Source organism: Hyaloscypha bicolor (assembly GCF_002865645.1).
Source record: "Hyaloscypha bicolor E unplaced genomic scaffold K444scaffold_189, whole genome shotgun sequence".
Taxonomy (NCBI): domain Eukaryota; kingdom Fungi; phylum Ascomycota; class Leotiomycetes; order Helotiales; family Hyaloscyphaceae; genus Hyaloscypha; species Hyaloscypha bicolor.
Window position 1 is genome coordinate 561 of NW_020194691.1, and position 118,710 is coordinate 119,270.

General features: G+C 30.1%; 18 protein-coding genes across 18 annotated transcripts; 9 read left to right on the forward strand and 9 right to left on the reverse strand.

Annotated features, from left to right (window-relative positions):
- Window positions 1-1,202: 1,202 nt before the first annotated feature.
- On the forward strand, window positions 1,203-1,733 carry K444DRAFT_487037 (uncharacterized protein; the record flags this gene model as incomplete). Its single annotated transcript, XM_024873135.1, has 1 exon — window positions 1,203-1,733. A coding segment is annotated over one exon (531 nt), but the record flags the coding sequence as incomplete, so codon positions are not given.
- Window positions 1,734-2,087: 354 nt separating this feature from the next.
- Window positions 2,088-6,585, forward strand: K444DRAFT_548593 (YVTN repeat-like/Quino protein amine dehydrogenase; the record flags this gene model as incomplete). The annotated part of the gene is made up of 2 exons (XM_024876384.1): window positions 2,088-2,389; window positions 6,264-6,585. 2 exons carry the CDS (start codon window positions 2,088-2,090, stop codon window positions 6,583-6,585), a joined length of 624 nt encoding a protein of 207 aa, XP_024726558.1.
- A 1,839-nt stretch (window positions 6,586-8,424) lies between these two features.
- On the reverse strand, window positions 8,425-8,688 carry K444DRAFT_711475 (uncharacterized protein; the record flags this gene model as incomplete). Its single annotated transcript, XM_024888247.1, has 1 exon — window positions 8,425-8,688. The coding sequence occupies one exon, from the start codon at window positions 8,686-8,688 to the stop codon at window positions 8,428-8,430; it is 261 nt and encodes an 86-aa protein (XP_024726559.1).
- Window positions 8,689-9,025: 337 nt separating this feature from the next.
- Window positions 9,026-10,616, reverse strand: K444DRAFT_638292 (uncharacterized protein; the record flags this gene model as incomplete). The annotated part of the gene is made up of 3 exons (XM_024884233.1): window positions 9,026-9,379; window positions 10,062-10,222; window positions 10,556-10,616. The coding sequence occupies 3 exons, from the start codon at window positions 10,614-10,616 to the stop codon at window positions 9,026-9,028; spliced, it is 576 nt and encodes a 191-aa protein (XP_024726560.1).
- Window positions 10,617-10,800: 184 nt separating this feature from the next.
- On the reverse strand, window positions 10,801-11,238 carry K444DRAFT_638293 (uncharacterized protein; the record flags this gene model as incomplete). Its single annotated transcript, XM_024884234.1, has 1 exon — window positions 10,801-11,238. One exon carries the CDS (start codon window positions 11,236-11,238, stop codon window positions 10,801-10,803), a length of 438 nt encoding a protein of 145 aa, XP_024726561.1.
- Window positions 11,239-11,824: 586 nt separating this feature from the next.
- On the reverse strand, window positions 11,825-12,912 carry K444DRAFT_548341 (uncharacterized protein; the record flags this gene model as incomplete). Its single annotated transcript, XM_024876368.1, has 2 exons — window positions 11,825-11,961; window positions 12,015-12,912. 2 exons carry the CDS (start codon window positions 12,910-12,912, stop codon window positions 11,825-11,827), a joined length of 1,035 nt encoding a protein of 344 aa, XP_024726562.1.
- Window positions 12,913-18,630: 5,718 nt separating this feature from the next.
- Window positions 18,631-19,805, reverse strand: K444DRAFT_506489 (HET-domain-containing protein; the record flags this gene model as incomplete). Its single annotated transcript, XM_024873395.1, has 2 exons — window positions 18,631-18,970; window positions 19,018-19,805. Coding segments are annotated over 2 exons (1,128 nt in total), but the record flags the coding sequence as incomplete, so codon positions are not given.
- Window positions 19,806-23,060: 3,255 nt separating this feature from the next.
- K444DRAFT_657691 (kinase-like protein) lies at window positions 23,061-24,623 on the forward strand (the record flags this gene model as incomplete). The annotated part of the gene is made up of 3 exons (XM_024886181.1): window positions 23,061-23,096; window positions 23,268-23,597; window positions 23,664-24,623. The coding sequence occupies 3 exons, from the start codon at window positions 23,061-23,063 to the stop codon at window positions 24,621-24,623; spliced, it is 1,326 nt and encodes a 441-aa protein (XP_024726564.1).
- A 6,086-nt stretch (window positions 24,624-30,709) lies between these two features.
- On the forward strand, window positions 30,710-30,982 carry K444DRAFT_548545 (uncharacterized protein; the record flags this gene model as incomplete). The annotated part of the gene is made up of 1 exon (XM_024876382.1): window positions 30,710-30,982. A coding segment is annotated over one exon (273 nt), but the record flags the coding sequence as incomplete, so codon positions are not given.
- An 18,037-nt stretch (window positions 30,983-49,019) lies between these two features.
- On the forward strand, window positions 49,020-51,262 carry K444DRAFT_604560 (HET-domain-containing protein; the record flags this gene model as incomplete). Its single annotated transcript, XM_024878818.1, has 2 exons — window positions 49,020-49,437; window positions 49,494-51,262. The coding sequence occupies 2 exons, from the start codon at window positions 49,020-49,022 to the stop codon at window positions 51,260-51,262; spliced, it is 2,187 nt and encodes a 728-aa protein (XP_024726566.1).
- Window positions 51,263-52,532: 1,270 nt separating this feature from the next.
- On the reverse strand, window positions 52,533-53,192 carry K444DRAFT_622313 (uncharacterized protein). The gene has a single exon (XM_024882075.1). It carries the CDS (start codon window positions 52,866-52,868, stop codon window positions 52,659-52,661), a length of 210 nt encoding a protein of 69 aa, XP_024726567.1. The 5' UTR covers window positions 52,869-53,192; the 3' UTR covers window positions 52,533-52,658.
- A 452-nt stretch (window positions 53,193-53,644) lies between these two features.
- On the reverse strand, window positions 53,645-54,845 carry K444DRAFT_711506 (uncharacterized protein; the record flags this gene model as incomplete). Its single annotated transcript, XM_024888248.1, has 5 exons — window positions 53,645-53,934; window positions 53,993-54,231; window positions 54,292-54,489; window positions 54,553-54,682; window positions 54,719-54,845. The coding sequence occupies 5 exons, from the start codon at window positions 54,843-54,845 to the stop codon at window positions 53,645-53,647; spliced, it is 984 nt and encodes a 327-aa protein (XP_024726568.1).
- Window positions 54,846-55,387: 542 nt separating this feature from the next.
- On the forward strand, window positions 55,388-56,481 carry K444DRAFT_711507 (protein serine/threonine phosphatase 2C; the record flags this gene model as incomplete). The annotated part of the gene is made up of 2 exons (XM_024888249.1): window positions 55,388-56,349; window positions 56,412-56,481. Coding segments are annotated over 2 exons (1,032 nt in total), but the record flags the coding sequence as incomplete, so codon positions are not given.
- Window positions 56,482-85,787: 29,306 nt separating this feature from the next.
- K444DRAFT_711509 (uncharacterized protein) lies at window positions 85,788-86,198 on the forward strand. The gene is made up of 2 exons (XM_024888250.1): window positions 85,788-85,874; window positions 85,941-86,198. Exon 2 carries the CDS (start codon window positions 85,954-85,956, stop codon window positions 86,155-86,157), a length of 204 nt encoding a protein of 67 aa, XP_024726570.1. The 5' UTR covers window positions 85,788-85,874; window positions 85,941-85,953; the 3' UTR covers window positions 86,158-86,198.
- Window positions 86,199-90,303: 4,105 nt separating this feature from the next.
- Window positions 90,304-94,107, reverse strand: K444DRAFT_670555 (uncharacterized protein; the record flags this gene model as incomplete). Its single annotated transcript, XM_024887642.1, has 2 exons — window positions 90,304-90,784; window positions 90,829-94,107. The coding sequence occupies 2 exons, from the start codon at window positions 94,105-94,107 to the stop codon at window positions 90,362-90,364; spliced, it is 3,702 nt and encodes a 1,233-aa protein (XP_024726571.1). The 3' UTR covers window positions 90,304-90,361.
- A 1,471-nt stretch (window positions 94,108-95,578) lies between these two features.
- On the forward strand, window positions 95,579-96,874 carry K444DRAFT_604565 (uncharacterized protein; the record flags this gene model as incomplete). The annotated part of the gene is made up of 1 exon (XM_024878819.1): window positions 95,579-96,874. The coding sequence occupies one exon, from the start codon at window positions 95,579-95,581 to the stop codon at window positions 96,458-96,460; it is 882 nt and encodes a 293-aa protein (XP_024726572.1). The 3' UTR covers window positions 96,461-96,874.
- Window positions 96,531-97,471, reverse strand: K444DRAFT_548807 (subtilisin-like protein; the record flags this gene model as incomplete). Its single annotated transcript, XM_024876400.1, has 2 exons — window positions 96,531-97,154; window positions 97,205-97,471. Coding segments are annotated over 2 exons (891 nt in total), but the record flags the coding sequence as incomplete, so codon positions are not given.
- Window positions 97,472-100,009: 2,538 nt separating this feature from the next.
- Window positions 100,010-103,220, forward strand: K444DRAFT_576831 (uncharacterized protein). Its single transcript, XM_024877551.1, has 7 exons — window positions 100,010-100,307; window positions 100,360-101,098; window positions 101,157-101,992; window positions 102,037-102,077; window positions 102,125-102,285; window positions 102,335-102,563; window positions 102,704-103,220. Exons 1-7 carry the CDS (start codon window positions 100,055-100,057, stop codon window positions 103,118-103,120), a joined length of 2,676 nt encoding a protein of 891 aa, XP_024726574.1. The 5' UTR covers window positions 100,010-100,054; the 3' UTR covers window positions 103,121-103,220.
- Window positions 103,221-118,710: the final 15,490 nt, after the last annotated feature.

Here is a 118,710-nt window from a genome sequence, read left to right on the forward strand (position 1 = left end):
AGAAATATTTCCTCTTTAACAAACACACTATGTCTGATTTTTAAGGGGCTCCAAATTTCCCTTCTTAAATGTTTGCTAAATATTTTCTAACTGGTTCTTAAGCGGCTACAGACCATTCCTCCAACTATTAAGTGACTTCCCACTCTCTGCCACTTCTCAACTCAAAAATCCACATTAATAAACGTCTCATACTTTATTCCTCCTAAGTACTAATTCAATAGTCTCAATTAGCCTCAAAGACTTCTCAATCACAGATTCCTGCCTCAAAAACAGGAGCACCCCCTCCACTATTATGCCTCTGCCTATGCTCTCGCTGAACCCCGACCACTTCCATCATTTAAAAATCATACCAAATCACTCAATCAAGTATAATTACCATCGATAACAGGTTCCTCATCTATTGTCCTTATGCTAGTTGAACCCCTCGCTGCTACTACTTACCTTTCCCAAATAAACTAATCGATAACTTGTGGAATAAATGGCACTTTTATTTTGCGACGGAAGCATATATCACAAGATATTCAAAGAAAGATTAGGAATATAACCACGCCTCTCTCCCCTCTTCTTCTCGTCTTCAGGCCGTATTGCCTCGTTCTTGTCCCTCAACTCTCTTTTACAAGGCGACGGATACAATTTAGATAGAGCCCCTTAAACGAGAGCGCCTAGCTAATAACAGCTGTCCAGTTGTCACCGCGCTACGCACGCTAACAATTAAAGCTTCTGCCCCAAACTCCTGACTCTATCCATCTCCCTGGCCATCTGGGAGAAGCAGGGAAGTAAGCCCTTAATTAGAATGTTCGATACTCAGCAATAAGTCTAGTCATTATCAAGGCAACTCTCCTGTTCGCACTTAAAGTGTATCTTTAATCTTTATATAATTTGAGCAATCTCCTAATGTAATTCACTCTGACTTAGGGAGAATTAGTGACTTTCAGGCTATGGCTCAGGTTTTAAGGCAGTGGAAACTCGTAGCGGTTAGCGGTTACAGTCAGCACGTGTTGTGTAACCACACTTCCTGCAACCGCAAGCGCTAATTGGCAACCTGAAAGAAAATTGGATGAGCTGGCTCTGCTAGACTGTTATTGTCTATTAAATCCTGCATACTTTAGTATCCCACTCGGTTATAGCAAAGGCTTGCGCGCGAGAGCTGAGCAGCTGCACCCACATCTTCTAGCTTTGCGATAGAACACCCAGGCGACTGGCAAGCCGCTCGTGATGGCCTCCAATACTTCTGGGTAGACACTTGTTATATCAACAAATCGAGGGACAGTGAGCTCACGGAAGCAATCAACTCCATGTTTCGCTGGTATCGCGAGGCGGCAATATGTTATGTGTATCTGGCAGATGTGTGGACAAAAGAACAACCAGATCCATCTTCAAAGCCATGGGAGGCAGCTTTTAGGAACAGTCGATGGTTTACCCGTGGTTGGACGCTCCAAGAGCTTCTCGCACCACCAGTAGTAGAGTTCTTCTCCTCGAATGGCAATCGACTCGGTGACAAGCAATTATTAGAGGAACAGCTTTTCCAGATAACAGGGATTCCTGTTCTCGCTCTTCGAGGAAGAAGACCTCTTTCAGATTTCAGCTTCGACGAGCGGGTGCTGTGGGCACGAAATCGGAATACCAAGCGCGAAGAAGACCTTGCTTATTCCATGCTGGGCATCTTCGACATCTCAATACCAGTTATCTATGGCGAGGAAAAGGAGAAGGCATTCCGAAGACTGACCCGCGAATGGAAATTCCGACTCGATGAAATCTCGGAGGCTGTCTCGATTTATGCTAAGCCATCCAGCGCGCGGCAGCAGACGTTCGAGGAGCATGGCAATAGTATCTGTTCAAACCGTTTCTCGCCCAACTTCAGGTGGTGGAAGGAAAATATGTTTGGCCCCCGCCCCCTCCCCCGCATCAAGTCAATGGCATTCTCGAATCTCGTCTGACTCGAGGCTGCTTGCGACAGGAACGGGGAAAGGGACGATGTAGCTTTGGGACGTCACGGCTACTATATTACAGCAGACGCTTGATTATCATTATAAAAGAATTAACTCAGTGGCCTTCGGCTTTGACTCGAGCTTGCTAGCATCAGCATCATGTTACGGGGGCACGGTGAGGAGGGGTCCGCGATACAACTTTGGGACGTGGCCACGGGTGTGCTGCAACAGACGCTCGAGGAGCACGACGTCGGTAATAATATGTTCCTAGTAGCTTTCTCGTCCGACTCGAGGCGGATAGCGTCATCTTCACCCGACGTTGTACGGCTCTGCGACGTTGTACGGCTCTGGGACACTGCCACTGGTGCACTGAAGCCGAAGCTTAGGAATAATAGCTATTACGACTTGATAGCCTTCTTGCCTAACTTAAATATACTAGCATCAGATTCGCACAACCAAATGTTACTCTGGGACACGACTACAAGCAAGGTACAGCAGAAGTTCGAGCTCAGTAATACGCCCAGGTCGATAGCCTGCTCGCCTGACTCGAGGCTACTAGCGACAACATTAAGTGGCGGGATAGCACAGCCCAACGCTCTCGGGGCAGACAGATCCGAAAGACTGTCTTCCCCGTATAATCATCGAATAGTTCGATTCTGCCGCTCTGCACTGCTCGCTATCTTAATTAGTATAGTAAGCCTCGTAATCTCAAGATAAGCCTATATATATTAACTTTCCTATAAGTTACTTTACAAATACTATACTACTATAAAAACATATACTATACTACTATAAAAACATATACTATACTAATATAAAAACATATACTATACTAATATAAAAACATATATTATAATTAATATAAAACTAGATTATATACTAAGAAACAGGAAATATATAATTTACTATTCTTTTTATTTAGCCTTTATCCTATTTTATATATAGTTTATTTATAGGATATTAATATAAATAGAAAGATAAAAAATAATCGAGCGCCTATAATTAGTATATAATTAATACTTGAATCAAAATAAAATTATATTTATTTACTTTTACGGACTCCTAATTAGAAGATTTATTAATTAAATAGTCTTTAATATCTTTGGTTTCCTTTTTTGCTTTTATTTCTTTACTTTTTTTATTTTTATCTTATAATACTCCTATAATTTAGCCTTTAATATAAGCTTTTTTAAATAAACTGGTTAATTTAGTAAAAGTATTTTTAATTAAAGGAATTCGAAAGATATTTTAAATTCTAGAGCTTATATAGCTATAGTTTAAAAGATAAATTCATTATAAAATAATAAGAAAAAAGAAAATAACCGAACTAATTAGTTAGTATTAATATTATTCTTATAAATAAAGTAAAAATTATTATTGGAAATAAATAAGCTAATATCCGGATATTATATTTCTGGAATATAATTAGAATTATAATTCGAAATAAAAGAGGTACCTATATCTAAAATAAATAAACTTAATATACTTTTTTAATTTCTAAATAATTTCTAAGCTAGTATTACCTTTACTAGTAATAGTATTTATTATAAGAGTATTAAAGTTAAGCTTTTAATAATAGTAGAATTAATTATTATATTATTAAAGTTATTTTTATTTTTATTATTTTTTATTTTTCTTATTTTATAAGTATTCTAAATATTCTAATATTAATTTCTATTATATATTTAACTGCTTTATAATATCTTTATTTATTAGTAATTTAGTTATCTTTTATAGCTTTTTCTTCTTTTCTTTTTCTAGTATTATTAAGCTTTATTAGCCTTTTTTATAAGAGCAAGCTTTATACTAGGAAGTATTTTTTTTATGGCCTAGTATAAATATTAGTTTCGAGGAAATTAAAATATCTGAAAAACGAGCTAGTATAGCTTCTTTTAATTTAAATAAAGTATCTTATTATATAATAAGCCTTTATTTAATTTCTTAAATATAAGAGTAAAATATTTAGTATTTTTAAATAAAAGAGATTCATATTTCTTAGTTATAGAGATTATTACTAAATTAATTATTAGTATATCTATTTTCTAAAGCTTTAATTATATTTCCTATAATTTATAAAGAATTTCGGGGCTATTATAAAGCTAGTAGAAATTAAAGAAAATTAAAAGTAAGAATTATTTAAAAGATATAAAATATTGAATTATAAAAGTAATTAATAGTTTTTTTAGTACTTATATTTTATATTAAAGAAATAATTATACTACTTTTTTTCTAATAAATCGAGAAATAATTTAGTTTATATGAATTTTACTATAGCCTTTTTTAGGGCAAAATATATAATTTTAAAGAAATATAGCTTAAAAAACTTATAATTAACTAGTTATAATATAAAGAAATATTTCTTATTAATTTTATTATTATAGTTTTATAAAAGTACCTTAGCTTACTTATAAATAATTTCAATTATATAACTAATAAGCTAGTTCTTATTTAATTTAATAGAAATAATATTATAAGCCTTTTTTATTTATATTAATTTATAATAGCTAAAAATTAAATATTAAAAAATATAAATATAATAAAAAAAGGGCTTTTTAAATTAATAATAATTGAATAAATATAACTATTTAGAAGATTTAAAAACTACTAAAATTATAATATATAACGAATTTAGCTTATTAATAGAATTATTTTTTATTTATTTTTAGATTAAATTTATAATTTTATTATAAACTATATTCTTATATCTTTTTTAAATTAGCTTCTTTTTAATAGTAATAATAGTATACTATTTATAATACTATAGAATTATTTTTATATTATAAATAGTTATAGAAGGCTCGAATTAGCCGAGATAATTAATATTACTAATTCTAGAATCTTTAATAAAAACAAGAAATAAAGGATTTAAAAATAGCTTTATAAATAAATTATCTAATTTATTATTAAAAACGTTTTTCTTTTTCTCTTTTTATAGAGCTTTATAAGTTATAATAGCTTGTAATATAGCTAATTTAATTATTATAATAGTAAAGCCTATAGTAAAATTACTATATTAAATAATAGATTTAAAATAATTATAAAAGAAATAGATTATTTATACTTATTTATAAAAATAGAAAAATCGAGCTAACTTATTAATATAACAGAAATATATATTAATAAATATTAAACTAGTATTATTAATTCTAATTATATTATTAAAAGTATTCTTTTATTATTTATACTAAAAATTATATCTAATTAATTAATATATTAAAAAATAAAATAATAGCCTTAATAAATTTATTTTATATTTATTTAAATAATAGCCTAAATAATTTAATTCTGCTTTAAGCTATTAGGGCTATAGATATATAAATTATTAATAATAATATAAAAACCTTTATTTTAGAAAATAGTAAAAATTAAACGAGTTTATTTCTAATTAGTAATATTAATAGTTTGCTTTTTATAATAAAAATTATAAAACGTTTTTATATTAAGCTCTAAGTCTTATTTTTATAAAATCTTTATTAATATTATATATCTAATTATATCTTTATAAACTATTATAATTCGAATAGCCTTAAAATAACTAGAATAATAAAATATATATAAAGCTAGCTAAAATAAATCTAAAATAAGTAAATAGATATAAATTATATATTATAAAATTCTAAATATTTAATTTTTTCTTTTTCTTTTCTATTTACTTATATAATAGCTTATTTTATAACCCTATTAATATATTTTTATTTAGACCTATTAGTATTTATTTTTCCTAAGCTTTCTAAAATTATAAATTCTTTTAAAATAGTAAATATAAAGAAATCGAGCCCGAATATTAGTTAATAATAAAATAATAAATATATATTCTTAAATAAAGGCCTAGTTCTAAAAATATATAAATACGGAATTTGAATTAAAAATAATAAAACTAGCTTTAGGGACAATTTAATAGGCTTCGGGAATAGCCTTAATTATAGTTTTAATCTTATAACAAAGTCCGGTATTAATTATATTAGTATTATTAGTAGTAAAGCATTACTATAAAGCGGAAAATATAGAGAATTAGTATATAATAATACTAGTAATAGTCTAATTCAATTAATAATAATAAGTGGGAGCAAATAGCTTATAATTATAATAATTCTCCCGATATTACTAGCTTATTATTACTACCAGATATAGATATACTCCTGAAATAGGAGCCTATAAAGTCAGATTATATATGGGGCTAATATACTTTAATAATACCATGGATTCTATACTTGATTAAGCGATAGCTAGGTAGAAAAGGTTACAGTATACAGGGTAAGCTTATACCTCCCTATACCGCCTTATATTACGTTAATATTACGGGGCAGACAGTCTTTGAAATCTGTCTGCCCCGAGAGCGTTGGTAGCACAGCTCTGGGATATGGCTACTGGCACCTTACGACAAACGCTCACGTCACCTAATAGCGTTTCCAATCCAAGGCGCGCCCTAGAAGGCAGATTAGTAGCTTTCTCACCTAACTCGAGGCTGCTAGTTTTCGCACCAACCGACGGCACAATAGAGCTCTGGGACACAGCTACTGGCATGCTACAGCAGCAGCTAAACCACTCTTATAGAGATCTCCGGTTTGTAACCTTCTCCCCCGACTCAAGGCTACTAGCATCAGCAGATTGGGGTGGATTGATACTGCTCTGGTATGTAGTCACCGGCAAACCATAGGGAGCAAATTTTCTTGATGTAGCCTCCGTTGCATAGACCCAGGAGTTAAGACCGTTTAGAGTTGGCCTGGAGTGCTGCCATTTTCTCTTTCATTATTGCTCTTTCTTCTTCGAAGTGTCGGGCTCTATAACGGACGCTCTCACTCTGCAGACTTGTTTCTTGCTTATAGGCGAGGTTCAGGTCAACAGTTTGTGCGAGTTGTTAATAGTTGCTAAATAGAGAGACGCCAGACAAGGGTTGCTGCCTAGAGCATAAATATAGCAGTAATTAAGCAGATGATCTGCGTCTATAAAGACTTGCTCCTTACCTTACAATCTAACTAACCTTCTGGCACTATAATGACTATACTCCCCCATTCCCCAATGTATAAACCTACGTGAGTTTCAAGAGACTCGAAAAGTAAGTCGTGCTAGCCATGAACTATAGGCTACAAAATACATTCCCGGCAGAGTGCAATACCAATTGAGAACCTGCCCCAGAAGACGACTGCCGTTCTCGATGGCTAACGCTAATAGGGTGTGAAGATAGGAAGCGGAACATTACTTGGATAACGCTGCACTCCACACTATGTTTGCTCAAGAGAACTACTCATTCAATTACCGCGGGTAGTTTAAGCTGCACCACATTCACAATCACAATCACAAAAATCTGACACATGCAAAGAAGGGCACAAAATTATTGGGTTGCCATGATCATTACGTGCTCGGAGTCGTTCCGGAGGTCTTTAAAGGCGGGCGCGGCAGAGTGCACTTTGACTAAATGCACTCTGACTTGAAAGCGCTGAGTCAGCCGCGCCTGGGCCAACCGCGCGGCCTATAGTGGCACGTAGTGAGGAGTCGTCTCCAAACGAAAACGTATTTTAGTATAGCTACTATATAAATCGATTAAAATTCTAATATTAATATTTATAAAAAAGACTAAAGATATATATTAATAATATTAGGATTTTTTAAGTATTTATAGACCCTTAGATTTATTATTATACCTTATTTTATAATATTATAATTATTGATTTTAAGGTTTAAATAATAATGAAAAATTATATTTATTATTATTATTTCTTTTATTCTTTTTTTTTACTTTTTATATTCGATTCGATTTATTTTAATAAATTAATTAATATAAATAGTAAAAGAGTAGACGGCAAGCCCGCATTGGGCAAGGCGCGCGCACGGGCCCAAGCGCCGCTCCCTCTCGGGTACAAAGGCCCCTCTTACGCCACGTCAAGTCTCCAGCTGACCAGCCGCCTTATTTGGCAATGTGATGGCTGATTGTAACTGCCCGTGCCGCCATATCCTTTCTCATCTGCGCCTCAGGGAGGGCAGTGAGCCGGCCCGCAGGCGCCTTATCTGAGTATTGGTTGCGACCTTTCCCCTTTAGTGGCGGCTTACATGAGGGGATTCTTTTACTGGCTTACTTGAATAATCAGTCTTCGAATAGTTGGGCAGCGCCTTTCAAGTAATACACGTGCGTGGTTTTGGTTGGCCGGGAGAAGTGAATGAGGCTTAGACAGGGCATTAACGGGAACTGCCACTCTCCCTCTCTAGTCGGGCGGGGAAAAAAGTCCATCGACAGCTTTGATCACCCTCGCTGAATATTCTGTACATAGCCAATAAAAAAGGATTCCTCACCTCCCTGTTTATGGATTAATTCTTTCGCCATTCATGTTACTGTATCTTTTAGATAATTATTACTGTGACAGCACGAGAACAGAGGCTTCAGGAGAGAAGCGTAATGTCGATTTGTAACTTAGAATACAAAGCTAAGGAGAGAAGGCTCAGGTTAAGGCAAGAAGAGGGGTTTTATGCTGTTGAAATTAGGGGCCTGAGGCCCCTAATAGGCTTAGTAAGCCCTGGAACCGAACGCCATGGGGCTGTGCACTAGCTTAATACCCTGTCCAGCTGGAATACCCTGTCCAGCTGGAATACCCTGTATAGCTGGAATACCCTGTATAGCTAGAATACCCTGTATAGCTGGAATACCCTGTACGGCTGGAATACCCTGTACGGCTGGAATACCCTGTACGGCTGGAATACCCTGTACGGCTGGAATACCATGTACGGCTGGAATACCCTGTATAGCTGTAATCGGTTCAGCTGGCATAGGGATTTAGTACATGTGACTTAGGGGGTTCAGGGCTATATATACGGGCTACTTACCACTGTAGAACAGCAGTCAATTCAGTATCGTTTACTTGGTTTACATTGCAAGCACGTGACCCTAGCTTTATTACTTAGCTAGTTCAACATATGCTAACCTCGCTTGTAGTCACGTGAGACATGGTTCCAGTCTCTAGAGCTGTAACACTTTTAATCTTATAGCGTAAAAGAGGTACACGCGTAGTTAGTGCCAAATTGAACTTCTAAACTTGCCTTTGTTTATAGCCTTATATACACTCAAACTAATTTTATTCTTTTCTGTCTGTACTCGTACATAACAATCAGCCTAATTTGGCTTTTCTACTCCTACACATCCTGCTCTCTTGGTCCTCTAGTTTCAAGAACCCTCTAATAACGCCGTCCGCTTTATCAGCTCTGTCTTCTACTCTAAACTTGGCCTTTTTCCCTGGCTGGTTTCCGGAAATATCGGATACCGCCTTTCGCTTAGAAGACAACCCGGAGCTACCAATACGAGCATAGATCCGTTCAGCCGTATCAGTTGTGTGGCCAGCCGGGGTGTCCATCCACGTCGTAGCCGGTTTCGCTCTAACCACATTGAACCCCCTCCCAAACTCGGGAAGGGGGTTGTCCGGGAACAGCGCAAGACCAAGCCACGCATGCCACTCGCGGCTAATCTGCCGGTACTCAGCCCGCGCTTGCTCGGTATGCCCAGGTGCCTCCTCAATCCCGCGAGCATAGACCGAGGCCGCCAGATCGGCTGCGTGGCAGGCCCGGCCCCAACATCAAAGTTCTTCCGGAACTTGGCCTGCCTCAGGTGCTGCCGCGAGATGGCAATGGCGGCATGACGCCACATCTGGATGTTGGCTTGAGTGTGCAGGTGCGTCTGGGAGTCCTGCTTGAGCATGTAGCTCAGCCGGCTGCTAGGCCACAGGCTATGCTGGCACTGGCCCGCGTCCCCGCACGGCTGCGCCCAGAGGAACGGCGAGGACACAGCTACCGCCGGTTGGTCGAGGGCTAACAGCCGCAGCTGGTTTGTCACGTGCTGCGTACAGGCGTATATATAGCTTCTTTACCGCCCTTAGGGCACCATCATTCATACATATATTTACACCAAACACACCACATTCCACTTCCACAGCTTGTCCAGGCCGTGACATGGTTAGTGAACGGGAGGACAAGCTATAGGTAGTAGACGACGAGCCTGCTTATATCCTCTGGGAGATAACGGTGGATAATCTTCGTACAGCCCTCGACGCTATAGCCTTTGTGGTAGAAGGTCATAAAGCTAACCAGGCCATTTTCAAGAAAGATATTCCGTCGTAAGCTGTTTATAGTATTATAGTACTACAGGCTTACAAGCTCGCTGCCATATACTGGCTGGCCGGATACGATATATGCAATTAGAAGTAGGGGCTCTAGGAAAGCATTGACCTGCTTAAGGTACTGCTTTGCAGCCAGCCGCCTCCACCTCGCCGACTCGACCTCTACAAAGAAGTTCTTCCGCAGCCGGTTAGTGCCTGTTATGCGATTTAGTAACCAGCGCTTATAGCCTTGTAGGGCGGTATTCCGCGGATCTCTAAGAAAGCTCTAGCCCGGCGTACTAACGGCTGGGTTATCCTTGAGGCTGCGTAGATCGAATGCAGGAATAACGATGCGTGATTCCTCCTCCGGGCAAATATAGAGCAAGCTGTGCAGCTAAGCCTCCGCTATCCTAACCTGTTGGACGACGAATGCTTTCAAGCCCATTATACTTAGCTCAAGTCCCTTATATCTAAGCTCCTCTGCATCCTCGGACCAGACGATATGCCCGAGCCCGGTCGTGGTATCCGTGATCCTCTTCCCATACGTACGTAGCTTTTGAATCCAGTTTATAGGCGAGCGTGTCCCGTAGACCATAAAGCGTTCCTGCATCTCCTCAAGCGCTTATGCCGGATGGTTGCACTCCCCGGCCTCCCTTGCAGCGACTGCTTGCCGCAGCACGAGCAGCTGTGCCATTTTGACAAGAGCAGATAGATGTGTTATATAGCAAGAAGCATTATAGAAGCAGTTATTCTGCACGTCGATTCCCTCGACAGCTAGAAAGCCGACGACGACACTAACGTAGATCGGGCCAAGAAGGCGATGGTCGAGCAGCGTAATGCAGAAGCATAGACAAGCCTGGTCGAGCTCTGCCTGTAGCTGCTGCTCTGAAGCGCCGCGTCTGTAATCTGGGCCGGCCGCTGGGTTGACGCTCAGCGCCTGCGCCGCTGCTACCAGCTTCTCGAGCGCTGTTGACTGTGGATAAGTCAATGTGTAGTGTAGCGCTTGCTGCTGCCTCTGGTATGCAAGGCGGTATATATAGCTGCTGTACCCGGCCTGGTTCTTGCAGAGCTATGGACTTCCAGGCATTGACGCAGTCTTTGACAGCCGCGCGCGTCACTACGTCCTCGTGTCGATCTTTCAGATGGGCTGCAATTGCATCTGGGACCAGGGCATACTGACAGCGGGTGCAGATCAGGACAGACCAGTCCCGGTCTAGATGGAGGAAGTCCATAGCAACGCCGTGATAAGGTGAGTTCTAAAGGGGCTGCGTAAACTGTTAGAAGTTAGACTTGCGTATTCCCTACAACGCCATGTCTGGGCGTGGCACATGCCCAGGTCGGGTCGCGCGGCGCAAACCTTGCGATTAAAGGCAGGGGTCCAGGGGTCATTCAGACGGGGAACCAATCAGAGGCGGGTTTCGGGAACCTGGGGAGAGGTGCCGTTGGGATTACTGTTTAGGTTAGATTGAGGTTAGGTTAGGTTAGGTTAGGAACGAGCTAGGTAATAATTAAGACTTATACTCGTTAATCTATATAGTGGGGATTACGGAGACGGCTATTACGTGAGACCCTAAGCAAAGCGAGATAAAAGCGCAGCTCGGATAGCTTAGCTATCCTTCCCTCCTTAGCAAATTGCATTAGCTTTTACTCCCTTCATTTGTTTAGTTATATCCCCTCTATATTAATTTCTCTAATCTATGTCTTTAGTCCATATGTTATAAAAAATTTACGAATAAAATAGTGAGAAAGACGTTAACAGAAAAGAATATTTTCATCCTGTGTATTTCACTTCTGGAAAGAAATCAATACATATAAATCTTATTCGGAAGGGCTTTCAGTTTCTTCAACAACACGTATTGTAGCCCTCAATCCTGAAAGCTCATACGCTACCACTATCCTACACACAGCTACCGAGGTAGCATATCTGGCAAAGACAGCGACCGCATCATTCTGCCCTGTTAGAGTCAGCTTACCTGTTTTCAAGGAAAGATCAGTTTGAGTGACATACCTATGAAAGTCGCTGAGGAGAACGTTGATGTGCCATAGACAATATGGGCAATAGTTGCCATTGACGCCCACCAGGAGAGACCCAAGAACCACACGTTCTCCGACTGCCATATCAAGGTATGCTTCGTTTGAGTCCTACAAGAGACAAATTCACTCTTTGCCCATCTTTTCAGCCTCTCTATCAATCTCTGAACAAGAGTGCCGCTGGTGGTACTACCAGAATGCTCAACTTTAGTCCTGAAAGAAAAGGCAAGAGTGCCAAATAAATGGATAACGACTGCCGAGCCTACCCATATCATCTCCTTCCAGATAAAGCCACAGCCAGTACTAATTACTGTCCACTGCCCCAGTTGCAGAGTGACTGTCCAAATATTGGCAAATGCTGCACCAGTAGCGATTAACTCAAGAAGCACAATAAGTCTGCTGTACTTCGACTGGAATTTCCCCCCTAGCAGACTTTTACCGTGCTTGAGTGCTTCAATCGGTTGATGATAATCAAAGGCACGGATAGGATTAACAGGTGGCGATCCAATTGGGAGAAAAAATGCAAGGAGTGGCCGCCTTGATGACAATAAAGCTAACTCGGGCGTTGTAGTTCCAAGAAGGCTTAGAATAGTCGGCATGAGACCAAGGACAACGCTAGAACTTGCCATATCAGACTTGATGAGTTCTTGGGTATTAGCCACAAGGCAATTGAACACCAGGGTATACGAAGGATTGAAAAGGAGCCCAGGAGGAGAGCTCAAATATTGTTGAAAGACGGTAGAACAATTGTTGGTAATTGTTTTAGTGAAGGTTTGGCGATATTCTGGGTAGAATTGTGTGAATTGAAACTTTTGTAGAGCTGAGGCCGTAGAACAAAGAGCAAGAGCTGCCAAAGCTAAGAGAGAGAATGGCATTTTAAATACTTTTTATTAAAGCAATACGATGATAACCTGGCCCGTGCGAGAATTGGTATGCGGGTCGCATACCAGCAAAAAAATGTTCGGAATATTTATTAGATATTAAATAAGAGTAATAGGATTATTACTAACTTCCTATATAGCTTATATTATTAAATTTTATATTATTCTTTTAAATAATATTATAATATCTTCTTACTAAATACTTATTAGGGCCTAAGTATCTGGCTTATTACTTTTATTATTATCTAAATACCTAAAAATACTTATATTATTACTATATTTTAGATTCTTAATTCTGGCTATAACTTAATTAAAAATATTGTTATATAACTAGTACTTTTCTCGGGCTTAGCTTAAATCTTTATTAGCTAATTAATAGCCTTATTTACCCTAGTATATCTATAAATTACTAAGGTTATAGTTCCTTATATTATAGTAATAAGCGCTTTATTAGTACTTATAATAGCTTAAATACAAGTAGTTTTATATATAAGAATATTAATATTTATATTTTTAAATATAGGAATTATTATAATAGCTTATTTACTTTTATATCTTAAATAAAACTATAAAAAGAAAGCGCCTTAATAAAAGAATATATTATCTAAAATAATAATAAGTATTATAAAAATAATATTATAATAGCTAGCTAAATAAACTTATAAAAAGTAAAAAAATTAAATAGCTATAGGGTTTTATTTATATAATCTAGTATTTTAAAATATAATATAATTTCTAAAGAAAAATATTCTTAATACTATTATTTAATATTTCGGATAATAATTAATAACTAAAATTAAGCTAGTATAAGTAAAGAAAAATATAGCAGGTATTAATTTCTTAGTTTTATTTATTATTTTATTAGTAATATAGCTATATATATATAAGATATCTAAAAATATCTTTAAAGTTCTTTATAGAAAACTAGATTTAAAAGCCTTTAAACTAACTTAAATTATAAAAATTAATATTAAAGTAATACTTCTTAATAAATTTATAAAATTCATATAGCTATAAATAATAATATAGTATTTATAGCCTCGAGCCTAAAGCCTTACTTTATTAGCTTCTTTTATATAAGAATATCTTAGTCTCATTTATTATAATTTCAAATATTCTAAAAATAATAGTAATATTACTACTAGAAAATATAAATAGAATTATAGAATAAATAATAAAATTATAAAGCTTCTTATATTACTTATTTAAGAAATACATTATTTGTTTTCTAAAACTATAATATCTAAGTTATATTATAGGAAAAATTATATAAATATTAAAAACTATTTAGTTTAATAATATTATAAAAAAATACTAGAGATATTCTCTAATAAAACTATTTAATAGCTTTTTAAAGCCTTATTATTATATATTTTTCTAGATATTAGAAAGTTAATATATAAATAAAATAATATATTATTTTTAAAACTATTAAAACTTATAATTTTATTATATATACTATTAATATCTAGTATATTAAATAAGATATAATTATTTATCTAATATTTATTATTAAATATATAAAGCTTCTAGTATTATTTATTATTCTAGAAATAGCCCTTATATATTAGCTATTTATTAAATATAAGAAGAAATAGACCTTAATAATAAGATTAGAAATTACTTTTATTATATATTTCTTAGTTATTAAAGCTTTCTTTTTATAATAAATATATTTCTTATTAATAAAATTAGAAATATAATAGTTTTATATTATTCTCGAATTAATATAAAAAGCTATTTTATAATATTTAGTAAACTATATATTACAATTATTATTAGAATAAAAAAAACTACTTTTAAAATATTTAATAAAATATTCTATATTGAATTTAGAAATAGAACTATTACTAGTAAGCTAAGTATTATCTAATTTATAAGAAATACTATTTTATATAAAAGAATCTAGTTTATTAAATTAAAAGTCTTTAAATAGTTTATTATTATAATATAAAAAATTATTCTAACCTATAAGAACTTTATTCTAGAAATCTAAATTAATTATTATCTAAGAACTAGTAAATTTATTTTATATAGCCTATAATTATATTAGTTTCTAAACTAAGAAAATAAATATTAGAGCCTTATTAATAGCTATTAATAAGGTCTTATATTATAAGATATTTAAAAAATAAATAAATAAAAATATAATATAGCTTATTATAATATATATTACTATTAGATTTAACCTAGTATAAGTTAAGCTATATAATCTAACTAGATTCTAATTATTATTACTATTACTAGTAATATTATATAATTATTTATAAGTTATATTTTAATATAAAGTATATTTTTTCTAATAATATAATATAATCTAAATATAAATTATAAATAAACTTGCTTTAGCTAAATTATATTTATAAATAAGTTAACTAGTTATATAATCTTAAGAAATAATTAATTAATTTCTATTTAAGTTATTTTCTTTAATATAAAAATTAATAATATATATATTACTTATATATAATAAACTCTAGATATATAGTTATAAGACTATAGCCCTAGAATAATAGTTTATTTTTTAGATAAAAGATTAGGTATTTCTATTTTTTATAAAATTTAATAAAAATAAAAAATAAAGGTTTTCTTTAATTAAATATAATAATATATTTCTATTAGTATTCTCAATCTCGGGAAGTCTTTTAAAAACATATATATATATAGTATTAGGTAAAATATAAGCTATAAGAATAATTATTTATACTAGAATTTATATATTATTATTTTTTCTTAATTTCTTTAATTAAAAGTAATACTATATTTCTAGTTATATTATTTATTTTATAATAGCTTCTAAAAGCAAATATATAAGTAATATAAGTTATTTATTAATATAAGTTCAAATACTTTTAGTTATTTATATCTAAAATAACTAATAACTTAAATTAGTTTATAATTCTAGTATTTATAATTATGAGGCCTTAATAAGCTATTATATTTTTATTTTTTATTAAGGCTAGTACTTTTTTAATTAATAAAATAGTAGAATTAATATATTATTCTAAAATATAATTAAGCTTTAGACTAGAAAAGTAATCTGGCCTTAAGTTTATATATATTTATATATAAATATTTTATTATTTTATTAAATATAGGAAAGTTTGAATTAGTTATTATATTTAAGAATAAGTAATTATTTATAGTTTAATTTATTTTTAGAAAAAGAAATCTTATATTTATTATAATAAAAGATTTATATATAATGAGTCTTAATATTAGTTTAGCTAGTATTTTCTTTAGTAAATAAGATTTATAATTATATATAAATTTATTATAGCTAGAAGACTTAGGTTTCTGGCTTATAATACCTAAATAAAAATTAGTTATAATCTAATAATAATATTCTAAGAAATAGATTTATTTTTATTTACCTTACTAGAATACTTTAAAATAATATATATTAGCTATATATTATTTTTATTTATTAAGCTTATTTTATTTATTTAGGAATATAATTTTTTTAAGTAATATATTAGATAATTATAAATAATACTTTATTTTAGAGAATTAATAATATATTTAAATAAATAGAAAACTATTATTTAGAAATTACTATTATTATATCTATTTCTAGTTTAGTAATATATATATAAATAATTTAAAGTATTTTGGCCTAATTTATTACTAATTATTTCTCTAAAAAAGTCTTATAATATAAATAAAGCTAGGTTCTTACTAATAAATATTAATAAGAGTTTTTATCTAAAGTATTTTATATAATAGGATTATAGGCTTATAATTATTTACTTTTCTAGATAATAATTATAAATAAAATAAAACTAAATACTTATTTATAAATATTAATAAAGATCTATTTTATAAGTATTCTAGATATTATTATTTATAATACTTAAATATAATTCTAGTATTACTAATTCTATAATATAATATTTATAGCTTTAGGTACTCTAATAATAAATCTCATATATTAGTTACTAGATAAAAATTCATTTTAATAAGAACTAATAAAATTAATAATTAGCCAGAATTATTAATAAGAACTTTAATAATATACTAATAATAATTTTATTAATTAGGATTATTAATAAGAACTCTAATAAGAATACTAATAATCTTTTTATTAATTAAGTTTATTAATAAGCTATTAATAAAACATTTAATAATATAGCTAAGATTTATTAGTTAGTTTTATATCTATAATTCTAATTAGCTATAAAATTAGAAGTCTAAATAAATGCCTTTTTATAATATTTACTTGCCCTAAATAACTTATAAAGCTATAAGTTATTTAGAGTAAATATTATAAGAAAGTATTTATTTAGGCTTAAGAAAAAGACTTTCTTAGACTTCTTTTTATAAGAATATATTTTGAGGGCAGAATAAACTATAATAAGAAAGAATATAGCCTATATCTTATTTATATTCTTATAAGAGCAAGATATTAATTTATAGAATAAGTAAAGCTCTAAAAGTTTATAACTAGCAGATTATTATATAATATTTAAAAATTAAAATAAGTAAATAATAACTTAAACTTAGGCCAGGCTTATTACTAAAAATGAATATTTAATATATATTTAAATTCTATTTTATTTAATTAGAATCTTAATTATAATTAATTAAAGAAATAATAAAATTAATTAAAGAAATAATAAAAAGAAATAATAAATTAATTAAAGAAATAATAAAATTAATTAAAGAAATAATAAAGGTAGGGGAAAGGTAAATACAAGGGGCAAGGAATTTTAATAGAATAAACTCGCTTAAATTATAATAACTATCTCTAAACTTATTAGCTAAAATTCTCTGTATGGGCCTTTCTTATCAAAAACTTGTCAAAAATCCTAACTCTAACACGATATTTGCCCTTCTATTAAAGAACACGGGTTCACGCCTCTCGGGCCCCAGTCCGCTTCAGTATACGACTAAAAGGGGGCGCAATAACAAACTTCCCTATTCTTATAAATATATATTTTATTAATAGTAGCAGTTTACTCAGGATTATAATAACTGCAATTCCTATTATGTATATAGACAAACCTCTATCCGCTTTTCAGTATTAATCTGGATCTCATATTCTTTCAAAAGATCACCGGCACTGGATCTTGGTTAACGGAGCAATGTAGGTCATCTGATAGCGGAGATGATGCTTGCATAGTAAATTACTAGGAGAGACATGTCCTCATTACCAGTTCTCTTGGCAGTACTCCTGCTCCATTAAAAGATAGAATTTAAACGAAACTCACGACAGCGTTAAGGGACACTTCGCCACGCTACCCCAAATTTGCTTGCAAATTGAGTAAGAAATTTTCCACATCGAGGATTTTCACTCTTCAAAACATCTCCGAGCTAGACAATGGTCACCAGATGTCCTTCTCCTTTCGGTGACATGTCGCTTCCTGAGAGCATCGCCACTCCGACCCGTTCATACTCGGTGCATTTAGAATCGTCTGGGCTCTTGGGTGCAACTAGGAGAACATAGGAAGTCTTTGAGACTAGGGAGCTCGGAGAGCTGGACGATGTCTGTGAAGCGATGAAGACGTATTTGAGCCCTGGAATATCCCCGAGGGGTGGTTCTGGACGATCCAAGTAGAAGTGATTCTTCGCCGAGTCGAGCTCCTTACTGCTTATGTCTCTCACTTTGGCGTTTACATGCCAGTCTGTGTTGCGCATAATACCCTGATCATTTTTATCCCATGGTGATTCAATCTCTGCAGGCACGTCATCTCTTTCGGCGTCAATAGGCAGAAGATATTTGATAGCTCCCTTGACTTTCATCCACGACAGGGACGGAATCTTCTCCATATTGGAATGTTCAATTAGCTTCATAGGGTCCTTCCCAGGCCTCTGCCACATGATGCTCCGCTCAAAGTGGTTGTGCAAAAGTCCAAATTGGCCGCCCGATTGGTAAGCTTCCAAAATTTTGCTTTCTAGTCCCTCCATTGCGACGGCTCGATCTTCAGGGTTTGAAAAGTTCAGCTTCGAGTACTTCTGGCAAATGGTCTCGTAGTATTTGATCTTCATGCCTTTATGGAACTCTAAGGCTTGCTCGGGGAAGTTCGCGTCTGAGAAGAAGAAAGACTCTCGCCTAACAAGGGATCAGTTCTAATGCCTCGCTACGGAAAGTAGACCTACTTGAACAGCTTGGTCATTGTTTCACTGCAGATGCCATCGCCACATTCAAGATACGCCTGGTTCTTGGCAAAGTGCAGAGTCCTCCGCGACAACGCTCTTTCCTGGAAGATCCAGCCCCTTTTGTGTAACTTGGCTTTCTCTACTTCCTCCTCGAAGTTGTCGATAGCCTCGCAGATATAGATTCGAGCTTCCTTGCCATTTGGTGTGATAGTATCAACTCCTATAAACCGCCTCTCTGGCCGCTTTTGGAGAAATCCTCCATGAGTACTTTGAGCACACGTGGCCGAGATTGTACAATATGCACCATTGTACACATCTTTCATGCGTTGAGATTCCTTATTCCAGTCATCTTTGTTGCCCTGGATGATGCATAAAGAATCGATCCAGAGATACTGGACGCCAAGTCCTCTTGTAACCTTCACAGCATCTTGAAATGTCTGGGGCATCTTATTGAGCTCAATTGCCCTTTCGAATTCTTCCTTGTTCTTGTCAGTAAGAAGAAGGGGTTTCTCGTCGCCCAAGTATTTCCACCGGTACGAAAGTGCAACGTAGTCTAGATCGCAATCTTGAGCCTTCGAGACCAACTTCACGGACAGATTACTATCGTCGCCAATAAAGAGTAGTCTCGTCGGAAGTAGAATTCTCTGAGCTAATTTCTTCGCTGAACATTTATGGTTCTGGTCGCAGTCTGCGAGCCACATCTTCATGAGAGCAAACTCTGCCTCGCTTCCGGGATCTGGCACCCTCGGGAAACTTCTCTGGAGGTCGTTGGGCGCTGCAGAAATGCCTGGACCAACAATCAAGGAGAATGCTGGAGGGCTGCTGCCATCTTTCGCCAGATACGAACCTCTTCTAACATATCTGACTTCAAGATCACTATCGAAGCCAGCCTTAGCCGCTCGTGGGTCATCCAGCAACATCTTGCAAATTCCGCAGTTGCTGCTCCTTACACATGAGGGCGAATTCAATTTCTTCATGAAAATGAACTGATATGTAAAGATGCCCGAGTCTGTACTGGAGCATTCCTTACACAGTGGGAGACCGACGTCATGAGGCACAACATCAGTTTTTTGAATCTCAGGAAAGACATTGAATGCCAGTTCATTGTTTGGATAAAAAGCCCAAAAGTCAGGCATTGGCTCGAGAGCATACTGTTTTGCGTGACCAGAACGCGTTTATCAGCTTAGAATCGTTGGGTGATGGAGGGTTCTTTTTGCAGGGGCGACTCACGGTGTTTTTCCGGTCTTTACCCCGAACTTGACCTCTCACACGGTTTGCTTCCGGTGAGGGGATTTGTAGGGAATTATTGCTCAATGAAGGAGCCTTCAAACACCGCTTGACGTCCTCGTTGGAAAGATTTGCTGCGAAGAAATATGTGGAATCTTTGTGATTCAATATTGACTGCATCTCGTCCAGAAGTTCGGTCGAGCTAGCTCGATTGACTGTTACTTTTTTGTTTTCGAGCCACGCTTTATCATCAGTCGCAACTCGTTGAAGGTTGACAGATGGAAAGTCTAGGTTTTCGGTTGGCGGAGGTGTATTGGCAACCAGTAACCGCGCTGTCACAAATCTTAAGATATCTCTCAGTGCTGGGCTTATGCACATCGGATCTTTCTCAGGCTTCGCGGCTTCGTCTGAGCTCGGAGGCTCACCAAAAGCATTGTTTCCCATATCCTTCACCCAGTCCTGAAGAATAGGCTCCAACTGGATGACCTTGCGGTCGTTTGCAAAGAATCTTTCCTTACTATCCTCCTCGAAGTTGTGAAGCTCTTCATTTCCGTAAAGTAACCAGACAACAAACTCCAATATGATACAACCCATTGACCATACATCGAAGCTTCTTGATGTTGGTGTTTGCACTATTTGGGAGGATTCACGAAAGTTGAACTCTGGGGGCTGATATCTTATCGTGGACGCCACGGTCCCCGACGTTTGTCGAAGCATGGTTTTCTGATCGTTGACCTTGGCGAGTCCCATGTCAGTAATTTGAAGGATGCTAAACTCCTTCGGATCGTTGGTTTTCGTCGAGTGCACTATGTTCTCTGGCTTCAAGTCTCCATGGCGACAATTGAGATCTTTCACGCCCTTGGGGTTGTGCAACGTGCAGAGTGCCTCGGCGAGGCCAGCTATTTGCTCGACTGCCCACCTGATCACATATGTATGGTTTGGGATAGAGGGCTTCTTCTTGCGCCAAAGTTCTCTTAAGTTTCCGCCATTTGCCCACTCGAAGATAAGGTGATGGTACCCCAGTTGACTGTAAGTGGCGATGAATTTGATCAAATGCTCGTGTTGAAATCTCCTGACTAGACCCAGTGCTGCCACCTCCGCCTGCACGATTTTGTCCGTCAATTTATCATTTGTCACAATACTCTTGACGGCGACCGTCTGACCGTGGATCTGTACTTTGCAATGCCCGCTGTGAATGTCGGCTTCAGCTAGGTTACATGTGGCTCCAGATGAGTCAATCGGTCTGCGCGCAGTGAAGGGCAGAGGACAAGACTTATGCAAAGGGTAGACGATCTCGCAGCTGCGAAAAACGGGCGCGAGGAACATCCATTGATTATCCCGAAACGTATACTTCCATGTGTCGTACTCGTCGTCATCAAGGCCTTGTACTTCAGCGGTGAACCATTCCAAAGCTCCGTCATCCCTGGGGGCACCGCGGAGGGACCGAACTCGGTGTTGCCCTTTTTCAAATTGGACGGGAAGATAGTCATCCGTCAGATCGTAGTCTATCAGTTTGGCAGCCGTGGCGATATCTCCGTATCGAACTATCATGCAGAACAATACCTTCGCGTTGTTCAACACGTACTTTACCATAACATCGTTGCATGGATCAAGCCCCTCTCGGTGTCGTTCTTCGTCCAGTACCGAGCGCACAACAGACCCGCCGTCGTTCTCGAGCAGGAGATCAAGCTCGTCTCGAGGTACAAACCCTCCAACAGACCCCTCAGGCTCTACTCTCAAAGCCGAAATTCTGTTCATAAGGCCTCTCTGCTTGCGGCCAATCACCGGTGACATTTTGATTGACAAGCGGAGGTTTAAGTGAAGAGATCGAACGTTGCAGGTAGCTGAAGCTAGATTGTAACAGCAGAAGTAGTCGTTGCTTGAAGGCAGTCAGCGAAGCAGGTTGCCTAACCTCTGTACCAAAGGAGCGAGTGTGCAAAAGACTTCAGATGCTATGAGTCCTAGGTGTACGGAGTGCAGATAAGCAAATTTGAGGCCTTTATGAGCACAATCCGAGTTCAACTACGTCCTGCTTGGTCTCGCAACTGCACATCACAACTACACATCCACTAGCACATACACACATTGTGCGCACGCAATTGCTAGGGTGAATAGATGCAAGCCATACTCCACTGTCACTATTGTTGATTGGTAGGTTGAGCTTGAGTACTCTGCAAGAACAACCCCACTATGCATTGTCAGCCACTACAACCATTAAGAATGGAAACAGATGAAAGGGGGCGGCTCCAGCACGGAGCATGGCTTGAGCGCCATGGTCTCTTCAGACCATGGCCGCATTTTCACAGACCTTGCTTGCATCTTGCATCTGCAACACAGTACGTTGCCCGGCGTTGGGGACCAATGGTCAAGTTTGCGCGGTCTCATGCGCTCTGTCGTTGGAGGCCTCGCGGGGAACTCGGCCCAGGAGTCACCCACTGAGATGAATCCACGGAATTCTCCATTCCAATCTCTGACTATTTCGAGCGTGATGCATGAAATATCGACTTGAGCTGACCATATGACCATGCAGTGGAGGCAATCGTTCCTGTTGACGCTGGTAGCTCAGGTCATACAAGGCTGGCCTATGGTCAGGCTCTCCACCGCTAATAATTCGAACCTTCCTATTGGCACTTGACACCCTTCGACCTACGTCGGATGGTGTCCTCGAGCCGCATCGGACAGCATTGGCCCCACTAAGCCAGAACAAAGTCGCGCGAGGTGGAAATCCATACTTGATCTTGCGAATACTATTCATACCATACTTCTCGTGCCAACAATTCCCGAGAGCCGCATCAACATACCGGTACCGAGTCGCAATGACGTCCCTGTTTGCCCAAATTCGCGAGAGCATGGTAAACTGCCCTATTGGCAACCAAGAGTTTCTCCCGCTGAGCGCATTGGACGAGAAAATCATTGCAGATAGCATTCGACCAATTGTCACATGTTCAGATGTATTTCCCTTACTCGATGAAGTAACGAGGCACGCAAAGAAGATTTTTGCGATCCTTGTGCTCATAGGTGAGCCGGGTCGCATTAACGATCTGCTTTCGGAAGGACTCAGAGACAAACATCTTCCTCTTTCTCACCAGCAGGGCAAAGAATACAACGTCTTGGTATCTACTGATGGTCAACAATTTAAGTCATTTGCTACTTGGAATAATGAAGTAAGAGTCCAAGACTTCATCGACAGGCAATGGCTAGTTCAAGCACCAGTGTTGGACACAAGTGGCAAGCACATTGTTCTTCATATAAAATGTGCCTTGCCGTTTCTACATTGCAGTTCAATAGCTGGAAACGAAAACAGCGTTGTCTACAAAGCCACACTTGCAATGGGTCATCAACAAGGCCTCACGGTTAGTACTGCTTGTTGCTCCAACTTTGCCCTCATATATATTGGTCCACCGCTCATTATTGAACAGGGAGACGTTGCCGAGGTTCACGTCGCTGTCAAGGACTTCAGAAACGAAAAAAGCTTTTTTCAAGAGAAGGAGAATCTACAAAAGATCCAGCAGCTTCATAACCAGCATATTATCGAACTGATCGCAACGTGCCAGCGCGGACAACAATATTATGTCATTTTTCCATGGGCTCAAGGCGGCAATCTTATACAGTTCTGGGAGAGTGAGGACAAACGGCGAAATGAAGAGCTGATGTTATGGTCTTTGTGTGAAATGCACAACCTTGTCGGTGCACTCAAAGCTCTGCACAGAGAGAATTGTCGTCATGGCGACCTCAAACCCGAGAACATTCTTCACTATAAGAACAAAAAAAGCCGTTTGGTGATTGCAGACGTCGGCGTGTCCAAGTTCCACAGAGTAGCGACGAGCTTGAGATACGAGGGTACGGAGACAAGGGCGACTACACCCCCTTATGAAGCACCCGAAGCCCAGCCCCACATTACGGACGCAAGGTCACGAGTCTACGACATGTGGTCGATTGGATGCATATTCTTGGAGTTTGCTGTCTGGCTCCTGTACGGCGTTGAAGCTGTGGAGAAGTTCCAGGAGTCTAGGGCATCAACGGACTCAAAGGTTGCGAATGGCAGTTTCTATCAGCACAACTCCGAGGGCTCTGCCGAAATACACCCTAAGGTCTCTGAGGCAATGAGCATACTGAAGCTTGATCCACTTTGCAAAAGTGGCACAGCGATAGGAGATCTTATCAAGGTTATTGATAAAGATCTCCTTCAGGTCGAAGTGTCACTACGAGCAAAAGCTGAAACACTACACAACACACTAGGGCAAATTGTTCAAGAGGCAAAACAGAACCATGGGTACTTTCTCAATAGTTTTGATTCCTCTCCAGTTATTCCTCCCTTCTTTAGACGTGCAGGATCGCGCCAGAATTCTTGGTCCGCCCAGAAACCGGAAGCGAACTAGAGCTAATCAATGATTGCTTTTGCACGTAAGAGGAAGGAATCGTTTCTATCTTGTTTAAATAGTCTTGAAATGTAGAGAAAGAACATTACAAAATGCTCGATAATATCAATTTGGGCACCGCGGCTTGCGATTAGCTCCAAAGGTTCTATATCATATCCATACATCGTGCGGAGAAAGTAGTACGGCCTCTACCCAGTCCTACTATCAGCCTGACCACCTACGTCTCAGCGCATGCCAATTCAAGCTTCTTCCCGCCCTCAACCCGGATGACCTCAAGTCCGTAAAGAAACTGTGTCCCTTGTTCAGAAGGGAAAGCTTCTGCGTTGGAGCGCCGAAAGAGAGAGTCTGCAGACCGAGTTTATTAAGAAAGCCACAAAGGACGCCGATGGCATGTGAGTACCGTTGGTAATGCGGGCCATGATTGTAACTTACTAATAGGACGACTAGGTTCCGGTGGGCCAGCTTGCAATTGCAGAGCTTATGCAGTCTTCAGACCGATGAAGCAATTCGGGAACGCCTCGGACGACTGCCGCCTAAATTGGAGGAGCTATATCTTGAGCTGTATGAACGACTGACTGCAACGGCGGCAAAAGCTGATCGCAAAATCGCTACCGGTGCTTTCAATTGGCTCCTTTGTGCCCAGCGGACCCTGACATCTAACGAGTTCCTCGCTGCATTATCAAATACCCCACGAGGAAAGGTCAGCAAGCTGACTATAGAACAAGTTTTACACTTGTGCTCAAACCTCGTTATCTATGACCGCACGCTCGACGTCTTTCGATTTGCCCATTTATCAGTCAGGGAATTCCTGGAGAAGCGACCAGAGTATACCACGGCAGCTACAAACAGCCTAGCTGCTGATAGTTGCCTGTTGCATGTTCTGGGTGCTGCGGATAGCGTCGCGACAAGAAGATTCCTTGCTAATCTATTAAGCGATTTACTAGAGTCCTTTGGCTCAAGTGAATTCAGCCCATACTCGACTGTCTATTGGGCCTCGCACTGTCAATTAGCTGCTGCTGAAAGGACTAATGGTGTACTTAAGGAACTGCTCTATTATTTTCTCTCCAACGAGTCAGTTACGCAGTCAGCGGTTGTGGAGTGGGCTGCGCAGGTTGAAAAGTATTTTTATGATTACTCTATTGGAAATGAACCACGAGAGAACTTACAGGACACAAAGGCTGATCAGGATATGGGTCTTTTCGTTGCGTCTTGCTTCGGTTTTCAGGAAATCGCAAGTATTCGAGCGGATTTTCGAGGGGATGTAAGAAATAAAAGAGGTAGGAAAGCTTTGGAGGTTGCTGCGACTTATAGCAGTTGCAAAGTCATGTCGGAGTTTATTTAAAACAACGTGGTGATTATAGAAGCGGTGGTAATAGTAGCGGCGGGGAATATTCGGAGTAGGAAGAAGGTTATATAGCTGCTGCTCGAGTAGCGAGGGGCCGACGTAGTAAGTACGGAAGCGGTAGTAAAGGTAGCGGCGGGGAATTAGAAGAGTAAGAAGGCGGTTATATAGCTTTTATTTAAATAGTAAGGGGCTAATGTGGTAATTATAAAAGCGGTAATAATAGTAGCGGCGGGAAATAAAGGAAGTGGGAAGGAGGTTATGTAATTACTACTCGAGTAGTAAGGGGCTAATATAATAATTATAAAAGCAGTAATAAAGATAATAGCGAGTTTATTTAATTAAGAGATAATATAGCTATTACTCGAATAATAATAAGGAACTAATATAGTAATTATAAAAGCAATAGTAATAGTAATAGCTAGGAATATTTAGAGTAGAAAGAAAGTTATATAGCTGCTATTTGAATAATAAAGAGCTAATATAATAATTATAAAAGCAATAATAAAGGCAATAGTAAGTTTATTTAATTAAAAGATTATATAGCTATTATTCGAGTAATAAGAGGCTAATATAATAATTATAAAAGTAGTAATAATAGTAATAATAAGAAATATTTAAAGTAAAAAGAAAATTATATAACTTTTATTTAAGTAATAAAAAACTAATATAATAATTATAAAAAGATCTTATATTATAAAATATTTAAAAAAAAATAATATAACTTATAATTTATAGAATTAAATAAAAAAATAAATAAAAGAAAATATAATATAACTTATTATAATATATATTATTATTAGATTTAATCTAATATAAATTAAATTATATAGCCTATATAATAGCTAGTATAAGGGCATAATCTACTAAGGACAGGATATCGGAAATAGGTACAAAATGAAGCTAAGCCGGAATTACTTGAACGGAATAATACTAAAGGTTAAGGTATTTTCTTTACTTTATTCTATAGCTTAGTATTTTCTAATATATGAGATTCTTTAAACTTTAAGCCTTTAACTATTATATTAATCCCGCCGTTATATAATACTAAGCTCACTCGACTTAGCCTATAGAAGTAATATAATACTACTAGTAAAGAACCCGTATTTATTCTTAGAAAGCAAAAACAGAATACCGCTTTTAATATTTAATAATCTCCTCGAACTATAAAGAACTAGAGAGCTTAACTAGAAATATAATATCCTCTATAACCTAGTTAATCTCGGAGCCTGACTCTTAACTAGAACAGACGATATTCCCCTTCTAGTAATTAGTTTTCTACTAATATAAAAGAAGAAAGATATTATTCTCTATAACCCGGTTAATCTCAGAGCCTGATCCTTAACTAGAGCAGACAATATTCCCTTAATACTAATAAGAGTAAAAGAACCGGTTCCCTTTCCTAATATAGGAAGAATTAGTAGTAGTTTACTAATTTAAAACAAGAAAAGATAATAGTTAGTTTTAGTTTATTAACTTAAAACTAGATAAGATAATAATTAGTTATAGTTTACTAATATTAAATAAGAAGAACTTATTTAATACTTACTTTTATAGCTAATATCTCTTCTAAAGCTACTATAGACGGCCCGGGACCAAGTACTATTATTATAAGTATATTAGATAAGAGGCCCTAGTATAATAAAATAAAAAAGCTAGACTTTAATATTACAAACCTATATTACCGGAAAAGCTATTATAATACTATTCTAAAAAAAGATATTAAGGAATAGCTAGCTAATTTGGAACTCAAAATTAATATAAATACTCTAAAAACAGTATATCAAATAAATAGAGTAAAATAGAATAATGGCTGTTATTCTATTTTATTCAAGTAAAAAGCTCGTTATTTATATTTTATTCATATATTATTCAAGTTATTTATGAATATTCATGAATAACTTGAATAACGCACGTGATCTGTGCACGTAATAGGCTAGCTTAATTAGGTAAAGCTTCGGGTGGTCCCGCACCTAGCGCCACCTCGCTAGCCAATCAGGTAGTAATAGCGCTTGGTAAGCGAATCGAACCTCAATAATACTTCCAGAACCTCCGTGAATTATAATTATATTAAATTACTAATATAAGAGCTAAAAATTAGGAATCAAAAGACTAGAATCTTCGAACTAAAGCAAATCTTTGTAATTAGAAGAATCATAAAGCAGACTTTAGAATATTAGAACTTTCTATAAGAATACGTCGTTTTCCTCGATTTCACTTCTTTCTTATACTTTAATCAATTACAAAAAACCAACCATTACTCTTATTATATTACTTTATACTACACATATCCTTACATATACTCAATATACTCGAAAATGTCTCAAGACTCCTCAATCAAGCTTAATATAAGTCAAAATCACCCCGATTTCGAAGTAAGACCACTTAATAAGCAAGCTTCTCTTTTTAAGAAAGGCTACTTAAAGAAGACTCTTAATCCTATACAAGAGAATATCGAGGACCTCCGTACGTATACTATTAAGTATATGGTTAGAGGGTATTCATAAGTTAATATATTAATTTTTAGTAGATTTTTTACTAATTAATTTAATAGTAAAACGTGGCTTAATTAACGAATATACGCTCCTACGAGTAATTATTACTCTCATTTTCGGTACGCCCATAGATTTATAGACCTTAAGAGTCTTAAAGATAGTAATAATAATAGTAAGTTATTTTATTATTAATTAAAAGAAACATTTACTAATATATTTAATAGGTGAAAGTGAAGCTTCTAGTCAAGTCTTATAAACAACTATAACTAGCCTTTTTAATAAGCAATCTGGACAACGAGAAGAAAGCTTTACTATTAATTACTTTAAGAGATTATTATTAAATTTTATTATTAATAATAATATCTCTTTTCGGGCTATTATTACTCCAAGCTTTAAAAAGCTAATATCTTATTTGAATTAGTAAGCGTTTATTACCTTATCCTTTATTTATATATATACTAATATTTAATAGTCAAGTACCTGCTATATACTCGAAGGCTCTTACAGATAAGCTCAAGTTATACTATATTAAAAAGAGTTTAAATATTAAAGAAAAGTTAAAAGAGAATATTAATTCTCAAGGAACCTTCTCTATTACTTTAGACGCTTGGACAGGTATAAATCAAAAGGCCTTCCTTGGAATTACTATATAAGTTCATATATTCTAATAATTATTAAGTAAAATATATACTAATATACTATAGATACTTTATAAATAAGGATTTTAAATTAAAATCTTATTTATTAGCTATAAAAGACTTAAATAATATATATTCCGGTGTTTATATGCTTTCTGTCTTATTAGAAGCTTTAAAACAATATAATATCAAATATAATATTACTAGGTAAGTTATTTAATTTAAATTTAATTATATAATTACTAATATTTTTTTTTTAGTATTACTCGAGATAATACTAGCTCAAATAATACCTTATTAAAGGCTTTTATAAAGCATTATAATAAGGAAGGCATTAAATTTCAAGGAGATATCCCTTATATAGCTTACGTATTAAATCTAGTAGTTTAAGATATTTTAAAAGCTCTTATTAAGAACGATTATAATACTTCTTATTCTACAGATTTATATGAGCAAGAAATAAAAGAACTTGAAGATAGAGAAGAAGAAGAAAGAGAATAAGTAATAAGTAAGTTTCTAATATAATTTATAAGAACTTTATTAATATATTCTAGATTTATCGATTTGGAGAAAGGTTAGAAAGACTATTATAGGCCTTAAATATAACCAAGAAAACCGACGGTTATTAGAAGCTCAGATTAAAGCTTTTAATATAGAAAATATTTGATTCCCTTAATTCGGTAAGTAATTAATTCTTTAATTATTAAATTATTAATTAATACTAATTATATATAGATCAAAAAACACGGTGGTCTTCGACTTATTATATATTAAAGAACTTTTTACATATATATAAAGCTATTAAAGTAGTTATTAATAGCTCGAATTCAAAGGCTTTTAAAGATAAGAGTCTAGTTTTAACTAATATTGAAATTACTTATTTAAATAATATTTTAAATATAATTTCAATATTTATTAAGGCTATAACTAAGCTACAAGCCGAAAACTACCCTACTATATATTATATTATACCTGAGATATATAAAATATATAATAAATTAGAAAATTTCGAAAAAGAATTCAAAGTAAGTCTTTTCTTAAACTCTTCTTATATTATTAATAATATTATACTAATATTTAATAGGATAAAGCATTTACAGATGCTATTAATAAGGATATAGCTAAGCTTCGAAAATATTATCCTAAAACAGGCGTTTTAGATAATAAAAGTAAAGCTTTATACTTAGCTCTTATTCTTGATCCTCGAATTAAACAAGAAGGATTAACTAGTATTGGCTTATCTAGCGGTATATCCTCGGATATATATAATAGATTAAAGACTAATTATAACGTATAAGTAATTCCTTTTATTAGTTTTTAATAAATTAATAACTAATTTTTAAATTTAGATATAAATACGATTATAATATATCTCAAGCTAGATCTAGTACCTCGGATATTAGTATGGCCGATTCCGATTCCGATTCCGATGACTCGGATATATATATTACTAATTCGACCTCTAAAATAGAGGACGAATTAGTAATTTATTTAGAGGAGAAGAGAGAAGATAGAAAAGTAAATAGAATTCACTTAAATTCTATTAAATAATCCCCCGATATTTCCTTAATATTTTTTAATATATTAGTACTAATATATATATAGACTAAGCCCTTAGACTATTGGAAGTCTAATGCCGCTAGATTCCCTGTTTTAGCTTTAATAGCTAGGAAATATTTAGGAATTCCAGCTTCCTCGGCAGCTAGTGAGAGGTTTTTCTCTCAAGGTGCCCTTATTATGTCTAAACTACGTAATAGACTTAATAAGAGTACTTTTGAGTTAATATCTTGTTTAAAAAGCTGGGGGTTATTTAAAGATAAATTAGAAGAGGTTAAAGAAGAAGAGGAAAAGGGGAAAAAGCGAGATTCTAAAGAGGATAATTAGTTTATTATTATAGAAAATTAGTATTTAAGTAGCCTTATATCAGTTCTAGCTTAGTTTATATAAGGCTACTTAATAGGTACCTTAGTTGTTTTTTATTTATTTAAATATATAATGATTTACTATAGTCATGTGACTTTCACGTGATTTATTTATGGTTATTCAAGTTATTCATGAATAATTATTCTATTTTACTCAAGTTATTTAAGATATACGTTACTCATATTTTATTCAAGTTATTCATGAATATTCATGAATAACTTGAATAACTTGAATAATCCTTTAATATACTGTCTAAAAACAAATAAGGCCTAGTAGAAATTACTTATACGGGATAATATTATTAATAAATACCGTCTTATTACTAATAAATAAGTGGAATATTACTAGAAATTTCACTTGTATATTAACTAACTTACTAAGAAAGTTAATAAGCTAGAGGTAATTACCGGTCGACTTTATATAAGGAAAAGACTAGTATAAGAAGAAGTAATAAAGTAGAGATCCAAATAGACAGATATTTAGGAATACTACAGATCCCTATTAGGAGAACCGTTTAGGGGCTAATACTAAGGCTCCCTTCTATTTTTAGTTTATAGTAATTAATTATAGCTTATTAGAATTAAGGATTCTGCCCTATTTATAAATAAGGACAATTACTAGATTAATAATTAGATATTTAATATAAGGAATAAACTAATATAGAACTCCTCTGAATTTAATAGCAAACTACTAAAAATTACTTATATAGTATAACTAGTTACTAGAGACGCCCGTAACTTTATTTGTAATTAACTAGAACCTGAATTAGTTAGATAGATCTTAACTATTAAATAGATCTTTAAGATCCTCTAGTAAGCTTATAGTAAAAGTAAAGAGATAGAATACTAGAAAGTAAAAGAGGTATACCGGTACCTGAGATAAAAAGACAAGCTATTTCCGGTATTCTGGGTAAAGTTTACTTACTTAATAATAAAGCTAGGAAAGTCGCCAGATAATTAATATAATAATTTAATAGATAAAATAAATCTCGAGCTACTTAAGAGCTTGAGTAATAAGAAGTTTAATACTTTCAGGGATCTTACTAAGTAATATATAGAATAAGAGAATAGGCTTCTCTTAATTAAAAATCGGTAATTCTAGAAGAAATAACTAGTAGAAACTACTCGCTATTAAATACTACTTTGGGCTAGAAAGCCTACCGGGATTCAAGGAACTATAGTAACTCTATATCTAATAAATTAACCTTAATAGCTAGTATTTTTATAGCTAAAGGAGATAGTCTACCGAGAATTTAAGAAGAGACTAGACTAGCCGGAGGGTCTTTATTATTATAGTTATAGAAAGCCTAGATATATAAAAAGTACCTGTTCTAACTTTAATAAGGTTATACCTATTAAAGAGAATTATTTAGAGAGAGCTAATAATTTAGGGATAAATAATAAGGATACTAGCTCTTACCTATTATCTAATAAAAAGTATAATATTAATAAGTCGGGAAAAGTCTAGCTCTAGATATAGAGGTAGATTTCCTAGAGTAAGAATTTTACTAAGAGCTTATAGATCTCACTTAGCTAATTAGCAGGAACTAGTTCCTTATTAATTATTAAGTATACTAAAAAGGCAAAACTATAACTTTCTAGTATTTAGTAAATACTAGAGTAAATATATATATTCTAATTAACTAAAAGTATATTTGCCCCTTAATAAAAGTATTATAAATGCCCTTATATAAACTCAAAACCCCTGTTCCCTTATAAGGTTTTAATAAATAATCTAGTAAAGCTATTTAATATCTAGCTACTATAGATCTAGCTATTAATTAGTATTCCCAAACTCGATAATACCTGCTTACTACTAATCTCGGCTCTTATAATATAATTCTGGGAAGGAAATAGCTAGTAAAGTATAATATTCTGCCAGACTATTAACGGAATTAACTTTATTAGCTAGAGAACCGCAAGATAAATTAGCCGGACCTTATTTAGAAAATCCGATATTTTAATAAGAAATATTAAAAAGGTAATTACTCTAAAGATATTCTAACTAGGATCCTAAAAGGAACTAGTAAAATTAGACCCGAGAAGTAAAAGGATATATTTCTTATCTCTTTATAAGACCTTCTTATAAGGAAAGCCAAATACTAGGTAAGAAAGAAAGAGCTAGACTTTAATACTCTCGAAATAATCGAGCTACTAGACTATTCCTACTATTTTATTAGAGTAGCTGCCTTCTAATTAAATACTAAAGATCTCGGTAATTTAATTGGATTAGTTACTATTAATGAGATTAATTATATACTTGAGAAATAGGGTTATAAATTAAAGAGATATCTACTATTACCTATAGTAATTAGATAACTAATATTATAGTTTGCCGGATACTATATTTAAACTAGTAACCTAATATATTTCCTGGATATAGACAAATCTAATACTCTTAGTAATATACTATCTTTTAATCCCAAAGAACTTTAAAAGCTCCGGGTATTTCTCTCTATATAGCTATATAATATAACTAGGATATTCTCTAAGAAAGTAGTAAATAAGCTTCCCTAGTCTTAATCCTTTAACTATAAGCTCTATTTTAATGAACTAGATCCTTTAATAAAGATAGCCTATTTCTATAAGATAAGCTCTAGTAAATTCGAAAAAATAAGAAAGTATCTTATTAAGAACCTAAAAAAGGGTTTTATTAAGCCGTCCGAATTCCCTTTCTTATTACTAGTCTTATTTATTAAAAAGAAAGACAATAGCCTATAATTTTATATTAATTATTAATAACTAAATACTATAATAAAAAAGAACTACTACTTCCTGCCACTTATTACCGAGACTTTTAACTAATTAGCCAAATTATTAGTATTTACTAAATTAGATATTTAATATATTTTTAATCAAATTCGTATAGAACTAGTTTCTATAATATAGGCAGCTTTTAAGACAAAATATAAATCCTTTAAACTAGTAATTCTGCTATTTGGATTCTATAATAGTCTAGTAATCTTCTAGTAATATATTAATACTATCCTAATAAACTATTTAGACGACTTTTATTTGATTTATATTAATAATATACTAATCTTCTCTAATAATAAGAAGAAGTATTAATAGTATATTAGAATAGTTCTATAGAAGCTCCAGGATACCGGATTATAAGTTAATATTCATAAATGCAAATTTGAAGTCTCTAAGATAATATTCTTAGAATTTATTATTTCGGATTAGGGTATATAGGTAAACCTTACTAAAATCTCTATTATCCAAAACTAGTATTAACCTATAATAAAAAGAGAGATATAGTTATTTTTGGGCTTCTATAACTTCTATTATAAGTTTATCTAAGCCTATAAATATATCTCCCGTTCCCTAAATTATCTAACTAAAAGAAATACTCTACTAAAGTTTATACTTAATAAAACCTAGCTAGATATCTTTAATTAGCTTAAGAATCTGCTTCTCTCTATCCCTATACTTCTCTATTTCAAATATAATAGGGAAACCCGCCTGGAAACTGACTATTCGGACCTAGCTACTATAGGTATACTCTCTTAAAAAAGCCTAGAGAACGGATAATAGCACCTAGTCTCGTTTTACTTTAAAGCTTTTTAAGAAGCCAAAAGCTACTATAAAATTCATAATAAGGAACTCCTTACTATTATCTAAGGATTCCGGGAATAGTAGATAGAACTAACTAGCTTATTTAATTTTCTAATTATTACTAACTATAAAGCTCTCGAGTATTTTGGTACTAAAAGGCTTTTAAATAAGTAATAAATCTAATAGATAGGTTTTCTATTATAATTCTATTACTAGATTACTTATTAGCTAGATAAAGATAATACTATTACTAATATCTTATTCCGAAAGGACGAGCTTATACTAACCCAGAAGCAGGCTAAGGAGGCTAAGAGAACTAGATAAGTTATCTTATTAGACCTAATTCTCGCTTTTACTAAAATAAAAGATATAGCTTAGGCTCCTGCCAAGGTAGAAGAAATAGACGAACTATTAGTTATAGTCGAAGTCCTATAAGCTAATCGGATAGATCTAGCCCTAGAGAATAAATATAAGAAAGCCCGGGAAAATACAAATCTATAAGAATATTAAATAATTAGGTATTTTGTAATAAAAGACTTATTATACCAGACGGATATAATAATCTATAAACTAGGCTCCTATAACAAATTCACGATATAATAACTATTATATATTCCGGTTAAAATAAAACAAAAATCCTAGTTTAAAGACTTTACTAATAGTCTACTTTTTCTATAAATATTAACTATTTTATAATAAACTACTATAAATATTAAAGGTTATATAAGCCAAGAAATAAAACGCCAGGTCTATTATACCTATTACCGGTTTCCCTAAGAATATGGGACGATTTGTCTATAAACTTCTATATTCCTGGTTCTATAAATAAGGGATATAATAATATATTTGTTATAGTTAATAGGTTATCCAAATAATATATAAGCCTACTAATAACCAAGAATACTATAGCCAGGACTATTACCGGCCTATTCTATTACTATATCTGGTAATTCCGAGGTTCTCTTTTTACTATTATAAGTAATCGAGAACCCTAGTTTATTTCAGACTTTATAAATAAACTATTAAGATTAACTAGAACTAAGCTAAAGCTTTTGACTATAGAATATACTCAAACTAATAAATAAATAGAAATTATTAACTAGATTATTAATACCCGACTTTGCTCCTTTATTAATTATTTCTAGAATAATTAGGCAGATTTATTTCCAGTATTTAATACTATAGGTACCGCCTGCCTATATGAATTAACCGGCTAATCTCCCTTAATAGTCGATTATAAATACGAACCTAGGCTAAGCTTTAACTAGATATTACTAATAATAGAGTTTAAAATATTAAGAGAGAAACTTAATTAGGAAGAAGTATAATAATAGGCTAAGAGAATTAATACTACTATTAATTATATCCGAGAATATATAATAGTAGCTTAGGAGTATTAAGTCAAGTAAGCTAATAAGAAATAATAAAAACTAGACTTTAGTCTAGGAAATATAGTCTATATAATTAAAAAGATATAGAAAACAGACTATCTATCTAATAAATTAGACTATTTCCTTACTAGACTATTTAAGATTAATAAAATAGTTAGCTATTTATATTAATTAGATCTTTTTTTATTATATAAGATTTGGCTAATTTTCTATATAAATAGATTTTATAAGAATCCTACTAACCTACTATCCGGCTAAACTAATAAAGAGCCTGGTTCTACTAAAGTTAATAGCAAACTCAAATAGGAAATTAAAAAGATTCTCTTTTCTAAAATACTTTATAGTAAGCTTTATTATAAAGTTAAATAAAAGAAGTAGAATATAGATAATAAATAATACCTTATATTAAACTTTAAGAACTTAGTACTTGAACTATATAAATTCCATAAGTAGAACCCTAGTAAAGCGGGACCTTTTATCTAACTAAATAAATGGATTTAGTATACTAAAGAAAACGAGTTTAATAAAAACTACCCAGATAATAATAAACCTTAATAATAAGGCCTTTATAACTAGAGGAAAAAAAGAAAAACCTAGATATTTCCCGGGTTTTATCTAAATCCCAGTATATTTTCTTTATTTTACTATATTAGTACTTATTCTCTTTTCTAGAAATCTGGGTAAAATATCTTTCTTTACTATACTAGATTATACTTTACTATCTAGGCAAATTGCAAAAAAAAGTAAATTCTTAAAGCTAAATTAAAGGTAAATACTTACTTATATTAGTTTGAAATATTATTAAAAATTAAGAGAAATCTTCCTAATTACTTTAATTTTTATAACCTTAACTATTTATACTACTACTACCGCCTTAATAGAACTATTAATAAAGACAAAATAGATAAGAAATCCCGGTAATATATTATTTGCGGCCGGACTAAATAAGGCTACTTGCCAGATCCTAAATAACTTGAGTAGTAGTAGTAATATCTCAAGTTTAATAGCTATTACTATTATTAATATAACTACTAGCTAAATTACCTTTATAGACGAAAATGGCAATTCCCTTACCTAAGAACAGGTTAATATATAGAATATGGCCCGTACTACTCTTGAGAATATACCTGAAATTATTATAGAGGATATCTTAGTAAAATATTCTGAGAATAATGAAATAGAGGTTTTAATTACTAGTAATAATAAGTCTAATAGTTAAATAGGCAGAATAGATAATACTAATAAAGGCTACCTAATTAATCTTATAAAGCCAAATACTAAAAAGGCAAAAAAGAGTAAGGCTAGCTTATCTAAGAAATATAAGGTATTAAATAATAGTAAGAATTCCGATAATAAAAAGACTAAGGACGGAAAGACTTCTAGTAATAAAGAAAACTCTAACTATAATAAAGGTAGCTAAACTAGTATTAAGACGCCTATTATAACCAGAAGATGTATAGTACCAAGTAGTAGTTATTATATAAAGTACTAATCTAAAACCAAGAGCTAGTAAATAATCCTAAAGGCCGAATTAAAGAAGTAATACCTTATAGATATTAATAAATTAGTAGATAATACTATTTAGGAAGTCGGAAAACCCCTTAGAAGCTCCTATAAAACCAAAATCATATAGCTTAAGGCCCGGGGATTTAATAATAAAGTAGCTCAAATAGCTACCCTTAATAAATAAATCTCTATTATAGAAGGATAACTTAAGAACATATATATTAAGCTCGAGAAGGCCCAGAAGTTAATTAAGTAGCTTAGAGACAGTATAATTAAGCTAAATATTGCTATTCTAGCTAAGAAGAAAGGCAAGCAAGCTACTATATTAAAGCCTGTATTAATAAATAGACTTGATTTACTACCCCTATTTGAAGACCGCCCGATAATAACGGTCCCAATATTAGCTATAGCCTATATAGCACTCCCAGACCATATTATTAATATAGGCAAAGGTATAATATAAGTAATAGATACTAAGGACTAGCCGGAACATACTAGGAACTAGGTTATTCTGGCGGAATTAAGACCATACTTCGATTATAAGTAAGCTATAGGAATTAGACGGAATAGGGTTAATAGCTATTATTTTCTCTTTTTTTTTTTCTATATTATGGCTGAATAATTCCCTAAATAAGGGTATTTAGACTTCTCTTTAGAAAAAAAAAATAATATAATAGCTAGTATAAGGGTATAATCTGCTAAGGACAGGATATCGGAAATAGATACCAAACGAAGCTAAGCCGGAATTACTTGGACGGAATAATACTAAAGGTCGAGGCATCCTCTTTACTTTGTTTCATAGCTTAGTATTTTCTAATATATGAGATTCTTTAAACTTTGAGCCTTTGACTATTATATTAATCCCGCCGTTATAGCCTAACTAGATTCTTATTATTATTATTATTACTAGTAATATTATATAGCTATTTATAATGGCAGGAATAAAGTAATAGAACGAGGCTTAAAGATTAATGATTTCCTATATCTTGAGAATTTAAAGCTAAGGAGGAAGAAGTGAGGTATGGCAGTAAATAAGTAGGTATGGCCAAGACTACTAAAACGCCGAGCTTTGGAAGCGAGCTTGGTTTGAACTATAGCTTGGAACCTTAGCTAAAACTAACCCCTTTGGCTGAAACTATATCCGTATTAATTATATAATACTAGCCGTTATACTATTTATAAATTATATCTTAATATAAAATATATTCTTCCTAAAAGAATACGGTCCCAAAACACGCTAAAATCGCGGCTCGCTTAGTCCAGCCAATGAGAGAAATCACGTGCACCCGCTCAATTCAAGGCATAACTTGAAGTCTTAATATAGTATTATAAGTTTATAAACTTTAAAGTAATTAAGAATTATATATAAAGAGTAGATAAATAAAAACAAAAGAAGTTTGAGGTGCCCTTAATACAGGCACATGATCGGGGATAAGGCCAGAACGCGCTCCAGGGCTCGCTTAGCACCTGAAGCCCCCGCCCTCGGGCTGCTGTCCGCCAGCGCAATGCGCGCGCGAAAGAACAGCACTTTTTGGCCGCCCCCACAGGCCGTTTTGACTGATTTTTGGTTCTAGGATCGTGAAACCCCATACGCGCTTTCAGAATCTCAAATTTTTAGGCCCGTACGATAATTTTTGGGGTGGGTGCGGGGCGCGGGGCGGGAGGGGTGATTGCGCCGGCGGCCGGTTTGGTGAGGGCGCAGGGGGTGGGGGGCTAGGGCGGGAAGGGGCTTAGCGCGTGTAGGGATGGGACCGTATTTTTTGAGGGGTTCAGGCTTAATTCTTTCTAATAATATAATATAATCTAAATATAAATTATAAATAAGCTAACTTTAATTAAATTATATTTATAAATAAATTAACTAGTTATATAGCCTTAAGAAATAAGTAATTAATTTTTATTTAAATTACTTTTTCTAATATAAAAACTAATAATATATAAGGCTCCCAATATAGCAGGGTGCTACGCAAGTAGTTAAGGTAAAGGGGTGGAATATAGGGTAAAGTATAGAGTGAAGCGTGGAAATATAATTAATTCCAAGAACTAGTTCTTAGTAATAAACTAATTAATGCCCATTTCTAAAGCTCGCATGCCTTCATATATAGAATCTAGTATTCCGCTAGATATACGGAAGTACTAGTCCCAATTTGGGAGTGCGATCCCATATAAGTACTAGCCTAATTAGGCTACCAAATCCAGCTAAACGCTCGCTATTAATATACGCATTACATAATATATATATTATTTATATATAATAGATTCTAGATATATAATTATAGGACTATAGCTCTAAAATAATAATTTATTTCTTAAATAAAAAATTAGGTATTTCTATTTTTTATAGGATTTAATAGAAATAAAAAATAAAAAATCTTTTTAATTAAATATAATAATATATTTCTATTAGTATTCTTAATTTCGGAAAGTTTTCTAAAAGTAAATATATATATAATACTAGATAAAATATAAGCTATAAGAATAGTTATTTATATTAGAATTTATATATTACTATTTCTTATAAATTTTAATAAGAATAAAAAATAAAAGTTTTTTTTAATTCTTTTAATTAAAAATAATATTATATTTCTAGTTATATTATTTATTTTATAATAATTTTTAAAAGCAAATATATAAATAATATAAATTATTTACTAATATAAATTCGAATATTTTTAATTATTTATATTTAAAATAACTAGTTATTTAAATTAGTTTATAATTCTAATATTTATAGTTACTAGGCCTTAATAAGCTATTATATTATTATTTTTTACTAAGGCTAATACTCTTTTAATTAATAAGATAATAGAATTAATATATTATTCTAGAATATTAGTAATATATATATAAATAGCTTAAAATATTTTAGTCTAATTTATTACTAGTTATTTTTTTAAAAAAGTTTTATAATATAAATAAAACTAGATTCTTATTAATAAATATTAATAAAGTCTTTATCTAAAATATTTCATATAATAAAGCTATAGGCCTATAACTATTTGTTTTTTTAAATAATAATTACAAATAAAATAGAACTAGATATTTATTTATAAATATTAATAAAAATCTATTTTATAAGTATTTTAGATACTATTATTTATAATATTTAAATATAATTCTAATATTACTAATTATTATATTATTTAATATAATAAGCTAATATAACTATTTTTATAATTAGTTCCTATTTATAAGGCTATAAATTAATTAACTTCTATATATATTAATGTTTTATTATAATAAATAATAGTAATTATCTTATTATTTATTTAATAATTTAACTAGAAATCCTTAATAAACCCGAGCCCGTTTTCTGCTATCTAAACTTATCTAAAATTATTTAATTAAGTTATTATTAATTTCTATCTAACTAGTCTATTTATAACTAGAAGTATTTAATAATAATATAGTTATTACTAGACGACTTTATTAAGCTTATATATTAGTTATATAGCTTCCGAATAATAAAATATAAATATATTAAAAAAATAAAGATTATTAATAATATTATTAATAAACTTATTATTATATATCTTTATTTCTTATTTATATAATATACTTTAAAGAGCTATTATAATTATTTCTTATTTATAGACCTAATTATATATATTTCTTTATTAATTAATTTATATCTATCTAATTAGGTAATTAATAAATTAAAATTAAGAGAAATAATATAAAGATTTAGTATATTCTATAATAAATATTTACTAAATATTTTATAAATATTATTTAAAAGCAAAAGTAGTATTTAGGGTATTTATTCTAGTAATTAATAAGTTAAGTCTATATTACTAAGTAATATTATAAAAAAGATACTATAAAGAACTAATATATTAGATAAGATATAAATAGAAAAGAATATTAATATTTAATAAGATAAGTAATTCTTATTATTACTTGAAATAATATTTGAGATTATAAGTTTAATTAATATTATTTTAGATATTTGAGATAAATAATAATAATAAGAATAAGTAAATATAGAAGTCGGCTTAAAAGAAGCTAATAGCCTTAGATTAAATAAATAAAGCTCTTTTAGTTAAAATAATATTAGTTAAAATAACTTTATTTTTGGATTTAGTAATAACTTTAATTAAGTAAATATTAGTAATACTTCTATATATTAGTTACTAGAAAATATTAGTTACTAGAAAATATTAGATTTTTTAATCTTATATTATTAAATAAGATTAATTACAAATATTAGAATAAGGCTATAATATAAAAAAATATTTATTTTTTTATTAACTTATTTAAGTTTAATATATAAGAAAGAAATATAATTATTTAAAGAAACTTATATTTCTATTTCTAAAATATTATATAATAGTAATATATAAAAGAAATTAAAAAGATTACTTGATTTGTATTTTGCTTTATATTAGAAAATATTAAAGTTTAAGCTAAGACTCTTATTAACTAGTTTAGTAATAAAAAAACTTTTTATAAAGATTTATATATAGAATAATACTATAAAAAGCCGAGATATATATATTTATATAGCTATAATAATAAGATATATTAAGGTAATAGAAATAGAAAAGCTATACTAGTAATTATCTTATATTTATAATAACCTAAATCTCGAATTCTAATTATAAGTTATAGCTTTAAATAAGAAAACTATAGTATTAGAATAGCTAAAGAATCTAGTAATAAAACAGGAAGTATAATATAATATATTAGTAATAAGAATATATATTTATTATATATAAAGGCTATTATATTTTAATTATAAAGGTATTAATTCTTAAAAAGGCCAGAAATATAATAATTAATATTAAAACTTCGGCTTCTAATTTTTTATTTTCTAACTATAATAATAGACTCGGTTATAATAAATATAAAAGTTATAAGAACTAGTATATAATAATACTAATAATAAATAGAATAAATTACTATTACTAGTTCGGTTTTATAACTTATTTATAATATCTTATAGAAATAATTAAGAGAATTCTCGGGCTTATTCTAAAAAGCTATATTTTAAATAAGAATATATAGAGTAATATTATAAATATTACTAGTATAGAAAAAAAGCTAATTATAAATTAGATTATATTAATATTCTAGAGAATTATAATATAAAATATAATAAAGAAATTCATATATTTATATTTCTTTAATAATAATAGAAATAAATTATAAAATACTAGTTATTTAGCTATAACTAATATAATTAATTTATATATTTATAAAAAGTATAAAGAAATCTTCTTATCTTAAATAAAAATATTTAAATATATTTTTACTAATACTTATAATAAATAAATAATAAAGATTTTACTAATTCTAAAAAGCTTTAATATTATTAAAATAAAGTTATATAAATATAATAATAAAAATAATTATATTATATATATTTATATAAAACTATTAATCTAATTCTTATTAAATTAAATAGAAAAGTTATACTATATTAATACTAGCTATATTCGACTAGTTATTAGAGAGAACTAGTTAAAAGGCCATATAGAAATAATATATAATAACTTATAAAAAATGTTTTTTAAGAATATTATAAATAAGTTTATATTAATAAAATATATAATTTTTCCTATATATATTATAAGTAAGCTAGATAAAAATAAATAACTTAATAAGATCTTTATTATAGTCTAGATAATAACTTAGCTGGAATCCGGTATATTATTTAGTATAAAGTTTTTTTAATAAATATTATTTATTATTAATTACTAAAACTTACTACTTATTATTAAAATATATAAAAATCTTATTATAAATATTATAATAATTAATTATTTTTCCAGAATTAATTATAATATATTAGTAATATAAAAAGTTATTATATTATTATATTTTATAATATTTATTTCTACTAATTATAAACTAGTTCTAGTAAATAAAATATACTTTTTTAAAAATTATTATATAGAAATATAAAATACTATTCTTAATTATATAAACTTTATAAATATAGCTAATAACTTTAATATAATAAAAATAATATTCCCGGATATAAAACTCGAGAAATTAAAAAATATAGAAAAATAAATATTTTATATAATAGATATATAAAATATTAAATAAAGAAGTTTTTTAATAATTCTAGTAATAATAAGAAGCTATTCTAGAAATAATAATAATATAACTTTAATATTAATAAGCTAAAAAATATTCCTAAAATTATATATAAAAATAATATTTATATTTATAATATTAACTCTAATATAATAATAGTATTATATAATCTTATTAGTTATTACTAAAAGTATTAGTTAAATTATAGCTCTATTAATATATTATAAGAAGATTATATAAAAATATTATTTATAAAAAGCTAATAAAATAAATAAATTATATAAAAGAAATTTCTTATTAATATTAAATATAAAGCTATTATTAATTATATTTTTAATAATTTATAAGAAATAAATAAAATAAAATATATTATAGAACTAATTTCTTTTATAATACTAGTATTTATTATTATTAAGAAATATCTAGTTATTAATTTATAAGTTATAAATAAGCTTATAATCCCAAATACTTATCTTATATTTCTATAATCCGATTTTATTAATATATTTCGAGGAAAAAAGACTATATTTATTATAAATAGCTTATAATTCTTTTATTAATTCTTTATTACTAAAAAGTATTATAATTACTTTATAATAATTAGCTATAAAGAACTAGAATAATTAAATATTATTTTAATAAGTTTCTATAACTTAATCTAATATATATAATACTTTATAAATAAATAGCTATAAATATATATTTATTTTATATAAAACTTTATTAATAATAATATTATTTTCTTAAATATAATAAAATAATATATTTATTATTTAGAAATTATTCTTTAATTATTTTTTAAACTTTAATTTTTTCTTTTTATAAAAAAGTTATTTATTAAATATATCTTAATAAAATTACTTAGTTATTTTATTAATATTCTAAATATATTAATAACCGAGAATAAAATTATAGTATTTAAGAATATTAAGTTCCTAATAATCTTAAAAATATTAGAGATATATATTAATATAACTAAATAGCTATAATTATATTTACTAAGCTATATTTAGGTTATTAAACTAATATAATAATAAAAAATAATATTATTTAAAATAGAAAAAAAAGTATTATAGCTATATTATTAAAATTATTTATATATTTATATTTATAAAAGAAAAAGCCTTTAAAGCTTTTTAAGAAATATTAATAAAGCCAAGATTCCTAATATACTTTTTTCTAGAAAAGATCTTATTTCTTAATCTAGATATTTTAATAAAATAAGGCTTTATAATTATAGTTTTCTATTTTATATTAGGTATTTAATTAATAGAAATAATTACTATGCTATTAGCTAAATATATATAACTAGTAATATTTATAAATAAGTTACTAAATATTATAAAAAAATATTATTATATTACTAAACTAGAAGTTATAGGACTAGTATAGGCCTATTAGAAGCTCTATTTAATAATCTAATTTAATAATTATTTCGTTATTATTTTTACTAATTATATATTAATAAAAGATATATATAAATAAATAAATTTAAATACTTCTAATATTTCTAAAGCAAATATAAGACTAGTATATATCTTTATTTACTTATCTTAATTTAATTTAGATATTAGATATTACTTAAATAGGCTAAATATTATTCTGGATATATTCTTATAATTAAAAACTATAGAATAATAAAATATCTTAGTAAATAATAAACTAGAATATATTTTATTTATAATAGAAACTATTATATATTCTAATTTTAAAATAAAATTAATTAAAGAATTATGAATTAACCTAAAGTTTATATATATATTTTAATTCCTAAATATTCTAGAAAAATATTCTTTCCCGAAATAAGTAAAGAAAAATAATATAATATTTTATATTAAAAATAAATTTTTATATTATATTATTAGTACTTGCCTTTATTTATATATTTCTAATATAATTACTAATAAAGTAATTAGTATAGCCTATAATTATTTCTATTTTAATATAGAAAGAATATTTTATAAACTAAATAAATTCTATATTTCTTAGCTTAAAAAATAATTTAAAGAATATATTTTTTATTATCTTATATATTTACTTAATTAAATATTTAGGAAATATTTATATAATAAATTATAACTAATTAAAATAATCTTAGTTTTATATTATATTATTATTATAGATTTTATAATAGTATTACTAATAATTCTAGTAATTAGCTTATAGAAAATTAATAAATATAACTTTTTTAATTATATAATAATATAATCTTATAAAATAAATAAGAAAATATTATTTATTCTAGAATATAATATATATTTAGCTAAAAACTAGGCTATAATTTATATAATTCTTTAGCTATTATTTAATTAGGGTATTTTATAAGAAATAATTTCTAATAGAAATTATAAATTTATTTCTAATTTCTAAAAAGATATATTTTATTACTTAAAAATAAAACTTCTTATATTAATAATATAATATTTATAAATAAATAATACTTCTAAAAAAAACTAGATTATAGAAATTAGTTTATAATATATATATATTTTTTTATTTAGACTAATTTTAGTTTATAGAAATTATTTCCTTTTAATTAGCCCTAAATAATACCTAAATAGCTATAATTCAAATATTATTAAACGAGTTTATTAGAAGCTTTTATTTAATTATAAACTTATTTCTTCTAATAAGTAATATTAAGAATAAATTACTTAATATAATTCGGAAATTATAATAATATAATATATAAATTATTATAAACTTTATTAATAATATTATTAAATAATACTATAATATAAAATATAAGCTAATTATAATAGATATTAGAGATTTTATTTACCTGAAATTATATAAAAAATATTATTTTCCGGGTTACTTAAATAGAAAACTAATAAAATAATAAATAGAATCTTTTAAAATATTTTATTAGATTAAAAAATTAGTATATAAATTAGAATTCTCTTAATAATAAAAGATATATCTTATAATTTCTATTATTTATTTCGAACTTATACTAAGAAATAAAAACTTATATAAACGAGAATTAATCTAAGAAAAAGAACTAGTAAAAAATATTTAGAATAATAATAAGAACTAGTAAAATTAGGAGCTTGAATATATTATAAATAAAAGAATAATAAAATATAATAGACAAAATTATATTAAGTATTTAGTAAAATATATAAGATAAAGAAATAAATATAATAACTAATAGCTAATAAAGATTCTTAATAATATATTAGAACTAGTAATAGATTATAAAAAGTAATTAGAAATAATTCTTATAAAGAAATATAATTAGCTAATAATAAATACTAAATAATAATTATTATTATTAAATATATATATAAGAAGTATTATTATATTTCTATAATTATATATTAGTATAAACTAGAATATTTATTTTTCTTATAACTAAAAAAGTATTTCCTTAATATTAAATAATATAAAATATATATAACTATAGTAGTTATTATAATTATTATATTATTATATAGAAAAATATTATATAACTTACTATTATTATTACTATAGTATTTCCTATACTAACTAAAGGTATTCTATTATTATAACTAGTATATTACTAAGTATATAAGAAGCTAGAGAAAAATAATACTTCTATTAATAAGAACTTTAAGAATTTCTTTAATATTATTAGTAATTCCGAAAACTATTTAAGAATTTAGATATTACTAAATAAATACCTAAAAAAATAAAATACTTTTATAATATATATTAAGAAAATATATAAATTTATTCTTAAGGTAATTAAGCTAATATATAATAAAATAATAATAATAATAATAATATTCTTATTCTAATTAAATATTATTCTAGTAAATTACCTAAAAAAATTTATAAATAAAAGCTATATTCTATTTCTTTTAAAAATCCCGAGAAAAACAAATATAATAATATAGATAAGAATATTAATAATAAAAACTCTAGAAAAAAGCATAAAATTAATATCTTTATTAATAATAACTAAGATATTCTTATAATTATATTACTAAAAACTCTAAAAACTATTTCTAAAATAAAGAAGCTAAGTCTAATAAAGATAGTTATATATTACGAAAAAATAATCCGAACTAATATAAATATAATTCTGCTTATAATTATATTATTTAATAATATAAAGCTATTAGTTAAGATTATTTAAGAAAAATATAATCTAAAAGAAAATAATATTAAAGTTCCTCTAATTTATAATTACTTATTATTTACTTTTAATAATATTAAAATAGAAGAAATTCAAAAATAGTTTTTAATATAAATAGGCAAGAAATATTCCCAAATCTAGTCTAATTTAACTAGCTTTAAAAATCGTATTAGCCTTTAATATATAATATTAAAGGCTAGTAATAATATATTTATATTACTACTAAAACTAAAAAAAAGTAAAAAGAAAATATTTATAAAAAAAACTATAAAAAATAAAATTACTAAACTTATTCAAAAATAATAATTTAAAGTCTTACTAGAATAGCCCTGCCTTAATAATAAGAGATTTAAAAATAAGAGCAAAGAGAAAAAGAACTAGCCTATAGGCTATACTCTTAATAATAATAGTTTATTTAAGAAGAAATTAATAAATAAAAAGTAAAATAGTAAAAAATAGAAAAAAATAAACTTTATAATATAATATTTACTATAATACTAATTCTATAATATAATATTTATTACTTTAGGTATTTAATAATATATTAATAATAATTTTATTAGCTAAAATTATTAATAAAAACTTTAATAAGAATACTAATAACTTTCTTATTAATTAAGTTTATTAATAAGCTATTAATAAAATATTTAATAATATAGCTAAGATTTATTAGTTAGTCTTATATTTATAATTTTAACTAGCTATAAAATTAGAAGTCTAAATAAATGTCTTTTTATAATATTTATTTAGATCTAAAAAAAAACTTTCTTAAATTTCTTTTTATAAAAGTATAATTTAAAAGTAAAACAAACTATAATAGAAAAAAATATAGCTTATATCTTATTTATATTCTTATAGAAGCAAAGTATTAATTTATAAAATAAATAAAGCCCTAAAAATTTATAACTAATAAATTATTATATAATATTTAAAAATTAAAATAAGTAAATAATAATTTAAACTTAGGCTAGGCTTATTACTAAGAAAAGAATATTTAATATATATTTAAATTCTGTTTTATTTAATTAGAACTTTAATTATAATTAATTAAAATAATAATAAAATTAATTAAAGAAATAATAAAAGTAAGAGAAAGGTAAATATAAGAGATAAGGAATTTTAATAAGATAAATTCACTTAAATTATAATAACTATCTCTAAGCTTATTAGCCGAAATTCTCTATATAGGCCTTTCTTATTAAAAACTTGTCAAAAATCCTAACTCTAATATGATATTTGCCCTTCTAGTCTGTGGCGTTTGATTTCTGATCCTTGCTTTGCCAGAAGCACCGACGTTTCGTCTTCGTGCGACTCCTTTCCCACTTCCTCTATTTACAAGTGGCCGTATCAACTGGAGCTCTACAGCACCACATCTCGAGTTCATCAATAGCACAATGGATCTCTGCAATCTATGTCAAGAATTCGACATTCGGCAGCTCCTCTGCCAATCCGCAGCGCAAAAGCCCGATGCCACAGGCAACACAGATCGGAACTTGGTTGATTCGAACGATTATCGTGCGCCGATGCCAGATTTCTACAAGCATCGCGAGGGGATTGTCGCACTCAAAAGATTTGGAGACCAAGGCTGTCAATTGTGCAGTCTGTTTTGGAGTACCTGGGTGAAGACTTTGAACAAGGACAATATCACCGAAGAATTTCTTGAGAAATACTTCCCAGGGCAACTGTATATCGGATGCAGTAGCTGGACAATATCTAGACAGGGCTTCCCGTATGTTACGCTCACACAACAATCCCCAACAGGCAGCAGTCGAACACTATGCTCTTTCGAAGCATTCGCAGGTCGAGGCAGGTGTTACATCAATTCTGTCCTGAGCTCACAGACTAATTTCTCACAGATGATGTCCCAGCCGAGGGACGATCTCTCTTAGGCAGAGCCGTGTATTCAGATTCAGCATCCAAGGCATGTATATCGGTAGCTGAAGAATGGCTTCAAACATGCTTCCATGAGCACAAAGAGTGCAGCCCGCTATCTGAGCATGCAAGTCCGTTGCCTACTCGAGTCATCGATGTCGGTGGTGAGAACTCCAATCCGAGGCTTGTGACAAGCAACGGCAAGATTGAACCTTGGATTGCGCTCAGCTACTGTTGGGGAGGAGATTCGGAGTTTGTGTTCAATGACGGAACAATGCATGACCTGCAGAGCGGCATCCCACTGGATGACTTTCCTGCTACTCTTCGAGATGCTGTGATCATCACTCGGTCTCTTGGAATCAAATATGTTTGGATCGATGCGTTGTGCATCAAGCAAGACTCTGCAGAAGACTGGGCAAGAGAAGCTGCCAAGATGCGAGATGTCTACAGCGGTGCCATCCTCACTGTTGTAGCTGCAAATTCGCCTTCAACGCGCAGTGGTTTTTTCTCGCAGCGAATATCCGGTGAGCGCGCTACGTTGGAATGGAGGGACTCGACCCATTCGCGAACACACAAGGTGCATTTGCGTCCTGGTTCCGAATTATGGGATCATGCACTGTCGTCAAGTCCTCTCATGACCCGCGGATGGGCGTTGCAGGAAGGTTTGTTGTCACCACGGACTGTCTCATATGGTGCGCAGCAGATGATCTGGGAATGTCCATGCTTCCAAGATGATGAGGGCGGGAGAATCACTCAAGCAACTGAGGACTATCGTTCGAAGGGATTCATTCAAAATCTCATTCGAATCCAGAACACAGAGGATATCAAACCCCACTCGCTTCTTGAGAAGCTCACGCTGCGATCCAGCAAGCCAGAGAAATGGTGGAAGTCGTATGCCGTTGCAGATCCGTACGACAAATGGAATGATATCGCCGAGCAGTTCATGTGCCGTTCTCTCACGAAAGATTTCGATGCTTTGCCGGCTTTGCCAGGTCTCGCCAGGGTGTTCCAGCACCTTCTGAAAGATGAATACTGTGCTGGACTTTGGAAAAAAGATATCTTGAGCACTTTGACGTGGAACAGGTCACCAAGATATCCAGCTGATTCGTCAACTCGCTTCGACCTCGCTCGGCCTTCGGAATATCTCGCACCTTCGTGGAGTTGGACAAGCATTCTGGGAAAGCAGTCAAGTATGAGCAATAGCTGGCAGACACGGGAGGCTCTTCAAGTATCTGCTCACAGTGTAACCAAGATTGTCAGCTTGCCGACGTTTCCTAAAGGTGCTGACCCGTTTGGACAAGTCAGTGGAGGAGAACTAGTGCTGCAAACTCGATTTGGGAAGATCGAACATCTACCTCCCGTGTATTCGACAGAGCATGAGTTCCACAATGAGACGCCGAAATCAGTCACTGGCTCTGCTTTCCAAGAGCTGGTGTACACGAACATGCGCGTGGTTGACAGCATGGTTTATGAGCATTTTCAGAAACATTCACCTTGTCCAAAACAGGAATTTGGGGCAGTGGAACTTGTACGTTGGGAAAAGGCGCCAGGGAGCCTTGTTCCGGGTATCGATCTCTTGTTGGTAGAGTCGACAGGTCAGGGTGGCGCTTATCGTCGCATTGCGCAATTGGGTTTGAGAAAGTCTCCAGTGCCGGATGAAGATGCTGTTGGCGCTGATATGTATCGTGGAACCCTGCTGGAGAATAACGCATACGATGAGGTTATCAAGGCTAAGTGGAAGAAGAGGGCTATCACGCTCGTCTAGGGCATTGGATCGGCGTGTTCTGCGCTGAGTTTTGGCTTCTGAGCTTCCCTTTTCAACATCTTGGTGGAAGCATTCGCTTTCGCCAGCAATCACTGCCGCGGAAGGAACTGAGGCAGGGGAAACTTACTTTTTATAATATTTAATAAGAATACTTATTATTTTATAATATAATAAGCTTTCAATAATTCTTTTAAAATTTTATATTATATAATATTATAAAATATAAAAATTATAAAAGTATTCTAATATTATTATAGTCTAAAAAGATACATTAATATTTTATATAATTTTAACTTTTAAAAGATAACTATAATTTAGAGATTTAAGAATTGAAAATTAAAAAATACTTAATTTAGGAGTTTTAAATTAATAAATATATAAATATATATATAAAGTTATTAGTTTTTCTTAACTTAGTTATATAATATAGTCTTATATATATTAAAATATTAATATTAATCTTATAAATCCTTTTAATAATTAATAATAATTAAAAGAATTTATATATTAAAAAATATAATTATTAAATAAAGCTATAATGTAAATATTATTTAAAAAATAGTTAATAATAAGATTTTATATATAATATAAACTTAAAATAATAAAGATATTATATATATTTATAAATAACTTAAAATCTTATTAAATTTTATATTATAGTAAATAATAGAAATTTTAAAAGATTAAAGAATTATATATAAAGGCTTTTTTAATAAAAAGTATAGTTATAAATTACTTTTCAATATATAATATTTATAAAATAGTTAATAAGTTTATTTATAAATAATAAAAATTTAATTTTTTTTAATTTAAACTTAAATTTTAATAATAAATAATGCTTTTTATTAAAAACTCTTTATATATTATAACTAATATTATTAAATAAAGCACAGTTTAAATAATTATATAATATTTTATCTATTTATTATAAAACTATATTAAAAACTTATAATTTTATAAAAAATTAATATAATAATAATAACTTTTTAGTTATAAGAAGATTATTCTTATTATTTTAATTTACTCGATTATATCTATAGTCTCTATATTTTAAAAATGAAGTTAAAAGAATTTGTAGTTATTTAATTATTGAGATTTTGAAATATTGCTAGAGCGACGTGTTTTGTTGCGGGGCTTCGGTTACCTCAGGCACTCAGGCGATAATCTAAGAGAAGTCTAGCGCTTTAGGATAAATGTACTTCCGCTCCGAGATCATGTTTAATCGTGTATCCGGTGAGCCGCAGGCAGATGGATAGAGAATCCCCAACCGAGGGATCGTATCGGGAGAATGTTGGGATGGCGACGAAGCGCATTGGGGGGGACATTCGCGGGAAGGGAGCTCACCTAGGAGAGGGGTGGAGAGAAGCTGGAACACTGACCCCGCCGAGGGTAGATTTCAGGGGATGGTCACCTCGCTCAACCTCATGGAGGACGTGCCGCCGTAGAAAAGACGGATCTCCTGTCTCGTGGAACTCCTGGAGGCAATCCCTATGGTCCAGCCGTAACTGGAGGATGCTGCCTTGGGGAGACCCCGCGGGATGAGAAGGCGGGTTAGGATGGTGGATTCTAGGGCCGGGGTATCGGTGGACGCTGGTATCCGGATCATTCGAAAAGCCAACTTCTCTGTCAGATGATCGAGGACGGAGCTTTCTTCGACTGACTCTCGGGCGGGTAGTAGACGGATTTGCAGGTGGTGCTGGATAGTACCCCCACGGATGGGATGTGGGCTGTATATGGAGCGGTGACTATTCTGTCCGCGGGCGCTACCGGAGCCTTCAGACGGGCGTTGACGGTTCAATTCTTAGTCATGGCTAGTAGTAGTGAAAGCCTGGAAGTATCGATAGAATTGCGGGAGGATATCACCCTGTCTGTCTGCAAGAGACCTTCAATATATAGCTAGTTATCGGCGATATAGATAGAAAAATTTGAACTCCTACCCCATGAGAACCCTAAGCATTAACTTAGCAGGGCCAAGATACATTCGGATATACTTACAATATCAGAGTAATATTTAGCGTAAGAGCGTGTGTGGCAAATCCCATTCTGCGTCAAGAATTGTTGATTGTGTTGTCGAGATGTTTGTTGGTTGATTTTTGGTTACCCACCACAACTGTTGGAACTAGGTGTACGCTGGTACACGGTAGTTTATATACTGGATGTAGAGTGCTTACCCCGCGTGAGCTGAGAAATCAAGTCGTCAACCTCCAAAACATTGCAACAAGCTGCATTGCGCTGCGATCTCGCGATGACCCCTGACCACTGAAACCAATCAGGGGAGAAGAGCAAGAAATCCAAGCAAGTCAACTACATTTTGCCACGAATTCTTGCAAAAGGCATGGTACTTCTATTTCAATATGAAACTAAAGAATAAGCACTAACAAATTACATATAAGTCATGTTCCATGCACCTTTCAACTGTGCACTCGGTATAACATCAACAGGCAATGTGTTGGCTCCACACACCGTCATTGCAAGTGGCGCTTTTCTCAGAAAACTTTCCAGAATGTTCCTATCCACTAGATCGATGAACTCTGGTTTGAAGTGTACGAAGAAGTCTTTGTGTTGCCTCAGGAATTCTATAAGCAAATCTTGTAGGCGCTCTTCCTGGAGCATATAGAAGAACCATTCGTATATCACATCCGCCTTGGCAGGAAGTCGGTTATATGCTGCTTCTATTATAGGGTTTGTTATCAATAATCCACTGGCCATCTAGGGAGAGGTGAGCAATACCCAGGCCAAAATCAAGTAGTGCATCTTTCATGTTCTGCACTTTATACTTGGTATAGAGTGCAGAAGTGCTTGATGACTGCTCCTGCTTCCTGCCGGCAATGTGGATTTTGAAAAGACAGCTTTCGAATATATCGCTAGGCGCGTTCAGGAGTCGTATCCAGAACTCGACGCCCGGTTCTAGCCTAGATGGGCTATTGACCATATCCATGACGATCTCCTTCTCAAGAATCCAGGTATAGCTACAGATGACATTGTCAGATCGCTTTCATCTTTCTGCTAGCATAACTGAATCTGCTCACCCTTCCCAAAAGGTCATGCTCACGCCAAAGTTCTCCATTGTGCGGCCAAGCGTATGTGCACAAGCCTCATTGATAGCCACTATCCAATCACTTCGAAGTGGGGAATCCACCGGCCACGTTTCGTACCAGATCACAGGCCCTGAAGCCCACTGCTGTACCATCTCTTTAAATGCTACCGGCCTCAATACAAAGCCTTCGCTATCAAGCAATATAGCATAATTGTAGTTGAAGTATGCAGCAGCGGCAAGTTTCTTCACAGACTAATATTTGTATTTCTTAAATCTAAGCAGATCTGTCGTGTCTTCCGGGTTTGTGATATTCTGTATGCTTGGCGGAGCGATATCGTAGAGGTTGTGCAAAGTGATTCTTGGTGGGTTCCTAAGATGTGTCGCTAGGGACGTATTATAATTGAGGTAGTCGGACGCACAGTTCTTCGTGACTGAAGAGTCATCGAGTAGTTTCCTGAGTTCATTGACTTCGTTTGTGGAGCTCAGAATTATCGCAACGTCGATTGTCTCGATATCGGAAACCAAACATGCCATAGAGTGAAGCATGTCGAGTAGCAGAGGGAAGTGAGGACTCTCACTCTTGTCAGCGGATGCCGGAATGAATAAGGAAAATGAAAAGAACCCACGAAAGATGGAATAATTATCTGAAGCTTCATATCATCGCTTGCGGTGACCTTTGGTAGAGAGGGAACTGTATCATTTGCCCATGAGGAAATGAAGAGCAACAAGCTGAAAAAAATCGTGATAGCCAGAGCTCCAATAACTGTCTCAAACCCCCCGCAGTGTCGTTTTCCTTTGAGTCGAGGTGTACCTTCCCGGTATCCGTTATCTCCAAGAAGCAATATATTGGACTGAGCCATTTCGAAAATGATAGAATCTCCAAGAAATGTAAGCTTTGAGGAAATGTATTCAAGTACGAAGATACGAGTAGAAGTGTTGACCCATCAACGCCAAAAATGGTGTCTCGGCTGCCGTCTTCAGCATTCCACTTCCAAGACACCCCGATTACGGCCCCAACATGGCATAATAAGAACTTGCGGCAGCTGGTCAACACGCCACGATGAAAGCTCGCCTCTTGAGCCCTTGCCCTGAAGCCACAGCTAGGTAACTATGTATACTCCCACCTACTGTCCGTCTACCAAGCGTCGCACCCAGAAGACATCGACTCCGCCATTAAAATTGCTTTTACCAAACTCGACTATGACATCACCTTTGGAGCCAAGGACCGCATCTTGAAAGCCCGCTCAAAGTCTCTCGCGGCTCAACTTCTGGCACCAGCCATAGCCGGTTCATGCGCATTGCTCGCCTTCTACGACAACAGCACCAGCATTCTTCGCGTCGCATGCACGGGAGATTCTCGAGCCGTCCTGGGCAGACGAGACGAAAAGACTGGACTCTGGACTTTAGTACCATTGTCGGTCGACCAAGCCGGTGATAATCCTGACGAAGTTACCCGTATCAATGCTACCCACCCCAACGAGGAGTCCGTCATTTCCGATGGACGGGTTCTGGGAAATCTGCAGCCCACCCGTGTCTTTGGCGACGCGGAATACAAGTATCCGCGTGAGGTATCTTTGGGACTGCGAGAAAAGTACAACGCCCGTAATCCCTCCAACCGCCTCCTAACACCACCATACGTTACCGCTGAGCCCGAGATCACCTCGACCCAGATCGAGCCAACTAAAGGCGACTTTGTGGTTATGGCCTCTGACTCACTGTGGGAATGTTTGAGTAACGAGGAGGTGGTCGGACCCGTGGGACTCTGGTTGCAGAAGAACAGAGCCAATGGAAGACCGAAGCAAATTGAATCGACGGGAGGTTCTTCCTGGTCGGCGCAGAAACTGTCCGTAACCCCAACAGCACTTGAAACCTCACGGAAAGCTAACCTTTTACGGGTTCGGCAATGGCAAATCGATCGTAAGGATGACCGATTCGTCGTGGAAGACGACAATATTGCAACACATCTTGTTCGTAATGCATTGGGCGGGCGCAACGAAGACTTGATGAGCAGTCTAATCGCAATGCCACCGCCTAATAACCGTCGATTCAGGTACATAATGACCCAGTCCACCCCGGTCTCTAATATCGACTAACTACCTGTTCCTGCTTTAGGGATGACTTTATAGTTATAGTAATCTTCTTTGGGGATAATAAGATTAGTCCTTTTATAGCAAAGTTATAATATTATTATTATATGAAGTTTGGGAAGAGGTTTGTTTAAACTAGTTTATAATAATAATAATAATAATAATAATAACTTATTATTAAGAAATAAAGAATAAGCCGCTTGTATTTCTAAATTAACTTGAATTTATAAAAAATTAATTCTTTAAAATATAAAAAAGTTATTATATAATTTTTTTTTAATTTTAATAAATAATATAAATAATAAAAGATATAATTATATTATAATATATATATTAATAATATAAGGTATTTATTAGTAGGTAATAAGATAATAGAATAAATTAGTATATTATAAAACTATAGTATTAAATTCAGTATAGAACTAATCTCTGTTCTTCCTATAAGATTCAGGAAAGCCCTCTCTAAATAGAAGGCCCTAATAATATATATATAATTAATAATTTATAAGCCTAATACTTATAATATAAATAGTAGTTAGTTATAAAGTTAAAGAATTACTAATTTCCCTAACTAATACCTGTAATATCCGAGGTTTATTATATGCCCTTAAGTTATATATAATCCTATATATATTATAACTATACCTCTTTTCTAGGATCTTATTCCCAAAATTTATTAATCTATTCTAGTAAATATTTAATTAATTATTTATTTAATTGAGGTAAACTTCTAATATCTTAGAAGGTAGGTTTACTAATATAATCTAGATAATAAATATAAAAATCATTTAATTAGATTAGGGCTAAATAAGTAAGAAGGAAGAGTAATTATACTCCAGATATAGGGGCTAGCTAGTAATCGCGATTTCGTTTGAAATCTGAGTATTCTAATTAGCTTAATCTAAAATACTAAGGCACTATCCTATAAAATTAATATTATATATTAGATCTCGTATTAGAATAATCTAAATAGCTATAGAAAGAATTTAATAAATATTTATATAAGAAACCCATATAAATATTTCTAAGGTCCTAGAGATTATTTATAGGTTCCTGGAAATATATATTAATTAGTTATATTAATTTCCGATTAGAACTAGTATAAAAACTAGTAGTTAATTCAGGTAGTTCTTTATCTCTATAAAAGAACCTTTTTATATTACTATATATTCTCTTTTTTTCTAATAATTATATATATAACTTTTTCTATTATTATTTTCTAATTTCTTCTTTTACCTTTTTCTAAGTTTTCTTTAATTATTTTTAATTAATTTTATAATATCTTTTTCTGGCTTTATTATTTATTTATATAATAATAAGTATAAAGGTAATCTTATAGCCTTTTTTCCTATTACTAGTAAATACTTGAAATATTTCAAGTATTTATTTATTAATTTCTTTGTTTTATATATTATAGTATCTAGTAAGAAGAATTATAATTATTATAATAAGAGTTCTGAGTTTTATATATTAGTAAGTTCTTTAGCTTTAATATTTATTAAAGCTAATATAATTTCAGATTTCTTATTACTTATTAAAGGCTTACTAGTTCTAAAAAGATACTATTATAACTTTTAAGAAATTTCTTAAAATATATTCTAAATAATATTATATTAATAAGAATAATATTATTAATTAGGTTTTTAAAGACTAAAAGAATACTAATAAGCTTCGGAATTCTTTTTCTTATCTTAATAAGGCAAATAATAATATTATTTGAATTAGTATCCTAAAAATAAGTTTTTTCTAATATACTTAGGTATTTACTAATTTCTTAAAAAAATATTATAATATTTATTTTTAAGATATTAACTTTATTACTAAGCTTATTACCGAAATTACTAAGTAATCTATTACTAGTATTTCAAGTACTAATAATATAATATTTATAGCTATTTAGGACCTGATTTTAGAAGTTTGGGCCTTTTATATAATATATATAATTATTATAAATTCCTTATTTACTTCTTTTAATATTCTTAATACTAATATTATTATAATATAATTATATCTTATTAAGAAATAAGCAGATTTTAAAAAATATTAGCCAATTTTTTACTAAGTCTTAAATAGGGCTAGTATTTAGTATTTTTATTTTAGGAATTAGGAATTTATAGAAATTAGAGTTTATTTATTTAAAATACTTATAGCTAATCTATTTATAATAAATCTTTTTCTAATAATTTAAATATAATTCTTATAAGTTTTAATAAAACCCTAGAAAACTTTTATAAGTAAAAAAACTCTAAAAAAAAAGTATTTCTATTATTATTCCGGATCTTTTCTTAGCTATTTAGGTTCTCTTTTTCTTTTAAATAGCCTTTTTCTTAATAGTTTAGAATTCTTTTTAATCTTAAGAGATTATTAAAAAATAATTTCGGATTTTAAATTATAGTTTTAGTTATATAATTTCAGAAATTCCTTGAAATTTTTAAGATTAGAGAAAATAAGTAACTAGGTATTATAGTTTTTAGGCTAAGCTTTTTATTTAATTAAATATTATTATTTCTTGCTTTTATTATCTTATTAGTAATTAATAATAGCTTCTATTTCTTATTCTTATTCTTTATTATTATTTACTAATTCCGGAAGTTCTCTAAAAAAATATAAATATAGCTTCTAATTCTTTTTTAAGAAAAGAAATATAAAAAGTTAGATATAAATAAGTATATATATTTAGTAGTTCTAACTTATATACTAAATTACTAATATATTTAAGGATTCTAAATAGATCTATAAATTTTAGCTTAAGCTTCTTTACCTTAAGTTTAATATTCTTTATTAATAATATTATTTAGGCTTTTTTAAAGTAATATTTAGCTAATTACTATTTATTATAATAGGTTTTCTAGTTATTTTATATATAATATTATAAATTCTTAAGCTTTCTCTATCTTGCTTTAAGGGTTTCTAGCCTTATATATATAACTAGTATTTTTTCTATAATTCTATTCTCAGGATTCTATAGAAATTAAAAATAATATTTTATAAAACCTAATATTTTAAGTTATTATATATAAATTCCATAAAAAATAACTTCTTAAACTAGTTATTTTTTTTAGGTATTATAATAATATCTCAGGTAATATTCTAGGGCCTGGTTTTATCTTTTTATTTAATTATTTATTTAAGAATAATAAGTTATATTCAAATACTATTTATATATTAAATAGAAACAGAAAATAGACTAGAACTAGCTAGTAAATACTATTTTTTAATTATAAATAATTCTATTAGAAAAGCTAAAAATCAAGAAAATATATTTCTATATAATTTTAGTAAGCTTTAGAGAATTAATAGTCTTATAATATATAATTTATTTTATTATTTTAGAGTACTAGTTAATAACTATAAGAATTATATTAAAATCGGGATCTTTTACCGGGTTCTTATATAATAGTAAACCTATAATAAAATCTATAAAAATCTTACTCTAGGATTTCTTAAGCTATAATAAACTACTAAATAAACTATATAATAAATGCCTTTTTATTTTAACTTTCTAGTAAATATTATATTCTTAATAATAATTATAAATATCTCTTTTTATATTTTCCTAATACTAAGACTTTTTAAGAAGCTCAAAAGTCTTCTTTATTCTATAGTATCCTATTATTAAGTTATTATAATAAAGCTTTATAATTTTTAATATAAAATAGAATTATTAAATATAATAATTCTAGAATAGTATTTAAATAAGCCTAAATTATTTTTTTAGATTTCTTTTCTTTTAATATCTTTCTTACTAAGCCTCTATTTTATAATATTCTAATATTAAGAATTATTTCTCTAAGTTACCTAAATAATATCTAGAAAGAATTTAGATAAAAAGGCTAGTACTATAGCTCTTTTAGTAGCTATATATATTTATATATAAGGAATTAGGTATTTATAATTATTTAATTTAAAAACTTAAGAAACTAAGAAATCTTTAGTTCTATTAAGTAATATAGTTATAAATACTCCTATTATCTTAATTATAATAGCAGAGTTTTTAAGGTATTTCTTTATATCTTATTTCTTAACTAATTTTATAATTAAGGAATTTATAAAATAATTTATTTATTTGTCTTATAGTAAATATTTTTTCTTAGCTATTATAGATATAATAAGTATTAAATAATACTTATTCTAAAGAGAAAACCCTTTAAATATCTATAAAAATCTTTCTTTAGCTTATTCTAAAAGATTAGAAGCTAAGTTATATTAATAGAACCTTTTTTATAATTAGGTCTTTTACTAGATCTATTTACTAGGTTTGAGGTACCTCTATAATAAATAATATTAAAATTATATATTATAAGATATATTACCTAATATATTTAATAGCTTTCTAGATATTTTATTTCTATAAAGTATTAGAGATTATTATAATCTATAATAACCTTAATTATAAACCTGGACTTTTTAAGATAATAATACTAATACTTAAAGGCTTTAATAATTATAAGTAGCTTCCTATTATAGGTATTATAATTATATTTGGCTTTAGAAAGTTTCCGGAACTAGAATATTACTAGATACTAGTATTTTTTCGGGCTATTACTAGAATTAACTTATTATAAAATAGTACTAGTAATTATAAATTTTAATATATTAGTTTTAATATAAATCTTTTTAGAAAGATTAAAATAGACTAGAATAGGTATAATAATAAAAGCTTTTTTTAAAGTCTTAAAGCTTTTAGCTACTTTATTTATTTATATAAAGAAACTAGATTTCTGGCTCTTTTCTATTTCTTTTAAGAAATCTATTAAGCCTATAGTTACCGGAAAGTAATAGTAAATAAACCTATAATAGAAATTAGTAAATCTAAGAAATACTTAAATATTATAGAATAATTCTAGTTCTGGTTATTTAATAATATTATAGACCTATTTAAGATCCGTATAAATATTTTCTATTCTAATAAAAAAGCCTAAAAATTCGATTTCCTTAATATTAAACTCGTATTTATTAAGTTTATAAAATAAGTTATTTTTATATAGCCTAGTAAATATCTAGTAAATATAATTATAATATTTATTTTTATTTCGGAAATAAATAAGAATATTATTTAAATAAATAATTATAAAATAATCTAGAAGTCCTATAAATATAGTATTAATATATACTTAAAATATAACTAGTATATTAATTAGCTTAAAAGATATTATAAGATATTTAAAATAATTATAATAGGTTCTAAAAGCCGTTTTTTATTTGTATTTTTTATAAATTCTTATCTAATAATATATATTTTTGAGATTTAATTTTATAAAGATCTTGGCTTTTCAGAGCTAGTTAAGGGTCTTATTAATAAAAGAAAGCAGATATTAATTCTTAATTATAACTTAATTAAGTCTATAATAATTAATATAAAGATATAGCCCTTTATTCTTCTTAGGAATAAAAAGAATAAGTATTTTTACTAGGCTTTTACTAGGCCTTATCTAATATTTATAAAATATATTTTATAAATATAAATATAATACTTCTAGTTAGGTTTCTAATAGATTATATAAAGGCCTATATGAGACTATATTATTTATATTAATAGAGTATTTAATATTACTAAAATTAGGAAATTCCGAAGCTTTATTAGAATTAAAAACCTTTAAGAAGTTTTTATATTTATTATTCCGGAAATAAATAGATATTTCTAAAGCTTTTTTCTAGAGAATATTAATTTGCTATATTAAAAACTTTTATTTAGTATTACTAGAACTATATAATAAAGTAAAGGCCTAGTAATTATTATAAATATATAAAGCCTATTATTTAAAATAGTTATATTTGCTTTTAGTTAAGAATAAGACTTGAGATACTAGCTCAGGATACTAGTTAAGCTTCTTACTAAATTCTTTTAGTATTAGGATCTTAATATTATTAGGTTATATAAGTATATATATTTATTATTTCTTAATATAGTTTATATATTATATAAAAGTTACTTTATAAAATTTTATACTAAAAATAAGGCTATAAGAGCTAATATTTTTATATTTATAGAACCGGAACTTAAAAGAATACGTTTTATTATAATTATTTATAATAAATATCTTAAGATTATAGGCTTAATAAATCTTGAATTTATTTCTATAAAATATTATAAATTCTTAATTATATTTAGCTAAAATAATAAAGCCCTGGCTTTAAGCCCAATTATTATTAAGGAAGTTATAGTCTAACCTAGTATTACTAAGTCTATTATATATTTCTAAAGTACCTATTTCTAGCTATATTAATTTTACTTAAATAGTTATATAAAGTAATATATCTTTTTTATTATAGCTAAAATTATTAATATTTAAGATTTAGTTTTCTCTTTTCCTTATTTCTTAGAAGAATTTCCTTTAGAATACTTCTTTATAGTAATAATATTAATTTGCTTCTATAAATACCTTAATTCTTCTATAGTTTTGGCCTTATTAGGGTTTTACTAAGCCTATTTAGTATACTTAAAACACTTTATATTTCCTGAAAAATATTTTTTCTATTTATAAGTTTAATAAACTATACCTAAAATGGAACTAGTATTTTATTAAGGCCTTAAAGAAGCCAAAATATTATTTAAGAATTTCTTATATATTTTTCGGAACTTATTTTTTCTTTTTTAATAGTCTTATAAATTAGAATTTACTAAGTTAGAGTTCTTAGAAATAGAATTACTTTTACTAGACTTCTCTGCTTTTATTTTCCTTAATTTAGAATAAGTAATATATTCTACTTTCTAAGCTTTTTTAAGTTATTCAGAAATAGATATTACCTTATTTCCTAAGAAAATAAATATAAGTATCTAATAAGTCTTATAATTAGATAAAGTAGTATTAAGAGTCCGGATCCCGTCTCTTTTAGAATATAGGTTTTAATTAACTTTAAGACTAATTATTCGAGTATATAACTTAGTAATTATTTTATTATTTTTTAAATAAAGATCTCGGAGCTCCTTAAAAGTATCTTATTAATAGATTTGAGGTATTTAAAGTATATTAGCTAAATAGACCTTAAATTACTTCTAATAAATCTTATATAATAGTAGGCTTTACTTTATTATAACTTCCTAAGTATTATAAGATTTATTTCTAAGAATACTTATAGTAGAGTTAATTCTAGAAAAGTATCTATTATAAATTCAAGATTAGGTCCTAAAAACTGCTTTTTAGGAAAATATAAATATTCTCTATTTTTTAAAAGACTTTCTATAATATAAGTTAGATATTCGGATCTTAAGAAACTTCTCTTAATTCAAATATATCTTTAGAATATTATATAGTAATTCCTAACAAATAGTATTAAGATTACTTTTAAAGCTTATTATATTAGGAAAAAAGATAAGTTCTAATTTTATTTTAGGAAGTTCTCTAATAAGAATTACTAAGAAAGATAAAATAGATTTATAAATAGAGTTTCTATAAGATATAGTAAATTATAAGGTATTTCTAAGAGTACTCTTATATTACTTTAATTATAGGATATATTAGTTAATTATATTTACTAATTCTTGCTTTTATTAAAGTATTTTAATATTAGTATATAATTTTAATTTTATAGCTTAAGTAATAATAACTTGGGTATTAATCTCGGTATCTTAATTATTATCGGAATTATTTCTATTATTATTACTAGCTCTCGGAGGCTTTTAAAGGGCCCTATTAAAAGTATTAGATAAGCCTTTATTATTACTCGTATTAGAGTTAATCTAGTGAACTTTTTTTATAGAAATAGCTTTAGTAAAAAATTATATATTTTATATATTTCGAGATATAATTACTTATTAAACTACTTTCTTTAAAAGTAAAGAAATTAGCTTATAAAATATTTATTAGTAAATAATAAAATAATAAAATAAATTAGTATATTATAAAACTATAATATTAAATTTAGTATAAAACTAATCTTTATTTCTTCTATAAGGTTTAGAAAAGCCTTTTCTAAATAAGAGGCCTTAATAATATATATATAATTAATAATTTATAAGCCTAATATTTATAATATAAATAATAGTTAGTTATAAAGTTAAAGAATTACTAATTTCCCTAACTAATATTTATAATATCCGAGGTTTATTATATGCTCTTAAGTTATATATAATCCTATATATATTATAAATAGTAAGTATTTAGGTGAATTTAGTAGCTTAATTAGGCTAGTATTTATATGAGATTATATTTCCTAATTAGAACTAGTATTTATATATATCTAGTAAAATACTAAATAATATATATAAAAATATATAAGCTTTAGAAATAGGTATTATAATATAATAGGCTATACTTATTAAAAATTATATTATTTTAGTAGTTTTAAGATTTAGGTTATATAATAAAAGTCGTGGCTTTTTATATATAACTTATAGAAATTATATAAGAAAGCTAGTTTTTCTATAAATTTAGAGAATAATTCTTTATAAATATTTAATTAATTAAGTTTTTATATACTATATACTATTTATACTTTACTATTTATACTTTTAATTTATTATTTTACTATTAAGTTACGTTTTATACTCTAGTATACTTTATATAGGTTTTTATCTTATTATAGTTTCTTTTTTATATATTTTATAATAAGTAATATAAGAAAAAAAAAACTTTATAATTAAGGTAATACTTTTATAAAGTTCTGAGAAATATCTATAAGGCGAATTATTAGCTTAGTAAATTAGAGAAAAAAAGAGCTATTATAATATTTTAAGCCTAAGACTAAAATATTAAGAATATATAAGTATTAATCTTAATATCTTATATTAATTTCTAATATATCTAATAACTTAAATACGAGTTAGTTATAAAATATAGTTATTAGTATAATATATAGGAATAATAGAAATAGAGGCTAATTATAAAAGAAAAAGAAGTAAAGGAAATAAAATAAGAAAAATTATACTAAGATAATATAAGTTAGATTTTAGTTAGAAATAGATTTTAGTATTTGGAAATAAAGTTATATTATTAATTTATATATTATTTTTAGTTATATTATAGTAAGAATTACTGAATTGGGGCTAGTATAATTACTCCGCTTAGTTAGGATCTATATACTCACTTCCTGAAGCTTTATACTTTACTTAAGCTCTTTTCTAGCTAGTTTAATAAACTCTTTTACTATCTAATATAACTCCCTATTCTGTAATCTTTATATATATTAGTTATAAGTCCGGTTTTATGCTAATAAGCTTCCCGATTAATATACCGCAGAGAGTATTCAAGAGCTTATTTAATTTATTTCTTTAAAAATCATATTTCAGTTTATATTTCCGTTACTAACTAATTAACAGAAACTATTCCCATAGTTCCTATAGTTTCCAAAGCTCAATTATAATTATATTAGAAGCCACGATAAAGATTATTATCCTAAAGAACTATAGTTCCTGGGCAGACTAGTTTAATACTCTCTATAAAGTAGCTAGTAATAAGGGTATCTGAAATAAGATTAACTCATTTAATAATAAAGTAATTAAAACGAATATAGTAGCTCCTCCCAGGCCTTCTCCTATAATTAATGAGCTTATACTAAAAGAAACAGAGAATTACTATACTAGATACCAAGTTAATATAGAAAATTGAGATAAAAATATTTGACTTATAATTAAGAAAGAATTAAAACCAGTATTTTTATAGCCTATAATATTCGGGAATATTAGAGATTATTATTTGGTACTCTTATAGGACTATAAGATCAAGAAACTAGACTAGACAAATAAGCTAGTATACTATTATATAATTAGGTAATAGCTCTATTAAACGGTTAATATAGAGATCCTTACGAACTCTACTCTGGGATTTAAAGAAAGTAAGTAAAGCTCTATTTGCGAGGTTCTTAAGATATTATTAATAAAATATAGTTCTATAGATATAGTACAAATTACTACTATTTAGAGAGTATATAGCTCGGTTCTACTATAAGTAAATAAAGGAAAAGTAAGCCCAAAGCACTGGTTTACTAATTAGGAAAAGGTATTTAATAGAGCCAGAGCTCTTAAAATCGCCGAAATTAAAGGTATTCTAGTAGTAATTAAGTTCTTAATAGCCCTCTAGCAGAAACTCGTACTAACCTGGGTAATAGAATAGCTTAGTAATCTGTATAGTAAAGACGAATTAGGGCTTCCGATTTTTATATTTAAATAGTATAGCCAGGTATTTAATTAGATTATTTTGGAAAATCAGAATACCAAGTACTTAGGAGCTCCTATAATCTTTATTATATTCGGGAATTAAACTAGTAAAGAATTAGACGGCAAACCCGATTCGGATAAGAATAAGTACTATAAATGCCCTTATAAGAGTTCCAAAATCTATAAGTATAAATAGAACCTATTTAGCTATACTACTATAGAAATTACGATTACCAGATTAAGTAAAACTTAAATAAAATTTATGCCTAATAAGGAACAGATTAGAAAAATCCGGGAAAAGATCTTGACCGAGTATTAGAAGAATCTGAAACCTTAGCTAGAAGAGAAATACAGTATGAAAATCACTAGTAAATAAGCTATAGAGAAGCCAATACCCGGTACTAGTTCTAAAAAGAAGCCTAAAGTATTAGGAATCCAATTTCCTAGGAACTTTAATACTATTCTAGTAGATCCTATATTTATAATCCAGAGCCCAGGTTAGGGAATCTATATAATACTCGATTTCTTAAGATATCCGCTTTTTTAGAGTACCTTATTAGATAACTATAGTACTATATATCTGGTTAATAGTAAGGATCTAATTAATTCTGGTATTTTTATTAAGGCGAAAATTAATAATTATATAGAAGTAGAAATAACTAGTCTTCTAATTATTAGATATAGTACTTATATAATTAAAAACATAGTTAATAGACCTATAGGACCATATACTAAAGATCTAATTCTCTATAATATTATAGTTATTAAAGAATTCTATATAAATATCGTTTCCGAAGCTTGCCTAGTAAAAAAGAAAGCTTGGTATTATAGATATAATCTTATAATTAGATTAGGAGATTATAAAAAGAATATAGTATTAATATAATTAAATTATAGATTTAATTTAGTTTTCCTTAAATATAAGCCGCTTTCTATTTACTTTAATATTCCGTTTGAAATTCCTATTAGTACTAGTAGTATATTTATATTTCTAATATTTGAATATTTAATTAGAGCTTAATATAAGAGATTAAGGAAGTATTTCAAGCCGAGAAGTAATTTAGAAGAAAAATAGTATATGAAAGCGAGGTATTTAGCCTATAAAGCTCTATAAAAGCTTATTAATTATATATATAATATAAAAATTAATAGACTAATAAGAATTATATACAAATTTTATACTCAGGTATATACTAGGTAAGTAATCTCGTATAGGTTAACTAAAAGGAAATCTGCTCGACTATTTTAGAGAATCTTATAGGATTTATTCGATTATCCAAATGGCTATAATAGTTCAAGCTGGATTCTAATAATTAAGGACGAATTTAGTAAAAAGCTCTTTAGATACCTTTTATAAAATAAAGGGAATTTAGTAGTATTTAATATAATTAGGGATTTTGAATAGTAGATATATAAGTAATATAACCTTTTAATTACTTATATTAAATATAATTAGGAGAAAGTAGTTATTCTAATCTAAGGAATATTAGTCTATTAAATCTGGGCAAAGAAAGAAGGTATTAAAATCGAGCTTTCTTCTTTATATATATATAAGCCGAATAGTAATACTAAGTAAATAGAGCAGGAGATTATAAATAAGGCTATTATAATATATTTAATAGCTAATTTGCTTGAAAAGCTATAGCCGGAAAGCTCTATAGCCGCAATCTACCTATATAATTGGAGCCCTTTATATATAAACTACTAGAGAATATTAAACGAAGTACTCGATTCGTGATTCTATAATTATTTCCGTTAGTATAACCCAGAGCTTATAGCTTAAATAATAGTCGATCTCAGGCCTAATTAGAATAAAATCTATATATATAGTTCTAGGGTATATCTAATAATCAAGGACTATAAAGTAGGACAGAATAAGAAAGTATTTAAAGTTATATTATACGGGTATATTAGATATTTAGTTAGATATATTATATCTAATATTTATAAAATCTGGGTTCCTATACTTAATAAAGTAATTATTATATATAATATTATATTTAATAAGAATATTCTCTATAAAAAGAATTATAAATATACTAAAGGCTATAGTATAGAGATTATAAAGAATATAATAGAACTATTTCTAGAGAATAAGATTCAGGATATTAAATCGATTTTTGAGAATAAGGGATTATAATATAATAGCTTATTAGAGTAAACAGAAAATGAGCCTAAATTAGAAAGTAATAAGCAAATGAACTAATAATTAGAAGAGCCTATAAGTATATTAATTAGTTATAACTCGAGAGTAGGGAGTTCTATAGCCTTACTAGGAATAGAACTTATAATTCTATAAAGTATTTTAGAGCCAGAAAGTATACCAGAGCCTAGAAGTAGTAAAAATAAAGATACTAAGCTCTTAAGAAAGCTTAGTATTATAGAGAGAGATATAATAGAATATACCAGAACTATTAGGGAAGTATATTAAACTAATAAAAGCGGGAAAGAATCTCCTTAGAACCAGTAATAAGGTCTACTAATAGCTTTTATAAGTAAAGTAGGAAGCTTACCTATAGAACGAGCGGATAGCTTAATAGAAATAAGAGAATTCTCTATAGAAAGAGCAAATAGCTTAGCTAAAATAGAAGATTAAATAGTAAAACCAAAGAGAAAATAGATAAAGAAGCCAATTATTAGAACCAGAGATAAGCTAATCCAAATATACTTATATAAGGGAAATAATTAGGACAGAAATCCAGGTAAAGCTAGTAGTAGTATAATTACTATAGTAAGTATACTACTATAAATAATAAATAAATCGAATTAGATTAACTATTTAGAGTCTCTTTTAGGGTCTCTCTAGCCTAATTAGCTAGAGAATTATAAGAAGGGATTCAATTATAAGACTATATATACCGTAATTGCAATAGTAGTTTAATTAAGAACATATCCAGAATAAAGTATTCCGGATAATATAATAATAAGAAAAATTCATATTAATAATCTTCTAAAGGCTCCAAAAATATAAAATAATCTAGAGAAGTATCTAGCTAGGAAGTATTTCAAATCGGATACTAAACTAGAGATTAATAACTTTAAAGCTCGAAATTACTAAAGAATTATTCCTAGTAATAAAGTAAGTATATCTCTAATTTCTTTAAAATAGGTATTTATATATAAAATCAATTCTAATAGATATATTACTCGGTACTACTTAAGGCTAGTAGTTTATAGAGATCTCTAAGAAAAGGTATTACTTTTATCTATATATATTACTATACTTATAGTAAAGTCTTTTCGAGTAGCTAGTATAATTATAGCTTATTTTAATCTGGAAATAAAATAATTTAATATTATAAATGCATTTATTAATACAAAAAGAGATTTCAATAGGCCTATAATAGTATATAAGCTACCAGACGGTTTCAAGATACCAGGCTATATAATAGAAGTAGATTAAGCTTTATATAGGCTATAAGACTCTCCTGCTTTATAGTATAAATACTAGACAGATATTCTTAAAAGAATTAGACTTTCTGGATTTAATAAAGAGTCCTATATTTATATAGATATAGATTATAAGGTCTTTATTATTTTCTATATAAATGACTTTTAAGTACTCTATTATAAGGATAATAAAGCATATATTTAATTAATTATTATTTAAATTAAAATAGTTTACGAGTTTTATAATATACGGGATATAAAGTAGTTCCTAGGGATTTATATAATTAGAGATCGGAAGGCTAAAAAGCTCTAGCTAGCTTATAATATCTATATTAAGAAAATTACTAAGAAGTTCAGAGTAGTAAATAGGAAGTGCCCTAGTATTCTATTACCTGGAATTAATTTTCGGAAGTATAATAATTAAGCTTATCTATATTAAATCAAGGTATATTAGGAGAAGATTAGATTACTACTTTATACTATAATTATAATTAGGCCAGATATAGCTTTTGCCGCTTTAGTACTCTTCTAGTTCTTAATAAACCCTGCTCTAGAATACTTTATAGCTATAGATTAGGCTCTCTAATATCTGTTTGGAATCCGGTTTTTAGTAATTTAGTATAATAGAGAGTATAGAGAGATATAGCTATAGATTATATCTAATGCTTTATATATAGATAACCTAGATATATAATAATCGAGCTATAGGTATATAATCTCCTTATTTAGAGGTTTAATATTATAGAAAGCTGCTTAATAGAGCTCTATAACTGCCTCTTTAACCGAATCAGAAATATATAAAGTCGCTTATATAGTAAAGGAAACTATAGCTCTCTAGAGGCTATTTAGAGATCTATATTTAGATTTTGGAAAGCTCTAGACTATATTCTATAATAATAAGTAAATCATTTAACTAATTATTAGAGAGAACGAAAGAATTACTATAAAGCTCTATTATATTAATATCCAGAATATATAGCTATATTAAAAGTATAATAAAGGCATATTTCAAGTTATATATCTTTAAATAAGTAGTATATCTATAGATAAACTTATGAAAAATCTATTCTAATTCAAATTCGAGAACTTTAGAGCTTTATTAAATCTTTAGAATATTAGAATAAAGATTAAAATAATTAAATAATATAAAAGGAGGCTTTTATTTATATCTTTTATTTATAAAATTTATTAAAATAATAGAGCTTAAGAACTAATAGCAAGAGATCTAAAGGCGTTCTATTACGGTATTAATAAGCTTATATAGAAGGCCCTTTACCCGATCGGACTACTCCTCATTCCTATTAATAGCCTCTTAAACCTTAGTAAAAGAGCTCTTATTACTATTCTCTTTATTAGATTCAGTAATTTTAAATATAGTATAAATAGAGTATCTAAGAGCAGATAGATACTTTAAAATAGTCAGAATCTATAAAAGAGAATTAAGAAAAGGGAACTTATAGTATCTTTAGTAGTCGGAAGTTTTATAAAAAAGAGCTATATAACAGGGATATAAGAGATCGGAATAACTAAATAAGAATAACCAGAAGTATACTTCTAGTAATAAGAATCTCGGCTAATAGTATTATAGTAAGAACTATTACTCTTGCCTTTTAAAGTAAATAAGACTATATTAAGTCAAAACGAGCTTTGGAATAGTATAGAGAACTTATAATAATCTATATAAAGGATCTCTCTGAGACTAGTATAAGTAGGACAAGGAATACGAGGCTTTGATATAGACTTCTTTACCTTTAGTAGAAAAGTACTAGAAGTATTAGAAGACGGTATAGGGATCTGAACCTTAATACTCTATTAAAAGTGAGCTTTATATTAATAGTCAAGAGCTATACTTACGGCGGACTTGCAAGCTACTTAATGAGTAAAAGGCAAAGCAAGAATATATTTTGGGTTGAAAATATCTTAGATTTGCGAGCCGGAATTAACTTAATAGTAGTATGAGAAGAGGTAGAAGCCATGTTTATAATAATCGGAAGCTTGAAAGAAATCTCTGGAAGGGTATTAAAGAAGAGCGGTTTGATTTAAGGCTCTGGAGTTAGTAAAAAGAGGTCCTTTATATAGGGCTTTCCTGGAATTCGGTAATCTGGGGAAATAATATATACTAAGCCTATTCGGATCGGAATATTAATACGGCTCTGCAAAATCCATATATCGGACGAATTTCGCTATTTTAAAGCTTTCTAATTAGGTAGAACAGGTAGAATACGGTATCGTGCCTTCCTGGGAAGTGTATTATAGTAAGAATTACTGAATTGGGACTAGTACAATCACTCCGCTTAGTTAGGATCTATATACTTACTTCCTGAAGCTTTATACTTCACTCAAGCTCTTTTCTAGCTAGTTTAATAAACTCTTTTACTATCTAATATAACTCTCTATTCTGTAATCTTTATATATATTAAGTTATAATAAAGACTAGAATAAAAATAGTATTAGTTTTAGTAAAAAAGCTTATTTTTAAATCCGGAAAAAATACTTAAAAAAGAAAATGCCTTTAATTTTAAATAAAATAGTAAATAGGAATTAGAAAAAAATATTAAAAAGAAATTAGAAATAAGAAATTATATAAATAAACTAGAGAAGCTTCTAGAGAAAGAAATAGATACTAAATAAAAAAATAAAAGAGAATTTAGAAAAGTTAGAAAAATTAGTAAAATTATTTTTATTATTTTTATTATTACTTTTAATAATATTAATAAATATATCTAGTTTAGTAAAATTAAGGGAAAATACTATAAATATTAAGCTAAAGAAATAAGAAAGAAAGTATAAGTAATAGAAATAAGACTAGAAAAGCTATTATTTTATTATTACTAATATTAAAATTTGAATCTTAATTATATCTATTATTATTAATTAGTTTTTTTCTAATTCCGGTTCCTAAATTAAAAGACATATTTAAATAAGAAATTAGCTTATTAGAAACCTTATTAGTAAAAGTTTCAAGTATAGAAATTCTATAATTAGTTATAAAAGAAATTATTAAGATTAATATAGCTAAGAATAAGTATATACTAATACTAGATCTAAATCTATTATTTATAGAAGCTTCTAGAATACTATAATTTTAGGGAAGTAATATTTTTATATTCTTAAAATAATATATAAATATATATAAGAACTATTATATTTCTAATAATACTAAAAAAGAAAGAATTATTTATTATATTTTTCCTATTTATAAAAATTAGATTAAGGCTATATTAAAGTACTATACTAATAATCTAGGAAATTATTAGAAGACTAAGTTTTTTAAGGCTTTACTAAAGAAATTCCGAAAGTATAACTAGGAAATACTTAAAATTAGCTATAACTTTCTTAATTAGATTATTATATAAGCCTAAAATAAAGATATCTCGTTTAAGTTTTATATTAATATATTTAATAAAGTATTAAAAAAATTACTAAAGAGAAAAGAAATAAATGAAATTACTTAGTACTAAGAATTTATAAGAGAATTATTTATTCTAATAAGAAATTATATTCTTAAGAATATAAACTTTAAGCCTATAAATATTTCTATTTATAAATATAGTAAGATATATAAGAAAGTAATAATATTTTATTAGTATAAAGAAAAGAAATATTATTTTAATATTATTAATAACCTAGATATATCTAGACTTAGATAAGAATACTTAAATATAATAATTTATAATATAATTCCTAAATGAGAAAATAATTATTTCTTATTAGTTTCTTTTATTATATTTCCTAAAGCTATTATAAATATAAATAAGAAAAGGACCTAGCCTATAGCTAATTATATAAAACTTACTAAAAGTAATAAACCTAAAAGAAATAATATTAATTAGCTAGTAAGAAGTCTAGAAAAACTATCTATTATTATTATAACTTAAGAAAACCTATAAAAATAACTTAATATAGTTATTATTATAATTCGGGAGAATGTTTATAGCCTGCTTATATAGCCTAGCTAATTATAATAAGTATAATAGTATTAATAGCCTAGTAAGTATAATTCGAGTTTTTGGAAAAAATATACTAGAAGTTATAATAAAGGTTATAAAGAATACTATAGTAGCTATAGTAATTGAGCTAAAATAAGTAAAGAATTTAAATAACTATATTCTAGAGAAAGTTAGTCTCAAGTATAATTAGAAAATATTACTTAAATTAATATAGCCTATAATATAAATTCAGAACCAAGAAAATAAATTTACTATAAATACTATAATAGAAACAAGAATAATAATATTAATTTAGAATATATTTATATTTCTTAATTTTATTACCTATTAATAAAAGAACTTATAAACTATAAATATACTTACTAATTTAATAGAAGATAATATAAAGAGCTATTTAAATATAAATAAGAAAGTTTTTTTTTCTTACTAATAAGTATTAGTAATTTAACTAAATTATTTCCTAAGTTTAAGGAAAAGAATTTAACTATAACTTAAATACTTAACCCAAAAATATCTAGAAATTAATAAGAAATACCTAGTTTACTAGGCAAGAAAGAGAAAAGAGAACTAGTTAACCGGGATCTATATATAAAAGTAAGTAAGTTATATCTAGGAAATCTAAATAGCTACTTTATCTTAAAAGAAATTATATTAGAATTACTAATATTTTAGGTTCTAGAATTAATAAATAATACTAAGATTTAGTTATAAATAGTATTTCTATTAATACTATAATAGGTTTCTTATTAAGAAAAAAGAGAAAAAAGATAAAAATAGCTAAAAAGGTTTTCTAAAAATAAGCTAAAATAGAAAAAAAGCTATTTTATATAAGAGGCCAGAAAAATACTATTTTAAGAAATAATAAATAAGGAAATAATCTAGCTAAGAATATAAATATTAATAATTCCGGGAATAAATAAAATAAATTAGGAATCTAGTATATTCTTAATTATAATAAGTATAGAATTCCTAAAGGTAATAATATTCTAATAAGATTATTAAAGAAAGTAATTATTTTATTTCTAAGAACTTAGAAAGAAATAAGAATATTTATTAATATTTTAAAAATACTAGATCTAGCTATTATATTTTAGAACTAATAAATTAAGTATAATATTTTCTATTTTACTATTTTATAAATAGGAAATACTATTATATTAAATATAGTTAGATATACTAGAAAATCTGCGAAACTAGTAATTATAGCTTATATAATAAATAGAATATTTAAGGAATTAGAAATACTAGCTTAGATATCTAATACTAATAGAATTATTTAATTTAAAAATAATAGTATTAATATTCGGATATTACTAGCTTATAAGTATATTATATAATCTTTATATCTCTAATTCGTATTTTAAGAACCTTAAGAAAGTATTAAATATAAAGAAATAATTAATACTAGAGCTAAAGTTAATATTTTTCTTAAAAAGATCTCTAGAAATATTAGTAAAATAATATATAATACTATAAATTATTAAATATTTATTATTACTAGGACAGAATTTGAATTTATAGAAATAGTAAAGCTTAGAGCTAAAATTATAAATAAAGTAAAATATAAAGATATATTTTTCCTAATTAAAGAAGCTTTAAAAATCCTGCTTAGTTAATTATTTTTAATAAAAATGAAAATAAATATTATATATAGAAATAATAATTTATAAGATAAAAGATTTACTAATCCTAGAAATAACTAGAATACCTATATTATTATAATTATTTTACTTTTAAAAAATGCCGGGAAATAAAAGAAAATAATAGTTTAAGAGTATTAAGCTTCTAGAATTAAAGAATTAAGTAATATAAAATAGGAAACTAAAAATAAAAAGGAAAAATAGAGCCTAGTATTATAACTAGTAATAATATTAGAAGAAATAGGAAAATACCGGGATTTCCTATAGATCTTTTTATTTTGGGTTTAGGAATTTAGGAAATTAATAATATTTTTAGAAAAACTAGAGTAGAAAAGATTTTAATTAGAGTATTATTAAGAGTAATTTCGGAATTAATAGAAAAAGAAATAAAAAGAGTATTAAATAAAGATATTTCTAAAAAAAAAAATAAAGTAATATTTCCTAATAATAAAGAAATATATTCCCGAAGCTAAGAAATATTAAATTTAAGACTAGAAAGAATTCTGAAATATATAGGAGCTTAAGAAAGACATATTAAAATACTAAATAAAAAGATATTCTTTATATCTAACTAGGAAAAAGCTAAATAAGAAAGTTATAAATTCCGGAGATTAGATAAAAAAAGCACTAGAGAAAATAGCTATAGCTTTTAAAGAAAAAAATAATAATTATAGTCTATTTCTAGTTATAGAAATATATAAAATAAAGAATAAGAAGATTTAACTAGTAAATACTAATAATAGAACTAGAAAAGGCCCTAGTAAATATCCGAACTAGTTTAAAAGATCTAAAGCTAAAGAATACTTATAAAAATATATTAGGAAATATAAGAATTACTTTTTATTAAGAATATTAGCTATTTTAAGAGATTTATAACTTATTTTAGAATACCTTAAATAATTAGATATTAGTAACTAGCTTTAGAAAAAAGAACTAGCTATATTCTAAGAATTAATAATTAATTAAGAAAATATAATTATATTTAATTAGAAAGAAATAGGAAAAGTCTATAAAATATTAGCTTATTTATTCTAATTAAAACTATTAAATATAAGGCCTAGTAAGAGAAGAATTTCCTATATCCTAAAGCTCTAGTATTAGTAATAGTAAAAATATTATTAAAATACCTAGATTATAGAATTTTTAAGAAATATAATAGACCTTACTAAAATCTATAGTTTTTAGTTATAAAAAAAGTTACTAGAACTTATAAACTAATTAATACTATTATAAAAATAAATTTAGTAATCCTATAAGATATTAATCTATTTCTATTTACTAATAAGATCTCGAAGGAATTTACTAGATATATTTATATTTCTTTAATTAATTTCTTTTCCGGATATAATTAATTTATATTAGATACTTATAGTAAAGATTTAACTATATTTATAATATTTTTAAGGCTATTAAGAATAATTATATTATCTTAGGAAGCTACTAATTCTATTATATAATTTATATGAATTATTATAATTATTCTAGAGAATTCATTTCCTAAAATTGCTATATTATTTATTAATAATATTAGAGTTAAGAAACCTTATATAGACTATAATAAGTAGCTTATTTTACCTGAAATTTGGTATTTTGTATTTAAATATCTTTAAAACCTAAATATAATCTTAGATAAAATTAAATAAACTAGAGCTAGTATTAGAGAAAAATTATAGTTCTATTATAATAGTATAATTATTATTAGCTTTATTTATAAAGTATTTAGAAAAAGCCCTTTAAGCTTAGGAATTACTAAGATCTTAAAATAAAAATATTATAATAGTATAACTAAAAGCAAGATATTTATTAGAATTATTATTTATTATTATATTTGGATTAAAGGCTTTATAATTATTACTAAACCCATTTACTATTTAATAAGAAAGAATATAATATGAAACTAGAATAATAAATAAAAGCAAGCTATATAAATTCTTTAAGAAAAGCTTATTATTACTCTAATACTTTATAAGTTATACTATAATTTATTAGAAGATTAAGAAATAATTATATTAGTAATAAATACTAGGCTAAATAAATAGAATAGAACTCTTAATTAATATAATAATAAAGAAAAAAAGAAAGTTATATAATACGAGTCTGAAATCTGAAATAATACTAAATAAAAATATAATATTACTAAAAGAAAATACTAAGAATTAGTAAAGTATTTATAGAAAATATAATTCTAGCTATATAAGATTTACTTTATTCTTGAACTAGATACTAATATACTTGTTATATAACTAAGTAAAGCGGCTATAGATCTTCTTAGAGCTCTAGTTACTTGCTAGCTAGTATGAATTTAATTATTTGACTTTAAAATTAAGTATATTAAAAGAATTAAGTATATTATTACTAATAGATTATTAAGATATTTATAATAAAAAGGCAATACTAAAATTAATAAGAATATTAATAAATAGTTAGTAATAGAGCTTAATACTATTAGAATAATACTTATTAGATAAAAAGTTTAGTTAAAGAAAATAGTTCTAATTTAGTTATATAATATTATTTTAAGAAATCTAATTCCTAAGATCTTTACTAGATATTTAGATAATAATATCTAGTTACTAGAAATTAATAATTAAAGCCTTATTATATCTAGAAGCAAATTAGTAATATTAAAAAATAATAAAATCCGGAAGTTATATAATAAAGGCTATAGCCTTTTATATATAACCTCTAGTAAAATAGTAAATAATAATAATAACTTTTATACTTTACTTAATAACCTAACTATTTTATTAGATTCCTTAAATAATAGCTATTTTAAATAATATTAGAATATTATATAATATCTTATAATATTCTCTAGACTAGAAAAAATATCTAGAATTAAGTTTTAAAAGTTAAATAAAGAAGCTTTAAATTATAGTATAAGAAATCGATTACTATAGAAAGTTATATCTAAAGTATATTTGCCTTAGCTTATTATTAATAATTAAAAATAAAGGAAAATTATTATTAAAGAATTATATAATAAAATTAGATATATAGAAAAAAAAAATACCTTTTATTTAATAGCTAGCTACTATTACTAGGAAGGTTATTATAACTATATATAGAAATATATTAATACTTATAAGATTCATTAGTATAAGAATAAAAGAAAATAAGAAGAAGCTTTATATCTAATAAAAGCTATATCTTTTTTCTATTATCTTAGGATTAATATAATTAAACTACTAGACTATAAAAAATATAACTTATTAGTTATTACTAGAAATAATTTCTTAGGGTAAGTTAAAGCTAGATTTTTAAAGAACCTAATTAGTAAGAAAATTACTAAGTTTATTTAAGAAGAAATTATTTATAGATATAATTTATTTAGGTAGCTTAAAATAAATAGTAAATTAGAATTTAAAGAAGTAGTAAGTTAGGAACTTAATAAGCTAGGAATTAATAGAATTATTATTTTGGCCTATAATTCTAAAGGAAATAATATAATTAAAAAAGAATATTAACTAATTATTTAAGTATTTATAATACTTATAATAAATAGAAAGAAGCCTTAGATAGATTTACTATTATATATTTTATTTATTAATTAAGTTACTATATATAAATTAACTAGATTTACTTTTTTTTATATAGTTTATAATAGAGAAATAATACTACTTATAGAAATATACTTTCTAATCTAGAGAATACTTAAATAAAATAAAGTCTATAATAGAGAAATATTTCTAGAAATATATATAAAGCAAATATAAATAAGAAATAAAGATATTAAAAAAGCCAGAATAAAGAAAAATAAATAATACTAAGAGAGAAAAAAGTAATTTAATATTATTTACTAGATTTATTTAAAGCCTATTTCCGAAAAGAATCTAGTTCTTATATATAATATTAAATTAATAAATTAAGATATATTAAGGAATATAAAACTACTATATTATTAGCTTAGCCTATATAAAGTAAAATATATAGATTAACTAAAAGAATATTATATATTAGAAGAACTTAATAATATTATATTTTAAAGAATATATACCGGGAATTAATTTAAATAATTTATTAAAAGAAATAAATTCTAGTACTTTCCTAAAAATAAAGTTAATAATAAATATATATCTATAAATAAATATTTTAAGACAGATATAGAACTAGAAAAAGAAATAATTATAGAATATTATAAATAAAATAGTATTTAGGAAATCGAGAAAGCTATTAGTATTATTATATATATTCTAAAGTTACTAGAATTAGAAAAAGTAAAATATGTCTTTTTTATAAAAAATTAAAAGAAAGTATCTAATAATAGAGGCTTTTCTTAATCTAAAATAAAGCTTATTACTTTTAATTCTTTATATATCTTTTATTTTTCTTTTCTAACTATTATTTATAATTTTTAGAAAATATTATTATTAGATTATTATTCTAGAAATTAGACAAGCTTTATTATTACTTATTTCTTATTATTATCTAATTATTATTACTAGATAGTATTCTTAATATATGAGATTTTATTACTAGATCTTAGGAATTAAATATAAAGAATTCTTTTTAATATAAAAATAAATAGGAAATTAAGAAATTATCTTATAAACTCTTAATTCCGAATTATAATAATAAATAATAACTATATTTAAAATTAGGAAAAGAAAAGAAAAAGAAAAAGAATCTTTTATATATATTTTACTAAACTAGAAATCTTTTAAAAGCTTTATTGACTTTTTTAACTAGTTATTCTTATAGCTTATACTAGTCTAAAGCTTAACTATAATATTTATAAATCTCGACTTTAATTTAAATTACTATTATAAGTTTCCTTATAATATCTAAATAAACTTTCTAATTAGAAGTTATATATAAATAAAATAGCTAAACTAGAAGCCTTATAAAAGAAAAGAAAAACCTTATTAAATCTAATAATTATTTCCGAAAATACTTAATAATATATAATTCTAGAAATCTTTTAAATATTAAATAAACTAGATTTGCTTATTTAAAGCTTATTTTATATTAGAAAACTTATTTTCTTTTTAATATAACTATAACTATTCTTAAAACTTATACTAAGGCTTAGTTAGTATATTATATATTCCTATTTTTATATAGAACTTATTTCCTAATTAAAATACTATTTCATTACTAGGAACTAATTATTTCTTTAAAAAGCTAATATAATTTACTAATTCTTATTATTAAATATTACCTAAATAATTCCTATATCCTTAATACTAATTCGGAATACCTAATCTTTTTATATTTTATATTAATTTTAATATTAACTATTTTAAACTTAATAATAATATTATAAATTCTATTTATATTATCTTATAGTTTTTATTTCTATATATTCTAATATTTTTAGTATTATTTTTATAAATATAAATATTACTTTAAAGGTCTAAATAACTAAATAGTTTTATATTATTTAAAGTTAATTCTAATAAGTACTAAATAAATATAATTAGCTTTTAGAAAAGATATAGATTAGTTTTAGAAGAAATAATATCTTATTTTAAGTTATTTTTTAATTCTATTATTCTGACTTTTTTATTATTAATACTTATTTTATATTTTCCTAATATTTTTAATATATTTATATATCTTATCTTTTATATATTTCCTATATTATTTCTTTTCTTTTATATTATTTTTTGAATTAATAGGGACGTTTCTAAATAAATAGGAAATTAGGGTATATTTATATTATAAATTTTTTTTTTTTTTTTATATTTTAATACTTTAGATATTATTATTACTATTTAGTTTAATTTGCCTTAATTATTTTCTTAATTATATTTTCTTAGATATATATATTTATATTTTTTTCTGTAATAAAAGCCTAACTTTATATTTTACTTTTTATAATTATTTCTAATTTATAATTATATTATCTTAAATATATCTAATTATTATATTTACTTTCTCTATTATATATATTACTATTTTAGCTTTATTTTCTTATTAGAAAAAAAGAAAAACTTGAATATATATAATATTTTTATATAATTTAAAACTATTCTAATTTATTCTTTATTTTAAAATATACTTAAAAGAAATTCTTATAATCTCGAGAACCTTTAATTCTATAACCTATAACTATTATACTAATAATACTTTTATAATCTATTAAAAATAATAAAATAGCTAAAGAATATATTTCTTAAGTTAGTAAAATATAATAGCTAGTTTTTATAAGCTATAGTATTATTAAAAGCCTATAAATTAATAATATTAAAGTTTAGAATATTAAAGAAGCTTAAGTAATTATAGAAGGCCTACTAATACTAGAAAAAATAGCTATAATTACTAAATTTAATATAAATATCCTAGATAAGCTAAGTAATATATATAATAAGCTCTTAAAATAAAAAACCTTTATTAGAAATAAAACTAGACTAGAATTAACTAAGAAAAAGCTAAAGAATTACTAAGCTAATAATAGGGAATTCGAGAATATTATTAAAGGCATTTCTAAAAATAAATAAGAGAAGCTTAATAAGATTAAGACTACAGTAAATAGTCTTAATATTAAGGATTAAAATAGAATTATATTATATAATAAAGCTTTTAGCTAATATATTAATAATATTTATAATAACCTTAATAAAAATATTTATAAGAAGTTATACTTTTTCTTTAAGATAAAAGCTTTAGTATATAGAGCTATTTAGTTAATTAATAAAGCTACTTTAGAATATATTAAGAATAAGAAATATTAGAATACTAGTATATTTACTAAATTAGATATTACTAAGGTATTTAAATATATTAAAGCTATTTTAGAATATAAAGAATTAGAGTTTAAGCTACTATTAACTAATAATCTCAAGGCTAGATAATATATCTTTAATACTTCAGGAATTCTAATTAAGGAAGTTTATAATAATAAGCCTTTTCCTACTTTCCGAGATAAGCCTAAAAAATAGGCTCTTATTATAATTTTAGCTTTAACTTAACTGGATTTAATTAAGAAAAATAAAGCTATTTTAATAAAGCCTAATAAGAAAACTACTAGTAAAGCTAGTAGAACTAGTATAACTAGATAAGAAGAACCTAGTAAGAATAAAGAGCAAGCTAAGCCTAAAACTTCTAATAAATAATAGAGATCTGAGTACTAAATTAAGTATAAGATTAGTAAAGTAAAGAAAAGCAAGAAGAAATTCTTTATTCTAAAAAAAAAGATATTATCTAGAAAAACTCCTATAATTATATCTAGAACTAAGAAGTAAAAAACTAAAAATATTAAGTTCAGAAAACTTAATAAAGGCATTTAGTATACTTATAAGATACTAGCTAAATAGAAATTAATACTTATTTAATAAGATAAGTATATTTTTAAGGAAATATATAATAGTATTTTAAAATCTATTTATAAATAAGAATACTATAGGGTTAATAATAGATTTCTTAAAGCTCCCTATATAATATATATTTAGTAATTTACTAATACTTTCTTTATTAATATATAAGAGATTAAGAATACTCTAAAGCTAGTTATTAAAATCTATAAAGTTACTAAAGGCAAGAAGTATATTTCTATTACTTAAATAAATAAGGAAATATAGGATTTCTTTTTTAAGAACTAGGATATTAAGAAATATAAATATAAGTACTATATTTCTAATTAATTCCGCCCTAATTTATAGCTCTAATTTAATATTATAGTTTCTATTTCTAAGTCTAGTATTACTAATCTAAATACTAATAGCTATATTTATAAAAAGAATTACCTAAAATAAATTAAAAAACTTAGTATTCGAGAGCTTTTAATAAAGAAAATAAAAATATTATAATTCTATTTCTAAAAAAAAAAATATATTAATATATAAAGATCTTAATAATAACTACTTTATTTTAGCCTCTTAACTTTTAATAATAAATCTATTAATATAGCTCGGATTTTATAAAGTATTAAGTAAATATCTTATTTACTTAGTTATTTATTCTTAGCTAGCCTAATACTTTATTTCTAGAAATATTAATTATAGTTAGTATAAAGGTAATACTAAGAATCTAGCTATTACTAAAGCTTTAAGTAACGAATTTTACCTTAGTAAAAAGTATTAGAATATTAGCTATATTTTTCTTATAAATTATAAAAAAGCTATTATCTTTAGTAAAAAGTTCTTTAAAAATATTAATTACTTTTTTATTTCTAATAAATTTAAGCCAGAAATAACTAAGAAAATAGGCGAGTATTTACTAAAGATAATAGGAGAAAAGACTTCAAATATAATCTATTTAACTAGATAAATAAATACCTTTAATTAAGTAATCTATAAGTCTAGAATTATAAGAAAGTATTAATTCTCGAATAATATATAAGTTAAAGAATAGCTTAATAATAATTTATTACTTAATAAGCCTTTTATTATAGTTCTAATAAATCTAGTTACTATTAAGAATAGAATATATAAAAATAAAGTCTCTTATAAGATTATTAAAGCCTTTTATCTAGAGCTTTCTTTTCTTATTAAAGACTAATTTAAAAATACTATAAATAATACAAAATTTAAAGAAGCTATTTATTTAAAGTATATTAGTATAATTTATAATATAATTTACTATAATAAGTTTCCTTAATATCTAGTAATAAAGTCAGAAATTAAGTAATAATTAAAGGCAGACACTAATTAATAAAAAGAACTATATTGGATTTAGTATAAGAATATAGCTAAGCGGGTTTGGATTATCTTTAAGCAAGTTCGGAAATATAAAATAAGACTATTTAAAAATAATAAGTTTTATTTTAGGTATATAAAGAAGAAATTAGATTAACTAATAAAGAAGAATCCTAAATATTTTATTATTTCGGACTTTAAATAGGATTTTTCTATTATTTTTAGTACTTAGAAAATAAGTATATATAAATAAGAAGTCAGATATAATATAATAGGCTATACTTATTAAAAATCATATTATTTTGGCGGTTTTAAGGTTTAGGTTATATAATAAAGGCCGCGGCCTTTTATATATAACTTACGGAAATTATATAAAAAAGCTAGTTTTTCTATAGATTTAGAGAATAATTCTTTATAAGTATTTAATTAATTAAGTTTTTATATATTATATACTATTTATACTTTATTATTTATACTTTTAATTTATTATTTATACTTTTAATTTATTATTTTACTATTAAGTTACGTTTTATACTCTAGTATACTTTATATGGGTTTTTGACTTATTATAATTTCTCTTTTATAGTATTAATTAGTTTATTTATAGGAACTAGTTCTTGGAATTAATTATATTTTTATACTTTACTTTATACTTTATTTTCTATTTTATTTCCCTTATCTTAACTACTTATATAATACCCTGCTATATTATATACCTTATATATATAAACTTAATTAATAAATTCTAGTAATTTTAAAATAATAATATTATTAAAAGTATTAGATTTCTTTATTTTTATTAACTAAAATTAAATAGTTTTATTAATTTAATTAAAATTAATTAATTAGAAAAATAATTTATATTATATTAATAATTATTTTAAATATATTTTAATAAAATTTTCTTTTTTTTCTATTTAAAATAATAAAAAATATCTTATATAAATTCTTAATTCTTATTAATATTTTCTAGGTTTATTTAGGAATTAATATATTATTTAATATAAAGAATTATTATTAAAGTATATTTTTTATAATAGCTAGTATTATATAATTAATATAGATGTGATTTTAGCTAAGAGATTAGTTTTAGCTAAGGTTCCAAGCTATAGTTTAAACCAAGCTTGCTTCCAAAGCTTGGCGTTTTAGTAGTCTTGGCCATATCTACTTATCTACTGCCACACCTCACTCCTTCTCTCCTTAGCTTTAGATTCTATAGGATATTGGAATTATAGATCTTTAAGTATTATTCTATTACTTTATTCCTGCCATTACATAATCTAAAGCTCCTACCTTTCGGACGGTAGTCATTATTATTATTTATTAGGACTTCTGTTCACTAGCCCGCTTTCATGCAGAGCCCCCTTATTATTATTGTCATTATTACGTGGCGCTGCCTATAGTCTTTTACCCGCGAGGTGTCAAAAAGCTCGATTTTGGCCAGCTCACCCCTTATTATTTATTAGAGCTCCTGGCTCACTACCTCATTGATTTTTTTACCTCTTTACCAACTTTACCGATATTCCCTTGAGAATGAACATCTTCTAAACGCAAGTTTAATGCGAGTTTAATGGTTTACGGGCTGAAATTACTACCTTGCGAGCTGCCCTCGCTAGTACCCAAACCCAGTTAACTGCCTCTACGGCCACGGTGAAATCCAGTCAAAAGTCGAAGCTCCCTGACCCTGAGAAGTTCGCTGGAAGTACGTACAGATTCGATACCTGGCTCCCGTTAATCAAGGCCAAGCTCTCTGTTAATGGATCGGCAATTGGGGACTCTACTGCCCAGTTTTACTACGTTTACCTCAATCTGGAGTCTTCTGTCCAATTAATGGTCCTGCTATAGCTCTCCTATACAGAGCATACTTAATCGTGGGATTACTAAATGATCCTGGATTAGCTTTCAAGGATATATGATAATCCAAATAAGTAATCGGAGGCTAAAGACAAGCTCCATGCCCTCCGCCAAGGCAACGATTCCCTTCCTGCCTATATTGCCAAGTTTGAACGTATCCTATACGAAGCGAATGGCCAAAGCTGGCCAGATATTAATAAAATTTCCAGCTTTCGCAATGGCCTCAACTCCGCAATTCGCTCTCGTTTGGCCCAATAGTTGACTTTGCCCCGGGTTTACGCTGATTTCCTGCGTACGGTTCAGTAGCTCTCGTCAAAGACAGCTGCCCCGCCGTATGTTACTGCTCCCAGAATTGCCAGCGATCCCATGGACGTCAGCGAACTGACAATTGACGTCGTTACACCGGCAATTAGTGCCCTTACGTTGTCCTCTGAGCCAATCTCACCGGCTATACCAGCTCGTTCCACCTCAAAGGAGCTCCGCCAGCATTATCGTCAAACCGGCAGGTGTGTCAGATGCGGCTCCCAGGATTACTTTATCAAGAACTGTAGCTTGGCTCCTGCAAGTACTGCTACTGGTTCTGGCTGCAAATGGGTTACGACTGCCGCAATTGACTATTACTCTGATTCTGGTGGCGATTCTGGCGATTCTGGAGGAGGGCCAACCTTGGATCCGGTTTTTAACCGTATATGGAGGGCTGATTTTGCGGCTTGAATAGGGTCCTTTTCCCTTGTTTTGTCATTTTTACTACACTCGCTTTAGCTTTCCCTTTGTTTACTAGCGCTCGGGACGAGCTTTTCTGGAGGGGGGGGGGGGGTGATGTGACGGCTGGTGTCACATGTTGATACGGACGTGGTTTCAGCCAAGGGGTTGGTTTTAGCTAAGGTTTCCAAGCTATGGTTCAAACCAAGCTCGCTTCCCAAAGCTCGGCGTTTCAGTGGTCTTGGCCATACCTATTTATCTACTGCCACACTCACTCCTTCTCTCCTTAGCTTTAGATTCTGTAGGACATTGGAGTCATAGATCTTTGAAGCATCGTTCCATTGCTTTGTTCCTGCCGTCACACTTTTAATTATTATAAAATAATTAATAAGCTAATAAATTTAACTTGATGGTATTAGTGTCACGAAACCGGGCTCTGGGCTTGGAAAGCAGGTAGAGTGGCTCTTAATCCGAGGATTCTAAACTAAGGAGGGAAGCTCGTATGTACAGGAGCTTTGGTGTTCTAAATACTAGCCAGCCGCATGCGTCATCGCGATCACGTGACGCTAAATTTACTAGTGAAGCGGTGACGCGTAACAATTAGCTCCCTGCAGCATATTCGTCAGCCACAAGTACATGTCAGAAAGCATCTATTTGTCTCTTTAATGAGCAACCCCAAGTGCGCCATACTGGCCTGGCTGGCACATTTTCGTCTCGAATGACGAGCGACAGAGATTTCCTTGGAATATCTTAAAGCATCTAGAAGAATACTCGAAACGGAAACTGACATACCAGTACGGCATCCTCAACGCAATTCTTGGAGTTTTGAGATTATATGAGAAGGCAAAATATCTAACGTATTACCACTAGGGTATACCGATCCTCCCCCCGGTTATTCAAGGCCGCAATGGGTGGCCGTCTCCAATCCAAAGGAGTCGGAGTGATGGCTTTGTTGTTGGACTCTGCTTGCAGCACACGGCGCCTGGATATCGGCGAGTTGGCTTCCCGAGCTGGTCATGGGCCGGGTGGAAAGTTTGCTTGAGCGAGACATCCGAAGAATACGAGCACGCTCTCAGGACACAAGGAGATAACAACATCGAGATTCTCTTTGAGGATACAGATCAATCTATATAATAGCCGTACTAAACCTGTAGAAAACTTTCCCTGCCACGTGACCAGTTTTTGTCTGTGCGGGAACACCAAACCTGTACAGGCTTCACTCGCGTTTTACCTACGCTTTACTTGCGCTTTGCTTATACCCACAATGTCTGAATTAAATCAATTATACTACCCTGGATATTGCTGCCCTCGATCGATCTTCTAGTTCCCTCTTAAGGATGGCTGGCGAACCGCGACGTGTGGTTCTTGCCTTGAGTAATAGGCCTTGCGCTATGTAGCGATTCAGGGGCGAGAGAGAGAGGGAGAGGAAGAGGGAGAGGAAGGGGGGGAGAGGGAGGGGGAGGGGGAGCAAGCTACAGGTAAGTTAACGGACCTATTTACGGGCAAGCTAACTCTTCTAGGGCCGCAAACCCGTTGCTCAAGCTGCTTGCAATTCCGCAATCTCGGCCGCTTCCTTACCTGTAAGCCCTATCGTCGCCGGAATTTGAAGGCAAAGCGTTATTGAGCTCTAATGACTCGTATTCCGAACCCTCTCCTAACTCGAGCCGAGCTTGCGGATCATATCTAGCACCGGCAGCAAGCTACCGGGAAGATAGAGAGAGGGTTTGCCGGATACCAGGCAATTACGGTCGATGATTATACGCGAGAGCCAACCCAAGAGAAGGAGCAGGAGCTCCAGGACCGGTAGCAATGGCGTAAGGATGGGAAGGCAGAGAGGAGGGTTTGGGAGGTAGAGAGGAAGGAGCGAGTGAGGAAGTCACAAGCACAAAGAGGCCAGTTCCTAGGGGAGGGGGAGTTTGAGGCGTGGTGGGAGGCGAGGGAGAAGGAGTGGCAGAGAGCAAGTGAGAGGTTAAAGGAGGGAGATAGGGAAAGGAGGAAGATGAAGAAGGATGGAGAGAAGTGGGCTGAGTGGGCAGAGAGAGAGGAGCAAGAGAAGAGAGAGAGGGAGGGGCAGGCTAAAGGAGAAGCTTGCGGACTAGTGGAGAGGCAGGCTTGCGAGCTGAGAGAGAGGCAAGCAAAGTTATATATAGACGAATACGAATATTGCGATAATTATTAACTCTAATTCCAGGGCAAGTGAGGCTTAGGAGGGGCCGCGAGAGGAAGAGAGCTTTGCGGGTAAAAGTAAGGCTTGGGAGGGAGTTACGGGTGAGAGTACAGGTAGTAAGGGGCTTGCAGGGCGAGTGAGGCTTGGGGAGGCCCGCGAGAGGGAAGGGAGAGCTTTGCGGGTAAGAGTGAGGCTTGGAAGGGAGCTACAGGTAAGAGTACGGGTGGTAACGGGCTTGCGGGGGCAAGTAAGGCTTGAGAGGGCCCGCAAGAGGGAGGGAGCTTTGCGGGTATGAGTAATGCTTGGGAGGGAAGGGGAAGCCCTATAAGTAAGGGTATAAGCGGGAGTGAGGCTTGGAAGGGTTCGCGAGAGGAAAGGAAGAGCTTTGCGAGTAGAAGTAAGGCTTGGGAGGGCCCGCGAGTACGGTATAGAAAGCAAAAAGCTAAATATTTAAATAAAAGCTCTTAAAAACTAATTTCTCTCACGCTTATACGTTATATTAGTGCGAGCTTGCGAGCGCAATGTGGCTATACTTAAGGAGAAGGTTTTATAAGTAAAAGTAAGGCTTAAAAGGGCTTATAAAAGGAAAGACAGAGCTTTGCGGGTATAATTAGGGGATATTACAGTTCGTAAAGAGAAAGAGAGAGCTTTACGAGTAAGTATAAGGCTTAGAAGGCCTATAGGTAATAAAAGAGCTTTATTATAAGTAAGTCACGTGACCCTCTTAATCTCGAATCGAGATCAGGGCAAAATTAAAGACTGGCCCCGAAGCTTGCGTAGGGCCGCCAGGCTTTAATTTTAGCGAAGCGGCCCAGATCTCGTCCTTATTACCATGGGATGTATTCTGGAACTCTTTGGGCCAAAACCCGAACGTGCCGTTGTATATCCATTTGTCAGTCTGCACCATTCACGTAAGGCTTCAGTACGGTCCGGAATCTACAAACACTCAGCCGGACTATCTACCGTCTGGGGATAAACCGACTCTTGGTTCTGCGTATTGGGCCCCATTTGATATCAAAGAAAATGTTTCCATTCAAGGAAGACTATATCTCCTTCAAGAAACAGACAAAACCTCAGAATATCACATGGATTTGACGAGAAAGGTCTTCATGGGCGTGATTCCAGGAGAGTCTTACCCTCTTTACTCCAACCCGAATACCTTTATCATGGTCGCTCAAGACAACGGCGAGTGTCTTGGACGAATCGGGCATTATAGAATTGGATTGATCATACCAGCATTGGAGTAATCCCGTGGTGACGGTGTAAATGAAGCATAGGCGCATCGGAGCGAGAGTGATTTGAGCACGCGGGCACGGTTTGGAGAGTGGTCCGTGGTAAACACGTTTAACGGTCATGTTTGGGAGGCTCTCTCCAGAGGCTTTATAGAGTGCTAACCGCAGTATTTTGTAGCAAGACCAGGTAGAAGAGCCGACGAGCCGCAGTTGGCACAGCGGCACAGCAGCACAGCAGCACAGCAGCACTAACCGCAGCAAAGGCCCAGTTTACTATGCTAGATACTCGTGAGTGTGACATTATATACGGAGGTTAGTGATGAAGGCGGAACCGAGTAAGTGTGGTTCGAATGATTAGACGATTACTAGCGGAAGATATACTCTACCAAAGGCCGCTCAGGATCGCCAAACAGCGCGATCACATCTAAGCCATGCACATAACAATCTCCTAGAAGAGTTGACGTATCCCCTTCACATAGCCGAACGGCGAAAGGGTAAGTGGAACCAGGAAGGTAGACAATCTTATCCCCTGGCTGCACTTCCGGATCAGCAAGCCCCAGAGACCCTCCCTCGGTAACAAACAGCTTCCTCCCATAACTAGCCTTCTCAAATTCGTTGACATACGATCTGTAATATCTTTCACACGTCTTTTGTAATGAGCTCTCGTCCACGCCTCCCAGGCCTAGTTCCGTGCAATATTCCACATCCTCGAAGTATTGAGGCTCTTTCGAACCGAGCGCACCCGTCCCATATTGTTTGTACCATAGTACGCCTCCTATGGGTGACCACTGGTAGTCCATGTTGAGGGAAATGTTGAGAGCAACTATTGTACCCCGAACACATCGGATGCTGTGGTGCGTGGGTCGACCGACATCCTGCCAATTTCTGAGTCCTTCGTCGACACGGCGCTGGCAGCAAGACTTTCCCATCCTAAGAGGAGTCGCAAGCATGCGTCTGTACCGAGCGCGTATTCTTTGCTGGCGGGCAGCTCATTACCAATAAATCGAACAGTGTCGACAGCCTTACCCTTGATTATGAGCTCCATGTCATCATTACGGAATCTCAGCCCGGGTGAGGCCTTGGTCAGACAACTATCCAGCCACTCCCACTTTCCATGGTGGAGACTTTCTGTATGACCGGGAAGGTGACACGAGGAACGCCTTGCGCTGAAATCTGGGACCCAGGAAGGAAGACCTGGTATGGTATGCTTTGTTCCACACAAATTCAAGAGATCGAGGCTGCCAGCCTCCTGGATGATGGCCTGGGTGAATTTGCAATAGATTTCTTGGACGTCTAGCCCGTACTCAACTGACATAAGTCCACGTTTCAGTAGACCGAATATGCCGTAGACCTTATCTTTTGGATCCGTAGCTTGAGAGAACTGGCTGTACTTGAGCACCGATCGATACGCGCCCGGGCCGGTGCCACCAGCGTCCCTCAATCCGTGTAAGTCGTGAAGCTGACGTGCTCGAATTTGGTAGTCTAGGCCACGAATAGGGTAGTAGGCGGGCTCTATGTGCCTGATTAACGGCCTGAAAATATCGTTCCAAGCAGCTGAATCGGATCCACAACAGACAATGGCTGCTTTGCTGAGAGCTTTTTCCTGAATCACCCATGTCCGGAAGAACCAAGGTCGCTGACAGAGCCTATGAAATGCCGTGAGTGTTGACCCTTTATACGCTGGTGGATTTGACTCCTCTACGGGAGAGCCGCGGAGTTTATATTCCTGCCGCCATTGTGCATGGTGTTGAAAGACTAGGTGGGAGTCTTCACCTGATTTTCCTAGCCATACGAGGACTCTGCTCGCGTTCATGTAAATATCTCTCATGAGAGTGACTTGCTGGTTGCGCTCCCCGATGTCGCACTGGTTGATACAGATGGCATCCACCCACAAGTGTCGTGGTTTGGACTCTAGCCGAAATGCGAGCAGCGCTTCGTACAAGTTGGGCGTAATTTGAAGAACCTTGCTGTCCAGCTTGATGTATCTGGGCACAGAGTTGTCGCCCCAGACGTACGAAAGTGCTTCATAGTCTGGGGCAAGACTTAGATCGGACGAAACGAGCTCACATTCGATCAGGAATCCGGAGTCCGTTGCGGCGTGGAGGATCAATGTGCGGAACCCATCGCGTCCGGTCAAAGGCGTGTGCACAAAATCCTGGCCAATTATTCTGTCGATTGGCAACAATGATTTGGTTTCCGGGTTATGTGAGTCGATTGGAATCCCTAAGTCGAGCACTTGGTCCTTGTTGGTGATCACAGTATGGATGGGCGCACGGCATTGAGCCTTGACCCTCCACTGTTCTCGCATCTTTTGCCCTTCCTCCGGCATATGACGCTCCAGTAGCTGGACGAAATTCCACAGCTCCCATAGTCGATCTGTGCTTTGTATCTGCGTTTTGAGCCTCTTTCCTATAGTCGTCAACGCATTATTGCCAATGCCTGTTTCCAAGCAGCCCATGTTGGCGCCTCTCTCAATGAGAAAATTTATTGTCGCCATAGACCCACTCCTGCACGCGATTTGTATGAGTGTCTCGTTCTTCTTATCCCTATCGGTTCGCCGGGTACGGACGCGGAATGCTTCGTTGATATTGAGGAAAGACACGAGGACGTCGAGCATTTCGATATCGCCCTCACCGATTGCTGTCGTAGCAAGCTGCCCGAGCTCGTCAGGAGGCACGAGATTGCCCCATTTCTGGAAGAGGTCATGCAACAGTGCGCATTCGCTTTTGCGGGCAGCATACCGTTGTGCTTGAGCAGCGTCGAACTCGGAACCGTGCTGTATGAGGAGCTCAATAGTCTCAAAGCTTTTCGTAACGGGGACGCGGTCAAGTCTACTTCCCATTTGAAGCAGGTGCTTCACTAGGGAGACATGGCCACATTGAGCAGATAGCTCAAGCATCTGAGCACGATCCTCTGTGCGAGACTCAACTTCCAAGAGCACGCGACACGTTTCCCAGCGCTTCGAGCACTTCTCCCAAGTTAAACCCTCGATTCCTCGATGCCGTCTACTGCTCCAGACACCCTCCGCGGCAGAATGCGTCGCACATATGGCGATCCCCAGAGCCGGTTTGTTGTGAGTCTTGCGCGGCGGATCTTCATGCGGCGAACGAGTCGCTTCCCAATCCAACTGTTCGCAAGTCGACTGGCCCATATCTCGGGGCCGGGCCCCAAGGTCAAGGAGGAGTTGGACCACATGTGCTTGCCCCCCCGCGGCCGCAGCATGAAGTGCGGAGGCGTAGAACCTCCCTCTGCTGTATTCAAGGACCGTAGGGTGATCAATTGGGACGCCATATGCAATCAGCCTCTCCACCCACGAGGTCTCCCCTCGAAAACAGGCCGCGTGTAGGAGTTTGACCATGTGAGGTTCGTCGCGTGAACACGATATCCCAGCATCCAGAAGGTCGCTCACAATCTGTCTCCAACCACCTCCCAACTTCCCATTCCAGGGATGACCATGGAACTTAGGCGTCTCAACCTCCTGCCACACAATGGCTTCCAGAGTTGTCTGTACTAGGTTTAGCGATGTCACATCCCTCCACGAGACAAAGGTATGTGTCGTCGAGATTTCGGCACCTTCTTCAAGAAGTATTCGAAATAGCTTGCAATGCCCAAGCATGCAAGCGTAGAAGAGAGCCGTGTTTCCATGGTTGTCGAAAGCCCTAACGTCAGCTCCATTTTCAAGTAGTAGCTGAACAACCTCGATCAGTTTGCCACCTACAGGAACGGACGGCCCCCACATTTGCCATTTCATCTCTTCTTTATCGCACGGGGTGGTATCTCTCCTAAAACACGAGGCGATGGCAAATGGTAAAATATCGTCTCCAGCTTTTAGAGATCTTGGTGAACTCAGGCCCTTGAGCTTTTGGAGGAGAACGAGCACGATCTTATATCGCCCTTTCCTGAGTAGGAATTTCAAACCCTGGATGACGGACCGCATGAAGGCCACGCGGTCTGCGCCTGTGCCAACAGCGCAAAATTCGTCGACCATTGCATCCTCAAAATCAGATAGGTCGCGATACTCGGGGGCGATCTTGGTACATAGTGCGAGAATCTTTTCCCCAGCAGCCTCACCCTCCTGGACACCAGCATCCGTATTGTCGGGCTGAGCCATACTTGGTTGTGTCGATAGTATTTACTTCATAGGTCTTTCAGTCTGAGAGATTATTAGGGAAGCGGAAGGCGGATAAGCTCGAGCATTCCAAATACTCAGGCTGTAGAGCACGAGATACGTTTACGTAGGTAGACGTGCTCAGTGCGGCCGAAATCCCCGCGTGCAAAAAAAGCACCATGTCAGGTGGCTGCCTGTTCCCATCGTACAAGTGTAACCAAGATGTAGGAATTACGTAGGAGGGTGCAGAAAGACAGAACTAGGGAGCGCCACGCAATACTTGGTCCTACTATCGTCTAGATATGCAGCAAAAAAAGAAAATATCGCAAAAACAGGCATGATCACGTGACTGTGCCCTTTGTCAGCAAAGTCGTCTATTAGGCATTTAAATTTGGAACCATTAGTTATAGATTAGAACCATTAATGCATTACCAGCCATACTAATTATTTACTTGTTTCTCCTGCAGGTAAGCACTCCTGTAATGCAGTTATTATAGTAATTAATACCTGGCAAGGTAATACTATTAGTATATATACTTAGTTAATAAGTAGCTCTAGAGAACTAGGTCCTTAAATACAGACCTGGCCCTATAAGGATTCAATTAATAATAAGGACCTTATAAGAGATCCTTAACTTTTTTTACTAGAATCTAGTAAAGAAATCCTTAAAAGTTAAAATTTTAAGCTAAGAAATATCTTTATTAAAAACTAATAAAGAAATTATTTTATTAAATAAATGCAAATAATATTTTATAATTATATAATAATATTATATATTATTATAAGGTATATAATAGCAGGGTATTATATAAATAATTAAGGTAAAGGAAGTAAAATCTAAGGTAAAATATAGAGTGAAGCGTGGAAGTATAATTAATTCCAAGAACTGATTCTAATTAAGAAACTAATTAATGCCCATTTCTAAAGCTCCGTATCTCTCTATATATATTATTTAATATTTCGCTAGATATACGGAAGTACTAGTTCTAATTAGGGAATATAATCTTATATAAGTACTAGTCTAATTAGGCTACTAAATCTAATCTAATATTACTATTAATATATATATTTTAATTATTAATTATTATTATATTTTACTTAATATATTTAATTTAATTTTTTTTAAATAATATATTTTTATTAAAACTATAAAGTTTCTTTACTAATAAAATCAAATATAATATCTTCTAATATTATAATTATAATATAATTAATAATTTAGATTGTTTATTTATATATTAATAAAGTATAGAGTTTAGTATTTCTCGGAATATTAGTTTTTCCGGACCCGAAAACCGCGACGCTAGCCGTAGCGCAGCGCAGCGCATACAGAGCCTTACTAATGAAGCCTTAGGCAGCTTTAAAAGGGCTGTGTAATCTTGTTTCTTTAATTTCATTGCTCTAATCTTCGTTCTTATTTTTCGAGGTTCGCAACTGAGAAGATTTCTCCCGACTCGTACGTCTCGATACAATAATGTCCAGCACACAAAAAACCTATTTTCTCTCCCCGAATTGGGACTACCCTCCTGACGGCCTCATACGGCTCGGTAGCCTGATCACGGACCCCCAAAAGCCTCATCGTTCACTCAATAGAGGATCCCAAGTTGCCATTGATCAAGCCAACATCGATCAAAGTGTGAAGAAGGAATGGGAATTAACACGCGCACGGCTCACTGAAGTGCGCATAGGAGTATGGGTTAGCTTCCTTTCCATCGTCGGCGTTGAGCCTGGTGCGGGCTACAATCGCCAGCACGATTCGAGCGAGATTTACAAATGTAAAGCACTCGAGACGAATTGCTTCCAACCCGATAATACGTATGTCTTCGAAAGCCTTCAGAACAAATTCGTCCAGAGCTATATCATCGATAATGGGCATAGGCTTCCTGTCTATATGATAACCGGAGTCAAGATCGCAAGGGGTTTCAGGGCTACAACGACGAGCAGCAAGACACAAGGCGGGGATGTGAAATTGGGTGTCAACACGGCGAGTCTTGGGGCTCCAGCGCAGGCTGGACCCGCCTTCAAGATTTCATTTACCAGTTCCGAGGCGGCGTCGTTTGGAGCTGGTGAGGGATCGACGGATTGCGTGTTTGCATACCAGCTGATTAAGATACGGTCGAAGAGAAACGATAAGTTTACCGAAGAGGAATTTTATAAGGGGGCACTACTGAATACGGATGAAGAAGAAGAGGGATGCTGCATACTTGACCAATTGAGTGAGGACTGGGACGTGGCCGAAGTTTATATGGACATTCCCCACCGCACTGAGCAGAGTCCAGGTGCTGGGGAGAAGAATGCGTTCCTCACTGTCGATGAAGATGGTGGTAAAGCTTGCGTTGTTGTGGTACCTGAATAATTGGTCTTGGGAAAGCACTTAGAGTTCGTCTCATTTGAATTGGATCCCCATATATTCGTCATGCTCTAGCCTACGTTCTATCTCTCAAGCGTTGGAGTATCATGTCCATAACTGAATCCATTTTATATCCCTTCTTAGCCTGCAGCAATCGCCATGGTCGTATATAATCGTACGTGTCTCTCTCACCCGCCATAAGAGCGAAAACCTCTCGCATACCGACAATTGTTTTCAACTTCCAAAAATGCTCCACCTCATCAATACTGAAACTTGCGGAATTTCTATACAAATGCAATCCCGCCAACTCTAGCATAATGGCTGCGATTCCCGCCGCAATGGGAGTCGCACAAGAGGTTCCTGATTTCCGTACCTCATGACCCTGATTCAAGTGCATGGGCCAACTTGACATGACATCCTCGCCAAGAATGATGAAATTGTCCTTGTTTCGATGACTATCAGGGGTAAATTTGGCCTTATTTCCTACGCCGTCGCTGGCATGGATGCAGATCACTTCATCCATCCGAGCTGGCCAGGAAACATCTGCGTTGCCGCCTTCGTTCGAAGCCGCTGATAGCAGGATTGTATCCTTTTGTTTGGCATAGCATATTGCCTTGTCTATGCTTGAGACAGATTCATCGAATCCAAAGGACATGGTGATGATGTCGACGTTCCAAACGTCCACAGCGTGTCTGATGGCCTATTGTCTGATTAGGTTCAACTTTCCAAGACACACACTAAGAAACAAACCTTCTCAATATTCTGGTTGATCTCTTGCTTCGGAATCATTCCTTTGCGATGGTCACCGTGCTTGAAAACCCTTTCGATGTATATCGTAGCGTTTGGTGCCACCTTCATCAGTAGTGCTGTTGAATGCGTTCCATGCCCATCCAAATCCTGCTGGATTGTGTCATCTAGATCAACCCAATCTTTGTACCCTGCAATTCTGTCTTGAAACTTATCGCAGGGAGGTTTTGGCAAATCTACACCGGTGTCTAGAATCGCTATCTTGACGGGGCCCCGGCGATGGAGGATTTTGTTATAGAAGGCATGTCTTTCTTCATTTTCCTGAAGTTTGAGCAGTGGGTGAACCTTTTCATTTAGGAGGCTAAACCAGCCGTCAGATAAACTATGTGGTAATTAGTTGCACAGCGCTTTTGATGTTCTGAATATTGCTTACCGAGAGAACTTTACATCATGGAGGGACGCGTCGGGCCATAGATTTTGTGGATTGTGAGAGCTTTCAATGAGGCCGTCCTGCCGGTAGTCATCAACAGTTTTGGCGAGAGCCAAGGGTTGATTCTCGCCAAAACGCGAAGCTTCCCAGTTGATATAATCCTCTGGAGAGAGCCTGATCCCGGCATCAGGGTCCACTCGATAAGCATCGATAACTTTTTCTATGAGCTTCACAACCTTGCCATGAAGTTGACGTTGAAGATTTTCGTTATCGAGAGAGAGTCCTCGATCAAACGTCCCAGCGTCAAGGCATGCTCTTATAGCATCATTATATTCCGGAAGGCTGTCCCCCTCGCACTTCTCAAGCATTTTCTCGGCAGCTGGAAGATCAGAGTCGATGTTATACTGTTTGTCCCGTCTGTTGTTCGGATTATTTCCATCTCGAAAGTAATCGATTGGAGATCCAAGCCAGAGTTGAAGGAGTAAGATTCCGAGGGCGAGAATATTCGGGTAGGGGTGAAAGCGGTTCTTCTCCTCAATTTTATGTGACTGGTGCTTTTTGCTAGCTTTGTGCGACGGTATCTTCTTCGGGTTCTTCCATTCTGTCGTCAAGTATGGTTTGCTGAGGTCGATAATAGGGTGACGGCGAAAACAAATATCAGCACTTGACCATATTACGGGGGACCATGGCTCTCCACATACTTGCATAAACCCATGGGCTAATGCAAGCGCGGAGAGATATCGGTTTTGTGCCCTGCGTAATACCGGCGGGGACATCCCGCGCATAATTTCATCTAAGGAGATGAATTTCTGTTCTTGCGGCCCATATATTGCCCTCTCATCGTAATGTTTCAGCAACCGACTCTTTGTGATATACAATTGGAGACGTGCGATGTTGCTTTCTGCTGTCTCCTGAACCACTTTGCAAAGTCCTGATGTGAGTTTCCAAGGGACACTTGCGTCGTCCGAAGGGTCTGGCTCTATAGGGAGAACTATTTTTACAGAACGCCCTTTGGCCTTTCTAGTCGACGAATGTGGTTCAGTGTCATGATTGTCTGGCACTTCAGCCTTGTCCGTTTCATTTCCATCTTCTGACATTGCATTCTCATCATCTTTCATTGTGCTATTGAGAGATAATTAGTCAAGTTCCGGCTTTGAGGTGATAGTGCATATGGATTTTACTCTCACCTATTATCCCACGTCGCAAAAATGTCTGCTTCTTGCCACCTCGAGTTTGACTGACAGGCTATCTGGAACCAGATGTCTAAATCAATGTTGAGACCCAAGTTTGAGGTTTTACGCCTCCGTTGTTTCCGTAAGAGAAGCTTTCCATGAGTATGTGGTGGCATTGATGGAGAGCACTCGCATTTCCAATGACTACTCAGCAATTGATGTGCCAAGCCTACCAACATGCGCTGTTTGCGAAAGGAAGACGGACCGCTCAGATCTATCCTTCCATTCCCCGATACACTGGTAGGGTCCAGGGGACGGGCAGCACGCATGCGTTTTTCCAGGTGAATATGGCATTCGGTGACTCGATGTAGCATCTGCCTGCGGACTGAAGGGTTTCGCTCCTGGAGCCTTATTATCGTCCTCAATTTCTTGACTGTCAATTCTACCCCTTGCACCTTGGCTTCGCCAATTTGCTGCTTTAATCTTACAAGGTTTGCGCGTCCGTCAAGATTATGTTTGCGGATTGATTGAGTCTGCAACTACCGCCGGCGTCAGTTGTCACCACGGGAAAAGTGGTGAGAATAATTGACTATGACCTACCTGAGTGTGCGGCAGTTCTACATTTCCCGATTTGTTTTTTTGAGGCACCTTGATGAGACAGCATCGATTCTCCATTAGAGTCACCAGCGATGTTACTTGATGTACTGGAAGTTCCAACTCCGGGTTCCAATGCTTAACATCTCTATCTACAGACCAAAGCGCAGTGTATAATTCCGCATGGAAAGAGTCTCTATCGCCAAGTCGAGCTCTGGCAGCGATTGCGTCGTCGTCATGGCCCGTCCAAAATGCAGCGAGTTCCAAGAAAGCTGAAATCACGCCGGTGAGCAGTTTCCAATCCGAGTTTGTCGACATTTCTGCTGGGCGTGAGCTGGCTAATGCCACGAGTAAGCCTTTTATATTGACACCCGATTTGTGGTAATTGAAGATTGAAATTTTTCGTACTCGGCCTTGCTCAAAACTGGGTGCGGGACAGAACTTTGACTCTGGTGACTTTCACTGCAGAAATTGCTTTCTCCGCGCTTCCTTTCGGCTGCGTTTAATCATCGAATCACGAACAGTAAACTGTGCGGCAAAAGTGATTATTAATAATCAACTGATCAGAGACCAGTCAGCCGCAGCGGGGCTGGGGGATGCCAATTCTTCTCCAAACTGCAGCCATATCGTGGATTCCATCGCCATAACGCAAAAGCAATGGATATTGCATCACAAGAGCATATCCGCACTAATGCCAACATTTGTCTTGAGACGTTCAGTCATCTGTGTAAGCTGCATGGCGAAGACTCGTGGTTTGAGGATCAAAAGGCTCGCTGCAAGCTTTGGGCAGCTGACCTGGGTGTCTTTGCGCCAATGAGGGTTTCTGCTGATCACCGTTTGCGAGAGTATCCAGTGATCCGGCAGGTCATCAATCAGTTGCTGAGGGGAGTGGCTGCGAATTTGGTTCATCGTACACTTCACTCTTCCCAGACTTTTGTTGTTCAATGCTTATGAGGCTACAGTGGCAAAACTATCTTCAAGCGAGACTCTGTCGACTTCGAGTGATCAGGGGCAAGAGGAAGAACAGCAAGAGAACCTGTCCGATTCCTCGGGATCATCATGCACCGTCCCGTCGCTGCCTTCCGATACTAATTATGACAACGTCGACAGTGATGCTATATCACTGTGCCGTCTAAGTGTTAAAGATGCCATCACACGGTTGTACACAATATCAACTTCAATTCGTCATTCTGGATCTCGTTATAGGGACCAGAGAGCGGAAGCATTTGTCAATGAGGACTCGGAAAGGCGAAGCCAAGCAGAATCGTTTCTTGCAGTTTCGAAAGCTATTTTAGATTTCAAGTACCAAAAGGCCAGCGAGCAGCTCCGAGAGCGTACCGCAAAGACCATTATCCTACGACAGAATCGAATTTTCTACCGGCGAAGCCACAGAGAAAAACGTGCTGAGGTTGTTCCTCATCTACCTGAGGAATCGCCGATAGTCATCGATTCTCACTCTGCAACTTCTGCAACGAAGACAAACCTACATCTGCTAGAGCATGATCTAAAATCAGGGACTGAATACGCTTCACAGTCTACTGTCGGCTCAAGTACAGGGAGTTCCACATTCGGATCGACCGACTCACATATGCAGCCTTTGCAATTTCCCCGTCCACCTAATGTTAAACCGGGAGACCACTTCAGTTGCAATTATTGTTGCAAACTGTGCCCTGCCGAGGAGACTGGCGCAAAGCGTTGGCGGTAAATATCCCATGAAGACTCCCGTTTATTTATCACCCATGCTAACCTTCGCCTAAAGCAAGCACATAATAAGAGATCTGATGCCATATTTTTGTGTTTTCGAAGATTGTTCCACACCCGCTGAACTCTTTGACAACTTCAACGACTGGCTTTTGCACATGCGTCAAGCACATCAAAGATCGAGCTGGGTCTGTTTCTCACCCGCTCATGAGCCGAAAACTTTCAATGCGGAAGATTTGTATGCCGGACATTTGGAAAGTGATCATCCTGGTACCTTTTCCGGAGCAGAACTACCAACTTTAACGCGAATGGCCATGAGATCAACTTTTCATCTTTTCACAAAGTGTCCATTCTGTCTCCAGCCGCCGAAAGGGTCAGACAGCCTGGGAGAGGGTCTTATAACGAATGAAGAAGAGTATAGACTCCAGAAGCATGTAGCAGACCACTTGATATCCTCGGCTTTGATTTCTCTCAGGTGGGTTGATGATACGGACAAGACGCTGTTGGCAAGTTCCTCGTCAGCGGCGCACTCAAAACGCTCCACTATCTCTGGACTTGGTTCTGAATATAGCCTTCCATTTGAAGATCCGCCAGGCCGTGGCAATAGTGAGGAAGATACGAGTTCTGGATTGGTTGGAGAGGAGGGCTGGGGTTCCTATGCCTTCGACACCCAAGACGTTACAAAAGGTCAGGAAAATGATTCTTCGAATCCAATACCGGAGACTCAGAATTCTCAAAACGACATACCGACACTTCATGTCGACAACATTGCCCTGAATCTTGCTCAGGCCACGATAGATCCCAGTGCTGGGTCATATACACAGCAAAACCTCGGCCGGCAGAATCTCATCCGTACAAGAGATCCCGACACTAGTAGAGAAGAGTTTGATCCACGTGAGTAGATTTACCTCTCTTTCGTGCTACCTAACATTATGCAGATTATAAAGTCCATGATCCTTGGGCTTTCAGGTGGGGAAAGGTGCAAGCCCCTACTATACTTACTACACCGTTTCTAATTATAATTAGGTTTTCAAAGTCCTTTGGGCGGAGCCAAAGGATGAAAATGGTGAAGGATCGGATAGTGGTGGATCAGTAACTGTAAGGAAAGACGCCCGTGGGGAGGAAATTTTTGCCAAGGTCCGCCGTTTTGTTATAATAAAAGCTGCGGAAGGCCACTGTATTTGTTTGTAAGTAACTATACAGTATTTCTCCTCACATCTAGCTAATATATGGTAGACCTATCAACACTTACTCTGGTCAAGGCGTGAATAAAAAAGGGGTACATGCCGATCACCATGCTATTATTTATAGCGGGAGAAGGCCGGTGGCTTTTAGGGGCGAAAAAGAAAAAGGACTAACTATGAGGTCAATCAAAGTTTCCCCAGACAACGCACGCCACAAGCTTGACGATGCTTCTCGACTGAACTACGCCAAGACCTATACTGTGGAATATAATGTGAAAGTAGTAAGTGCGCAATTCACGTTCCATTTTTTTTGGCCTACCTTTAACTCTCCCTGCTTTCTTCGAATATTCTCAACGCGACCTTTCGTTCCCATACCAATACCCTTACTCTTCTGGAAGTGCTAATATCGTGGACGATCTAGTGGTTTATAGGAAAAGTGTCTGCGGATTCCGAGTGGCAAATTCGGACTGACTTCAACCGAGTCCATCCTCCATTAGCAATTAAAGGTGTAAAGCCCTCAGATGAGCCAGATATATTCAATCACAATTTTCCAGCAACCTATGGGTCTTCAGACGGCTACGCTACCTACCAAAAGGCGTCACACACAACTTACGGCTATTCGGCTGCCAACCCGTACACTTCGGCTGCCACGAACACGCAAGTTAGTCCATCTGGGGTTTACGGCTCTTCTGCAGAATTCTACGATTCGGGTAATATTGCGCAAACTGGCGGGAATGAGACAGCCCCTGGCGAGTGGCATAGAGAGCCGTCTCTTGGCCCTATGCCAGAGGAAGGCGAATCACACGAAGAAGACCACGGTGATATATACGATGCATAATAGTTTAGAGATCACGTGACTGTTCCTTTCTCGCTGTCAAGTGAAGCCTTTTATCTAACCAGACACTAGACAAAAAATAATTCATTGAATTAAATCACGTTTTGTTCATAAGCACGCCCACTTTCATCATTAATATAGTATATGCTAGCAAAGGATGTTTCTTCAGCCTCGCTTCCGCATAACTGCTCCTCTCTGGATTTTGGAGCAGCTATGTGAACTTGCCAGAAGTCAACAATTGTGCTTTGAACTCCTGTCCCTAGAGAGCAGGAGGATGGTTCGGGGATTTGAGTGGTTGATTGATGGAAAAGATCGGGTTTGTGCATTTCTGTTTCTAGGTTACGATATGGTGATTGCGTGTTAGCGGCGGTCGTAATGGAGGAGATCCTTCTAACCTTCGTCCTGAGAACCGAATCCTTGCCCATCGTGATATCGTGAGCCCCTTGTCTTCCAGTTATCCATCTCCGCAAGAGCTTGAGCGACTACTCTGCATAGTACCACCCCTCTATAAGTATATTCCCATTCCCGAAATGCCCCCAAGCTCCTAGAGCAACGAGATGAGGTACAGTGTCCTATAGCACGTGGAACATTTTCAAAGACGGCAGTATGAGAATACGCCGTGGACGAGGTTTTTGCCGAATTTCTCTTAAACTCTCGGCCTTAGCTATTTGGAACAGGCTTTGGAGTGAGGGGCACAAGGCGCTTTGCCGGAGCTGAAGCAAGATGGGCAACTTAGGCTTACGTTGCAGAGAAAATTCAGTACCTTGTCAATGCAACACTGCAAGAAGCAGACGCGTTGGTACGCAAGATGCTAATATAGTAGTGTATCTCAGATAGAACCACCATCTCTACCAAAGCAGACTTGATTTCCGAATGCCCGCAACATTGCACGATGCTTTGATTGATTAAATCAGAAGGAATAGCGGACGCTTTGATTAGTCTCGCCAAGAACCAGAAGGAGGACACAAACGTGCGGACTTTTTGCCATAGTAATCGTACCTAAAACAACCTGGCGCACTTAGGCTCTAATGCCTTTCAGGCCGAAATAATGCACTCAGCTTCGGTCGCAAAGTTCCAGAAATTTAACTGTTTAGATCTCTTACATATCTTGCGCCAAATCAAATTCGGATTCTCAAAAAGAATCGCTGGCCTCGTCCTTCTCTTAATGGGCGTTAGCTGGGGTGGTGGTCGTATCCCGTGGAAATCCGCCAATTATATTGCAACCATTGTTGCTGTACTTACGCTTGTTGCCTTCGGAGTATATGATCATTTTTTCAAGGGTGATAAACTTATGCCGATGTATTTGTTCACAATACCCGCGTACTTGGCAATGGTGAGATATATTCTAATCCACTTGTGGCTCCATCTTTTGTTAACACCCTTGCTCTAGGTTCTTATAGCTATGGTTGCAAGTAGTGTCTATTATGGAATGTCTATTCTTTGGCCTCAAGTAGTCAAATATCTGTTCGGTGGGAGCGCTATATAGCAAGGCTTCCTTGGCATATGTACCTTTCAATCCCTTTCAATGACTATAACTCACCGACCACTTTCTGTGCGTTCTAGGAATAGGCACGTCGTCGGCCAGGGCGTTGGCGGGATAATAGTCCACTATATTAAGCAAACCTCGATACATTCTCATAGGCTCTATAATAACTCTCATTACTTTCGCCGTGGCTATAGGGTCAGCTGGATTCGGTGAATAGGCGGAAGGCGTCGGACTGCTGTTCGAAACCTCTTTCGCTTTTGGCATTACCGAGACTGCTTCTCGCTCCTTGGAATTACTAAGCTGCCCACCAGAAGACCTGGGACTCGATCTAGGAATGCTAGGATCTATCCGTAGTACTGGAGGTTTGATTGAATATGCGTTGCTAAATTTCTACCCCTTCTAGTTCTATTTCTAGAGCCGAATCTCACTTATACCTAATATAGCTGCGATCTACGCCACTATCCTCACTAATAAACTCCCAAGTAGTATATGAAAAAATTAATCTGATTAATTAATTAATTCATAAATATTTATAAATAGCGTAAATAGAATTTAATTAACGTAATGCTTATATAATTTGATTAGATTAGAATAATTAATTATGATTATTTATAAATATATTAATTAATATATATGTAACCGCGGCACGTGATAGGCTAGCCTAATTAAGTAAGGTTCTTGCTCCAGTACTGCCTTAGCAAGCTTTTCTCTCTAGAGGCAAGGTAGTACTAGAGCCAGATCCTTACTTAATTAGGCTAGCCTATTACAGTCACCGTCAACTGATATTAGGTCAAGCGAAGTTTTACACCAAAACTCGGTTACAACACTTTCCAAACTATCCACAATACGAGGTTTTTATAGTAAAATCCTCCTCATGCAATCGTTTATTGGATCATTCCCCTCAATTCTGCCAATTCTAATAATTCTAGAATTACATTGTCGTAAAGTTATATAGGGGTAATTCTCGATATAAATAGAAAATGCCTTCCTTACACCCAAATTCGCTTATTTTCTTAGCGAAAATTGGACCGTCGCAATTACGACTTAATTAAACAATATGTATTTAATTCCTAGCTTAAATGGAATCGTATAAAAGTTAGATTATATATTAATTATAAAAGACTATAATCCGTAGAGAAAGTTATATGTTGTAGGCGTTGTGGTATATAGTACGGGAGAAGGCGAAATGGCGATTTTTGGTGGGGTTTAAAAAGTAACCTAATATGAGTTGCCTAGTACTGTACGTGCTGCGGTCACGTGTATATTAATTAAGGTATTCATAAATAGATTAGATTAATAGCCATTAATCTAATCTAATCTATTTATTTCTTATACTATTCCCAAGCATTATACCCGAAAAGGTATTTACCGCTGCCTTTACTACAGGTCTCCCTCAATCCTCGTTGGCGGGGTTATTGGCTTTACCATCTAATACCACTGCCGTAATTAGTATTATACCTAAAATTACTAAAGTTATCGTACTAGCGACGGCTCAAGCTGCCGCAAACTCATTCCAGTAGGTCTTTGTGAGGGCAGAAACAGAGCAATAGAACGAGGCTCAAAGATTAATGATTTCCTATATCTTGAGAATTTAAAGCTAAGGAGGAAGGAGTGAGGTGTAGCAGTGGATAAGTAGATATAGCCAAGACCACTAAAACGCCGAGCTTTGGAAGCGAGCTTGGTTTAAACCATAGCTTGGAACCTTAGCTGAAACTAACCCCTTTGGCTAAAACCAACTATGTGACACCAGCCGTTACAGTCTTTATATTCTTCCCCTTGGTGCTACGCGACGAATCTGGGTTGTCCCGCTAACGGAGGTTTAATATAGATATATGTGGTATGTCGCTATTGCATTCGGGTGTCTCTCTATAGCTGCTTCCATACTAATAAGTACGGACTATAATAAATATTTGACGGATAATGTTGTGCGGAGATTGCAGGGCATATATGCTTATCCCGCTAAGAAGGCTCTAGATGTGTAAATGCTGGATCATGAGAATAATGGGATTATATATTATTTCTTGGATATTTCCTGCTTGTATTACTTATTTATAATTATTTAAATTATGTTTTATAAGAATTATAATTAAGGACATTTATATATTTCTTTAAAAATCCGAAGTATTAAAAAGATATAAATATTAAACTGGATTTCATGCCTTAGACTTTAACTGCCCCTTATCTAGCGCCCTTGGCTACTAGTCCCCTGGGTTTCCCTATATAAAGGGGCTGGCTATAGTATAATAAATCATTCTTTTTCTTTATTACTTATAACTTCAATTTTCCGTATAATAATAAAGTTACTAAAATATTAGAAGAGCTAATTAATATTATATTAAGCGAGAGATTACTTTTTTTATAAATCAAGAAGTATTTTTATATTTATTTGTAGTCAAATCACTTTCTTAGTATATAAGTAAAAATATAATATATTAGTATTTTAAAGCTTTTATACTCTACTTTTCATATAAATTAATGTTATAATAAGAGGTTATTAAGACTAAGGCCTTAATTTAAACTATAAATTATAAAGTTTTATGAAAATGATTTTATATAAGATATATGCTTAATTTCTCTAGAACTATAACCGATTAGTTCGCAATGAGTCCGTTGCAAACAACCCATATATCTTTTTAGTAGTACGGGAAAATACATGCTTATATACTACCTACTTATACATATTTTAGTCATTTGCAGGCCTTCCGCCAATTCCACATTGCTTTATAGTTAATCTTATAAGCAACTTATGTTCACTGCTATATAATACGTTCTGTGCTAACAATAATAGCACTCGTCAGACAATATCTAAGGTTATATTAACCGCGACATTTCGAAGACTTTCTTTACTTTTACCGGCGAGGACAATAATCGTATACGAAGCTACGGGCAAGAACCGATTCCGCAAGGTTGGTATAAGCGACCGTCGTCCAACCCTTACGGCACAGTTCCAACCTCATTTAGTATTCATCGCCTGGTTTGTCAGCTTGTCTAGCCAATCTGCTAATAATACCAAAGGAAGACATAGAGGTCCTTGTCACGAAATATCCCGACACTGTCGAATTTAGCGGAAGTAAGGGGACAGTGTGGGAGGGAAACTGCGACAAGACAAAAACCCACATAAAGTATACCAGAGCGCAAAACGTGACTTGATAGCAAAATAATAAATTAAAAGCGTAAATAGTAAAGCATAAATAGTATATAGTGTGCAAAAGCTTAATTAATTAAATATGCATGAAGGATTATTCTCTAAGTCTATAGAAAAACCAGCTTTCTTATGTAATTTCCGCAAGTCACGTGCAAAAGGCTGTGGCCTTTGCCATGTGACCTAAACCTTAAAACCGCTAAAATAACATGATTTTTAATAAGTAGGGCCTGCTATATTATATCCAATCCCCTATTTATTTGTACTTGTCTCCTAAGTACTAAAAATAATAGAAAAATCCTACTTAGAGTCCGAAATAATAAAATATTCAGGATCTTTCTTTATTAGTTAATTTAATTTCTTCTCTATATACCTAAAATAAGACTTATTATTCTTAAATAGTCTTATTTCGTATTCCCGAACTTGCTTAAAGGTAATTCAAACCCGCTTAGCCGTATTCTTATACCAAATCTAATATAGTTCTCTATATTAATTAGTATCTGCCTTTATTATAGGATACTAAGGAGGCTTATTATAGCAAATCATATTATAAATCGCACTAATATACTTTAAATAAATAACTTTTTCGAATTTCATATTATTTATAGTATTCTTAAATTAATCTTTAATAGAAAAGGAAAGCTCTAGATAAGAGGCTTTAATAACCTTATAGAAGACTTTATTTTCGTATATTTTATTCTTAATAATAACTAGATTTATTAGAACTATAATAAAAGGCCTATTAAGTAGCAAATTATTATTAAGCTATTCTTTAACTTATATATTATTCGAGAATTAATACTTTCCTATAATTTTAGACTTATAAATTACCTAGCTAAAGGTATTTATTTATCTAGTTAAATAGATTATACTTAAAGTCTTTTCTCCTATTATCTTTAGTAAATACTTGCTTATTTTCTTAGTTACTTCTGGCTCAAATTTATTAGAAATAGAAAAGTAATTAATATCTTTAAAGAACTTCTTATTAAAGATAATAGCCTTCTTATAATTTATAAGGAAAATATAGCTAATACTCTAATACTATTTACTAAGGTAGAATTTACTACTTAAAGCTTTAGTAATAGCTAGTTCTTTAATATTACCTTTATACTAATTATAATTAATATTTCCGGAAATAAAGTATTAGGTTAGCTAAGAATAAGTAACTAGGTAAATAAAATACTTATTTAATACCTTATAAAATCTGAGCTATATTAATAAATCTACTATTAAAAGTTAAGAGGCTAAGGTAAAGTAGCTATTATTAAGATCTTTATATATTAATATATTATTTTTTTTAGAGATAAAACTATAGTATTTCTATCTCTTTTATTAAGAGCTCTTAAATACTAAGCTTCTTAATTTACTTTAGGTAATTCTTCTTATAAATATAGCTATTAGTATCTAGATTAGTAATACTAGACTTAGAAATAGGGACTATAGTATTAAATTAGAGCTATAAATTAGAGCGGAATTAATTAGAAATATAGTACTTATATTTATATTTCTTAATTTCCTAGTTCTTAAAAAAGAAATCCCGTATTTCCTTATTTATCTAAGTAATAGAAATATACTTCTTGCTTTTAGTAACTTTATAGATCTTAATAACTAGCTTTAGAGTATTCTTAATCTCTTATATATTAATAAAAAAAATATTAGTAAATTACTAAGTATATATTATATAAAGAGCTTTAAGGAATTCATTATTAATTCTATAATATTCTCGCTTATAAATAAGTCTTATAATACTACTATATATTTCCTTAAAAGTATACTTATTTTATTAAGTAAGTATTAATTTCTATTTAGCTAGTATTTTATAGATATACTAGATATTTTTATTAAGTTCTCTAAACTTAATATTTTTAGTTTTTTACTTCTTAGTTCTAGGTATAATTATAGGAGTTTTCTTAGATAGTATTTTTTCTTTTAAAAAAAAGGATTTCTTTTTACTTTTTTCTAGTTTACTAATCTTATACTTAATTTAGTACTTAGATCTTTACTATTTATTAGGAGTTTTAGGCTTAGCTTATTTTTTATTCTTACTAGATTCTTCTTATCTAATTATACTAGTTCTACTAGCTTTACTAGTAGTTTTCTTACTAGGTTCTATTAAATTAGCTCTATTTTTCTTAGTTAGATTTAGTTAAGTTAAAGCTAAAATTATAATAGGAGTCTATTCTTTAGGCTTATCTCAAAAAGTAGAAAAAGGCTTATTATTATAAATTCTCTTAATTAGGATTCCGGAAGTATTAAAGATATATTATCTAGCCTTAAGATTATTAGCTAATAATAGCTTAAATTCTAATTCTTTATATTCCGAAATAGCTTTAGTATATTTAAGTACTTTAGTAATATCTAATTTAGTAAATATACTAGTATTCTAATACTTCTTATTCTTAATATACTCTAAAATAGCTTTATTAATTAATTAAATAGCTTTATATACTAAAGCTTTTGTTTTAAAGAAAGAATATAACTTTTTATAAATATTTTTATTAAGATTATTATAGATATTATTAATATATTAGCTAAAAGCTTTATTATATAATATAATTCTATTTTAATTCTTAATATTAAAACTATTTACTATAATCTTAATCTTATTAAGCTTTTCTTATTTACTTTTAGAAATGCCTTTAATAATATTCTCGAATTCCCTATTATTAGCTTAATAGTTCTTTAGCTTTTTCTTAATTAATTCTAGTCTAGTTTTATTTCTAATAAAGGTTTTTTATTTTAAGAGCTTATTATATATATTACTTAGTTTATCTAGGATATTTATATTAAATTTAGTAATTATAGCTATTTTTTCTAGTATTAATAAATCTTTTATAATTACCTAAGCTTCTTTAATATTCTAAACTTTAATACTATTAATCTATAGGCTTTTAATAATACTATAGCTTATAAGACTAGCTATTATATTTTACTAACTTAAGGAATTTATTTTTTAGCTATTTTATTATTCTTAATAAGTTATAAAGATATTATTAATATAATAATTATAAGTTATAAAATTAAAAATTCTCGAGGTTATAAGAATTTCTTTTAAATATATTTTAAAATAAAAAATAAATTAGAATAATTTTAGATTATATAAAGATATTATATATATTTGAGTTTTTCTTTTTTTCTAGTAAGAAAATAAAGCTAAAATAGTAATATATATAATAGGGAAAATAGGTATAATAATTAGATATATTTAAGGTAATATAATTATGAATTAGAAATAATTATAGAAGATAAAATATAAAGTTAGGTTTCTATTATAGAAAAAAATATAAATATATATACCTAAGGAAATATAATTAAGGAAATAATTAAGGCAAATTAAACTAAATAATAATAATAAAGAAATAAGAAAGTAATATAATAGAAATATAAATATAATAGTAATATTTAAAGTATTAGAATATAGAAGAAAATAATAAAGATTTTATAATATAGGTATATTCTAATTTTTTATTTATTTAGAAATATTTCTATTAACTCAAAAAATAATATTAAAAAAAGAAAATAATATAAGAAATATATAAAAGATAAGATATATAAGTATACTAAAAATATTAGGAAAATATAAAATAAGTATTAATAATAAAAGAATTAGAATAATAGAATTAAGTAATAACTTAGAATAAGATATTACTTTTTCTAAAACTAATTTATATCTTTTCCAAAAGCTAATTATATTTATTTAGTATTTATTAAAGTTAATTTTAAATAGTATAAAACTATTTAGTTATTTGGGATTTTAAAATAATATTTATATTTATAAAAGTAATACTAGAAATATTAAAATATATAAAAATAAGAATTATAAAATAATATAAATAATATTTATAGTATTATTATTAAGTTTAAAATAATTAATATTAAAATTAATATAAAATATAAAAAAATTAGGTATTCCGAATTAGTATTAAGAATATAAGAATTATTTAGATAATATTTAATAATAAGAAATAGATTAATAATAAGAATTAATAAATTATACTAGTTTCTTAAAAAAGTAATTAGTTTCTAGTAATAAAATAATATCTTAATTAGGGAATAGGTTTTATATAAGAGAAGTTCTCTTTATATAGAAATAGGAATATATAATATATTAACTAAGCCTTAGTATAAGTTTTAAAAATAGCTATAATTATATTAAAAAGAAAATAGGTTTTCTAATATAAGATAGGCTTTAAATAAATAAATCTAGTTTATCTAATATTTAAGAAATTCCTAGAATTATATATTATTAAGTATTTTCGGAAATAATTATTAGGTTTAATAAGGTTTTTCTTTTCTTTTATAAGGCTTCTAGTTTAGCTATTTTATTTATATATAACTTCTAATTAGGAAGTTTATTTAAATATTATAAGGAAACTTATAATAATAATTTAAGTTAAAATCAAGATCTATAAATATTATAGTTAAGCTTTAGACTAGTATAAGCTGCAAGAATAACTAGTTAAAAAAGTAAGTAAAGCTTTTAAAAGATTTCTAGTTTAATAAGATATATATAAAAGATTTCTTTTCTTTTTCTTTTTTTTTCCTAATTCTAAATATAATTATTATCTATTATTATAGTTTAGAATTAAGAGTTTATAAAATAATCTCTTAATTTCTTATTTATTTTTATACTAAAAAGAATTCTTTATATTTAATTCTTAAGATCTAGTAATAGAATTTCATATATTAAGAATATTATCTAGTAATAGTAATTAGATAATAATAAGAAATAAATAATAGTAAAGCTTATTTAATTTCTAGAATAATAGTCTAATAATAATATTTTCTAAAAGTTATAAATAATAATTAGAAGAAAAAATAAAAGATATATAAAGAATTAAAAATAATAAGCTTTATTTCAGGTTAAGAAAAGCTCTTATTATTAGATACTTTTTCCTAATTCTTTATAAAAGAGATATATTTTACTTTTTCTAATTCTAGTAATTCTAAAATATATATAATAATACTAGTAGCTTTCTTAATTTCCTAAATATTATTTTACTTATAATATTCTATAATTATTTCCTTTTCTAGTTTTATATCTATTTTAAAATATTTATTTATAAATATATACTTATTATTAACTTTATTTTTAGAAAAGTACTAGAATTTATTTCTTTTAATAAATTACTTAAGTTAATTTCTGGTATATATTTTTTAAAATATAATACTATTAAGTTCTTCTAATATATAGTATTCTTTTAGTTAATTCATATATCTTATTTTATATAGGCCAAGCTAGTAATATAATAATTTCTTATTTCTTAACTTATTTTAATTTATTAATTTAATATTATATATAAGAACTAGATTTTTTTTTTGGAAATAGGCTTTAAATAAATCTAGTAAGTAATATTAAATTACTTCTTTTTCTCTTGGTATTATTTGTTTTTCTTTATTTTAGCTTTTTTAATATCTTTATTTCTTATTTATATTTATTTTATATATATTTCTAGAAATATTTCTTTATTATAGACTTTATCTTATTTAAGTATTTTCTAGGTTAGAAAGCATATTTTTATAAATAATATTATTTCTTTATTATAAATTATATAAAAAAAAGTAAATCTAATTAGTTTATATATTATAATTTAGTTAATAAATAAAACATATAATAGTAAATTTATTTAAGGCTTCTTTTTACTTATTATAAATACTATAAATACTTAAATAATTAGTTAATATTTTCTTTTAATTATATTATTTTCTTTGAAATTATAAGCTAAAATAATAATTCTATTAATTCCTAGCTTATTAAGTTCCTGAATTATTATTTCGTTAAATTTTAATTTACTATTTATTTTAAGCTACCTAAATAAATTATACTTATAAATAATTTTTTTTTAAATAAACTTAGTAATTTTCTTACTAGTTAGATTCTTTAAAAGTTTAGCTTTAATTTATTCTAAGAAGCTATTTCTAATAAAAACTAGTAAGTTATATCCTTTATAATCTAGTAATTTAACTATATTAATTTTAAGGTAATAGAAAAGAAATATAGCTTTTATTAAATATAGAGCTTTTTCTTATTTTCTTTTACTTTTATACTAATAAATCTTATAAATATTAATATATTTCTATATATAATTATAATAACTTTCCTAGTAATAATAACTAGTTACTAAATAAAAAGTACTTTTCCTTCTTATATATCTAATTTTATTATATAGTTTTTTAATAATAATTTCCCTTTATTCTTAGTTATTAATAATAAGCTAAGGCAAGTATATTTTAGATATAACTCTCTATAATAACTAATTTCTCATATTATAATTTAAAGCTTCTTTATTTAATTTTTAAAACTTGGCTTTAGATATTTCTTCTAGTCTAGAGAATATTATAAGGTATTATATAATATTCTAGTATTATTTGAAATAATATAATATAGCAGGCTATATTTATTAAAAATTATATTATTTTAGTAGTTTTAAGGTTTAGGTTATATAGTAAAGGCTGCGGCCTTTTATATATAACTTATAGAAATTATATAAAAGAACTAGTTTTTCTATAAACTTAGAGAATAATTCTTTATAAGTATTTAATTAATTAAGCTTTTATATATTATATACTATTTATACTTTACTATTTATACTTTTAATTTATTATTTTATTATTAAGTTATGTTTTATATTCTAATATACTTTATATAAGGTTTTATTTTATTATAATTTCTTTCTTATATATTTTATAATAAGTAATATAGGGAAAATAAAAACTTTATAATTAAGATAATACTTTTATAAAGTTCTGAGAAATATTTATAAAGTAAATTATTAGCTTAGTAAGTTAGAGAAGAAAAGAACTATTATAATATCTTAAGCTTAAGGCTAAAATATTAAGAATATATAAGTATTAATTTTAGTATCTTATATTAATTTCTAATATATCTAGTAACTTGAATATAAGTTAGCTATAAGATATAATTACTAGTATAATATATAGAGATAATAGAAATAGAGGTTAATTATAGAAGAAAAAGAAATAAAAGAAATAAAATAAGAAAAATTATATTAAAATAGTATAAGTTAGACCTTAGTTAAAAACAGACTTTAGTATTTAGAAATAAAGTTATATTATTAATTTATATATTATTTTTAGTTATAATAAAGACTAGAATAAAGATAATATTAGTTTTAGTAAAAAAGCTTATTTCTAAATCCGGAAAAGATATCTAAAAAAGAAAATATTCTTAATTTTAAATAAAATAATAAATAAGAATTAGAAATAAGAATTAAAAAGAAATTAGAAATAAGAAATTATATAAATAAACTAGAAAAGCTTCTAAAAAAAGAAATAAATACTAAATAAAGAAAAAAAAGAAAAATTAGTAAAATTATATTTATTATTTTTATTATTACCTTTAATAATATTAATAAATATATCTAGTTTAGTAAATTAAGGGAAAATATTTTAAATATTAAGCTAATAAAATAGAAAAAAAAGTATAAGTAATAGAAATAAGACTAGAAAAGCTATTATTTTATTATTACTAATATTAAAACTCGAATCTTAATTATATTTATTATTATTAACTAGTTTTTCTTTAATTCCGGTTCCTAAATTAAAAAACATATTTAAATAAAAAGTTAGCTTTTTAGGAACTTTATTAGTAAAAGTCTTAGGTATAGAAATCCTATAATTAGCTATAGAAGAAATTATTAAGATTAATATAGCTAAGAATAAGTATATACTAGTACTAGGTTTAAATTTACTATTTATAAAAGCTTTTGAAATATTATAATTTTAAGAAAGTAATATTTCTATATTCTTAAAATAATATATAAATATATATAAGAATTATTATATTTCTAATAATACTAAAAAAGAAAGAATTATTTATTATATCTCTTTTATTTATAAGAATTAGATTAAGGCTATATTAAAGTACTATACTAATAACTCAGAAAACTATTAAAAAACCAAGTTTTTTAAGGCCTTATTAAAGGAATTCCGAGAATATAACTAGAAAATACTTAAAATTAGCTATAATTCTCTTAATTAAATTATTATATAAGCCTAGAATAGAGAAATCTTTTCTAAGTTTTATATTAATATATTTAATAAAGTATTAAAAAAATTACTAAAGAAAAAAGAAATAAATAAAATTATTTAATATTAAGAATTTATAAGAAAATTATTTATTTTAGTAAGAGATTATATTTTTAAGAATATAAACTTTAAGCTTATAAATATTTCTACTTATAAATATAGTAAGATATATAAGAAAATAGTAATATTCTATTAGTATAAAAAAAAGAAATACTATTTTAATATTACTAATAACCCAAATATATCCAGATTTAGATAAAAATACTTAAATATAATAATCTATAATATAATTCCTAAGCCAGAAAATAATTATTCTTTACTAGTTCCTCTTATTATATTTCCTAAAACTATTATAAATATAAGTAAAAGAAGAACCCAGCCTATAGCTAATTATATAAAACCTACTAAAAATAGTAAACCCAAGGAAAATAATATTAACTAGTTATTAAAAAGTCTAGAAAAACTATTTATTACTATTATAACTTAAAAAGACCTATAAAAATAACTTAATATAATTATTATTATAATTCGGGAAAATATCTGTAGTTTATTTATATAATCTAGTTAATTATAATTAGTATAATAGTATTAATAGTCTAATAAATATAATTCGGGTTTTGAGGAAAAATATACTAAAAGCTATAGTAAAAAATATAGAGAATACTATAGTAGCTATAGTAATTAAGCTAGAATAAATAAAGAATCTAAATAATTATATTCTAGAAAAAGTTAATTTCAAATATAATTAGAAAATATTACTTAAGTTAATATAGCCTATAATATAAGCTCAGAACCGAGAAAATAAATTTATTATAGATATTATAATAGAAATAAGAATAATAATATTAATCCAAAATATACTTATATTTCTTAGTTCTATTACTTACTAATAAAAAAGCTTATAAATTATAAATATATTTACTAATTTAATAAAAAATAATATAATAAGCTATTTAAGCCTAAATAAGAAAGTATTTCCTTTTTTCTTACTAGTAAGTATTAGTAATTTAACTAAATTATTTCCCAAGTTTAAAGAAAAGAATTTAATTATAACTTAAATATTTAACCTAAAAATATCTAGAAATTAATAAGAAATATCTAGTTTACTAAATAAGAAAAAGAAAAGAAAACTAGCTAACTAGAATCTATATATAGAAATAAATAAGTTATATTTAGGAAATCTAAATAGCCACTTTACTTTAGAGGAAATTATATTAAAATTACTAATACTTTAGGTTCTAGAATTAATAAATAATATTAAGATTTAGCTATAAATAATATTTCTATTAATACTATAATAGGTTTCTTATTAAGAAAAAAGAAAAAAGAAATAAAAATAGCTAAAAAAGTTTTCTAAAAATAAACTAGAATAAAAGAAAAGCTATCTTATATAAGAGGCTAGAAAAATACTACTTTAAGAAATAATAAATAAGAAAATAGCTTAGCTAAAAATATAAATATTAATATTTCTAGAAATAAATAAAATAAATTAGAAACCTAGTATATTCTTAATTATAATAAATATAAAACTCTTGAAATTAATAATATTTTAATAAAATTACTAAAGAAAATAATTATTTTATTTCTAAAAACTTAAAAAGAAATAAAAATACTTATTAATATCTTAAAAATAATACTTTTTATTTTATTATCTTATAAATAAGAAATACTATTATATTAAATATAATTAAATATATTAGAAAATCTATAGAGCTAGTAACTATAGCTTATATAATAAATTAGAAATACTAGTTTAGGTATCTAATACTAATAAAATTATTTAATTTAAAAGTAATAGTATTAATATTTAGATATTACTAGCTTATAAATATATTATATAAGCTTTATATCTTTAATTTATATTTCGAGAATCTTAAGAAAGTATTAAATATAAAGAAATAATTAATATTAAAGCTAAAGTTAATATTTTTCCCGAAAAGATTTCTAGAAATATTAATAAAATAATATATAATATTATAAATTATTAAATATTTACTATTATTAGAATAGAATTTGGATTTATAAGAATAATAAAACTTAGAACTAAAATTATAAATAAAATAAAATATAAAAATATATTTTTTCTAATTAAAAAAGCTTTAAAAATCCTATTTAATTAATTATTCTTAATAAAAATAAAAATAAATATTATATATAAAAGTAATAGTTTATAAAATAAAAGATTTATTAATCTTAAAAATAACTAAAATACTTATACTATTATAATTATTTTATTTTTAAAAAATACTAGAAAATAAAAGAAAGTAATACTTTAAAAGTATTATATTCCCAAAATTAAAGAATTAAGTAATATAAAACAGGAAACTAAAAATAAAAAGAAAAAATAAAGCTAGATATTATAACTAGTAATAATATTAGGGAAAATAGAAAAATACTAGAATTTCTTATAAATTCTTTTATTTTAGATTTAGAAATTTAGGAAATTAATAATATTTTTAGAGAAACTAAAGTAAAAAAGGCTTTAATTAAAGTATTATTAAAAGTAGTTCCGGATTTAATAAAAAAGAAAATAAAAAAAGTATTAAGTAAAGATATTTCTAAAGAAAAAATAAAGTAGTATTTTCTAATAATAAAGAAATATATTTCCGAAACTAAGAAATATAAAACTTAAAACTAGAAAAAATTCTAAAATATATAAGAGCTTAAGAAAAATATATTAAAATACCAGATAAAAAAATACTTTTTATATTTAACTAGAAAAGAACTAAGTAAAAAGATTATAAATTTCAGTGATTAGATAAAAAGAATACTAGAGAAAATAATTATAGTTCTTAAAAAAAAAAAAAAAAACTATAATTTATTTCTAGTTATAGGAATATATAAAATAAAAAATAAGAAAATTTAACTAGTAAATACTAATAATAGAACTAGAAAAGGCCTTAATAAATATCTAAA

Coding starts and splice junctions, on each gene's coding strand:
- K444DRAFT_622313 (XM_024882075.1), bottom strand. CDS start 52,868: ATGATCCGGATACCAGCGTCCACCGATACCCCGGCCCTAGAATCCACC.
- K444DRAFT_711509 (XM_024888250.1), top strand. CDS start 85,954: ATGATAATCCAAATAAGTAATCGGAGGCTAAAGACAAGCTCCATGCCC.
- K444DRAFT_576831 (XM_024877551.1), top strand. CDS start 100,055: ATGGATATTGCATCACAAGAGCATATCCGCACTAATGCCAACATTTGT. Junction 100,308..100,359: donor GGCTGCGAATTTGGTTCATC/GTACACTTCACT, acceptor ATGAGGCTACAG/TGGCAAAACTATCTTCAAGC. Junction 101,099..101,156: donor ACTGGCGCAAAGCGTTGGCG/GTAAATATCCCA, acceptor CTTCGCCTAAAG/CAAGCACATAATAAGAGATC.